At 42.5% G+C, this 121896-nt stretch overlaps 12 protein-coding genes and 1 non-coding gene across 14 annotated transcripts; 12 read left to right on the forward strand and 1 right to left on the reverse strand.

The window, feature by feature from the left end:
• Positions 1-4164: 4164 nt before the first annotated feature.
• LOC137902947 (tetraspanin-2-like) lies at positions 4165-14114 on the forward strand. Its single transcript, XM_068747058.1, has 8 exons — positions 4165-4274; positions 9458-9560; positions 11165-11262; positions 11494-11568; positions 11669-11752; positions 11865-11921; positions 12054-12137; positions 12244-14114. Exons 1-8 carry the CDS (start codon positions 4206-4208, stop codon positions 12307-12309), a joined length of 636 nt encoding a protein of 211 aa, XP_068603159.1. The 5' UTR covers positions 4165-4205; the 3' UTR covers positions 12310-14114.
• Positions 14115-14550: 436 nt separating this feature from the next.
• LOC137900701 (mitochondrial glutamate carrier 1-like) lies at positions 14551-18426 on the reverse strand. Its single transcript, XM_068744834.1, has 9 exons — positions 18330-18426; positions 17718-17843; positions 17385-17440; positions 17025-17115; positions 16810-16928; positions 16524-16713; positions 16278-16435; positions 16086-16161; positions 14551-15980 (listed from the first exon to the last, which is right to left on the reverse strand). The coding sequence occupies exons 1-9, from the start codon at positions 18350-18352 to the stop codon at positions 15824-15826; spliced, it is 996 nt and encodes a 331-aa protein (XP_068600935.1). The 5' UTR covers positions 18353-18426; the 3' UTR covers positions 14551-15823.
• Positions 18427-20375: 1949 nt separating this feature from the next.
• On the forward strand, positions 20376-22814 carry znf414 (zinc finger protein 414). The gene is made up of 5 exons (XM_068751769.1): positions 20376-20435; positions 20643-20753; positions 20974-21079; positions 21180-21712; positions 22275-22814. Exons 1-5 carry the CDS (start codon positions 20384-20386, stop codon positions 22442-22444), a joined length of 972 nt encoding a protein of 323 aa, XP_068607870.1. The 5' UTR covers positions 20376-20383; the 3' UTR covers positions 22445-22814.
• Positions 22815-52389: 29575 nt separating this feature from the next.
• On the forward strand, positions 52390-60600 carry camkvl (CaM kinase-like vesicle-associated, like). The gene is made up of 11 exons (XM_068749142.1): positions 52390-52484; positions 53408-53539; positions 53860-53934; positions 54754-54892; positions 55799-55919; positions 56379-56454; positions 56623-56759; positions 57006-57084; positions 57179-57266; positions 57633-57641; positions 59116-60600. The coding sequence occupies exons 1-11, from the start codon at positions 52390-52392 to the stop codon at positions 60598-60600; spliced, it is 2436 nt and encodes an 811-aa protein (XP_068605243.1).
• Positions 60601-62302: 1702 nt separating this feature from the next.
• On the forward strand, positions 62303-74522 carry uba1 (ubiquitin-like modifier activating enzyme 1). Of its 2 annotated transcripts, none has more exons than XM_068744062.1 (26): positions 62303-62491; positions 65301-65417; positions 65495-65553; positions 65659-65827; positions 67055-67189; positions 67273-67379; positions 67460-67550; positions 67674-67806; positions 67883-67980; positions 68171-68317; positions 68579-68755; positions 68999-69106; positions 69201-69281; positions 69636-69788; positions 70103-70268; positions 70383-70579; positions 70816-70880; positions 71100-71295; positions 71587-71661; positions 71741-71930; positions 72035-72120; positions 72243-72335; positions 72483-72674; positions 73016-73117; positions 73206-73306; positions 73387-74522. In XM_068744062.1, the coding sequence occupies exons 2-26, from the start codon at positions 65301-65303 to the stop codon at positions 73520-73522; spliced, it is 3174 nt and encodes a 1057-aa protein (XP_068600163.1). In that variant the 5' UTR covers positions 62303-62491; the 3' UTR covers positions 73523-74522. The 2 variants fall into 2 exon arrangements, with proteins under 2 accessions (XP_068600163.1, XP_068600155.1); XM_068744054.1 differs by lacking the exon at positions 62303-62491 and adding an exon at positions 63941-64139.
• LOC137909899 (small nucleolar RNA U6-53/MBII-28) lies at positions 72754-72871 on the forward strand. The gene has a single exon (XR_011106027.1). It is a non-coding gene; the product is annotated as a small nucleolar RNA U6-53/MBII-28 (small nucleolar RNA).
• Positions 74523-75023: 501 nt separating the features above from the next.
• Positions 75024-80674, forward strand: arhgef3l (Rho guanine nucleotide exchange factor (GEF) 3, like). The gene is made up of 13 exons (XM_068745491.1): positions 75024-75061; positions 75287-75335; positions 75425-75475; positions 76688-76741; positions 76883-76990; positions 77087-77245; positions 77535-77597; positions 77734-77830; positions 78344-78420; positions 78597-78854; positions 79283-79453; positions 79682-79874; positions 80235-80674. The coding sequence occupies exons 1-13, from the start codon at positions 75024-75026 to the stop codon at positions 80480-80482; spliced, it is 1566 nt and encodes a 521-aa protein (XP_068601592.1). The 3' UTR covers positions 80483-80674.
• An 872-nt stretch (positions 80675-81546) lies between these two features.
• usp21 (ubiquitin specific peptidase 21) lies at positions 81547-84582 on the forward strand. Its single transcript, XM_068752974.1, has 11 exons — positions 81547-81702; positions 82130-82183; positions 82308-82425; positions 82522-82636; positions 82942-83061; positions 83175-83239; positions 83330-83517; positions 83620-83698; positions 83796-83903; positions 84049-84163; positions 84315-84582. The coding sequence occupies exons 1-11, from the start codon at positions 81547-81549 to the stop codon at positions 84412-84414; spliced, it is 1218 nt and encodes a 405-aa protein (XP_068609075.1). The 3' UTR covers positions 84415-84582.
• A 146-nt stretch (positions 84583-84728) lies between these two features.
• LOC137904064 (rho-related GTP-binding protein RhoA-C-like) lies at positions 84729-88193 on the forward strand. The gene is made up of 5 exons (XM_068748232.1): positions 84729-84757; positions 85220-85375; positions 86074-86194; positions 86297-86427; positions 86574-88193. Exons 2-5 carry the CDS (start codon positions 85220-85222, stop codon positions 86745-86747), a joined length of 582 nt encoding a protein of 193 aa, XP_068604333.1. The 5' UTR covers positions 84729-84757; the 3' UTR covers positions 86748-88193.
• A 337-nt stretch (positions 88194-88530) lies between these two features.
• On the forward strand, positions 88531-102652 carry rbm10 (RNA binding motif protein 10). The gene is made up of 23 exons (XM_068744392.1): positions 88531-88617; positions 88974-89071; positions 89145-89652; positions 89733-89903; positions 90058-90127; positions 92093-92166; positions 93041-93127; positions 93257-93317; positions 93420-93569; positions 93740-93900; positions 94051-94148; positions 94367-94454; positions 95447-95651; positions 95749-95801; positions 95966-96047; positions 96376-96467; positions 96560-96748; positions 97941-98132; positions 98254-98310; positions 98409-98603; positions 100102-100149; positions 100236-100291; positions 101085-102652. Exons 2-23 carry the CDS (start codon positions 89058-89060, stop codon positions 101170-101172), a joined length of 2739 nt encoding a protein of 912 aa, XP_068600493.1. The 5' UTR covers positions 88531-88617; positions 88974-89057; the 3' UTR covers positions 101173-102652.
• A 478-nt stretch (positions 102653-103130) lies between these two features.
• Positions 103131-105068, forward strand: lrrc23 (leucine rich repeat containing 23). The gene is made up of 8 exons (XM_068752985.1): positions 103131-103211; positions 103445-103554; positions 103664-103784; positions 103867-104005; positions 104171-104298; positions 104390-104526; positions 104626-104830; positions 104941-105068. The coding sequence occupies exons 1-8, from the start codon at positions 103131-103133 to the stop codon at positions 104971-104973; spliced, it is 954 nt and encodes a 317-aa protein (XP_068609086.1). The 3' UTR covers positions 104974-105068.
• Positions 105069-105617: 549 nt separating this feature from the next.
• Positions 105618-111334, forward strand: tktb (transketolase b). Its single transcript, XM_068745676.1, has 14 exons — positions 105618-105724; positions 106677-106794; positions 106899-107012; positions 107115-107212; positions 107635-107826; positions 108195-108322; positions 108415-108611; positions 109011-109175; positions 109370-109526; positions 109602-109732; positions 109824-109907; positions 109993-110089; positions 110215-110334; positions 110646-111334. Exons 1-14 carry the CDS (start codon positions 105618-105620, stop codon positions 110828-110830), a joined length of 1893 nt encoding a protein of 630 aa, XP_068601777.1. The 3' UTR covers positions 110831-111334.
• A 1367-nt stretch (positions 111335-112701) lies between these two features.
• On the forward strand, positions 112702-120797 carry si:dkey-32e6.6 (extracellular matrix protein 2). The gene is made up of 9 exons (XM_068753019.1): positions 112702-112833; positions 112979-113260; positions 113374-113530; positions 113751-113866; positions 115023-115155; positions 115236-115393; positions 115584-115723; positions 119540-119866; positions 120623-120797. The coding sequence occupies exons 1-9, from the start codon at positions 112702-112704 to the stop codon at positions 120795-120797; spliced, it is 1620 nt and encodes a 539-aa protein (XP_068609120.1).
• Positions 120798-121896: the final 1099 nt, after the last annotated feature.

Here is a 121896-nt window from a genome sequence, read left to right on the forward strand (position 1 = left end):
TCCCTGACCCTACCTCAGTCTGAGAAGTCCTGGTTGTTTTAAGTTATGAGGACTGCATGTCATATTTATGGTTTATACAGTCAAATATGAAAATATATACAGTATGTGTATGTATATAAAATGAATCCAAGCTTTTAATGTTGTTGTTGTGTTGTTGTTGTTGATGCTGTTATTTATTAAACACCTCAGTACTTGCCTGGTTTCTCGTGTCAGTTTAGGATAATGTTGCTGTGCACATGCTTTGCCAAAATGCTTGCTCTCATCAATAATTTGTATCAGTAACCATTGAAATGACTACATGAAAGATGAAAGGGGTCAGCTCATGTGACAAACAAGCTGCCCCCCCTCCCTTTTGATGTTCTGGTTCTGGTCTTGCTGCTCCATAGCCCCAGTATGTTTGACTTTCACACCACTAACCAGTCAATAGTCCAACATAACAGCGAACTAATGAACATAAGGAACCTTTTGCAGGTAAAGAACATGATATTTTCCACTAACCCTGCAAACCCAGATCTGTCAGTATCAAATTATCCAGTCACCCACTTTACTTGTGACCTGCATACATGTTTATTTATCACATGTTTGGAACCACAGAGCAGCAGAGTCACAAATAAATTACTGTCATCAAGTGACAAAATGTGATTTTATTAGACATCCTTGAGTGGCCAAAGCTATCAACAAATACTAGTTTTGAAAGGATGATTTGGTGATGCACCTGCAGATGTTCTTTAGGGTGTTTTTCTCTGTTCTTTTATTTTTACAGGGGCATCTACTGGTGTCTGGACTGTACCTGCCCACACTGTGTGCCTTCAGGTAGAAGCTTAGAAAGAGATCCAAAATTCCTTGCTCTGCAGAAGTCCCGAAAGACCTTGTAAAGAAACACACTACCATCTAGTGGTGACGTTAAAAACTACACATTCATATAGGAGTGGAAAACGCCACATCAGAGTTGGCTCTCTCTCTGCTTTTCTTTTCATTTCATTTTTTTTTTTTTTTCATTTGAAGTTAAATTCTGCTCTTCTCTCATTATCACCTTCACTGGGTGCCAGTCTGTACTCTCAACTTCACGAATGAGGCAGCTTCAGACGCACACGGTGCTCTGTTCTATTCAGCCTCAGATTACCTTTTCCATTGGCGTGAGCTACAAGCAGGCACTGGGGTTTCTCAAACCACCTCTGTGGATTGTTCCACCAGAGATGTGAACTTCTACGAGGTAGAAATCTGTCTAAAAGAGAAATGAGTATCTGAGAAAGGCATCTGGGAGCACATACCTCTGTCAAGCAACTTATGAATCCTGTGGTGATACCACGACCCGTTGAACTCTGCCCCTGACCATGATCCATATAAGTCTCAAAGTACAAATGCTTGGTCTCCTCCTCAAGAACCACCTTTATGCAAAATGAATCAAAAAAAACAATTATCGGTGTAATTGCTTTTCTGACCCAAGTTGAGGTCTCCATGGTCGACTCAAATCAACCTAAACGCATAATTTCCTGGTGCCACTAGATGGCGCTATGTCTACAGTTGAATTCTGAAATGTAGTCGTATTTTGCTCATCTTCTCTTTGACCAACTCGGAAACTTTGTATTTATAGGTGCATAGTTCATATCCCAGTACACAAATAACCATCCCAGCTATGTAACATTTTATTACATATTCACTTGCATCCAACAAAGTAGTCAACTAAACTGTGATATAAATACAAAATTTCAGAGGTGTGCTCTGATAGGAGAGTGTCAGCGAGGATGAAGGGAAATGTCTACAAGACGGTGGTGAGGCCAGCCATGATGGACGGCTTCTTAGAGACAGGGGCTCTGATGAAGAGACAGGAGGCGGAGCTAGAAGTGGCGGAGATGAAGATGCTGAGGATCTCCTTGGGAGTTGGATAGGATTAGAAATGAGACAATAAGAGGGACAGTGAGGGACTGAGGGTTAGACGTTTTGGAGATAAGGTCAGAGAGACCAGACTTTGATGGTTTGGACATGTCCAGAGGAGAGACAGGGACTATATCAGTAGAAGGATGCTGAGGATGGAACTGCCAGGGAACAGGGCTAGAGGTCGACCCAGGAGAAGATACATGGATGTGGTGAGGGAGGACATGAGAGTGGCTGGTGTTGGGGAGGACGATGCAAAGGACAGGGTGAAGTGGAGAAAGTTGATTTGCTGTGGCGACCCCCCACAGGACAAGCCCACAGTACAGTAGTAGTAGTTCAGAGATGGTCAAAGATTAGCTCTTTTTTGCTTTAACAAGATGTTTGGATGCTTGACCAGTAGATGGCGCTATGCTGTCACAGATAGAAATCCATCACCGTTCAACTCTGTTTGTTGTTGTAATAAAGAATCAAACATAAACTAATCCTTGTTAGGTTCACAGCTTAGTTATATCAGTTTGAAAACTTCTATTTCACTTGAATTACAGCACAAATGACCTTGTTGACAGTGTTGAATCATGACTGGCCCTCAAACCCAACAGACTGTCAGTCAGTGATGACCTCAGAGTGGAGGAAGAGGTCCAGGCCCTGACCCAAACATGGGTGTAACAGATTCGAACAACACAAGTTACTATTGAAAAGTTGCTCTTCATAACAGCATATAAAACAGTTTACTTTTGAACCATTCAGACCTGTTCAGCATCTCTCTGAGTTGTAAAATAATTTAGTCAGCTGTTTATTATCGGTTTTGTGAAGGTTATTATGGTATGAAAACACTTTTCTTGTTTGCATGTTTGGAACTACTCAGAGACAGTCATAAAGAGGTCCAAAAGAACCAATCAGCAGGGTTTCTTTTTCTTTTTCTTTTTTTGCACGGTCTTATCAGCCTTTCCTCTTTTAGCTCCGCTTTGGATGGAATAATAACTTTAATAATAACTGTGTTTATTTTCACTAAGTCTTCACAATTCCCACAATAAGTCTGGAGGGACTTTGCCTATTTAAGGGTTCTTAGATAGAAATGTGTGACTGGCTGAAAATATCTGCATTTTGGTCATTATTCTCCAAAACGTTTAATCTAATGATTTGATCTTTTGTCCTCACCCTTCGTTATGGCATTCCTGGTCCATGTTGTTCCTCTATTCTGAAATTTTCTAAGCAGTGCTAGTGATAAAAATGATTTGAACATCCCCCTTGTTCTATAGTTGTGGGGGAAATATTTATGCTGAACATGGCATTGCTGCTATTTGTCATGCTCTCAGTCATTGACGACACTGAAGGAAGAAATCTAGCAGCAGAGGGACCACGCCTTCCGTTTCATTAACAGCAGGTTTGGTTTGGATCCTATTCAAGCTTAGCTGATGCTTTTCACAACATTTTATTGTTGTAGTAAAGAGAATTTTATATTTTGCAATATTGGTGCCTCAAAATGACCTAAAGGGAATATAAAAACTAACCTGTTTTCAAATTAAGCAAGAAAAAGTTCAATTTTGTGATTTTTATTGGGGGTTGTTTTCATTATTTATTTATTTATTGCAATGTGATAAAAATCCATGAGATTGAATGAGGACAACAGCAGTTGAACTGGTTTGAGCTAAAGCGCTGACTAAATTTGGTGCCAAAAAGAAAACTTTTTATTTCCCAGTAACAATTACTTTATCAGTTAACTGTTAAAATACTCATTTCTGCTTTACCCAATTGCCTTAATAGTAAGACAACTTCTTACTTCTAAAGACTTCTTTATGAGGAGATTGTAAGAATAGGTCAGCAGCCAATTGAAAAATAAAAAATAATAAATAAAAACTTCTTTGAAATATTGGGTTACTGTGTAGTCATTTGGACGCATCCATTGCCCAGTCCGCTGAAGTAAGCAAATGCCCACCAATGTGTATGTGAGAAATGTGTTTTGTTTTGGCATGCTCATAATGGTGATTTTAATAAACAGATTTACACAGGGTTCCTCAAGATGGTGCTGGGGCCCAAATAAAAATAAAAACTTAAATTTAAAATGATATTCTCTATTTTTAGCTGTTTATGTTTTCTCCTCTGTATTATGGAAATGGGCGGGCTGGAAAGAGTTTAAGAGGATCGTGCGTCTGTGCGCGGGCGTGTGTGTGTGTGTGTGTGAGAGAGAGAGAGAGAGAGAGAGAGAGAGAGAGACGGTGCTTTTTGATGCACAAGTGTTGTGACCGGGGTGGGCCGTTGTCACAGTGAGCGGGTTCAACACAACGGACTTTTGCGCGGCTGAAAGCAGAACCAAGACGCGTCCAGCCGAAATGGGGAAGGTCGAAGGAGGAATGAAATGCGTCAAGTATCTTCTGTTCGTGTTCAACTTTCTATTCTGGGTGAGTCTGTGTTTGGTTCTGTGTCGCGAAGGGATGAGATGTGTGACCAGAGCAAGTGCAGCAACGCAGACTGACCGATCAAAGCAGGGAGGGGGACTCGAACTCTGCAGCGTGTCTGTCCGGAAAATTAGATTTCCAGTTGGCAAAAGGTCCGCGTTAAAACATCCTGCATAAAGTACCGCTGCAGCAATCATATAACGGGGCGAAACAGCTGCCAGCAATCATTTACGTGGTGCCGCTTAAGCGCTTTAAACCAAACGCGCACCTCCTCATCGGCATAGTAATAAGGATGCCTTCGGGACGGGAGTCAACACCAATGAATGAGGGACAATAACAGCAACTTACGACGCGTCATTTTCCTGCCGCTCCATTTGAACCTTTTAGTGATTGCGTGCTGCGCATGCGCAAAGGCCTCTATCGTCAACGCAACTGATTGAGAGTGACAGAAGTCGCTCCAGACCAGCTATTTGCTGTAGAGACATAAAGAGGCTTTTATTAGGACGGCTTTTAATTCGCAGCGAACTCATTTCACATGATTGTGCTTTAATAGCGGCGTGTTGTTTCAGCGTCTGTGCAGAGATGCGGTTAATTCATATATTTAGTACAGCGTGGGTCACCCTGCGCGTGTGTGTGTGTGTGTGTGCGGCGCCGAAAGGGTGACTGCCAGAAGGGTTTTTTTTTTTAGTTTTGGCTCACCGGGCTCAAATCAGAATTTCCACAGAGGGACAACTCCGCCCCTTTTCCTGGGGAATCGTCCGTTTGAAAGGAAGGCTGAATGAAAGGACAGAAAGGAAAGAGACCGAGAGTCCGCGTGGAAAACAAACTGGCAGAGCTGGTCCTTCTTCCGCACCGGCTTCAGTCAGAAGGTGCAGCGCTGATTGATAAACGTGCGCAGTGCGCGCACTCTGAGGCCCAACCAACGTTCCCTTTACCGTGCGTAATTACGCACAGCTGGTACGGTCTTCGCGCAGCGAAAATCTACGTTGCGCACAAAAGAAATCCAACCTAAATTGAAAATAACATAAACACGTAAACATTCATTCTGTGCTATTTCCCACTGAGTGTCCGGTGACTGGCTGCTCCGGCTAATGATGAGATTCACATGTTTTTACGCATCTAATAGACGCCATTGTAATCGGAGTTCCAGGACTCTCTCAGGACCACAGTACACACATCCTTTGCTTGTTCCTTTTATCTGTTTTATTTGTTGATTTTTATCTTGTTTTTATGCTATTTGTTTTTATACTATTGTGCACTTTGAGATTTGCTTTCAAATGTAAAGTGCGTTTAAAATAAAATGTATTATTATGATGTTGCTCAAAGTTGTCCGAGGGACTGCTCGGGGAGTTTGTGAGTTTGCTCAGACGCATGAACAATTAGAGGGAACGTTGGGCCCAACATTCTCCAACTGCGCCCCTTTATCCGTGGACGCTGAAGGAAATATGTAGTCACTTCACTGTTGCTCAAATGTCAGGTGGCGGTGATGGGGGTGTGTGTGTGAGAGAGAGAGGGAGCGAGCGAGCGAGAGATTTTCCAACAAGCATCTGTGGAGTGGATCAGGCGGCGTGAATGGATCCATTGTGACAGCGGGACAATAGCGTAACTTTGGTCTGTTGCTTTGCCTCCCTGAGCAGCAAAACCCCACCGGAGCCCCAGACCTGACAGATCCCACCAGCCCCGCCATTGAGCTTTCCTCTCTCCTCCTCCTCCTCCTCCTCCTCCCCACATCCATCCAGATTGGGTGTGGCTGTTGGCTGAAGTCTCATTTCTCCATAAATCTGAACTGTGGACTCAATGAAGAGGCAGACATGGAGATGAGTGAGATTACGAGGGGATGAATTACCTGACAGAGGAAAGCCGTCTCCAACCTCTCCTTTTTCCTGTAAAGGAAAGTGCGATAGGGCTGGAAATCATTTGAAGATTGGGAGGGATATTGAAGCACGTGCTCACGTGGCAGAATGCGAGACAGTTGTCAAACATGCATGTGACCCAGATAAAGACAAAAAACAAATAGATCAGCATGATGAGAGGGGTGGATTCGGGGGATGTGTCCTGTTTGAGAATGTGTTTCCCTGCTTGTCATAAAGAACCCCAGAAACACCACAGAGATGCTCCGTGACCTTCTGCTCCGCGCCTCCACTGATTTACTCGTTGCCTATTCTGGCTAAAGAACAGCAATCTGCAACTGTCTCTGTCGACGTGTGAGGAGAGTGGTTCCATCCCTTCCGATCCCACCAAGACGCGTCCAGAGTGGCTCTGTGTTTATAACCTCGTCTGACCCGTTGTCTCAGTAACGGGATGTAGCGAGGTTCCTGCAGGGCTTCATTACTGCAGCTTCGTTTATAAAGCACAGGCCAATCCGACAGCTGCAAATTCAAGCGCTTGTAAGGGAACATCAGCACAGCACTGGCTCGTCTGGCCTGTGTTTGTGTTTCATAGTTCACTGACGGCCCTATTTAGTCAAAGATTAAGCCAGCGAGGCAAACAGTGCTTCACACTGACGTGTGAGGAAAGGTGCAAGCACAAAGTGTCTTTCTCAGTGTTCTTCCTCCTCAAGATAACATCTGATCCACCAGGTCTCCTGTTGGAGAGACTTCACCATATAGATTTGTCTTCATTTAGATTCTACAGCAGTATTTTTCTTTGCTAGACAGCTTACTCATGCAGAGGGGGTTTTTGTTGTTGTTGTTGCCTCAAACATTTTACAGAGCTGGAACTACATTTAAAATTAAAATACACACTTACAATCTATACTTTCATATTCTAAATGCCAGTAACACTTTTATTTTATTTTATTTTTTTAAATACAGTATAAATTAAATGTTTATTCAAATCTCACTTTGTTATTGTAATTAATGCAAATGTGGGGCCACATAGCTATGAACGTTCCTCACCAAACGGGCTCAGTTAATGCCAGTGAAATGTATTTTTCATTAAATGAATAATAAGTAACGGAAGTAATATTTTTAAAGAAATAATGGCCTTTCTAAATATTGGCACAATGAAGCGATTCATGGTTTTAGACTTCATATCTCACACCTCACGGGAATTGTTTAGAGCGGCCAACGGATTTAAAATATTCCCGACCACATGCACGGACATTAAAAATCATTTTTTTGGATTATATATGCCCCCCAGCCACACAGATCAAACTTGAATGTGCTACGGAGGTTGTTCAGTCCCACTAGGTTTCCCCGCCCTCACCCTGTGGTGAAGAACAATGGGATTTATTCCACCCATAATTAACTTGCTCCTATTTACATTTTTGTTCAGGCCCACCATTTTTCCAAACCTACTCCAGACAGAGGTCTATTTTTGATGAGCTTATATCACTCACTAATTGCAGATGGTTTCATAAAAGCAGTTTATTGTTACTTGGCTTTAAAAACCTTTGTTGCAATTTACACTCATAATTTTTCCTTAAAAAATTCTCTCAGAGAAATTGGATAATACTACAGACTGTTTCTGACCAAGACCACAGCCCCATGTCAGCTCAGGCCCCGTTTTCATGGAAATTCCACTCACAAGAAAACCCATTTACTGTATCATTAAAAACAGGCCTTACACTCTAAAAGAGCCCCAATAAATCTTGACTGAGAGATTTCCATCTCTATCTCAACATACCCAGACTAATTGTCCTCAGACGTGTTTGGACAGTAAAAGTTCTCAAAAGAACATTCTTTTTCTTACATTTATCTGGATTTTAGAGACTTTCATGCAATCTATAAAAGACCCAGGTTGAAGACTCAACAATATGCTTCTGTAGTCTGAAGGAAAAAGATGTTGAAGCATCCAATGATATTTTTTTTCCCTCTTCGTTCCCTCTTATTGTTGTGTTTCCCTCCTATTGTGCACCAAAGCAAATAGCCACAGGGAGACAGTGGGTCTTTGTCCTTTGGGTGAGGTTGGGAGGGATTTGGTGGGATGGGGGGGGGGGGGGGGGGTGGACATGGAGATAAGTTAGGGAGCTGGGGGGAAGGGGCAGATCTGGGAGGGAGAGAGGCACGGAGAAGGGAGGGGTGTGTCTGGTGACAGACAAAGTGAAGGGGGTAAAATGGGAGGGGGGGTATTCTGCGGTGCTGCCAATGGGTCCCTCAGGATAATCAGACTCATGAGTGCCAGAATTAAACATGTAGTAAGTATATCAGCTCCTGTCCTCAATGCCGGAGTTCCACTGTTTGTTTCAGCTCGTTTATGTAGACATAAAAGTAATAGAATGAGCTGTTTTCAGACGTGAAAACAACCACCGGCTCTTCTACGCACAATCCAGCTGCAACAGTAACTGATAACAACTGTTTTTATGGGTTGAAGCCCTTCTCGCCACTAATCCAGCCAGTGTGTGTCTGCAGCTTGTTTTATCTCAGTGGACTGCTGACCCCAAGTCCCATCAGATCAGCTGTTCTAAAGAGCACCAATCACTGCATCCGAAGTTTAGGAGGGGGGGGGGGGCTGGCGTCCAAGGAACTGTCTTGTTCAGATGCTTTACAATTCTGACCAGCGTTGGACCTCTCAGTCATCGAGTGTCCTCCACACTTTCCGCTCCAGACATCATCTCAGATCCCAGAAAAATAAGGCTTTATTTCAAGGTCACCTGGCCACTTTGAGACTTGAGGTTTTTGCTCTCGTCAGTTTGTATACTGATAATGGTTTTAGGTGAAGGAAAATATGAGCAACGTGTAACCGCATTTCCAAACAACCAAGAGTGTCTGTTAAAGCTCAAGGTGACGAACTTGCTGCCCACAAACCAGGCTGGTCATTTTCTCCTTATTGCTAAGGGGTACTTTAAGGTTAGAAAGTAAATTGAAAGTCATTGTTTTTACACAAAATATCACATGTTGTCAGGGACTCACTTGAAGTTTTACATCTCTTGCATGAGTGAAAAGGGTGGAGAGCCAGAGTGGAAACTCCACAGCACCGTTTACTTTACTTATGTGGAAAATCACTTTTAAGGAGAACAAGGCCTCTGGTGGCCTGAAGAGCACTTCCACTGTGGCGTTTTAACGAATAAGGCTTTCTGCATTCATCTGCTTCATTATGCTTCATTATGCAATACATAAAACAGCATTGAGTTTCTACCTACTAACCACTGGCTTTTTGCTTGTCACTTTTCATGCATTTCTATAACGAGTAGTCATGTTCAGCCAAACCTTATCAGAACTCTTTTGGGTTCCGTCTATCTGCAGCTGATGGGATCCTTCGTCCTGGCGGTGGGACTGTGGCTGCGTTTCGACCCTGAAACTGTGTCTCTGCTCAATGGCGACAAGGCTCCAGAGACGTTCTTCATCGGTAAGTGTCATGACATCACAGGACAAGCCGGAAGTACGGTAGTAGTAGTAGTACCACTGATTTAGTATATATGTTGAATGATTAATAACATGTTTTATTTCGGGGGAAAATAAGTGTTATCTTATTGCTGAGAAATCTTTTTAAGTCTTCTTTTAGGAGTACATATAGCTGCCATGTTTCTCTCATCTCCACCATTCTCAGGCCCGAGGTGGACGTTAGAATAGGCTATTTCAGCGCAGCTCCTTTTACTCTTGAATAAAGGTCTGTCTATCCGTCTGATGGGATGTTCCTACCGCAGGCTTCCCTTCATGTGCATACTCAGACAAATACAGAGTCCACAAGTGCATGAAGAGCCCACACGCACACACAGAAAGTGCGTGTAAGGGAAAAATAGTCGGCGCTTCTTTGCACGTCAGTGCAAAAGTGTGTGTGTGTGTGTGTGTCTTATTTGGGTTGATGTGCCAATACCACACGGATTAATGTCTGCATATGATTCGATCTTTTCAAACACTGGGGATGCCCGTGCTTCGGTCACACCGGAGATGACTATGAATAACAGGAAATGACTTGCTACCCATGGAGCATAAATGCATGAGGGGAAACTACAACCACTCACCTCACACAGATGGAAAGAAAGGTGGAGCAAGTGGGTGTTGGGCTATTTAAAAAGCCCTTTAAAGGACAATATGGAAAAACAAGATGCAAAATCAAGCGAAATGGGTAAGGTGAGAGAGAGAGGCGTTTGATTGCCTGGTTTAAAGCGCCCACTTCCTACTCTCTGCCCAGTTAATTATGTTGATGTCAGCTTTAAGTGTGTGTTTGGGTGTAAACTAAGACTCGGATGTGGTTTCACTGGCAGCTTCTCTGTTACACATGGCTTTGACAGCTTCACACAGGCACAGCTGAGCAAGGCCAGCATTTGTTGTGTGTCGTTCCGGTGACGTCAAGCCCATACAAAATACCTCTCTGAAAAGTCAGTTTATATGAAAACCATATTTTTCTACACCTAAAGCACCAGTTGGCACCTTAATCTGGCTGTGAAGCACACAGTTATATAATTGTCACGTCAAACCTCTTCATTGAGGTGGAATCCTTGAAACGTTTCATTCTCTTCCTCCCACCTGGGCCCACATCACCTGGGGGAGTTCATTGTCCTCTCGTACACAGCATCCACAGGGCTGTTGCTTAGCAACAGACTCCACCTGTATGAGCGCGCTAGAGGAACCAACCCTGTTGTTGAATTCCTCCCTCAGGCCTGCCCGTCATGCACCTTTCCTAACGAGCAGATTAAAGAGTGATCATGTGAGGAGGCCATTGCTGCCGTTTGTTCTGTTGTCCACAGATGTGATGCAATCTGAAACGTTAAAGATCTGCTTGACAACCTCCTGACTGCATAGTCCTAGTGCTATACCGCCTCCTACTGGTGATGCTGAAAGTTAAAGCTCGGGATAAAGCCTGGCATTAGCAGATAATCAAACAACAGAAGTGTGTGTGCACCTTCTTAGGTTGATTATTTTGACATATCTTAAAAGTATTGTCGAATAGAATGTATTCTGGGGGCTGCTGGTTTAGCGGCCTTCGATGGCTTTCTCTATCCTCCCCAGGTGTGTACATCCTGATAGGAGCCGGCAGTCTGGTGATGCTGGTCGGATTCTTTGGCTGCTGCGGAGCTGTACGGGAATCTCAGTGCCTGCTGGGATCAGTGAGTGAAAAATGCATGTAAATGTCAAATGTGGCTTAAGGGGTAAGAGCACCGTCCACTTATCAGAAGATTGACACCCCCCCCCTGGTCTACATGCTGATGAATCCTTGAGTAAGACAAGATAATTTGCCCTCCCGGGGATCAACAGAGTTTTTTCTTTTCTTTTTATATTTAAAAAACATATACTCATAATTATTATTATGATTTATTGTCATCTGTGGGTCTTTTCAGTTCTTTGCCTGTCTGCTGATTATCTTCGCTGCTGAGGTGGCAGCAGGTGTGTTTGGATTCTTAAACAAAGACAAGGTAAATGTATTATTATCAGTATTATTTTAACTGCTTGAGTAGTTTATAATGAGTATTCTCATGATGGCACCACACGAGTCACATCTTTTCTCTCACATAGATCATTGAAGATGTTCAGAACTTCTACACAACAACCTACAATGAAAACAATAACGGCACGCTAATCATGTCATACCAGAAAGTAGTAAGTAAGCAATAAAGTATTTATGGTGGCGCTGCTCTCATTGCAAACCACACAGACTGTGCATTAAAAGCGATGTTCTTGTACATAATATTTTGTTTATTTCCACTTTCAGCTCAACTGTTGTGGCACCGTGGCGAACCCCTGTCTTGACCCCGCACCTGATACTAAGGTAAGGTCTATTACCAGTTCAGTGCAGAAATTTAAGTTTGCCATTTGTTGTGTAATAAATGACCAATGGTGCGATACCAGTCGCTCCAGTCCAGGTCAACACTGCTTGACTCGTCTTGTCTGTGTTCTGCAGGACTGTGAAACAGGCATCAAGGACTTTTTCAACAGCAAGCTCTATATCATTGGGTATGTGGGCATAGGCATCGCTGGAGTCATGGTAAGAAAGGATATCAAAAAAACACTTGGAAACACATTTTGTTTGTCAGCAAAAATATGCATATATTTATTTATTTTTTTCCCAATATTTGTTTCCCTCTCAACAGATCATCGGTATGATCTTCAGTATGGTGCTGTGTTGTGCCATTCGCAACAGCAGGGAGGTCATCTAACCTGGATTCTTCATCTTAAAAGCCCCGACAGACAACATAGCCTTCAGATCAAACATCAAATAACCCTCGATATCAAAAAGTCCCTTTCCACTATGGCGTTTCCAATCTTCCTCCGTAATTCCTCCCAACATTTCTTAACTTATTTGTCACGGCACGTTGCAAAGTTACCTCTTCACAACACCCTGATTGTACTTCCTACTTGCACGCTTGTTCCTTTCATACAAGCCAGTGGAAACGGCGTATTTTCTGATGACTATCAGTTTTCTTTCCCCTGGCGGCCTTTTGGCTAGAGCTGTAAATCTTAACCCACAAACTGTTGCAGTAGTGCAAGAGGCTTTTCACACAGCCTTGCCGCTGACCCCACAGCTGTGGGACACTCCGTCCAGAGAGAGAGCAATCTGAGGTGAAAGCAGCTTCTACATGAACACGCAGTACTACTGGGTTTATAATATGACCATCTGAAAAAGTGAATCAGCATCTTGTATGGTTGTTCAGATTGATTTCCCAAGAGAGGTAATGCTTATTTATGGTATTATGTTGCTAGAATGCATATATTAAGTAGCACTCTTCCTCGCACTAGAGTATGAACTGCACAATCAACACAGATTGCTCTCTACAAGATTTTGTTTTATTTCAACTGGATATTGGGAAAACAATTCTTTCTTTTAGAATTTGTAATATATCCCCTTTCTTCCATAACACCAGCCATGAGTCACTGGATTTCAAGAGGAACGTGATCAGCTCAGAATAAGCACTTGCCCCGTATGACCTGTGCATCCTCATAGGCCTCAGCAGATAATAAGGTTCAAAAGTCACGACCAACCTGGGACCACTGTCATTTATCCAGGTTAAATCAGGCCACTCATTTTGCAGAATAATTCCAAGTGTTGGGACTCGGGTATGTAAATATGTGTGAGTTGTCTTCATTATTTGTGGTACTATTTAATATGCTGTGTGTAGATAAATCTTTGCATTAGTCGTGCAGTGTTATAGTCACGGCAGTGTTTGCAATAGTCAAATCAGATCCATACAACTAGTAGCTGCTTCTTTAATGTGCCTTTCTTCCATAGCGAACTGTTTTTGATCATGTTGTCTGAATGTAGCAAAATAACATAGCAGACGTGCTACATATGTTTGTAGAGTCGGACGCAGTTAATTGTCACGCAGATCCGATGGGTAGTGCACACGGCTCGATTGACCTTTCTTTTGTTTTGGCTTGTTTGGCCAGTGAAACACTCGACTGTGTTGAACTGAAGCTGCAAAAGCGAAAGCAAAATTCTCTACCAACTATTCCAAAAGCCTCTTCTATACAAAACAACGCTTCTGTGGACATAAAACAATCCTGGTTTGCGTCAAAATGCCCAAGCGCTACAGAATGCAAGGTATTTTTACTTTTTCGACATGACGGCGTGAAGAGATACAAGTGAGGAGACAACAGAGGCTCGCCACGTGTGGCTCTGAGGAGCGAGGCGACACAACTGGGGTCAGAGGGGTCACTTCAGAAACCCTAGTGAGTTGGAATAGGATGAACTCCTTAGTGTAGCTCAGTCCAAGTTGTTGCTGTGTACCTCAGCTGTGTGTGTTTCAGTAAATCTGGAGATGCAAAAGTACCGTGCACCTGAAATAACATTAACCGGGTTAAATGTGTCCATGTAAACGCACCTAGTGTGTACATAGTTGAGCGTTTAGTAGTTGATTGCGTGTTAATTTATTTTAACCCCATTCCAAGCCTCTCAGGAATATAGGTATTTGAATTTCAATAAAGTTTTCTAAGTTTGCAATTTCCTGTGATGTGATATTTTCAATTTTTTATTATTATTTCCTGTTATGTTGAAATAATTCCTAACAATAATAATAATTTATTAACATCTGGATGACTTTTATGATAACAAGACAAACAGGTCTTTTATAAAAATCTGAAGTATTTTTAACAGTTTCGTGTTTCTGCAGTTGAGCGTGAAGGACAGCTGCATGTTCAGTTGAGGGGATAGTTATGTGTGCAATGCAGCAGAAGCTTCCTGACCAGCCAGGCTACGGTTACTGTGACGCCGCAGCATGAGCGTTTCTTCTGCTGATGTATGTGTAGAGGGATGGGCTAATATCAGAAAAGCTTGCATCAGAAAAGCATCTATCTGCTGCCGCTTCCAACAGCCCCTCCTGAACACGCATTTATTTTCCCACTCCGTACTTTGATCAATATTAGAGTTTCTATTCAAAGAACACAAGTAAACTCTGCATTAAAAAATATTTATTCAGCATTCAGAAATCTATATTTACATCTGTAATTCGAATATGAACTTAAAGCGATTCTTTAGTTTGTCTGTGAAAGCACTTTGTGAATTTTATTTCTTGAAAGGTGCTATATAAATAAAGCATATTATTATATTATTAAAAAGTCATCTTCTCAGCTGGATGAGATGGTCTATTTTTAAATTACTAAAGCCTTAAAAATGTTTGCCTTTACCTTTTAGCAGCTTGAGAAAAGTGAAAAAAATATCTAATATTCACACTGCTCAAACTGTAAAATAGTGCTTCAACCCATGAATTATCTTCAGAAGAAAGAGTACAAGCCAACACTGCATTCTATTCTGCAATAAAATGGTACATGTGTGTCTCCTTCATCCCCAAACATAAAACCTGTCCAGCCAAACGACCAAATTTAGATGAGAGAAAAACTATGTAGGTTGTGTACATTTTGGAAAATGTTTGGTCCCTCAAGCAACATTCCCATCGATAATGTCTTGCAATTCATCACAATTAATCCCTCAAGTCACTCCCAATCAAATCAGAGAGAGATTCGTCCAGCTTCATTCTTGTGACCGAAATTAAGCAGCGCAGCTTAAGCCAACAATTAGCACGTGTGGGACGTCACTACTAGCAACAATAACTTAAAGCAACACCGTATCCCTAAATCGCTTCTCATTCAAAACCAAATGTCCTTGACAAAAGCAGGTTATCAAGGACAATGATTTTAAAAGAGAATTTTACATTACTTTTTTAAACATGAGCACTTGACACATGGATTCAAGCATTCAAATGTAACCCTTCAAAACAGGATTCAATGCATTCAAGTAAAGTTTAACTGTTGGTGCTGTTTGAAACCATACGCAAACAACCCACTGGTTGCAAAGAGGGGGAAATGCAGGTCAGGGTAACTGATATGGGACACGTATAGTGGTAGAGGTCGTATTTTTAGCAACAGGGTCAAAGCTTTGGTGCCACGGGAGTTAAGTAGGTTTTGATCTGTGTACCCGTTGCTGTACCCCAGACTCTCCAGTAGGCAAAGTGATCATTTTCTTCCAAATCTCAACTTAAAAAGGAGGATGCTTCAATAAGAGATCACGCTAAAGGCACAATGTTAACCATCTGATATTAAACATCATCTCTTCGGTGCCCTTTAGTGTTTTTAATGTTAAAGCCACTGAAAACAAAGAAGGTACACATTGATAGAGCGCTGGGTCTGGGTATGGCCAGGGCACGGCTCTGCCTGCAATTTGATGAAGCTGCAGAAGGACTAGTAACTAGTGTTGTATGGAAGGTACCCCAGCAGGAACTCTCCAACTCCAACCAAGTACATAACCTGGGCAATGCCAAAGAGTGGGGCAACAACCAGGGCACGACAACTGGCTCCCTTAAGGAATGCTCTGGGGCCCTCCTTTCTCAGGATCTTTCTGCATTGAAAAACAGATTGCAAAGTACCCGTGTAACTTCTTTATATCATAAGAATCCTGATGAGAGAACAGCAAGTTCGATGGCAGCATGCTTGAGTCATTTACCTGACGCAGTCTACCACTCCATTGTAGTTTTCCTCATTCACGCCTTTTCGGAGTGATTGTAGCCTTGTCTTTACCACTGCACACAACATAAGTTATTTGATTAGGGAACGGCTTTATATAACTATGTATACATTTTACAAAATAAAACTGATGTTCAGTTCCCAGCGCCCGACACATCGGCCAGTCACTCACCATCACAAGGGCTGACGGCCGCAGCGGCGACGCATCCAGCCAAGCAGCCAGACATGAAGGACCAGTAGAAGGGCACAGACGGCTCAACAGACGAACGCTGGCCGAGCTGGTGGAGGTGTGCGAAAAGAGGAAAATACACAACAGAGAATGGGATGTCCCTGAAAAGGCAAACAGCATGTTCACGGCGTTAGGATCTCGTTCATTTAGAGATAGAAATCAAGAGCAAAGTTCTCGAGCCCGTCTTGCCTCATTAATGTGGCTCCGAGTCCTCTGTACAGTGCTGTGACTCCTTGGGCCCTCACCAGCTCTCTGGTGATGTCTGTGGCAGAAGCTCGCACCACTTGACATGCAGGGGTGGCGTTGTAGGAACGGCTCAGGACTGTGCTGGCGCCCCCCATCTTCAAAACGACGCAGGGCATCACCCTCTGCTGGGCCGCTGGCAGACACGGGACAGCGGTTTCACAGTGCTGTGAGCGGTAACAATTATTTACCAGTATGTGGTAATCAATTCCACTGGTTTCCTTCTAAATACCGAGCCTGCCAGCATCCTGCATCTGAATCTTCAGCATTTCCATGGGTGTGGTAATAATGACCTGGCACATTCCTGCACAACAGCCTGCCAGCATCTCCTTGAACACCGTCAGCCCGCCACTGATCACACACACAAAAAAGCACGAATGCAGGAATGTTTTTTAAGCAGCATTGCATTATACTGTATCTGTCTTCTTAAATGTTAAAAAAACCCACCTATTTTTGCTCAACTGGTGGCGAAAGAAATCATTAGCAGCTAGTTTGATGGCCTTCTCTGGTGTCACCAGGGTGAGATTTACTGCAGCACCTGCAATAGCAAGCATCGCTCATGGGAAACGCTTTTTCTAATCAAACACACAGTCAGCTGCTCGATTGCAGACTGTGGAAAATGGTGACAAAATAACTTAGCGACTAAAAGGCCATGGATTTTAAAAAGAAAAGGCGCACTATGTTATTGTGGTGTCTCAAACATGCATGTTGAACAATCAAAGGAGATCACAGGCCAATATATCTGCAGGTTGATCCTAGTATTCTATTAGCGTGCGACTCAACAGGCACAGCAGGGAGGGAATTTACCTCTGTACATGCCGAAGTAGCCTTCCGATTTAACGGTCTTTATTAGGCAATCCATCCTGAGAGAAGAAAGGAGACCGTTTTTCTATTAAATTAGTTTGCATACATTTACATCACCATTATCCAGTTCACTTTCGGTGAAAGACATTTCTACTTGCACCATTGTTGAGTCAAATTCTTTGAAAAGAGAAATCGCTACCGTCACTGACACCTCATGTATGTATCAATGAAAAGTGATGACAAAGACTGACATTTAACTAGCATGTGAGGCTAAATCACTTCCCTAAAAGCTATTTGAGGCCTCTTTTTTTGGGGAGGGGTGGATGTGGTTCTTACATGCTTTTGTACAGATGCTGCCCGCTGCGCTGGTTCTGCAGGCGAGTCTTCGCCAGATCGATTGGGAACACGCAGGTAACTCCCACAATGCCGGCAACCCCTCCATTGATCAGTTTGGCTGGCAGGCTGTTGAACGGGCATGTCAAAACAGACACAAGCATGACAGTCATTCCATTTCTCAAACTTAAGAGGACAAAAATGTAAATGTAAGTGCATGTTATCTGTGCAGAACATTCATCACAGCATTCACAACATTGATGCAAAATTCAGTTGAGACTTTTTAAAATGTATCCCGTATGTGACACAGTAGAATTGCAATTGAACTGGCTACAGAGTGACACCCACTGAGAATTTGGTCATCCAAAAAATAACTTGTTGACAGAGTAAATCAAACAACACAAATGTGAGACAATTACACATACTAAGGCTTCTTTGATTTGATACGTCAAGCCTAGAGAATGACAGACGCCAAGCAGGAACCTGTTTCCTGCATAAAATGAAGAGGATTAGAAGTCAGACATGTTTTAACCTATTCCTATATGGTTTTCAGATCAAATTACATAATCATGCCGGAAGGCTTCGGTGTAATGCTCTGACAGAGCAGATTGTTACCTGATGTGTTGTTGCTGGGCCATGGTTTTTGGTGGATGTGAGTGCAAAGATCGGTCAGCACAGAGGAGGAGGCTGCAGCGGGGGAGAAGGCCGACACCCTGAGAGACACTGAGCAAGGCAAGAGTAGAAGCAAGCTTGGGGTTATATATAAAGGCAGGCAAGTCCCACCCTGTAGATCCAGGGATACATTTGACATCACTCTCCACCCACTGCACCGCTGCCAACAAATGGAACCAGAGTCAGTCTCCCCTTCTTATATGAAACCACAATCCAAATAGCCTGCAATGATAAACTGGCGTACGTGACAGAATCAAGTCCAGTGGCAGGCTGACAGGCCCTCTCTCCAAACGCTCACAAGATAGAGCTGGGAAAATCAAATACAAACACCATGAACAAAAATCTTTCTAGACTGCATGAATTGAATGCACGTTTTATTTACAAGATATTATTTTTTGAAAAAGCCTCCATTATGTATATGGCAAAAAATCAGATTTTTTTTAATCCAGACAGGTATCCAGATAGCTTTAATAAATATAATGGGATCTAAGTTAGACCAAGAACCATCTTCAGATTTTTCTTCATCAAGATCCATCCAGAGGTTTTTCCATAATCCTGCTAACAGACAAACAAACAGACAAACACCATAAAAAAGACAGCCTCCGTAGTGGAGGTAACAAATCCATTGACATGTGCCAATGCAGAATTGACTCAGCTGTCAGACGACGCTCGATTGAAATCTATATCTCGAATATTAAATGCACAGAATGCCGAAACGCAAGCGTACCCCGATTATTAGAAAAATCTCTATAATGTCTGGAATCCGGATCTGAAATTCGGTGTATATTATAGGTGGAGGTCCCCCACCCTACACGATTGAGTCAAATTCCACAAACATTGGTCAATAATGAATTGAGATATTGAGTAACAACTATTGAAGCTCATTTACTGTAATATTATTACCAATTTCAAAGTGATCCAGAATAATAAAATGTGGGAGGAGAGTAGTCTGAATTGGGTTCTGGAGGTTGTCTCCACCTCATACATTGCACTCATTCGCCAGCCGCGAGCGATTCCAAGTCGGCATGCGTCACATCCGCCGGCGCTGCTGTCAGTTTGCAACCACCAGGCTTCTCCTGCAACAACTGCATGCTGAACCATGTTCTCTGTTCACTCGCTCACCCGTATCAGGTGATACCCTGCAAGGGTAACTATTGGCTCTTGTCTCAGACCTTCCCCGAGATTCGTTGGTGGAGTGACGAGGCACTCAGCTTGTGATCTCTGCAATGAGCTTCCACCCACGTGGACAGAGAGAGCGGACAGGAACGTTTATAATCCACTTTCCTTATGGGTGTAATCTTTATAATGGTGCGAAACATAGTTGCTAATCCTTCATGGATTGTGGAACTGCGTGTGCTACAAATGCTAATCATAACACTGCATCTTCTTCTTTAATAGGGAACGCATTAAAGTGAACATTAAAATAAGCACCCGCGTGGCATGCTGGGAACCGCATCCATTTTCATTGGTCTCTTTCTGATCTTGAATTTCTAAAAAAAAATAAACATATATTCTTTACATTTGATTTGCTCAATATACTTCCACATATTAAAGAGCCATAAAGCGACATCTCACTTAACTTCACGTTTTATTTTGAGCACAGTTACCCTTTCTCGTTACTTACTATAATAAATTATAGAAAACAACATCTATTTTGTGTGTTGACGTTTTTATATTTCCTGAAGATTTATATGTTCAAAACTCAGATTTAGTCTTTAAGGTTTTAATGCTACTAGTAATTATAATAAAAACTCATGCACATTATATATATATAATTAGTATTATAAATATTAATAATATGTCTATAAACCAAGATGCCTTTCGTTATTTGTATTTTATATATTATTTGTTTGTGTTCTGTTTTATTAATTCATAGTTTGTGTATTTTTTGTACGTTCAATAAATATCTTTATAAAGTTAATTCAGGTGCGTCACATCCGGTGCTGAGACCCGCAGCTCGTCGTCGTGTTGTCTTTTGTTGTTATCTTACTACTACTATGATGTTCACGGACAACGAAGTCTCTCAGACAGCTGAAGATGCAAACAGAGGTTCTCAATTTATTTCTTACATTGCAGCTGCATGCAATATAAAAAAAACAAAATGTAGTCCCATTTTGCGCCACGATAGCCTACGTGACTGAGCTAGCCAGTTAGCTTGCTGGAATGCTACTCATCGCAGTTTCTGTCTTTCTATTATTTACCAGCACGCAGCTGATGGTTCGATGCATTTCATTCATTTCTGTGTTTCGCTATCAGGAAAGAATCGGACTCCGTGTCCGCTGTACGGCTGTAAGCGAGTGTACAACGACATGGCCGCTCTGGAAAGCCACATCAAGGACCACGAAATATCGGCGCAGTCTCTCCCTGGTGAGCTCAAAGTCCTGGAAGCACACGTTTGATCAGAAGCCACTTAACCCGGCATGGAATAATGAATAATCACAAGACCTGTCATTATATTTCCCAAACTTTAAGAATGTAATTTAGAGAGAATAGGGCAAATGTTTCAGCTCCAAGGCTTTCCCCTGCTGAAGGCATCATCATCATCATCATCATCTCTGCCTGTTTTTCTGCTTTTCCTGTTCTTCAGGGAAGGTCTTGCATTGCTCTACTGTCGGCTGCAATAATTCTTTCCCCAGCATGCGGGAGCTGATGGAACATATGAGACATCATCACAAACCCAACATATTTTTCATGTGAGTTTTTTTTTTTTACAGTGCACCCACATTTCTGAGATGAGACGGTGTGTTCATGACTGAAATGTCTTGAGCGATGTAACTCCTTTGTTTTCTTAAGGTGTGAGAATTGCCGCAACAAGTTGCGTTCCTACCGTGGCCTTCTGACTCACCTTCACACGTGTTCCAAAATGCCACGCGGAAAAGCCAAGCCGGCTGAACCGACGCCCCCTCCTCCGGCTGATGACGCCAACACCAACATGACGACCCCCATGGCCATAGACGAGAAACCGGCACCTCAGGACTCGGTTGCTCCAAACCAGGAAGCGTCCTTTCAAATAGCAAACCCAGGCGGTTTCTTCCATGCTGCCGTTTCTCAGGCGGATTCAGCCGTCCAGTCTCTCCACGGCTCCCGTTTCTTGGCAAAGCAGGAGACTTCCCCTCCCCAGCTTGTTCCTCAAAAGCTTGCAGAAGCAGTTCCCCAGACTAAACTCACGCATGAAGCCTCTGATCTGCCTCTATTGCGTAGCCTTATTGGCCATACAGTACCTCTGGATCCCCTTGATGCCCAGGGTCAGCACCAGACACAGGCCAGGTCTTCTGGATCAGCTCCTCACTGTCCTCCTGCATCAGGTGTTTGGAAGAAGAATCAAGGTGAGCATCTTCTCACCACACAGCCACAGAGATGTTACTTGCTAGGTTTGGCCACACATTCACTTTCACTCCACATGGAGTCACTAAAACTACTGAAATGATCATGTAAATCGCATAAAACTGGAGGCTCCGGCATCTCTCTTCTGATGTATGTGTGTGTGATATTTATACTGCACTAATCAATGCATTTTTAACAAGAAATAATTTCCTAATCCAGCACACATGAACATGTTACTGAATTATCCTTTCCCAGGAAGGTCCCATTGAAATACATGATCATCTTCCAGGATGTTAAATTTTTTTCTGTTTGGCTATATTTTAAGACAATTTCTTACTAAACTGCTATATTGAAAACAGATTAGGAGAAGATGGGAAGCTAGAACTAACATGTGCCCAACCAAGCCTGGCTGGCAAGATAATAAACACAAAAAATGTTAATTACACCACTGAAAGTGAGGCTTCATGCTCTGCTCAGGAAGCCATTACTGCATGCGCAGAATGAACATTCTCCATTTGAATGCGTTGCATGCAGTGTCGTTGATGACGTCCTTTCACACATTAGGCATCGCCTGCAGCAGACGCATCCTCTGGCAGCACACAAAAGGACGCTACATGTGTGTGCAGTGTGGCCACATCGTAACCAACCGCAAGGAAATGACTCAACACATCAACCTGAAGCACGGCGGAAACAGACCTGCTGAAGGCTCGGGGAGCTTTGCCGCTAACTCGTAGGTGTGGAAGCACGAGAAAGTCCCTTTACTGTGCCAGATAATGTTCGGAAGCAAACATTGCTCAGTGCTGTAAGAAGAAATGATGACCCTCGACCTTGATGACTGAGACGCTTCGATCTATGTTTGAAGGTGCTGCATAATACTTCAATTATGTTTCAACATTTAAAGTTGCCCTTTCAAATTTAGCTCACATATTTTCTGTGATATAAGCTAATGCCATTTTCTTCAAATAAAACAAAGTTTTAATCTTGTAGATATCAAACTGGGACATATTTGACGTTTCCTTCTTTTTATGTCAAGTAGAATGTAAGCCATCTGTTCTAAAAATCTAAAAATGTCTTTTTTTTTGTGCACCATTAATAAATTGTTGTTGAAGGAATCCAGAAAGCCGTTAATGTCTCGTCTTTGTTTATCCCACCTGCTTCCTGCTGTTGCTCCATTTCACCAGTAGATGTCACAAGAACACAATCTTAGGTTTTGTTTTTGCTCATCACGGGCTCCCTGTGCAGATGCATCTTCTGATACCCTCATCTGATTTTCCACATGCAGCTGCAAAATGGACCGGCAGGACAATATCTCACCTTTGTAAAATATTTACCTTCAGACCTCGGGAGGTGGGGGGGGGGGGGGGGGCATTAACTGAAAACTGAAGGCACAATATGTGACGTAAAACGATCCGATATACCCGACAAAGGAGTACATTTTGTACTGAATCCAGAGACATGTCTTTGTTCTTTTCATGGAATGATTTCTGTTAAAATTGTCATTTAACTGCATCACTTTGAGATGTCTGTGTTTAAAATATGTTGTTATGCATACATGTCCTGTCCGAGTCATAGTACCAAAAGTGAACATGCATAACTCTGCATGACTTCAAATATATATAACATATTGGAGAGTCATTATTTGTTATTCCTTTATTGATGATGTCATTTAAATCTTCAGGAGAGGATGTTAAAAGTATGAAGTACAGTAGTGAGATTGAGAACAATTCCAGGTACTTGGCTACAATTGTACTTTGGTACAGTAAGCCTGCTTGAGTAGATGCACTTCCCACCACTGCGTAGGTGGCAGTGAACATGCTGCTTCCTTGGACATATAAGTGGCAAGGCGAGACCTCTTCAGCAAGAGAGAGTGCAGCAAAGAAAGAGTAGATTTGACGGAGGACAAAAGGGAGGACAAAAGTGCAGACTTGTGACAGATTGTCAAGCTTCCCAATGAATGAAGCGAAAACAACGGCGTGGTTCCAATGACAGACAGTGGGTGTAGTTTATTTAGCACACCAGTTGCTAATGCATTTGTTTTAGCTGCCAAAAGGACAATGTAATGTGACATTTTGCAAAAAAAAACAAAACAAAAAAACAGATTTGTCCACTTTCTTCTCCATGATCTCAAACAGTTCACCATGTTCTTTACTCTCAAAGCAGCAGCAACATATTTCTAACTGAAAGACAGAGATATCTCGCAGTCCATTTTTTTAAAGACCTTGTTACACCTCAGGAGGAAGAGGGAATAGTTTGACCTAAATCATCAGCAGTGTCCTTGGAAACATTCTTATTAATAACCTCAGGAAACTGGAGACCACCTGCACCCACCCCCTCCATTTTGATCTCTCCCGTCCTAACTTTTATTCCATCTCCTTTTTTTAGGTTTCTGTGGACCTTCAATTTAACTCACAGAAGCCCCCCACAGGGCCTGAAATTCATTCTCTCTGAGCCTAAAATAATCAGCCTACTTGTAACGGGGGCTCACCACCGAGATGTACAGTAGCTCTCTTCTCACACTGTTCTAGTCACCGTTCTAAGTGTGAAAACTGCCGTGCAAGTTTACTTTTACAAACTCGACACTAGTTATTTCACTTCCTATATCTACTTTCTGTACCTGTGCGTGCACAATGCACAATATCCTGTTAGTCAAGAGGGTCAAACTAAGTTACAACAACTAAGTTTTAACACCCATGGTATAATATGTCAGTGTGTCCATCCATCCGTCAGTTCATCTGTCAATGTTTTTTTGCCAGGGCAGACATATCTCCATCCATCCATTTTCTAACCGCTTATACGTAACCGGGCCACGGGTCGTGCTGCAACCTATTCCAGCAGTCTACACCCTGGACAAGTCGCCAGTTCATCGCAGGGCCACACATCGAGAGGCAATCATTCATTCACGCATGCCATCATCTGGGGGGGCTCTTGTTCAAGTACATACTGAGTTCGCCGCTACGAGGTGAAAAACAGTCCCAGCAACCCGTGCAGGATGTAAAACATACAAAATAAACAAACACACACGCTAAAACATCTGGATTTAACATTTGCATGTACTTTAACTGCACACAACAATTTGCCAGAGAGAAAAAGGATGCAGCAGAAAAGTTTTACCGCATGGCTCATTATTTAATAATCATTATAAAGCACTTAAATATGACGTAAAAAAAAACATCAATTGAAAAAGGTGGAAACAAAGGTTATTGGTGCTCCATAATTGGTGGACCATGAACGTCTGAAGAAATATCAGGAGATGCTGCTAATCATGCGGGATAAGAATAGCATTTACAAGTTGGCCTACGGTCAACATTGACAACACAGGTTTGTGTAATTAATGAGAATGTTAACTGTGATGCATTGAGCCGAAACTTCAACCAATCTCCAGCCTTGTCTGTAACAACCTTTAAATAATGAGTTCTTCTGCCATTTTGGAAGTCACCTGTCGAAAAGAAATGGGGAAACTGCAGTGTGACCCAGGTCTGATGAGGAAAACACGTTCAATGAAACACAGTCGACTGAAGTCACGGATCTGTCCTTGTGAAGTTCTTTTTTTTTTTTTTGTTCAGACGGCTATTGATTTTTAAATATATGCAAAAATTCTCCCAGTGCTGAAGTCAAGGAGGCAATGCCCGCCCTACATTGCAACTCAAATATAGCTGCACCAATTAAGGCCAACTCTACTATGCTACATTAAGCATTTTACTTATCGCTGTTAGACTGTGCAGACACACCTATGAAGGAAGGAAATCAACTGGATCTATAGTGACATACATAGCACATCATTTGTATTCATGCGAGCAGGATTGTCGCAAAAACAAAATGGGACAGAAGATTTAGTTTCGCCTTGATTTAAGAATAAATAGTCACGGAATTTTATTTTATTTCTCTCTTTTTTTTCCTTCCTCATCTTCCGTCGTTCTGCCCGTCACAGGAGGAGTGGAGTAATTACAACCTGCATGCCTCTCACCCACACTGGCCTGCAGCCCAATGAGGGGGGGGGGGGGGGGGGGGGGGCAGTGGAGGGCCACAAAAGAAAGGACGATGCATTGAAAAGACACGTTTATAAATGGATGAGAAAATGGGTTGAGACACACAAAAAATACAAATAATACAGTAGAAGCACGGAAGTAAAAAAAAAATAGGCAATTGATTAAATGTAGCGTTCTAATGAGTGATAGAATGAGGCGGAGGAAGGCAGGAGAGATGAGTGGATAGAGGACGAGCAGGATGGCAGAGGGAGAAAGGGAGGGGTTAGCTTCCGACAAAAGGAAGTGGGAGACAATCCAGTAAAACACATGGTGAGCGAACGCACTTATGTGTGCAAATACATTCCCGCACAGGCTTTGAGCAACAGCATGTTAACGGGGTGCAAAGCGCGGTTACAGCCGTAATAAAATTAAATCACTTATTGCCAAAATTAAAATATATCCTAGAAGGCTAATTAGGGATTAAACTCTAAATTAAGCCTCTAAGGGGAAAGGTTGCATCCAAATCCACGTACTGAGCCATTATTCAATGTATGCACTACAATTAGAGGCATTTAAATGACAGCGATTAAACAATGAGTGGGGGCCACACCAGGTCATGAACACAATCAGAATGCTTGAGTCTGGATGATGGGTATTATAGGAAAAAATAAGATCATGTTCAACCTCTATTCACAGAGGTTTGTGACAGCTACTGTGTGTCTAAACGAACAAACGGGCGCTCGTGTGTGAGCGCATAGCCATCCGCTAGGCGAAGGCCGAGAGCGGCAAGAAAAGGGAGAGCAGAGAAGACAAAAGAATGGAGATTAAAAAAAAGCTTGTGACTCCAGAGCGAAAGCAAGCGGAAGCAGGATGTGATGAAGTGGGTGAAGGAGAGCCAGCGCTCTCAGCCCGGTGGCTGCTGGCCTTCAGGCTCGCGGCCTCCGAATGGCACATTTGGCACGGAGATCCTCAAAAACTGCCAAACCACAGCACATTTGCATAATGTCCAAACAGTTGTGCTTTTAATGGCACGGTTTATATTTGACCTCTTCTCCCTGTTTCACTGCAATACAGACTTTTAGAAGAGGAGGATTTGTTTTTAATCGTATGATTTTTAGATTCGCTCTCATTTACAGATAGACTGACTCATGCTGATGATTCACAACAAAACACAATGGCACCTTGTCAGTTAAGAGATGCTACCACGGCCTCCTGGACACAATCACCTGATACCGACATGCCACCAGATTGTCAAGAGAAACACTCAGTGATCATGAGAAGCCAGTGTTAGAAAGTAATCAGGTTATTTAAGGACATTTCTGTGGAGCTTGTCTTCAGAATTTCACTTGTCCTGTTGGACAGTTGGTCGTGTATTTATTTATCTACAGGGATCCTGCCTTCTGGCCATGTTTGGGGTTTTTTTTCTCCAAGGGCCTTAGTTTGCATATGAATGCTAAAGGGCATATTACTATTTCGGGGTGGACGGAAATGTCCCCCCATACATTTGAGCATTACTGATTTGACACTTAGCTATTCTGTCAGCGCCATGAGCAGCGCTGGGAGAGACACCTGCAAGCCCCAAAACCCAGCGATTTGTGACAGATAAGTAATCTGTAAATGCAAAAATATTTAGCATTCCACTAGTGCTACGTTCAAACATGAGTTTTCTGATTAATAAGGGCGTTTTTTTATTTTTTTATTTTTTTATTTTTTGAAGCAGGAGCCTCAGGGCTTGTGTCTATGTAATGTTGTATTCTCAAAGCATTGCCTCTATCAGTGTTGAGGCCAAATCTATGCCCTTGATTTCTTTGAAGGGTTCCATAAAAAAATAACGCACACACACACACAGACATGACAAATTCATGTAGGACAGTGCATTACCCCTGGGTGACTTAAACAAATACAATGTTTGATGGTAAAGATATTGATTCCAAAATATCTTCATGAGGAAATTAAAAAAAATACAAATCAAGATGTTAGATTTTCAATTAATTCCTTTTTTATGGTCTCTCTCTCTCTCTCTCTCCCTCTCTCTCTGTCTCTCTCACACACACACACATACACACACACAGACTCTTTTCTATGGAGGCATTTTCAGCAAATGGAAGGTGCAGCAGATTCAAGGTTTCTTTTGAATAGAACTGTAAGCATTTGGAGGAAAAAGATAAACCACAATTCTTCACAGTGAGTGAGTGAGTTATGACTTCTCATCTTGCTCTCTCTCTCTCTCTCACACACACACACACACACACACATACAGAAAGTAAAAGAGAGAGAGACATACAGTCTAGCAACAACCATGTGCAAAAGCATGCAACCTCACAGACAGAAATCCAGTTCCTGCGTCATTACAGCAACCATCTGTCAGTGTGAGGGCAAACACACCGACTTGGCTGCATGTATGCATTCACACAAACACACACACACACACAAACACACACAGATTCACCCTGATCATATTGTATCTCTGGTGACCCCTTCTTGCCCTGATCACTATATTTTTCTGGTGGAGGCTGCACAGAGCATTAGATCTATGAGAAGTGAAGCGTCCTCTTCCGTCTCGTCTTCCTCTTCATCCCTACACAGACAAATCTGTTGGACTATGTCTAAAAGAATGATGTCATTGCCCATCAGTGTCCATCAGTGTGGCTCCACTGTGTGAGATGAGATGACATGATGCATCGATGCTGAGGCATAATCCCACGGTTTAATCCCGGCAACTCCCAATCCTCTGTCCTACACACACACACACACACACACACACACGGGACAGCCGGAGCCCGACAGACAGACAGACGGACGGACAGACAGACAGACAGACAGACAGACAGACAGACAGACAGACAGACAGACAGACAGACAGACAGACAGACAGACGGACGGTTTGGTTTTTACCACTAAAAAGAATGAAGTGTTGGGATGGAGCAGGTGAAGGACGCACATTCGAGCTTCCAGCACCCTTTAGTGATGATTTCACATTATTCAAACATGCCCACCTGCTATAGGCACAGAAATCAATAGATGGAGAGCGAGAGGGGGGGGGGGAGAAAGATTACATATTTCTCATGGGTGGGAGACAATGAATGAGTGAGAATGAGTGAGAATGAGTGGGAGGGAGGGCGGCAGTCAGAAAGAAGCAAACTAATTCTCGCCGTGGAACAGACGGCGGAGAGGCAGGAGAACTGCGCGCTGCTCACTTCCCTGTGAAAGAAACGCGATTTGAATTCTTTTTATTCTAGAGTCCAGGTACCAAGTAGGAACACAGTTTTCATTTTGGAAGAAGAAGGGGGGGCGGCTGTTAACGCACGCGCCCATACTTCTCCAAACAGCGACAAGTCAAGGTAAGGCGCGGGGGGGCGCAGTGTGTGTGTGTGTGTGGGGGGGGGGGGGGGGGGGGGAGTCAAAGCGGGGCGAATTATTTTCACGTCAACTCAGTCGTGGTGACGGAGAGCCGTCGATCAGAGATTAAAGAAGATAGAGATGTTTTCTGCCGAGCCAGTGATGCTGGCGCTACTGCTGACGATGATGATGATGATGATGATGGTGGTGATGATGATGCTGCTGCTGCGCGCTCTGCAGCCGCCGCGCGTAAAACAGCTGCAGTGAAAATCTCCGAGTCGTAAAAGGAAGGCAGTAAAAAGCTTCTGGTTCCTCATCGTGCGTGAACAAAGTTAAACCGGACGCAGTTGTTTGTGTGTCTTTATGTGGACTTATTATATGTTTCATTGTTTCAAAACTCTCACTGAGACGAACTTCCATACGCCTATCGAATGAAAGAATAGTATCTGCATCATCATATATACTATATCTTATTTAAAAAAAAGATGATCAGTTTCGGATATTTGAAGCTTCATATTTGGGCTTTCAAAGCTCAGAAAAAGGTTATTTGATGAGTCCTCCCATAGAAGTGCTGGTGTGTGTGTTTTTTTGTGTGTGTAATATTGTGGAAGCTAAATTATGCATTATGCTGTATTGCATGCTGATGTGATACTGCATCATGCTGTAGCTTTTCCAGTCAGTTCATTGGTTAATTATGTATTAAGTGTTAAGAAGCAGGGGCCACTTTGCTTTCTCCACAGAGGGCTGCATATTGACTGCAGGCATATGTTCGATCAAGGCTTTTTGTTTCATGGTAAACAGTGAGCTGCATTCCCATTAATATATGAGCAGCACTGTAGGTTTTAGAGCATTGTTTTAAGTAGAGCAGCTGGGAAGTGGGAGATAGACGTGCATTTAAAGTTTTAATAACTTTTTTATAAACACTTTAAAATGTTGTTGCTGTTTTTATTATTTCACATTTCAGCCCAGTCCTTTACTGGCCTTGTTAAATTACTTTGAATGAGCGCAATCTGATAAATGAAGAGAGCAGAACACATCACTAGGAATCTCATGTATAGGCTACTACATCACGGCACGCCAGAGAGCGAGAGAGCCTAAATGAGGCTGCTGAATGACACAAACAAACAACGTGTCTGAGGGAAAGAGGCTGAGGATGAAAAGGGGGAGACAGGCGAGAAAAACAAGTGAAAAGATGTGGTTGCTCTCATCCACATCGCATCTAACTTGTGAGAGCTGCTCTGTATTTCCCACCACAGTTGCTTTTTATCCCATTTTCAAGGTGAATAAATGTTTGCGCACATTTTATGTGCAGAAAATGTTACAGAAAAAAACAAAATTCAGGTGCGATATTTCTCACAGTTCACACCTGACTGCTAATCTGTGAGCTTCACAACATGCAGCCACATGATGGTTTCACCCGGATGCGGCCACATCTCTGTGTCACCTGTGCAATCGTCTTCCTCTAGCTCTCTCTCTCTCTCTCTCTCTTCTTACTCTTCGTTGTTACCGTCCTTTAAACCAGCATGTAAGCTGCAGCTTTTTATGTTTGAACTCATCTCTTAAGACCTCATTTAGACTTTGTGGAAAAGCTGCAGCCCAAAGGACAAAAAGGCTTCCAAATCATTTGTGCGCTGTTTTTCATTGTGTACTGTAAAAAAAAAAGAGAAAAAGAAAACTGCTGCTCTCAGATTTCACTGGACAAGTCAGATAACTGAAGAGCTGACAGCTCACATGCTTAATCAAATAGTGTGGTGATGTAGCGTGTTTATGTACTCAGGTGTGTGTGTGTGTGTGTGTGTGTGTGTGTTTTGCAGCTACCAAATCACTGTTGTGATAAGGGAGGAAACAGGTTATGATCAGCATCTTAACACTCAAGCCTGCTGTCATTGAAGTCAAATATTAGTTTTGGATAACACATGGATAAATTAAGGCAGCATGGTGGCGCAGTGGTAAGCGCTGTTGCCTCGCAGCAAGAAGGTCACATGTTCAGATCTGACTCGTGGCCTTTCTATTGCATGTTCTCCCCGTGTCCGCGTGGGTTCCCCGGCTTCCTCCCGCCACCAAAAACATACATCTTAGGCGGATTGGTGTCACCATATTGCCCGTGTGTGGCTGATTGTCTGTCTCTGTGTTGCCCTGCGATGAACTGGCGGCTTGTCCGGGGTGTACCCCGCCTCTCGCCTGTAGACTGCTGAGATAGGCTTCAGCACGGTTGTTTTGATGGAGTATTCGTCCTTGATTATTAGCACTCATCTACCCAACAGTTGAGTTCAATTAAATGGGAGAGTAAGTATTGACTGTTTGCACCAGCCGTTCATTTTCACAAGTGAATGTAGAATGGCTCATCAAGAGTGAAGAATGTTAATACGAAACCGATCCGATACAAACACGTCTAAAGTGATGGATTTAAAACTGAGTCCGAAACAAAAAGGGTATGCATAAGAGGAACTAGTGATTCTCATGTTTGCAGTCGGGCGTTATTGATCAGCCCGTATATTGCTTCATTAATTTCAGTCTGAATCCTGAGGTTGAAGGATATGTTCAAAATAAAATCAATGGTCCAGAAAAAGGTTTAAATAAAAAAATAAAAAAATAAAAAATCAGTGATGGTGTTTTAGTTTGATATTTGAAGTTTTTTTTTAAATGTCATACAGACAGCACCAGTCCCAGTCAATAGATAAAAGCCTTCTTTTTTTTTACAGATTCATAATTTCATCAACAGGAAATCAAATACAGGTTTGTGTAGATGCTGTTGCAATACCAGAATCAATACCACATTAAATTATTATGGTATATCATTATAGATTACATCAAAGGGTGCAGCAAATGCATTCTGAGATGCCTCTGCTGAGGCTCCAGGAACAAGTTTCAGTCTTTCCTGCAGTATGAGACTTGCGTTTTCGTCACGGGAGCCAGGCTGGGTTTACAGATGGCGGTTGTAGGAGATAAGGATGTATCAATCCATCAATATGACTTTTCGAACTCTGTGTGACATGGCTCCCCCCCCTTCCTGCCATCCGTATTTGGTGCCTGGTAATGATCCGTATGTGCGCCTAGGGGCTTGGAGAGGATTGCAAGGACTTTGCAACATTGGCCGAACTGGAAAAAGTGGTGATTAGACGGTGTGGATGGCAGTGCCAAGAATAATAAATAAAAAAAACACTCCTTGCTTATTTCCACACACATGCTGCTACCTATGTTACATAAGGATGACCCCCAATGACAAACTGCATGCAGCTTATGTTCCCCTGAGCTGAGTTTGGTGCCAGAGGTTTTTAATGTCCTACCCTCTTTGCTCATCTTCTGCCTTCCTGCTTTCACTCCCTCGTCTCATCTGCTCCCTGCTTCTAGCAGCTGATGCCCCCCCTTGTCCCCTATTGAACCCTAACATGCTTTCTGCATCCATTCATCTGTCTGCTACTGGAGTTAACAGGCCTCTCAGTCATCCAGGTCACTGTAGATCTCTGTGGTGAATAAAGTCAACTGGACTTGTTGCTTCTCATTAAAGAGGCCTCTTCAGTTATGAACGCTGGCGCCAGATATTTAGCCGAGTGGGTTTAATTTAAAAAAAAGACTTCCACTATAGGTTAAATATCTGGATATCATTAAATAATTATTAAATAGAGTTTTCATTGTTTGTTCCTTGGTTAAGACTTTTCAAAGCGGAGCCTATAACTTAGCAGCCAACTAAACAGGAAGTAGGAAGTAGTGTTGCAGGATCTCATGAGACAAACAATAACCAGGTTCATGGAGATTAGCCTCAAAACAGCACGACAGGCAACCTTCCCCATGCACTACAGTTTTGAAGGCAACAAAAAGGTATGTTTAAATATGACATTTCTTAAATCTATTGTGAAATGTTTCTATCAAGATGCTGCATCTCATGATTTCCCTGTAACAGTTCATATTTATGAACGGTTTCAAACGCGTATATTTGGATTATAAAGATGGATTATTATTTACTTTTTACCTTCGGTTTGATTTCAGGGGGGAGACTGCGTGAGCAAAAAAACAAGCGCAATAGAGCAACCGACTGTCCTGTCAATTCAATAGTTTGTCTCAAATGGATTTGTTTTAAAGAAATGGATGATAGCAGAGTGTTGCTCTCTCTCATCTTCCCTCTGTTGCAATCTCAGTACCTTTTTTATTATCTCAATGGAAATGCATTATCAGCCAAGTGAAGCCGATGTGATTTTAACCGCTAATAGACATCCTACACAGCAGGAAATAGATGATGATTCTGCCGACTCTAACGGTTCGCTGGAGCATCCAGAGCGATGTAACGAGTGGACAGCAACATAAAAGACAGAGCTCAGAATGATCCATTGGCATTGCTTTGACAGGTTGACAGGAACACAATGTTATTTCGCCACTAGTTGTATAGAAAAAGGTTTTTTTTTTGTACAAACGAAAGGCTTTGTAAATGCGCTTTTTAAAAACCAAACTCTTTGTAGTTGCCAGACTCTCCGAGTATGATGTAAAAGCAAAAGCTGGACAAAATTTCAAACATTTAAAAAGGCAGGAAATCCACATCGAGGTCACTTTAGAATGCTTCGCAACTGATTAATGCACCAGAGATCTATTCAGGAAATGCATGCAAAATTCAGGTGTTGCCTAAAACATTAGCAATATATGAAAATGGAGATCAATTATGGAGAATACATGCATAAACGTCTTTCAGCATGTTCCGCTATGCCAGTGCACAGACCTCACACTCCTTTCAACGCACACACACACACACACACACACACTTTTTTTTTAATTTCACCATTACAGTGAGACGATAAATGTTACAGCCAGACTGAAAGAAATACACGCCACAAAAGTAAAAACTTGGATTAAAGCAATGAATCAAGTTCTGCCAAAGAGTAAGACGCAACATGTACAAACACAACACAACTAGGGAGGACTCCAGCTCATGAAAGCTTCATGGAAGCTGCATTATCACAGCTCAGTATCAGGCCTTGGGATTGGTCCTTGCAAAGCGTTGCACACGTAGGCACGCACTCACATAATTGCAGCTGCAGTTTACTGTGTAATAAAGTCGGCCGGGTTGAGTCAGTTATTCACAGCTCTATCCACTATTAAAGGTCCAATGTGTCAGATTTAGGGGAGCGATAAGGGGCAGGCATGGAATATCATTTTCACAGAACTGGAATCTAATAAGTAGTTTTTTTTTATTTGTGCATACTCAATTGAAACTTGCTGTGTTTGTTATTGCCTTTGTTTTTTCTATCTACAGAGGAACCAGGTTGTTTGCTCCAGCGTCTGATACGTCGATGGCCATGTTTCTAAAGCTGCACATAACTTACATACCCTACACCTACAGAGAGGACTTTACCTACTTTTTTTGTAGTAACTGGGGTTTTTAGATACTACCACACTTCAACCACTCCATCAATGAGGTGGTGCACTAGACCTCCTTAGGGCAAAGTCAGAGGAAACTGGTGGAGCAGGGCCTGGATAACCCTAACCCTAGACTAAACAACAACAATAATAAAGAATAATGTCATTTACAAAAGGATTTCAAGGTTCTGAATATAGTATCAATATTTCCTTTATTAAAGTTTTTCATATTTTATTTAGATTTATTAGATATATTCCCACAAAGTGAACCATTAGTGGTCTTGCAGCAACAACAACAATACTACTACTACTACTAATAATAATAATATTGCCAATTTTTCTGGAGACTGGTGCATTATTTCGACAAAATTATGTTGTTGACTAAACTAACTAAAAGATAACAAATAAACCGAAGAGGACATCTAAGTTAGAAATGAGCTGACAAATCAACACTATATGCCACAGAACTCGGTACCACTGAACCCTGGATACTGAGGAAAATACAGCCGGTTTCATTTCTAGCATGCATAAATACTTTGTTTAAAAAAGGGTGAAGAGAGAAAGTAAAGGTCATTGAAATCACCACAATATTGCTTTCTTTCCACTTGAAAGACTGGAACACATGAAATAAATAACACTGTGGACTTTCCATTCTTTTTCTGGTTCTGTGTACAGCTATATAGCTTCATTTCAGATTCATGGAGTATATTTATTTCACCCCAGGTGATCGTAACAAATCTAATTTACATTACAATTTATATCAGCATTTCAAAAGTTCATGTGGAATGACTTTGACAGCAGGTTAAGAAAACATGGCTATTGATTGCTGAACTTTACGACATAGGGTCTGACTTCTGTTCAAAAACCTGCCGAGTGGAAGAGATGAGAAGACAGATGACGCGTTCCCCCCATAGCGTGGACTTTAGAGGAGCCTCGATCATTGATCAAGAAGATGGTTTTATAAACCAATTGTTGATGGATACTGAAAATAACTACCAAGGCTTCGTATATTCAAGCAATAGGGCCCAAAACATTTCACGTATGTATTTCAATGACTAAATTCTAAATCTTCTAACAAAAAGGTCAAATTGAATCTGACGTTTTTCCAGCATGTGGAGTTAGCTTAAATAAATTAAATTACATGAGACGGAAAAACTTATTTCAGGTGCATTACTTTCATCTAAAACGCAGGACTTGAATTACAAACACTTCCAAAAAAAAAGTACATTTTGTTTCTTTGAAGGATTCCCTTGAATTTTTGTTTTTATTCAATTTGATAGAAATATTCTAACTCTATATTTTTAATTGATTAAAAACTTACAGTCAACATATCAGGAAAAATAGAATTGCGGAAGTACAGACTGCATGTGAGAAAAGCAATGAACTACCAAAGTATCCCATCTCCTCAGTTGTCTAGTGTGGGAGGCAGGGAGAGAGATAGATTAGGGGTGACCGACGGGCGAGATTAGAGCTTCAAAGAGTAATGGTGATCAAGAGAGAAGTTGCATCCATCGCCACAAACTATAATGATGTCCGCCACTCTCTTTGGAAGCCAGCATCTACTCTTTCTATCTCATCTTTTTTCATCTTTCCACCTCTCACAATGCTTCTCTATCTTTCTCTTCCCCGTCTCTCTCATCTCTCACTTCCCTGTGCCCATGACTTGTCCTCTTTTCTCCAAGTCATTAGACTGTTGTTAGAAGGACTGCAGCGGGGACGGGGGGTTATGAGAGCAGACACTCAAAACATTGTGACAGTTTTTCGGCAGCATCCTCCGACAGACTTCAACCTGCCTAAGTTCACGTTCTGGGCCTACTCACTTGTTTTTTCCCTCGTGTTGGTCCAGACAGAACGGAGTTAAACTTGGACCGCTTGGCTGTGCTCGCTCACAATTCATTTAGTTCAACAGTATCAAAACTGGGCTACAATCTGGGCCAGCGTACTGTCGCTAGGACACAGAGCAGAAAAAGGCTCAAAAGATGCAAATATAACCCAGAATATTCTAGTCTAATCCTGTTTACTGGGATGTCAACGAAAAATTATGAAGGCAACAAGTAATCATACCTGGAATACCAAGGCTATCGTTGGAAGCAGCAGTCAATTAATGCTTGCTGGTTATATTTCTCATTGAGATTTATGACTTGTTCTTCCTTCGCCAGACCAGCTCCATCATCTCTTATGTAACACCCCAAGCTGTTGTAAAGACTGATCCAACAAGCCACTGCTTTTTCAGGCCGTCAACCGTGGCTCCCCACCCGATCATAATGGATGCTGCCAAAACTAGTCTCATCTTCTGGCAGCTATTCCCCTGAATGGCGATATAGCTTAGACAAGATATGGGCAGTTGCAGCATGGCACTTTTTTTTTATTGAAAACATTTATGGTCAAGACTTTTCACCAAAGGGAAGGATTTAAGAGGAGGGAGATACAAGTAATTACATTTCCTGTGGACATAAGAATGTATTTGGAATGCAGGATGCCATTTTGGTTCAACGTACAGTTGGGGTCATCAGCGCGTTGCATTACGCCAGCCAGCGTCTTTGAGTGTCCAGAAAGACGACATTCTCCGCCGACAGACGTCTACTTTTCTCGCTCTCGGTCTACCCCTCCTCCTTATAGATTTCTCTCCCTCTCTTTCTCTCTCTCTCTCTCATTCTCATTCTCGGGATGGATGAGTTTAATACTAAAGGTGCTTTGGAACGAAGGGATATTTCCTCACTGAAATACATTCTTAACTATCTGATTTGACTGGATGGCTTATTTAGCTGTTTTTTGTGTTGATAATGACCAAAACCCACCAAAATAGTCGTGTAGAAACATGGGAAAAGTGAGTTTTTCATCATATGTCCCCTTTAAATGAATCTAACTTCTGTAAGAGGCAAGTATTGAAATGTACTGATACTAATAGATTCACTCATCCTTAGCGTCTTAGGCCTATTCTATAGCTACCATTTAATTTGGACCCTTTTGCAGACACAGCCACAGCGATTGTTAATTAAGAGTTCAATTTATTAATTTAAGCATGGAGGCAATGTTTTTGCCAATTTAGTCTGTCTTTTTCCTCTGACTATTATCAGGGTTACACAAAACCTACAAGACAGATTTTCATTGGAAACTTGGTGGGAAGGAAGGCCATGAAAGCAGCCAGATAAGGGAACAACGTCAGAATCTCTTCTTTTTACTTATGTCTCGAACAGTTGGAGAATAAGCTTTTTTCAGTCTGCTTGATGGATTACCATGAAGCCAGATGGAGGAGTGAGGCATGTGCCATGGATGACAAGTGAGAAGGACTCTGAAGACAGTAAAGTCTGACCAGAAATGGCTGTTGTTGGAAGATGGCTGGAGTTTGCAATGGGTTTGCAGGAGACACAAGAAAAAAAAACACAATAAAACGCCGAATAACTTATTGAAGACTGATTGACCAAAAGTGCAGCCACTGCTGAGCCGGTTGAACAATTTGGAGCTGAGTGGAAGTGAGTCGAGGTTATTGTATTGCGGCTTGATGAGTTGATTGCAGGCAGGTGTAGCCAGGAGTCGGGGCGGGGGGGGGGGTTGTAGTTGTGGAAGCAATGATATGCAGCGAGAGATTCTGCTGAAAGATATTCAAAATATACCAGTGTGATCTAATCATGGTGAATTGTAGCATGAGGTAGGCCGTGCCACCGTAACTTATTCGGTCATCAAATACAGCCTATGATCGGATGTGTCCCCTGAATTGACACGACTAAAGACAGACAAATGAGGAAGAGACACGGGAAAACAGGACAACTCTGAAAATAAACAACAACCACATACGACCGGCGACAACCGACTCTCATTCTCCCATTTTAAACCAGATGCAGCAGCCCTTCCTCGGCAGACAAAGAAGGATCTAAAAACAGAGGGAAAGCGGAGTCTTCTGAAAATCCTGTCATAAACAACATGACCAAAATAGAACTACCGTGCATAACAAAATCCTAAATCAACAGTTTGACTTCAGAAATGCTTGTAAATGATATATGTATATATCCCCACACAATACTAGTATTTCTTGAGTGAATATATCAGCGTTATTGGTGGATAATCCAGCCAAAAGAAATCCTTAGAATTAACGATGGGTGTCTCTCCTGCTGGCTTGACATTGAGAGACTTAAAAAGGTATTGTCAGGGTGGGAGCAGAATTGTATGGGGTTGGAGGGAATTCCAGTCTACCTCCTAAAATGAAGGTAGAAGAGCAGTTTGTTTGGAAAAAGCAGTACCACAGGAGAGAAGCTGGAGCACACGCTGCCTCTCCTCTGACCTGGTTCTAGTTAATCCGCCTACTTTACACGATGAACATTACCTCCACACTGTATTTATAGAGCCTTTTGGTGTGTGTGTTTTTGTGTGAAAGCCAAGTGTGTCTATGAAGGTTTTTAAAGGTGTAACCATTTTTGTAGAGTCAATTCATGTCGTATAGGGGCCGAGGGATCTCACAGCTCAGTTCGATGACGGAAGGGGTTCTTTATTGAAGCCCGTGCTTTACGGAATAAGCGGTGACCCTTTAGGAAGAATTTACTGGATAGACCATAGAAAATAGCTCTTCAAATACGTGACAGTAAATTCTTTTTATGTATTACAAACCATTTTATCCAAGTTCCCGAATCAATTGAGGCTCTACGAACAGGAAAAATCAAACCCAGACTTTGCCGTTCTATAGACTCGCAGAGAAATGCTGAGGAAAGACAGTTTCCATTTCACGACACAAAAAAAACACTGTATTATTTGATAGCGAGAGACCGCTGCCTCCTCTGATGAAATGTTAAACCAGCAGACAAGACGAGAGCAGTTCACCTCTAGCGAGCTCCGCAGGTAAACTATAGTTGATGTAAGGTGTGAGTGTTATACCCACACACTGTTTAAAAATAGAGCGGGGCCCTGACAGGCCTACACAAATCCTCACAGTCGAGACCTCGCTGTTGATATGGTTTATAGCCTATTGACTATGAACCAGAGCTTCAATCACTACCCCTTTCTCCTCCTCCCCTCTCTTCCTTTCTTCGCTCTCTCTCTCCAGGGAGGGGATTTTGCTTCTATAAGTCTTCTATCACACAGAATATTTCACAAAAAGAACTTTTTTCCTCCTCCTAGCGCACACACACACACACACACACGCTGCCGACTTTCTCACCGAAGTCGTTCTCACTTTCTCTCCCTCACGGTTTTCGCATCTGTCACCCTCCATCTTTCATTCTTCTTTTTTCATGATATATTATCGCAGTCTTATTGCCTGCTCTGAATGCTGCTGCTTCTCTGGCACCAGTTCTCACCCTTTATTCCTCTTCACTTTGCTCCATCCCTCTAACTTGTTCTCACCCTAAACCCAAAAGCTTTTTCGTCTGTTCCTCTCTCCGATAGATGTGGACCTTTATAAAATCAATACAGTCTCCGCTTGTCCTTTTAGCTCTCCTTCTTTGTTTATCTATAATGCATATACTGAGATTACTGATTGTAATTAGTTGTCAGGTCAGGTCAGCAGCTTTGTTGGAACTTCATTTGCTTGTGGATTGATCTCCAGGCCCCAGAACTGCTATTAAACCCCATTGGCATAGCTTAGACTCACTGCACAGAAATGCAAAGTGACCAAGCTGTAGAACATCTGGCAATTCTTTCCGTTAACATTTTAAATGAGTGCAATCCCAACGCCAGTTAATGTTTACTCACTCATGAATTATTTATTGGGTGTGCAGCAGCAGGATTATCTACTTTTTTCGTTTTATTGTGCAGGTGTCATGTTGATTCCTAACTGTAGATCTTTTAATAATGTGCTTTAACATTCTTTATTTTCTCATCATTGTTGTAGTCAAATCCAGCTCACTGCCCATGTTGTGCTTTGTTCCTGAAGCTCTAATCCAGCCACACAGCGCAATTGCTCCTCAAATCTCTTCCAAAGCATGTATTGAGGGCCTCTCATACATATAACAGATGGCTGGATTACCGTTTCTCTTCTCCATTCCAGTCATCATCTTTCTCTGATTGTGATGGCGAGGCAGTTAACGGGAGACATTTGAAAATAAGTCCCATAAAGGAGTTGGTGACGTTTTCTTTCTTCTTTTTTTTTACATAGCTAGATGCCACTCAGCAGAGTAAAATCGTTGGTCAGAGTATGTGTTCCTGCCTGAGCCTCAGCCAATGTTGATTTCTTTCATCAGGTTGGACCTAATCAGGGAGTCTCCGTGTCCTCTCATGTCTGTGTGGGCTCCTTTGTGCTCAGAAACATGCAGTGCAGGGCAATCAGCCAATGATGGATGGATGGATGGCATAATCAGAGATGCAGATAAACAATAAGGATCAATACTTTTGTTTTTGAAATCATAATCTTAAGTGAACTAAAAAGCCGTATGAATGTACTGCCTGATGTAATTTTGCCAGATTGTTCAAAGCTGTCTTGTCATGCTTAACATTACTAAAATGTCTTGTGTCAAATGTCTTCTAAATGGCAAATGGACACGTCGAAACTGTAAACTCTAAACTGTCACTCGTGATGCATTACTTTTGATAATTTGATCGATCGCATATTTCTAGATGGAGTTTTTAGAAAATGGAAATACTTGATAGGCAGCAGCGGTGATTGGAAAGTACTTCTATGACTAATGTGTGTTTGTGTATGTGTGTAGGGAGGCACCATCTGTGTGTGCATGTGTGTGTGTGATCATGCCCAACAGTAATTATTTCATCATCCTTCTCCATGCTGCCCTTACTTTTCTTTCTTTTTCCTTTTCTGTCTCGTCTCTGACCCTTCTCACTGTCTGTCTCTCCTTTTCAAACATTCCCACGAGGCTAAATACACAATTTTATTTTTTATTTTATGATTTGTGCTTAGACTAGGCTTGTTTTAATTATACAAATATACACACATTATTAATATTTCTCTAAATGCCTCTAATCTAAATTGCACAGACACACATCTGCACATGTGAACACCCTTTTGGATCTCCATACTTTTTTTAAAATATATACCTGTATCTAACATAAGTGTGTACCGTAATTGCTGAACTATTATGCGCACCTGTGAAAAAGCCGCACCCACTGAATTAAAAAATATATATATTTTGTACTAAAATAAGCCGCACATATTCGTAAGCCACAAGTGCAATCAGATCCGTAACTTCGGGATAAGGATTGGCTCTAAGGGCTGGGTCGGTCGGGCTGGGGTGCGAAGCGGGGCTGGGCTCGAGCCGCGGCTGGGGGAGCAGTCGCCCCGTCGCCCTCCCCTCTCCGCCCGTCGGAGGCTGCGCGGTGCGCGCGCCCGCCTGGCGGGGTGTCCCCGTCCCCCTTGCCCCCGTGCCCCTCATCCTCCGTCCGCGGGAGCGTGGTGCGGCAGGGGTGGGGACGCACGGGAGGTCGAGGGGGTGGGTTCCTTCCCCGCTACGCGGCGCGTCCGACGCCGCGTAGCGGATGGCGGACAGGCGGCGGGGACCGGGTACGGCGGTCCGGCGGCGGCGACTCTGGACGCGCGCCGGGCGCTTCTCGCGGATCTCCCCAGCTACGCGCAAGCGGGGCTTTCCCTCCGGGCGGGCGGGCGTTAATTTTGTAACGAAAATAAATAGGCTTTAACGAAACACGGCTCGTAACGAAAGTGGGAAAATATACGTAAATTTGCCGCGTCGTTGCATAAACCGCAAGGTTCAAAATATTGGAAAAAAGTAGCGGCTTGTACACCGGGAATTACGGTAGGTAAATTATATATATGCATATGTTCAAGGTCCACTCTGCTGCATATAATACAGCATAAAAACAGTACATAATCTAAGACCTATCTAACTAGAGAGTTTTAATTTAAACCACATAAACCCTAAAGCAAATAGTCGGTTTACAATGAGCAACCAAAATATGCTTTAACAACTTGTGTTAGAGAGAGAGAGATCCCTTGAACATGTTTTTTATTACATAGTGAAAAATCTACAATATGAAAAACTGTTTTTTTTTGTTCTGACAAGAGTGTTAATGGAATGAAGCAAGTTCACATTTGCAGACAAACACTCTGCAACAGGTTGTGTGAAAAAGACAGCATCTCAGAAAACAAGCAAGCTTGCCATTTTAGACAAGGAAGAGGGGATCGCTCAGTTTGTAATTTTGTATTACTTTCTGTCTGGTTCTGGTAGCGATAGAGCGTCTTCTAAATTCCCTGCTGAGGATTTTCATTGACGGAGGATTGCCTTAGCGCAGACCATAAGAATCAATTTATTGTGAGATACTTTATTAATCCCACTGGGAGGGGGGGGGGGCATTCTTTCCGTGCATTTGCATCCCTTAGGAGCAGTTGGCAGCCAATAGCGGTGTCCGGCGAGCCAATCGGTTACCGGTAGTTTTCAGTATCTTGCTCAGATACTTCAACTTGCGGCCTCCCGAGGACTGAAGATCAAAACATGGACTTCCCATTCAGTCGACTTCTCCCGAACCGTAGCCGCCCGATGAGACAGCAGCTGTATGGAAGGGCAAAATTAGAAGATTAGACCCAAATGAAGTTGGACTCCTGCACCTCTTTTAGCGTTTAGATATATTCAAACACATTCACATAGCAGCGAGTGGAGGTGCAGCATAGAGATTCATCAGGCAGCAACGGTGGCATTTTCTTTGCTGCTGATCTAGTGAATATCATCCTGGGGGGGAATATAATAGAAAGTCATATGAGTGAGGATGTCAGGAGCTGTCAAAGCCACTGTGTTGTGCACACATGTGTGAGTGTGTATACAAACAGGGGTGTGAGTTGAACCTCTCAATTGAAGCCTGGTTTTTTTTGGGGGGGGAGGTGCTGCACAGTGTGTCTAACAGTCATGTCACAAAAGGAATAAATCAATGCTGTTGGGATCATTGGAGTGACACTAGTTCACATGTGCATCCATACACACAGACAGGCTCGGAAAGAAGGGTTTTATAGTTTAATTTATTCCTTGGAGAGAGGAAACCTAACAATGAGTCCAATGGCACATGTACGTGTGCATTTGAATGTGTGTGTGTGTGTGTGTGTGTGTGTGTGTGTGTGCGTGTGTGTGTGCATGTGTGTGTTTGTTCAACCCCATGCAGCCGTTTCCTTGTGAAAAGAAACTCTTGACATTGAATGTTGTCCCCTGCTGCTCCCTAATTCACAGATACACAACAAACCCTCATCCATACAGAAACGCACAAACATTAACTTTTAACAATGTATCCGCATTAGCGTGAATATTTCGTATTCATCCCAAATTTCTGACATGCTAGCAATATTTCCTCTTCCTCTTCATCCAATCATCAAATATTTCATGGTTGCCAAAGGTGTATATTTCATTTCATCCGTGCGCAAGTGAGGGAGCTGGCAGGAGCCTTTTTTTTTTTGCTGAATGAACTCTTTACTTTATGTCTACCTTTCCCAACCTGCGTGCAGGAGTGAAGTCTGAAATACCTGTTTTATTTTGCTATTAAATCTTTGATATAGAATTTGTAGAAACATTTTGCTCTCAAAAAGACTTATGAGAAATATTGCCATTATTTTTCTCACATTTCAAGGCGTTATAGCGCTCCAACAGGAAGGAGAGGAGAAAGTCTTACTTGGAAAATTTATATCATGGTTTGGTAATATTCTCTTGTTGCAGATTTAGGATTTCTTTATGTCTGCACAACTGCGAGACATTGTTTTGAGATTGTGGTCAAAATTACTTCCTGTTGTTGTGGAAAATGGTCGTTTATATTTTGCTACTCTGACATTGTGTATCGACAACTGTTGAATTCATTCGCACAGTTGTCGTACAACGAATAGAAACTGAACAAATAGCTTGGATAACTGGAAGTAGCAGCCAGTGGATCCTTTAATACAGTTTTTATGGTAGACCGATCTAATCATCGCAAGTCTGGCCTTTTCAAATCAACAAAGTCTTAATGGGATGATATATTAAGAAATATGGATTTCCAGGGATAGAAAATGCCAGCTTTGTATGGTTAGAAGGTCGAAACTGGAAGATAGCATAGTGTTGTCAGACTAATCCACATTACTGGGAACGCAGTCAAAAAGGAAAACACAGGGAGTAGCCCAGGGGCAGCGCTGCTTCAGTGATTGGTCGACATCCAGGGTTTGATCAGCGACACATTAAACAGTAAGCCATGCTATTGCACTCTTGGGGTGGTTACGCCAGCCAGCAAACAATTGAGAATATTGATGGTTAATTTAATTAAATTCACTGTTGAACACCGGCAGCATCTCCTTGTTCCACGGAGATGCACAAAATATGTTGTGCATAATAAGTCTCGTGTTCTCACAGTTGAAGAATATCGTGTGTTGTTCAAATACAGTCTGTGACGCATTAGTTGAATATAGTCAAGCAAAAAAAAGAAACTCCTATAAATTACCAGAATTAATTTAAAAGAATACCTGAACATCTGAAAGTTTCACAAACGTGAGTTTGATTTAAAATACATGACGTGTAAATATTTAAGGCATAATTAGCTATTTATCCTCATTTCTATTAAGATTTCAAATATTTTTGAGGCCATTGTTTCAACCGCTGCATGAACACACATTGCATTGAGGAACAGAAGTTAGAAGCAGATTATTTTTGCTGCAGTGTAAACTATGCAAATTAAAATGGAACACCTCACCTCACTACAGATTAAGGGATGTGCTTGAATGGCTTCACATAAAGCTGCTACATGGAGTCATAGATACAGTCTGTTTATGATGGGTGAACCACAGGTGAGTTGTCGGAGAACCTATCAGTGACTGAATAGCAATTCTTCATGCAAATTTCAGGTGTTTCAGGTGTTTTTACATCCAACCTAGGGATGAGGAGCTTGCTCCTGTCCCTGTCAGTCAGTTTTGGACCTATGAGCATACATCCACCTTATCCACATATTCTAAGAAGCACACACACACACACACGCATATAAATAATGCACTATTAATTGCAAAGTCAGTGTATTGTGTTCTGCAAAGACATGTCTACATGCAGCTCTTGATTCAGGCTATTCTCTTATCACAAGAGAAAGCCAAATATCGTGTCACACACACACACACAAACACACATACGCACGTATATTGAATGTCCAAACAGAAAAATGAACATGCTGAGCTTTCTCCTGGGGGACACACTTACTATTGAGGATGTGCACAGATCCACTATCCTAATGAGGAAGCAGGAAACGGGGGGTTGAAAGGTAAGGAGGGAATAATTTCTGACTGTGTGGCATGAGGTGCAGAAGCAGGTGAAGCCTACAGTATAAATCAGAACAAGCCAATACTGTATATTAATGTGCTGTATTTTCATGGGTGGGTACGTGTGTGTGTTTCTGAGTGGCTGCATGCATTTATAGTCAATTTTCAATTTTGTTGACGATTTGAAACAAATTGCTCTCTTTCTTTTTCTCCCTTGGCATATCTGATGAATTTTCATTACAGTTTCCTAATTAAGCTTGTCTCTGGCCTTGTGTATGCCTTGGAATCCAACACACACACGCCATGCATGCGCAGGCCTCAGATGAGAGACACTCTGAGCAATAAAGGAATAAGTGTTTATAGCAAGCTTGGAACTCAGTGGAGGAAGCGAATGTAACGATGCAACAAAAATACACTCAAATGCTGTATGTTAGCCAACACAGCATCCACATACGAGAGGCGTTTGAAATGTACTTTTATGTCTTATCAATGCCTTTAGAATATAATTCATTGACTATTGTGTATGATGTAGTACACCTGACTACAACAGGCAGAATTATGCTGATCATTATTTGTTTCTCCTCTTCATCGCTCTCGGCTCTTCTCGCCTGCATCTCACATCTTTCATGTCATCATCATAGGGATAAGGCCAACATCAGATTACTTTCAATTAAAATATTACAATACACACTCAGTTCAGATGATGAACTTGTTCTGATTTTTTTATGCCATTATATTCTCAAATGTCTTTCAGCTGTGTCGATCCAAAATATGAACTTGCTTTATTGTTTACTAATTATGCCCTGTGAAGTCCTTACATAAGGCTGTGAATCTAAAAATATATATATATTAAAAAAAAAGACAGACACTGTATGAAAAGTCAATTTGGCCATGTTTTTCTCCAAGTTAAAGGAATAATAGATAATAATAATAATAATAATCCAGAAGCTGATTCTTCTTGTTTTGTGCAGATGAAGGGACATGCACAGAGACCCATGCACATTGCGTCGTAATTATCAAGGTGAGAGCAAAAATATGTGTGGAAGGATTATTGCTAAACTCATTAAAGGGGAAAACTTATGACAATTGTGTCCTTAATTATACCTAAGAGGGTTTTGGGACATAATACTATTATACATAAGGTGTGTGTATACGTGTAGGTGCCTCTTAAATTTATTTAATTGACTTGTTCACACAATCACATACACACTAAGCTGCAAGGCTGGTGGCTATAACGTGGAAGAATTGCAACCATTTCTGTGTTAAACCTATTAGTGTTGGAACAGTTTGAGCATTAGGGGCAACCCCTGATGTTTTCCTCTCCCAGCTCTGGTGAGGAATTGTCATGATTAAACCTTTCAAGCTAGGTTGCTGCAGGAACAGGAATGAGCAAGGGTAAAGGGATGAGACCAGAAGCAGCACCGGAAGGGGATGAGTAAAGAAAGGCACACCAGAGAAGCACAAAGAGGCTTTTAAGTGACACTATCCTGCTGTCTGTTAAAGCACAACGGGCAATCGCATACCTGTGTCCGCACTGCTTGGAGCCAGAATCTGTGGCATGTCAAGCACTAATAAGGGACGTGTGTGTGTGTGTGTGTGTGTGTGTGTGTGTGTTTGTGTGCGTGGTGACTCAGGTGGGGAGTGCACACGCTGTCTGAAATGCAAGGCTTTGTCATCTCTGCTTCACACAGGCAGAAGTAACCTGAAGTCAGCCGCAGACCCTTTTCCGTTCCAACTCCTCTCCCGGGGCAAACATTGACATACTTGTGAAAATATTTTTCGCTCACACTCGCAGGCACGTTGAAGCAGTTTATCTTATCGTGCCATGGATCTAGTGTCACCTCTAGACGCAACCGATGCAGCATCATTTAATCACACTGTGCATATATGAGGATTTGTGTTTCGGCGATGCCGTGGCGATAATGTCGTTGATTTATCTCCACGATTTATCTGACACGACCGTCAGAAGGACGCAGCAGCACGCTTAGCCATTTGACTGACAAACAGGGACGGCTCCCACAGCAGCAGATGAAGTGTTTGTCTACACTTATACACTTATTCTCTGCTTTTTATCGTGAAGCCACTTTTAATGGAAAATTGATTCCAGCAGCTTGTCTAAAAGAACATATATGCTATAATCTGTGAGAGCGGCGGTTATTCCAGCATATTGCCGGCGGTGAAGAGCTGAAAATGTGCCATTTTTCTTTAGTTAGTTGCTTTCACTTGTGTCCATGGGTTTGTTGGCAGGATTGAAGAAGATGGCAGTTTCATTTTTGATAGAGGTTGTAGCGTCAACCAAAGAGAACCCACGGAATTCTGGAGTAGAATTATTTATTGTTATTTTCTATTATCATTTGTCACTTTTAGTGTGCAAAACTGGGTTACAGGTAAACTCTCTCGTTCTAATCTCGAGAGAGTGCAACATTTGGTGAGCGAGCTAGAGAGTGAATAAAGATAGAGAGTGGCGTTCTGTGACAAGAGTACAGCCAATCAGATGCAGATTATCTCACGGCATGTGTTCTAAACTCTAAAGAACATATAAACCAACTTATAACTTTCCACAATCCAAACTCACGGCAGGTACAGTCACCCTTCTAGCAGGCGACAAGTGGAGATTGAGGAGTGATGCCATATTTGTTTTGTTATTACAGATATATCCATACATCTTGCAGGTTTCCATACATCAGAGCAGAAGGGAGTTCTGGCCTTGGCAAAGGTGTGCAATCTCCCAGTGCGCGTCTAATTCTTTCAAGTTTGTGTCTTTGAATAAGCAAGGTTTAACAGGATAGGGCAAGGTAGAGAGAAGAGCACCAGTAAATAGCAGAATTTCTTAGAATAACCTTGACACAGAACCGCTGAAATGCTCTTAACTGATAAAAATATATATTATATTTCTTTTGATTCATTTCTGAGCCTTGCTTGCAGCCTAAATTTTAACACTCGTGAACAAGCACACAGGCACACTTAGAGACATGAACAAGTAATTTGATTTAAGGTGCTGAAGATGGAGTGCGACGTCTCGGGTAGCTCGATGTGCCTTCACGCCTGAGTGCCTGTGTGTTTGTGTGTTAATGCATTTCAAATGTATTGGGGGGAAATACGCTGCAGATCAAGGAATTGACCATAATTCTTCATTTAACAAAGCATTTAATGTCTTTGTTCATTGGGATGAGCTAAGCAGATTTATCAGGGTTCAATGAATATTTTATCAGTTTAATTTAGTGCAATCATTGTTCATGATGTCAAAACATCCCTTACTCCGCTTCAAAATATTTAAGCATGAATTGCTTTGTTCCTGCACATCCTGAATGAATCCCTGATTTGAGAGGATGACATAAATATTAGCATTTTATTGTTATCATCTATTAACGTTTATCATAACTACATTTTTCAAATGCACATATTGAATATGTTTATTAGTAAATGAGAAATGGTGAAAGCCTCTTAGGCTTCCTTTAAGTAGGAAAGCACTCAGAGAGCACAGACCTCCACCAAGCAGCTCATTCCCCTCCTAATTGGATTTACACCGTCCACAACGGTGATCTGGATCATCATCAAAGGGTTCTAAAAAAAAAAAAAAAAAGTGAATTGGAGTTGATGTGTATGAATCCGTAAATGGGGGTTTCAATGTTAAAGTATTAACTTCTGCATGGATCATTTTTCATGACTGCGATTTGTGGAGTGTAAATTGAATGCATATTTTACAAGATTTTTTCTTTGTTTGTTTAAAGCCTCCGTTATAAGTAAATAGGAAAATCTGGATTGCAACAGTATCCGCAATCCGGATCCGATCCGGATGAAATTCGGTGGTGAGATAGAGGTCCCCACCCGACTGTGTCAAATTCCATTTAACATCAGTCAATAATCAACCGAGATATTGAGGAACAAAATTGTGAAGCTCCATTGACTGCAATGTTAATGAAAAATTCAAAAGTGATCCAGAATAATGAATGGAATAACTTAACAAATATCACACTGATGCCGAATATTTTAAATTCTGTTTGAGCGCTTTAGTCCCTGCCATTGAAATGGTAAAGCGCAGAAAACACAATGTCAAGTTCTGCTGATTCAAAGCAGCTGCGATCAGCAGAGAGAGAGAGAGAGAGATCAGTGATGGGGCTAGTTTTTTTTTTTCCTATGATATTGTGCCACATGTGTGCAACAAATTTAGTTTTGCGCTGTCAATACGCCTTCAAGTGCTTCCTGACTTTGGGGACACATGAGTCAAGCGTAGCCTGTCGACACATACCTGCACGCACCCACACAGACATCTGTGCAAACATCCACATGAACATAGCCGTTAAACTGCGAGGTTACGAGGCATTCTCATTCTGCCTCTGCAGTTCTGTGCCTGTCTATCTGTTCTCACCTCTTTTTTTCCATTCCTCCCCATCTCATCTCCTTTTCTTCTCATACCCTCCGCTATCACCTCCTACTCTCTGTCAACTTCAAAGTTCGTACTGACTCGGTGTTCTGCAGGTACAGTGTTTTTCGAGACATCTGAGGTTTTAGGGTGAGAAGCGTTCCCCCCGGTGAGACAAGACACGAGGACATGCATCTGGTGGAGAGAGGACAGATAGAGTGAGCGTCTGAAACGCACCGAAGACAGCTGCTTTCAAAGCCTCTAAGGAATTCATATTAAAGAGAAACCCAAAGTTAATCCCACAGAGCGACGGGGGGGGGGAAGAAACGGGAGGAAAAGTTTCCCAAAATCTGATACCTTTGTAATGACTTGAAAATGCATTCATCGATTTTGTTATAGTGCGAGTAAATCCCCAACACTGTTCCCAGGTCTTTGCTAATGGTTTGAAAACAAACTGCGGCCTGCGGTGTGCTATGAAACACCAGTAGAGATTTTTTTGTTGTTGTTGGGGGGGGGGGGCTTTCACAAAGCCCTGGATTGCGAGTTAGAGAAAGTACACTGGCCAGCAGGGACAGAGTTTCCAAGCAGCGAAATAAAACTAGAAACTGTGTAGAACTGCAAATATCTGCTTGCTTCTGTATTTCATTGGAGACGTCGTTGTTCCCGTGGGGTTGGTGAGCTCCATGCACATCAAGCCGGACCTTCATCTTCACTGTCCTGCCCTTTGTTATGGGAATATTATTGTAATTGCACAATCTTCTGGCAAATTTTTAATCTGCACTAAATTCCCTTTGGTTTCACTGGGGGTTGCTAAAACCTCAAACAGCGATTCACATATGAGCACACACACGTGCGCACAAAACGCACATTATCCCGCTCGCGCTGATATTGGCATGTATCACATATCTGCATCAGCCTTTTGCACTTGCTCAGCAGCAAATACACTCGTGCATGCCCACACATACACACAAAGAGTATAGCGGTGGATTAGAGGTACAGATTAGAGATTAGGGTCAGTATTGAGATTACTCTGTACTCTCAAACCCAGCTTCTACCGCAAATCATACATTTCTTTGGTCCTACTAGTCTACCAGAATGATGCTACACACAGACACACACACAAAGAAAGAAAGGGAGACAGAGAAGTTATTACATCGCTGATACTCATTCCTTAATCCTAAATTAGCGCCCGCAAAATTCCATTACCTCTGAGGATTTTAGCTCTGCTCTACATAGCCATCACATCGCATTGTCCTCGGCTGCTTTATTTCGCTGTCTTCTTTCCCACTTACATCCAATCCCGATGTCTCCTTCACAGCATTACCAGCTGCCTCTGGCATCCTTCACAATAATCAGAGCTCTCACTCAAATGTCCTCGTCCCTCCAATCAGGTATCTCCTGACTTAGTCAATTTCATGGATATGTCTCGTATGTGTTGTCCAAGCCCCGGAGAGACAGACACAAGATAAACTGTGTAGGTATAGAGATCTTACAATAAGGGGGAAGTCAAAACAGCAGATGGGATTGTGGCTTGTCAGGTAAAGGGGAGAAGGGGAAAAATGTCTTGAGGATAAATGACTGAGGATCCCCGGGAATCTGTCTCCCACAGTCCATGGAATATTAAAGGATGTGGGTGAGGACTGCCTGAGGACTGCGGTGAGATGGTATATTGATTGCTGATTCACTATCCAGATCCTTTATTTTCTACCAAGGCGTGTGCGAGTCATCAGCTATTTTAGGGTGGATGTGATAAAAATAAAAATAAAAAAAAGGATGGATGCATACAATAAGAAGAATACACACATATATATATATATATATATATATATATATATATATATATATATATATACTGCATGTAATTATTCAAATGTTGCTTCCATGGAATTTATTTAAAGATTTTATTTTGTGAATTGTATTGTGAAAACAGAAATGAAAAGTGCTACTGAGCATGTTTAAAATGTCATGAACTAATGATCTAGATCCAAACACACACGCACACCCACAAACACACATGTGCACACTACAAACAGCCATTTAAACCCGCTGTTGCAGCTCTCTGCTTTAGTGTCATGGGGACACTGCCTTTTTCAATCAGGTTTGTGTTAAACTTGACAGATGTTGCACAGAATCTACATACTCAAGCTGCGTAGATGGAAGCTTAGTGGGTAGCTTAGTATCTGTTGACAAGGCGGGCACACAACCAGTCTGCCAGAAGCATTCGATCCATTCAGAAGATGACTTGGCTCTTTCCCTGGTTCTCCTGCGCTCTGTGTATTTTTAAAGCTAGCAGCAGCAGCAGCGCTCGCTCGCTCTGTGTCTTTGACTTCAACCGCTGAACGTTTTCGGGATGTTTCATCAGTGCCTCTTTTCTCCCCCCCTCAACGTGCTTCCCTTTGCTGCTCAGCAATCCCTTGATCTGTCTGTTACCTCTCGTGTCATCAAAATGATTTATGCATCATTTTCTTCTTTTTAGTGTAATGATATAAACGTCTTTCCCTTTCTTCTTAGGTGAATGCTGCCATGCCGTTTGGGTGCCTTGCCCTGCGTGATGGGCGGACCTATGATAGCATGTCTGATGTCACAGACAAATATGAGATTGGGCAGGTCCTCAGAGCGTAAGTATCATGAAGGCATACATTTACGCATTCCAGCTGCCTTGTTTGTCTTCATTCCCATGTAGGCTTCATTGGCGTGTTTGCAGTATTCCCACGTGGCCTCTATTCACTTCATTAATTATTTAAAATTGAATTGCATTTGTTTTCCCCACTGATTTACTTGGGCATTTCAAATGGTTTCATTGACAAGCATTTTTCTGTGCATTTTTAAAAAATCTGTTTATGAAACTGTCTCCCTTTTATTCAGCTGAAATATTCTGTGTCGGGCTTAAAAACAAATCTTATGGGCATATTTTCAATGAGCTGTGAAAGTCACTGGCCTCTTTCTTCTCCTGTACACCTCTTATTCACACACACACACACACACGCACACACACAAGCACGCACACACGCAGACACACACACTAATCAGTGTTACAGGCCATATGGTAACATCAGCATCTGGTCTCAGAGATTTCTGCTCATCTTTTATATAACACACACACACACACACACACACATATCCTAATTGAGAATTAAGGGCAGAAATTTTATATGCTATTCTTCATTTTGGTCAAAATAAAGGAGGATATAGCTGAAAATAAATATATTTACGAAAGAAAGAAATGAAGAGCACCACTGACCTTTCTGATATTTATTAGGCCTGAAACATTTATGTGAAATGTAGTTTAATTTTGCTTCACGCAGCTTCTGAAAATCCATTTTTTGACGAATTACTCAATACCCCAGAGGCTCAAAAACCAGATGATGCCCAGCTGATGGCAGCAATGCACCTATTTTTGTTTTTTTATTTTTCATTCTACCCCAATAACTCTACCCCAATTAAATGATTTCACTGTATTGCACCAAAATAATGGTGTACTTTTTCTCCCCAATTCTCATATTCATCTTTCTGTCTTTTCCTTTACTTCCTACTTGTGTAGGAAGGAGTTCTGTGAGCTGTGCCTGGCTAAGGATAGACAGACGGACAAGGTGTTTGTCTGCAAGAAATTCCTTAAGAAGGACGGCAGGAAAGTCCGCAAGGCTGCCAAGAACGAAATCATGATCCTGAAACTGTACGCAGTCAGTCTGAGTATAGCCAAGGGTGGGGAGAGGCAAAAGAGAGAATATTTTCTATTGGAGATTTATGTTAATGATTCCAGTCACGTGATGCTTGTAATAACCCCGGTTAATAATTTAAACTCGAGTGTTTGTGACTGTTGTGACTGGGTTTTTTTGCACTGTTTGGTCATATCTACAGAGATTTACACCCACACAATCTTCTTTGTAAATTAAAAAGCCAGAGAGTGGTTAACACCTTTCCATTTCATGTGAGACCCTTTGCTGTTGGAAAGCTGCAGCCTGTGAAGCCTTTCTTTTTCTTTTTTTCTTCCAGAGTCAACCACCCAAACATCCTTCAGCTCATAGATACATTTGAGACCCGCAAAGAATACTTCATCATCCAGGAACTGTTAGTATTCGTTTAATTTTCCCACTTATCATTATTTTGCAATCACTCCTGACAATCTATAACTGATTAAACAATGTGTGTGCATGCATCTTAATTGTGCACGTATCCTTGTGTACCTTAGGTCGAGTCAACACTGTATTACTGAGTTACTGTGTGCTCTGTTGCTCCCCATGGCAGCAAACGATGGGGTTGTATTTTATGAGATATTTGCTCTTTGTAATACTCAACATTACTCAGGGCCTCTGAAGCACTGCTTCGCCATAATAAGGTCCCTACAGAGACTTCCGGATCAATACACCGGAGCGGGTCCAATCCGTGTCACTTGTGACTAATACAGTTTCACCGTTTGCAACTTCATTTGAAAGCAAATATATATATATATATATATATATATATAATTGAACCTGGGTGGACAAAGTGTTTTCCTTATTGATACTGAAATGCAGAGAGGCAGACAACATGACTGTGATCATCTGTGTGCGATTGTCAGTCTGTTTGTGAGTTTGTGTTTGTTGAGCAATCGTCCTCATGCTGAGGGCGATACTAAGTTAACCAAGTCTTTTTTAGAGTAATGACCAATACTCTAATTTTTAATTGCTGAGCAGTAGCTGTAGGCCGATGGATGCAGATTGCCTTGCTAATGGACAAAAAACAAGAGCACGGGGCTTTTGATAACTATGTTACCGCACGCTTTAAGTGGATTATGATGCTGCAACATGTGGTTAACGGTCATACAAACTTGCTATGTTTTATTTTTCTATTTTTTTTTTTTGATGACGTGTGTGCTAATGAGGTTTTTGCTTGTTTGACTGCATGCAGTGCCACAGGAGGAGACGTGTTCGACTGGATTCTGGACCAAGGGAATTACACAGAGAGAGATGCCTCCAATGTCATCAGACAGGTCCTGGAGGCTGTGGCATACTTACACTCCCTCAACATCGTCCATAGGAACCTGAAGGTGGATGCTTTATTAATGCCAGTGCATGCCATTTGTATGGGTGTCGTCTTATTACAAGTATTCAAAAAGACTGTAATCATACAGTAGGTGACCCTGATTGCCGTCTTATCCCAGAAAGCAATTTCCAGTTTTAATGTTCAGTAAGAATCTCCAAGGAGACATAATAACCCTGCACTTATTGCCATCTCAGTTAATGGCTGAAGATTTGATAAGATTTTTAGCAGGGGAGCAAACACTATCTTTATAGCTTAATGCAACCTCTAGTGCAACATACAGGGGCCACACGCAGACAGATTGATATATTTAGCCCTCATTATCAACCCACCAGAATGGAGTTACATCTCATGAGCATCAGACTCCACCTACTGGTAGAAATGAGAAGTGTGTTTCAGTGTAAATAATCTGGATTTATATAAGGGGGATATTTTTCAGATCAGAAATAGAAATTGATTCATAAAGACTGGTCGAGGCGTTTCCTTCAAGGGGTGTGTTCCTAGCTGCTCTCTTGCTTTACTCCTACGTACCATTCACTGTCAAGAAATTAGTATTTTTTTAGGACATAAGAACGTTACAATGAACTGTACATCAACTTTGATAATGCAATAAGAATAAATCTTGCAAGAAATGCTGATTGCTGACTCTGATATGGAATTGGAGAAGGGTTTTCCGCACACACCAGATTGGTTGAGCTTGCAAGGTCTGTGCCATTGTTGCTGAATACTTTACAGGTCCTCTTATCTTTGGCTGTCTACTGTTTTTCAAATCCCATAGATTTTCATAAAACTGAGCCAGTTTAATGATCCACCCATTGAAACACTCTTTACAATGTTTACACTACTCTGTTCAGTAATGTAGGTTTGTGTGTATTTGTATGTAAACACGTTTTCTCTCCCTTATTTTGTTTAGCTGGAAAACCTGATGTACTACACAGAAAACAACCACAACAAAGTAGTTTTGCGAGATTTTTATCTGTCCAGATTTGAGATTGGGCCCATCACAGAGCCTTGCGGAACACCAGAGTACCTGGGTAAGGTACTCAATTTACCACTATTTTAAACCTGTTTTTACGCACACACACACAGACAAACAAACTCCTTCCTTTTATCATCCACCTCTGTCCTTTCATTAGCTTCACCTCATCCGACTCTCTTCCATAACCTCTCATCTTCTATCTCTTTCCTCATATTCTTTCTCTCTGAGGTTCACGCGAGGCCAATTATGAATGCCGAGCTGTGCTTTTGCCTTCTCCAATGAAAGGTCAAAACAGTTATCTATAACGCTGAGCTGAGTAATTTGACAAATTAATCAGGGACGACAACAGAGTCCCTGATGGGAAAGGAATCAGATAAAAAGAAAATGAACTGGAGCTCTTGCCTTTGCAGGGTAGAAATAAGAATGTGGTGCATATAAATGGAAGCTGAGGCCATCTGAATATCTCTTCTCACTCTTTCTTTCTGTATCTGCTCTTCTCTTTGCCGTCGCTCAGCCCCCGAGGTCGTGGCTCGTCACCGATATGGACGTCCTGTGGACTGTTGGGCTGTGGGCGTCATTATGTTCATCCTGTGAGTCTCCATCGGCAAAACTCAAATCCAATAAACTCGGCAACACGAAATTGAACTGTAGCTTTTCAAGTGTTTTATTTAAAGACTTACAATAAGGCATTTGCTGGAGTTATTTCTGTAAAATAAATTCCCTTACTTTGCATCTTTATCATATCATACATTCTACAGATTATCAGGTAACCCTCCTTTTTATGATGAGACAGAGGAGGAGAACACAGATCTTCATAATCGCATTATCTTCTGTCGCATTGTTGCTGGTGACTTTGAGTTTGATTCACCGTACTGGGATGACATTTCACCTGCAGGTACATAACCCATGCAGCATGCCATGTGATGACATTCAGAAGATGGTATATGCTTACCTATATTTAAAGGAGCACTTACGGTAGATATATAGTGCAGTTCAAGATTATTTGATGTCATTCTACCATGCTTTGATCTTTGATCATTATACATAGTTTATAACCACCATTTCTTAATATTTCCTTAAAATCTAATCACAGAGGAACCCAATGAAAATTCACTGCTTATCTTTTTTCTTTCTGAATCAGCTAAGGAGCTCGTCTGTCGACTCATGGAGGTGGACCAGATGCTTAGAATCACTGCGCAGGATGCACTTTGGCATGAATGGTAATTTTTATGTTTACGTAACAACAACAAGACCTTTTTGCACACATCAATTAGGGATGACCCTCACTTTTATGCTGTTTGTCACCTGTGCCAGGATTGCAGGAAATGGTGCATCAGAGAAGAACTTAAAGGATGGTGTGTGTGCCCAGTTTGAAAAGAACTTTGCAAAGGCCAAATGGCGGGTAAGGGATCACTTACCACTTCCTGAAGCATTTGCTTATATTGGTTATAAAATATCCAAGTAAACAGCAATTGAAAAGGAGAAAATAGAGGCTGAATGATAGGGTCATTATTAAAAATGACTGAGATGAAGATTACACTAGTGATTATGTCTATTTATTTGTAATGACGATCACGCAAAGGGTGCTTTTAGCTTAGCTCATCAACTCTGTTGAAGTATGGTTTAAATGTGCAAATGTAATGGTGATGCTCATATAGATGTCCTGGAGATGTGCACGCCGAAGACCAAGGAGGAAGTCAGGATGGCAGTGCTAACCTAACAGCTAAATAAAGTAACAGTTATCTCTCTTTCCCCATGTGGTTCCCAGGATTTGAAGGTATTGTATTTCAATATTAGGGAGCAATTGGATGGCCAGAGCTTGGGTAGATGCTCACATTCAGTCTGACATGATTCAATAGCAAAATATCTTTCTAATGGCTGAACATCCTCACCATTTGAAAGATGTTTAACTCTCAAATGAAAAATATATAACAAAATAATTTCGAAACATTTTCAGTGTTGGCATTGAGATTTATTGATCATGTTTTGACTGGTGAAACTAGTAAGCTCTGTTCCTGCCAACTGTCAGTGTCTTTCCTAGAAGTGACTCATCCACTCTGCCCTACTTTACTTCATTATTATTATTATAATTACTAATAATTAGTATTATTGGTATTGTTCATTGTCTAGATATGTTCAAAGTGGCCGGCTCCTTTCTTACTCCTCATCTGCACTAGTCTTTGAAAGCAGATTCATTAAAGTTTCATTTTTTAAAGTTTGTGTAGATAAGGAGATTAGAAATAGAAAGGATTTAAAGAATATAGGCCACTGTGGACTGAACTGTTTGAGATTTTAAAAAAAAGCCCTCTGTCATTCCTCTTACATGAATCCCTCATCGACCCATACTCTTCCTCAGTGTTGCATTAAAGTCATTTTGAAGGTACATTAAAGCTGCTTAGCAACACCATATTGTATTCAGTAAGATTTCTGGGTCCAAATGGCTTGTCATTTCCAGAAAATCAAGCCCTTGGTTTAGAAACAACTTCTAAGATCGTGCATTCCCCTATAACTCCTTACTCAGTTGGGCTCAGGTGGTTGTTGTAATAACACTACTCCAGTCATTTACTTTTCCCAGCTGTGGTTCAGTGGTAGAGTGGTCGTCTTCTTATTCGTTGAGCGATGGTTAGATCCCCAGGCTGACATCCCACATATTGAAGTATCCTTGGGCAAGTCACAGAACCCACAAATAAATTGCTCCAAGTGGCTGTTCCACTGGTGTGTAAGTGGTGGTGTGAATGGTTACTGCCCCTAAAGAGCAGGTGGTGCCTCTTGCCACCACTGACTGTTAGTGTGAAAGGATGAATGCTGGCTAATGTTATAGAGCTTTGAATAGTCAGTGAGATTAGAAAGGCGCTTTATATGTGCGCTCCATTTACCATTTTCCATTCAGTAAGTAGAAAAGAAGTGGCCTGGGGAAAGTGAGCTTAAGCTTGATTTAAACCAGGGTACAATGTTTCACAGTCTCTTGGAACTTGTGTTGAATCTTACTGCGCTATTCACCTCACACACAAATTGCATCTGTTTATGATGATTATAAATCATAGTGGCTCAACTGGCTTTTTGTCAGACGCCTGTCTTTGAAGCTTTTCTTTCTGTGCTTTGCCATAAACTAGAATTGTTAAGTACCGGTATATTGGCTTTTCCTTTTAGGGAAACAGGACTGTACGCGTGTTCATAAAATCAAAACAAAATATTGTGCATATAATTATCATAATCCTTTCCATTTATTTTTCTTTGCATCTGTTTTGCAGAAAGCAATCCGTGTCACGACCTTCATGCAGCGTTTGAAGAATTCAGAGGCACTACATGACAGTGCCACTGAGGTTCGGGGTAGTGAAGGGGCAGGGGATGGTGAAGGGGGTGTTTCTCAAGGGACACGCGATGAGGGAGATAAAGAAACAAGTGATGGAGGGGTGACATCAAGTTGTGTGTCCTTAGAGGTCACTGTTGAAAATACACCACCAGGTATGGACCAGGATGAAGGGAGCAGTCAGGGTGGAGAAAATCATGATGAGATAAAGATGAGCGTAGGCCCATCTGTAGGAACTCCACCAGATATTCGGGAGCCTGTCTGTCGGCAGAGTCAATCAGAGGTCGCCACTAAGCCAACACAGGGACAGCCTGATAGGGTGGGTGCAAAGAAAGCAGCAGGTGATGCAACCAGGAAAATGGCTGCAACCTTTGGTCAAAATAAAGTTGTTCCAGAAAGTAGACTGTTCCCTATGGTAATGTCAGACCCTTCCAAGCTGTCAGATAATTCTTCAGGTGCTAGCTTTGACCTAAAGCATGCATCTTCCACCCCTGATCCTAGCAGCAAACGTAACATGGAAGGAATACTCCATGGTCCTCCATCCACTGACTCAGCTGCTGCAACAGCCTCACCAAAGGAGAGGCCACGCATGCAGAGAGGACAGAGGGACGAGACTGACGAAAACTGGTGTCAGACACAAGTTCCCGAGGCAGTGGCAGAGAGGTCAGTGGCAGCAATAGGGCACGGGCCAGGGATTGATGCAGGATTGGGAGTTAGGTTAAGGAATGATGCTAGCCCCATAGGCAGAAGGGAAAGGGAAGCCAGGAAAGCTGACAGACACAGTGCTGAGTTAAGTATAGCAAGGTCAGATCCTGTATCAGAACAGGGTTGTTACACGGTAGGCAGCTCTGCTAGTTTGGGCCGTCATGCCACTCCATACAACCCAGACATTGGCGCTGTGGGGATCGGGGTAGCAGGGAGTTATGGAGCTCCATATAACCCCCTTTACATGAGTGGAGGAGGGGTGGGGATGTATGGGACTGGGCTACAACATGGAGGAGGTGGATGCAGCACCACAAGCGACTGGCAAATGGACAGTGTGATCGAGCAGATCGAAAAACAAATGGCCGCCGTGCTAGAAAAAATTGAGGGAGACATGCCCTCATTGCTTGAGCAAATCAGTGACTGCCCGGCTGAACCACAGCGTGCCCGGAGTGCACATGCATCTCCTGCCACCTGTCGTGCACGTTCCTCGCAGCACCCTTCAGCCGCAACCTCATCCACTCCTCCACTTCTTCCAACCTCTCCTAGGCCAGCATTACCATCTCTCCCTCGCCTTACTATCCCTCCTCCCTCCTATCCCCCACCCTCCCCACCTACACAGTCCCCATCCCAAAATGCAGAAGTGCAGGAGGACATGGACGGACAGAGGGACGCTGCGCATTCAAGACAGTCCCCCAGAATGGGGATGGACAGGAGGCTATGAAGAAGGCATGCATAGTGCAATACGCAGCACTTGGAACACTGGTTGTGTAATTCATATTTGAGAGTTGGAAGACTCTGTAACACTGAAAATATCATCCATGTCCCAGATGAAAACCATGCAGTGTTGTTTGGTTTGGATGTGAATGCACATTGAGAATACTAGTACAGAGAAATATCACTATGATATTCAGATAATATCATGTATGGAGTGTATGGGGAGTATTATATTGCATCTCTTTGTATAAAGGCTTCAACGAAGGAAGATTTCAAACATTGCATTTTAAATCCAGAGTGTATGCATGAATGTTTGTCACACAATCTCATACTGGAATCCAACGAGTGAACACAGTTGGGAAATGATGAATCTGCACAAGTCGGATATTGTGGCACAATATTCAGATTATTGGTGAGTGTTTACAGCTGAGGAAGTGTTTGCATTATTCCTTACAAACTGTAAATATATCCAAATACCTGTGGGTAACTAATTATTGATCTAATCATATATTTTATACTTTCACATATTCAATTATTTACTTTTTATCAGATTATTTTACATTATTATTATTATTAATTTTGCAAGCCAGTTTATCCATAGCAATATAAAATTCTGTATTTAAATATGCATACATCACCGCAAAATGCAAGGATTGATCAAATCCTCAAATAAGTAAATTAATTCATTTCAATAATTTCATTGCATTACTTTTCACTCCCTTGTATTTATGTAGCTATTATGCAGCATCATGAGCTTGCCACACACTGGTAAAGAAGTATATGTGCAACTGAACTGATCTGAACTGACCTTTCCACGGGATGTTGGAGATTATGATTTGTTTTATTATGTTGTGTATTTAAAGTCATAGTTTTGTACCGTATTTGTTGGTGAAAAAAATCTTAAAATGTAAGCTATTGTCTCCATTTGCTGCAGTAACACACACAGACATGCAACACACGCACGCATACACACAAACTCGCCATATTTATTTCAACGTTCTCCTAAAGTTCGCTTGTTTTCATTGTCATTTGTCATTTCAATTGTCACATTACTTTGGTAATGTTATTTGGATATAGCTGTAATGTTTTTTTTAGAATGTAAAGAGTCTTTCTCATTTTCATTCTGCTTTTGCAACTACGTAATACCAAGCTCTGTACTTTCCCTTGAACAAGTCTAGACATCCACTATTTTGTCCCAATATAATCTGTGCCGTTTGCAAATCTTTCAATAAAAGTAGCTCCAAACATCTTGTTTGATTCGTGATGTATTTTGGTTCTAACTTGACCCCTTAAAGAAAACTTTCTTTAAATTGTAATGCAATGACAATAATTTTCTGTTTGACTATTGAAAATTAAATATAACAATCTACTTGTTCTCGTTGCGATTGTATGTATATCGAGCCATGACTACAAGTACCATCTGGCGCCGCGTGAACTCTGGATCAGTCTATACTCGGGATGGCGCGGGGGTGCACGATATGTGTTGCTTACAGAAGATAACACCCGATAAAGCCTTGCCAGATATTAGAAATTTATATAATCAACGGATCGGACACTTTGGTGTAACATTACAGAATAACATTCAAATATACGGATGATTAATCAATCACATTCATTTTACGGTGAACCCTTTTGTAAATTAATAATGGTAGCGCTTGTATCGTGCACATGTTGCTGCTCTGCTTTGAACTGAAATAGAGTGAGGGGAAGCGGGTTAAGAACAGCCGGGCAGGCGATCATCCAGCGGAAAAACTCTCACAGAACCCGCCACACTTTCTATTTTGCAGTCGGCAATAGTGTTAAATTGTCACGTAATTTTATTTTTTTCTTACTACGTTTCTTGCTTATACACAAACCGATTTTAATACTACAGACCAGGCCGAGTAATATCGGATGTGGTAAGTTCTGCACACTTGTATAAGCTCCCGTCTTGGCCATGTTAGCCTCAGCTAGTTGGCTAACGTTAGCTAGTTAGCTATCATGGCAGCACTAGTAGGAAAAGTCGTTGCACCCAAGCTAGATAGCTTGAAAGCTAGCGGCGCACAAGCTAACAACTACGCAGTCTTTTGAACTGCGTTACTGGTAGCCACAACGTTAGTTGCGTTAGGTATGGTAACCATTCCAGCAGCTCACTGGAAAGGAGATAGCGGCTAACAAATCCACCATCACGTAACCATTGGTGTTAAACTTTAATCTGCGCATGGGAATGCGCTAATTCATGTTCTGTGATAAATAAGTAACGGTAGCACGAAGGCTAATGGCTGAAAACATATGTGCGCAATGTGCAAAAGCCGGCCATAGCTACCTTTTTGCTTGGAGAAATGTTTGAATCTGTTGACAATATTCTATCTTGATATAATTTCATTTTCCTAACATTCCAGTAATACGACCATGTAACCACAGCAGCGTAATATTGGCCGGTCTCTCCTTGGCTTGACAAGTGATGAGGCAGCCTCTTGGCGTGATGCGTATCACCACGTTTCACCTCTGTTAGTCCCGGTTTGTCGGAAAAGAGGTTTTTAATCGATTCCCAGCACAACTAATGTGAATGGAGATTTTGCAGACATGTGTACCCGAGAATATGCGGCCCACTCTCTTTCAAGGGCCTTTGTCATTTGTCAGGCACCCCCTCCCCCAATACTCCTTCTGCAAGGAATGCTCACCCCTAACCCCGATGACTGGGAGCCCAGACGCGCAGCATCAAATAAACAAGCGGTGTTTGATGTGGGACCTGTCTCGGGTTGTCATCGCAGCGCCACGCGTACTTGTTAGGTGTTTTGGTGAACTCCGTGAAAGTGTCAAGTGAGGAACCGTTTTACAAATATCGCCGTTGCAATAAAGACTTTTATTGGCTGCACATTAAGTGTGTCATCTCGTTTCATCAGCGTGAACGTGTTGTGTGCGCAGGTAGGGTTCGCCTCCACAATGAGACGACTTTTGTCAACGCATCACCGAAACAAAAGGTGTCCGTCGTTCACGTGTTTCATTCAGCAGCGTGTGGCTCGGTTTACCTTGAAGGCGTCACGGAATGGAATGTGCTTTTGTAATGCTCTATCTTTTTTTCGCGCTGGTTTAACAGAAAGCGGCTTGTTTCTCACGTGAATTGAAAGATGCCCGGTTGTTTCATTGTACAGTAATGTACATGGCATGCATGTACTGGTAGCGGGGGGCGGGACGATGCGGCTTGTCGACCAATGGTTTGACCGCTTGGCAGTGCAGCACGCGCGCGGACCGCCCTCCTCTCCCTTTAGGATATTGTAACCCACGCATCGCGGTTGCTCCGCCCCTTTCTCTCCATCTGCCATTTTGGTTTTGTTCCCGTCTGCAGTCGCAAAGCCAGCAACGCAACCACACAGACTCTCGGCAACGACGTAGTGACTCGACAATATATCGCAGACCACCATAATCCCGCATTGCGTCTGTTTAATTTTTTTTTTTTTTTTTTTTAAACAAATCTTCGAATTCTAAACGCGCATCTACCTGACGTAAAGAGACTTGCGGGACAGGAGCGGGTTCGCACTGGGAAGTGAACGAGAAGGATTATTGGTAAGAGGAGAGATCAATGGAGCACGAGTGTTATAGCCAGTCTTTCATTCGCAAAAAAAAAAAAGGCAACGTTAAGATGTGATTTATTTTGTCCGCAATATCAAACGCTATCAGTCGAGCAGCGTCGATCGCTAGCTGTCAAAATAAACCCAATGTTATGTCGTGCGAGCTGGTAGCAAAATAGTATAGCTTAGCTTCGGTTGCTAGCATGTTAAAGTTGTTCCGCACTGGGAGTAACGCAGGCCTCGATCAAGCGGCGAAGGATAGGCTGGCAGACGCATTTCCGTGTCCATGTGTTGCTCGGTTTGCCACTAAGGAGATGCAATTTATCTACAATGGAGGTAACAGCCCGGTCTCCGGTATTATTCCGGCTTTGCTGCTTCATGCCTCGCTGGTTTGTTGATGATCAGGGACAGTCGAGGTACATTAAATTAAAGGTAAATTGAGTTGTAGATCACAGCCCATATTGATTTGTTTTTTTGTATAAAGCTTTATTAATGCTGGTTCATACCTTTACGAGGGTAGCGACCTTTCCATCCCAGTACAATAAACAAGTCAGGACTTCCTCTGAGCATGAAAAGAGCCGATGATGCAGCCATTTATGCGTTTTCCTTGGCAGTTCGTATTCTAGTAGGTTTGTTTTTGGCCTGCAGCCAGACCAGGAGTCCACCAATCACGAGATTCAGTATTCAGTTTGAGTACTCCCGATGGCAACGGAACCATTGCGTTAAATTGTTGAGGAAATAATAATCCTGAAACGATTACTTCGGGCATGTAAGCTATGCTACTCACTAATTGCAAATGGCTTCAAGTCTAAAAAATATCCTTTTGTTGAAAACATCTATTGGAGTAAACCATCTTGCTTTCTTTTCATCTTGAGCGCTGAAATCAGGAAATCCTGTTTAAGCACCTGTGGCGAGGAAAGTTGCTTACGTTCAAATTGTCATGGAAACTGGAGTTTCCATGAGATGTCAAAAAGTAATGTGTGCATTCGGTTATAAATGACAATAAAACGAAGTCTATAAGTATTAATTTTAAGTAAGACATTTATTTTTGGTAAATAGATGAACAAATGGAAAGAGAAATTGTTCAGTGTTTCTGCAGGATAACTTGTGTGTTCGGTCCCCGGCATGAAAAGTATCTACAAATGTTATTGCACAGATGTCCAGCTCGCCGCTGTCCAAGAAGCGTCGCTTGTCAGGAACAGAGACGAAGACGGGATCCCACTGCTCCTCCTCTAACTCTGTCAGAACTGATCTTTCCCATACACCTGCCAACGTAAGCACAAAGACAAAACGTATAGACCTTTTGGTTAAGATGTTGCACCAACTAATGAAAGTGTTTTGTCTTCCAAGGGCATGGCTAAAAATGGCAATGATGCTGAGATCGATGAAGGCCTGTACTCCAGACAACTGTACGCCAAATTCTTTTGTGTTTTATTTTTTACAATGTTTTCAATCTAAAAAAAAAAAAATGTTTTGGTGTTGTTGTGCTGATACTATTTTGTCTCTTTGTGTAGTTATGTGTTGGGCCATGATGCTATGAAACGCATGCAGAACTCCAATGTCCTCGTCTCGGGAATGAGAGGTCTTGGAGTGGAGATTGCAAAGAATGTCATTCTTGGAGGTGTGAGAAGTGTCACTGTACATGACCAAGGAGTTGCAGAATGGAGAGACCTCTCCTCACAGGTAACGTGCAGGTATTCTATTGGACGAAAGTGCACGGGTGTCATTACAGTCTTATTGATGGCTGCCTCGTCATTTTTTGACAGTTTATCTGATGATCTGTTTATTTTGACAGGTTCCTAGGGGAAGTATATTTCAGTATCATGGCTTAGTCATTCTGTATTGTTTCGGTCCAAAAGGAGCACTGCAGCCCCCACCCTTGCTAAATATAGTACGTGTTGACCCAGATTTATCGGTATGTGGTCTCAGCTGGGATAATGGCAGATCAAAAGCCTTTTTTAGGGTATCCTTCTGGTGTGGAGACTGTAAATGTAATTGTATCTATTTGAGTAATATGCCAATGAGAATAGAATGCTTGGGCATTCGTTCAGGAGTCTGAACAGACATTTACAAAGATCTCACAATGTAGTGTTAACTAGTATTTACCAAATAATACATATTCAAGTTGATTGCATAATTAATTGAAGTGGAGAAGGTTGGCTTGCTGTGGAGACCCCTGACAGGGCAAGCCAAAAGTAGAGTAGTAGACTTACCAAATACAAATAGAATGTGTGATTGATAAGTCGAAATTAAAATGTTGTCTTTTTTTGAATGCGCAAAGAGTTGCTGTTTTGATGTAGTTCACATTTAGATTTTTAGATCCCAGTAGGTACTAAAAATCATGTATGCATTTGCACTAAAACACCAATTTTAGCCACTAACTTTTGACCAATTTTAATCTTTCTATTAGGTATATTTGTAACGCATACTGATTTGTATTTTGAGTATTATTAATTCTGTTATTTTAAGTATATACAGGGTTAAATTTGAACATGAATCTTATTCCTTGATTTGACTTGTTTTTCCCCCCGAGACTGTTTGTTACATCTGTGACTAAACGTAACAAGACGGACTGTGTTTATGCTGCGTAAGTCCGTCGTCCATCTGTCTTCAGTTGGGCATCTAAAGGCCAGATGAGGCAAATGCTGACTTGTGTACTAACGTTAGTTTAATAAAAATGTCTCTTACAATTGAAATGTTGGTTATTCTGAGTTTGAGACTTCTAAGACCATGTGAAGCTTCGGCCCACGGAAGGATGGAAGGAAATGAATGAACTCCAATGTTCTGTTTCTATATTGGCATATTTAGTACTTAACCACTGATCTTACACTTGTTGCTTTTAGCTATATGAATGTTGTCATGTCTCTCGGATAAGACAGAAAATTAATGATTGCGTTTTGTGTGTTTTAGTTTTACCTTCGCGAGGATGATTTGGGGAAAAACAGAGCAGAAGTGAGTCAGCCCCGTCTGGGCGAGCTCAACAACTATGTCCCTGTGACGGCCTACACTGGATCCCTCACTGAAGACTACCTGACCAAGTTCCAGGTATGACTGGGGTGCAATTTACTCTTTCGCTCACTCAGAGGAGGACATGTTGGGGGTTTAAATGTGTCTATTTTGTGGTTTAGGTGGTCGTGCTGACAAATTCCACTCTCGATGAGCAGCAGCAACTGGGGGAGTTATGCCACAGAAAAGGGGTCAAATTGATTGTTGCAGACACCCGTGGTCTTTTTGGGTAAGTTTATTAAGTACGGTCACCGTACCTCACCTGTTTGTTATCGTCTAATATTTGAGTTCATGTGTTTTGTTTCGTAGCCAGCTTTTTTGCGACTTTGGTGACGAGATGATTGTGTACGATACCAATGGAGAGCAGCCGCTGAGTGCCATGATTTCCATGATTACCAAGGTTCGTCCTTTCTCTTAACCACATGTGTGTTTATATTATTGTTCCCTTCCTCCAAAGCACTCGCTTTTTCCTTGTCTTTGTTGTGATTTTCTCACCTAAATGTGTTCACCTTGGCTTGTCCAGGACAATCCGGGTGTTGTGACATGCCTGGATGAAGCTCGCCATGGCTTTGAGACTGGAGACCATGTCACCTTCACAGAGGTTCAGGGTATGACGGAGCTCAATGGCTGTAAGCCAGTGGAAATTAAAGTTCTCGGTAAGAACCGTTTCCATTTATTAACAGTAACTTGTGGTTAATTTGGTTAGAAACTGATATGACCGTCTTTCTCTAGGTCCGTACACCTTCAGCATCTGTGATACAGCTGGATTTATGGATTATGTGAGAGGAGGAATTGTCTCCCAGGTTAAGATGCCCAAGAAGATTTCTTTTGTAAGTGTCTGACATTTTTCATATTGGGTGACATTGTGTCCTTTAATCTAACAAAAATACTCTCCCCTCAATATTAGCTTTTTGTTTGTGAACGGGTTTAACAACTTGACTCGTGCTTCAGTATTGTCTGCTGCTGTTCCCACCATTGGAATAGGCAAGCATCAATATAATGGATGTCTTTCCTGTTCAGAAATCCATTTCTTCCTCCGTGGCTGATCCAGAGTTCATCATGACAGACTTTGCTAAATTTGATCGCCCAGGACATCTACATGTGGGCTTCCAGGCTATCCATGCCTTCCAGAAGAAACACAACCGCCTTCCGACATCTTGGGGCCAGGTAATAACTCCAAGTTTTAAACACCACAGTGGTTGTAAGTCTGTTAATGTAATGGATGGCAAAATCCAAACTTATTTTTTGTGTTGTTTTCTATGTGATGCTGTTTGTGTTCCAATAAAAATATTAAGTCTGTCATTGCGTTAAAACATTTTAAATCACTGTTGGATTGCAAATGGATTATCGTGCATCACTATCTTAACTTGTATTCTTCATTTTGCAACTTGATGAAATACTGTATGCGGTACTGCACTTGTATTCCAGGCTGATGGTGATGAGCTCCTGACATTGGCCAAAGAGTTGAACTCTGCCCAGACGGGGTCGGCCAAAGTGGAGCAGCTGGACGAGGCTCTGGTGAAAATGTTGGCGTACGTTGCTGCTGGCGACTTGGCTCCTGTGAATGCCTTCATCGGCGGTCTAGCTGCACAGGAAGTGATGAAGGTCAGTGGGGTTATTTTTACCAGTACGACTGTAAACTTGCTAAATTCTGTTGTAAATTGGGATTTGCTTTTGGACGTTGGCTTAGTGCTCTTCAGGTTGTCTCTAATTATTAGGTTTTGTTGTGAATGCCTAAACCGTTCCGTGTGATTATACATGTTGGCACATGCGGTGCGCTGACTGGTTATTACCAAGTCTTATGTTCTTTGTTTGCTCTAACTGTCTTTTCCCCTCTTTGTGTGTTAGGCGTGTACAGGGAAATTCACACCCATAATCCAGTGGCTGTACTTTGATGCCCTGGAGTGCCTGGCTGAAGAGGAAGGAGCCATTCTCTCAGAGGAAGAGTGTGCCCCTGTAAGTGTTGAATGCGAATGGTGCAAAGGAGTACTGTTAAACTACGGTGATGGTGGTAATATTGTGAATCCTGTTTCGCTGTCTCTTTCTCTAGAGGAACTGTCGATACGATGGCCAGATTGCAGTCTTTGGCACAAAGCTGCAGGATATGCTCGCCAAACAGCGTTACTTCCTGGTGAGTCTGAATTTCAAGCACCTCCCTGTCGTCCTGCTGCTAAAGCATATTTGTAGGATAAATCTAATTATTCCTCTTTTCAACAAACCTCAGAAAATGTCAACGCCCACTAGCATGGTCTTTCTGAAATGCGATGTTTGTGTTGCTGAATAAAATGTTTTTAAAGTGTGTTCATCCTTCATGGTTACGTTTCTCTGACAAATCTTTCTAAACACGTCTTTACCTGCAGCAAGCCTTCTGGTAGTATTTTGTTGACTGTTGTAAATGCATGGTCCATGTTAAGCTATGTATAACGTGGACCTTGCAGCACAACTGAAAGGAATAGATTGACTCACTGAGGCTCTGTTGTTCCAGGTTGGAGCAGGTGCTATTGGCTGTGAGCTGTTGAAAAACTTTGCCATGATTGGCCTGGCAGCTGGGGAGGGCGAGGTCATCGTGACGGACATGGACACTATAGAGAAGTCCAACCTCAACAGACAGTTCCTCTTCAGACCCTCCGACGTCACGGTTGGTGTCATCTGATAGTCCATGCATGCGCGTAGTAATGTTGTACATTCTACTGTAAATGCTCCTAAAGTGAGCATATAATCGTAAACGCGGTGTAGGTTGTGGTAATCCGTTTCTTAATGTCTCCTATCTTAAGCACCACAATGTACCAATAAATAAAAAAAATTATTTGAATGCAATACCCTGAAAAATCTGAACTATGCTCACTGTACCAGTTTCTGCTTCTTTGAATGTGAAATTATTTTCGGTTGGCTTCAGTGCTGAGGTTCAAAAAGCATTTATAAAGTAAAACCAACATTTTTCTATGGCAACAGAAAATGAAGAGCGACACCGCTGCTGCTGCAGTGAAGCAGATGAACCCTTCCGTCAGAATCACTGGTCACCAGAACCGGGTGGGTCCCGACACGGAGAGGATCTATGATGATGACTTTTTTGAGAGCCTCGATGGAGTGACCAATGCACTTGACAATGTTGATGCACGTAAGACACCGATAAATATATAACTTCTTCCTACCTTTTTTGCAATAGTCTTCACTTTTATATAACATCGAATATCACTGAAATCCTGTCTTGCCCTTGTTGGCCGTTGTGCAGGTATGTACATGGATCGGCGGTGTGTGTACTACCGTAAACCCTTGCTGGAGTCCGGCACGCTGGGTACAAAAGGCAACGTCCAGGTTGTGATCCCCTTCCTCACAGAGTCCTACAGCTCCAGCCAAGACCCACCTGAGAAGTCTATCCCCATCTGCACCCTAAAGAACTTCCCAAATGCTATTGAGCACACGCTGCAGGTCAGTAGGTGGACAGCTGCACTTAGGGTTAATATTGTGTGATTTACATGTTATTAATGTATTGAATATAACGAGAACTATAATTTCTACAGAATTATCATGATGAATGGCTAACTGAGTCATATTTTCCAGCTTTACGTTATAACGGTGACTCTGAAACGGTTTTTGTTGGCATACAAAGTTTACATTTAGAGTTCCGACTGCACAAGTGATCCGGTGTCTTGACTTTTATTCAGTGGGCCCGTGATGAGTTTGAGGGCCTGTTCAAACAGCCGCCAGAGAATGCCATGCAGTACCTCACGTAAGTTGACTTCTGTTAAAGTAGCATCGCTGTACTTCTAAAGGACTTCTCCTGGTGCCTCTATTTTGGGGATTAATTTATAGGAGGTTGTTGCTTTTGTGTGACTTTTGGTATTTTAAATATTTAATAAATTTATGCTGGGTGGAAGGATGAAGAACATGCGGCGGCTCTTCTTGAATTTTTAACCAGCTTGAAAGATAATGGTCGTTTTCATCGTAGCGATCAGAAGTTCATGGAGCGTACTCTGAAACTTCCTGGAGCTCAGCCTGTGGAGATTCTGGAGGCTGTTCACAAGAGTCTGGTCATAGACTGCCCCCACAGCTGGGCTGACTGCGTCGCCTGGGCACGCAACCACTGGCAGTGCCAGTACAGCAACAACATCCGCCAATTACTGCACAACTTCCCCCCAGATCAGGTACTCTCTACTTGGAATATGTGCTTTCTTGCCTTTTTCTTTTTTTTATAAGTCATTTTCTCAGTGTTTGGATTTTAAAATTATCGCTGGAAATAATCAACCGCACCTCTAAATCTGCCCTGATTTAAATGTCTTCCTAATGTTGGTCAGCACTCATTGGCATGGCATCCTATCCACTCGATATTTGTTATGAGTAATTAGATAAAATTCTCTGAGTACGGAAGTAATAAATTGTGAACGGTCATGTACAATTTTATGGTTGTTCATTTTGTCTTCCACTTTTGGTCTCAGCTCACGAGCTCTGGTGCCCCCTTCTGGTCTGGCCCAAAGAGATGTCCTCACGGCCTTGAATTCAGCACAAGCAATGTAAGTGTGATGAAGTGACTGCTCTGAACTTCAATATCCAGCATCAAGATCATTTATTTGTATATATTTTTTAATGCAGGAGCTGCATATGGATTATATAATGGCAGGAGCCAACCTGTTTGCCCAGACATACGGTGTGCAAGGCAGCACTGATCGTTCAGCGGTGATCAAAATCTTGCAGGACATAAAGGTGCCCTTTTTTACCCCTCGTTCGGGGGTTAAAATCCATGTGTCTGACCAGGACCTGCAAAATAGCAATTCTTCCGTTGGTAAGATGAATCTGTATTTTCAACAAAGTTTTAAGTCATAATCATTCATTGTTTTATCATGTGCATCGTTGAGGATGAGATGCATGTACAACTGTTTGTTATAGATGACTCCAGACTGGAAGAAATGAAGACCCAGCTGCCTTCCCCTGATTCTTCCCTGTTCAAACTCTGCCCTATTGACTTTGAAAAGGTACGTAATATTTCCCCCTCTTCCAAATCGCTGTGTGAACATCCTCATCCCCGTTATTGGTCCTCGATCCAGCCCCACTCTGCACCTGTGGTAGTTCTGACTGAATTATCCTGTTAACACAGGACGATGACACTAACTTCCACATGGACTTCATCGTAGCAGCATCCAACCTTAGAGCGGAGAACTACGACATTCCCCCCACTGACCGACACAAGGTGAGGGTGCACGTCTCGAGGCTGCCTTTGGCTTTGGATGAAGTCATCAATCGCAGACTTCCGAGCCTTCATGGTGCAGTGCTCTCTATCTCGTATGTATAGAAAGCCTTGAAGTAATTACCGACCTTTTTCTCTTTGTTCATTCAGAGCAAACTGATAGCTGGCAAGATCATTCCTGCCATCGCCACTACCACAGCTGCCGTGGTCGGCCTCGTGTGTCTGGAGCTCATCAAGATTGTCCAAGGACACAAGAAGCTGGAAACGTTCAAGAATGGCTTCATGAATTTGGCTCTGCCTTTCTTTGCCTTCTCTGAGCCCATTGCTGCTCCCCGACACAAGGTGAGCGTGAGCCTTGATCGTGAGCTGCTTGTTTGTTGCCGACATTTGTCCCCCACTGTAGGGTAGTAATTGTCTTAATCTCCGATGACGACACAGCCATGCTAATACTGATGCACCGGGTAGATGCAAATCTGCTTGGGTGCAAGTGAGTTCACCTGACCTTCTCACACTGACGTCATCAGTGTGTGCTGAGGAGAAATGTCAAATGTTTTTGGTCAACAGTGACCTCTACCCCCCCCCCCCCCCCTCAAATCATTTTAGCCCCAGCGGTGGCCTGCTTGTGCCGACTGGTCTCTGACGTTATGATCTGTATTAATCCTTGCTCTTCATTGTGGCTTCAGTACTATGAAATTGACTGGTCGCTGTGGGATCGGTTCGAGGTCACAGGCTTGCAGCCCAACGGAGAGGAGATGACACTCAGACAGTTCCTTGACTACTTCAAAGTATGTTCCATCTCTTTTTTTAGCTGTTCCATTTCTGGCCAGCGGTCAACCAAGCCTCACTTTTATCTCTCTCTGGTTCATTTATCAGAATGAGCATAAGTTGGAGATCACCATGCTTTCTCAGGGAGTGTCCATGCTCTACTCCTTCTTCATGCCTGCTGCCAAGCTCAAAGAGCGACTGGACCTACCGTGAGAATATAAATCTACCTGCCTATTGCTCTCTCCGTGAACACAGGAGTTTGTCTTGATTATATTCCTGTCTTCAATAGGATGACGGAGATCGTGACGAAGGTGTCTAAGAAGAAGCTGGGAAAGCATGTGAAAGCCCTGGTGTTTGAGTTGTGCTGTAATGACTTGACCGATGAGGATGTGGAAGTGCCCTATGTCAGATACACCATCCGCTGAACTCCACACTGAATCCACCCACAGCAGGGCGGAAGGTTATAAGGGGGGGGGGGCAGGGAGACAAGGGTGGGCATTCTAATTGAGGACTTGAAGTCGGGGTTGGGGCCGGTGGTTGGATTGACAAGTCAGTTTATTGGATTTTTGTAGGCCGGTGTTTTGTGTAAACCTGTGCCTGAGTGTACATAGTCCCATTGAACTGGTTTTAAGGATACCTGTATGTGTGTTAGGATCCAGTTACTGCCCATTTGATTGAACAGAGGTGTCCTGAGGGAACGTTGGTGTGTAATGAAACCTTTGTTACCCAGTAGCAGAAGCTCTCTGCTGACTTTAGTCTGGTACTCCATAGCCCTGCTAGTGTTCTTCTGAAAGATCCTCACACTCTTGATTAGTCTTCAACGTAATAAAATAAAAAGGATCTTTTAATTCAGCCAACCGTCTCCCCTTGATTGTACTTGATTGATCCTTTCTCTCCTCAAACCCATGTTTCTTAGACCTGGTCTCACGTTGCTCTGTTAGTAAAGATGTATCTTGTTGACTAAACTTGAGCCAAGAATCTCAACTAATAAATATATTAAGAATCAATTTCACTGTTTTAAATTCTGAGACGCCCCCCCCCCCCCCCCCCAATTAAATAAACCTATAGATCAATTCAGCCCGAGTCAATAGTTTCTCTTGACTGGAATTGTAATCGGAGTATCTCACACATACACAATTGGAAATCTTGTCACTTTAAAGTTCCCCTAAAACCCACCTCATTGAGCACTTTCTGGATGGGGCTATCAGTTCACTCTTCTGACTATTTCATGTTTAATCTATTTCTTTTGGCAGGGTGGGTGGAGCAGAATTTATTTTGTGGCGGGGGGGCGAGCATACGCCTTGTAGGTCATAAACTCTGCTTTAATGCCACTTGACTTTACAGTACAGTATACAAACAAGACAATGAGATGTACCTTGAAATGGGAGCACTTGGCGTGATAGTGAATAAACGTGTAAAAACATACCCGGCTCCCTGTGGTTTTTACTGAAGAGGTCATTTTGTATCGAAGTCCTGCTACTGGTTTAACAATTGAAGCAAACCGTCATCAGTCTTCCATTTAAATTTTCCTTGTCTGGCCTAAATGGTTGTTCCACAAGACAACGTTCATCAAGCATAACCAGGAAGCACTGCTTAAAGCAGCTGAAAACTACCCTGTATAGGCAAAAAATAAAAACACCCGAGTAATTATTCTTGGAAGTCCTAAATTATGAACTAAAGATTTGCACCGTGCGGGCTTAGTCATGCGTTTGGACAAGTTGAAGTTTCAACCTGCGAACAGCGGATGCACAAGTGTGTGTGTAACGCTAAAGGATGTGGTTGATTGTGAGATGAGGAAGAAAGTGAGGAGGGAGTGTGCTGAGCTTTGACGGGCTTTGCTGAAGCAGGACAGGGTTTTGGATTATTTCAGTTCATTCTGAGACTTTCCGATGTTTTTGTGAAGATGCACTGAAGGGAGCGGGAAGCATGGAAGTGGAGGAGGCTAGTGAAACGAGGACTTCCAGGTATACATTTTAACTTTCACCGTCAACTGTTTGTAGCTTTGTTTGAAAAGTAGGGATTATAAATGTGAAACGAATGGTATAAGAAGGTGTTTCACATCTGGCAACATGGTAAATAAATCTGATCTTCCCAAAAGCAAAAACCTGTAGGATCCCATTAGACTACATTTTAGATTTGATGGCTAATACAATAATATAACCTGTAGGGATTTTGTCTTTGTCCTTAAGTTCTGCATTACCAGGAGAGATGCACTTCGTTCACTCGGACCACGCTGGGGTAGGTCACTCCACCCATCATATTTCTGTTAAAAAACGTATGAAAAAAATAAAAATGAACCTCACTTCTATGTGATTTGTTGCTTTTAGAAGAAGAGAAAACAAGATCCCCAACCCGAAGCTGTAATCCGAGTCCTAGAGGTGAGTGATAAATGAGATTATTATGAATATCTGCTCCGCAGATGGTCTCTTCTGTCTCACAGCTCACGGAAGTCAGTCATCCTTACCTTTGTGACCACAATACCGATTACAGACTTGACAAGTGCGCCTTTCTGTTTTGCTGTGCAGCCTCAGAAGCGTTGACTTCTCTTGTCATGCTTTTATTCTCACCATGTGACATCTCAAGGACAGACTGCCCGCTACAAGAATGCATCTCACTCTATCGGTGCACTGAGCATAATGCTGTTGTGGCGGGTGCAACAAGTATTGGTACCGTAATTCCCGGTGTACAAGCCGCTACTTTTTTCCAATATTTTGAACCTTGCGGTTTATGCAACGACGCGGCAAATTTACGTATATTTTCCCACTTTCGTTACGAGCCGTGTTTCGTTAAAGCCTATTTATTTTCGTTACAAAATTCGCTGCCGCCGGACCGCCGTACCCGGTCCCCGCTGCCTGTCCGCCATCCGCTACGCGGCGTCGGACGCGCCGCGTAGCGGGGAAGGAACCCACCCCCTCGACCTCCCGGGCGTCCCCACCCCTGCCGCACCGCGCTCCCGCGGACGGAGGATGAGGGGCACGGGGGCAAGGGGGACGGGGACACCCCGCCAGGCGGGCGCGCGCGCGCCGCGCAGCCTCCGACGGGCGGAGAGGGGAGGGCGACGGGGCGACTGCTCCCCCAGCCGCGGCTCGAGCCCAGCCCCGCTTCGCACCCCAGCCCGACCGACCCAGCCCTTAGAGCCAATCCTTATCCCGAAGTTACGGAGCTGATTTGCCGACTTGCCTTACAGCTACCTTATTCTAACATGCCAGACGCTGTTCACCTTGAAGACCTGCTGCGGATATCGTTACGAGCCGTGTTCCGTTAAATATCATTTGTCTCAATGCACTTGCGGCTTACGAATATGTGCGGCTTATTTTAGTACAAAATATATATATTTTTTAATTCAGTGGGTGCGGCTTTTTCACAGGTGCGCATAATAGTTCAGCAATTACGGTAGACATTTTGCATTTGACTGCAGAGGCACAGTTTCAACCTCCTTCCTCTATGAAAGTGTCACACAGGAAATGAGAGCGCTGCACCATTAACCATCTCACTCCTCTCCACATCACTCTTTCCATTCTGCTCAGCCCTCTGTGTCTCTTCACTCCTCCTGGCGTATTCTGTAATGTAACGGCCGCTTTTTCCATCAGAATGAAGAGGAAGATGAAAGTGAAATGATGTTTGATCACATGAAAGACTCAGAGGTGAGGCGCTACTCTTCTCAGTGTTCAGACATTTATTTATTTTTAACAGTGGAGCACAAAGAAATCAAACGCTTGATGAGTGGCACTGGTACACAAGCATTATTTAAGACTCAAATCGACATTTTATGTACTTTGTCCTAGGAGCCCAGCAATAAAAGGGTCAAACCTGTGGCAAAATCCAACAGCCTAACGGGTGTTCTAACCCCAGCCAAGACCCCTGCTCTCAAACGCATCGGACAGTCTATTTCGGTAACGGCGTGTGGGCACATCACGCACCTTCTTTTCATGTAATTAGCTTTTTGCTTTACGGAGCACTTCAATGCCACCATTCCGCTCTTTTCTCAGCGGTCCATCAGTTTTCGCACGGAGGCTCGACCTTTGCCCCCGGCTCACCTGCGCGCATCCCCAAAGGCCTCGGTGTTTCCGCGCCGACGCAACAGCCAGTGTTGGAGCGACACTGTAGAGAGCCACGACCTCACCGCTAAGGAGATCAAGCGTCAAGAGGTAAAGCAGGATGATGTGGCAGCTTGATGCAGGTGCATGAAGATGAATGCTTCTGCATGTAGCAGAATTTTCTTTGGGGGGGGGGGGGGGGGGTGACAAGAGCTGCTGTGGACACGACCTTCCTGGCAGTTATGAAAGAGGATGTTAGCTGGTATTGGCTCAACTTCCTTTATTGAACAACCAGCTGTGAAAGTATTTGTCATCGGTGTATTTCACGCTGCACATGGTGCGTTCGTCGTATCCACACACTGACATTGATGTGTCCGGTCGTGTTTCCCCTCTTCTGCAGGTTATCTATGAGTTGACGCAGGGAGAGAGACAACTTATTGATGACCTCAGTCTGGTCAAGAAGGTAAATTCAAGAAGGTCAACTTAATGCCAAAGCTGCTGCAAGTTCAATATATTGTGAATCCGTCATTCCACTTCCTGATTTGCTCCCACTCTGCACTGCATTTATTTATTTGTGCTCCGTCTTTGCCGTGTGGCAGGTGTACTACGAGCCGATGCTGAAGCTGGACATCATGACGGAGAGTGAACTTGGACAGATCTTCGGTACCTTGGACGCCCTCATTCCTTTACATCAAGGTAAAACATCCCTCTGCTTTATTCATGCAATTGAGTGTGAACATGAGTTTTTAATCTTCTAATCCTACTGAACAAAAGATTCCAAACCCCCCCCCCCCCCCCCCCAAAAAAAAAAAAACCCAACAGGTTATTGTGTGGTTGAAGCACACAATAATTAATTATTCTAATGATTCTAATGACATTGAAGGCAAGAATGGAGTTATACTGAGATATCCTAATTGCTGACGTCCGATAGCGTATATTTGCTCACACAGTTATTTCCAATTGAATTCTAATGCTATTTAACAAACATAACACTTATTTGAACTGTGTCGAACCCTGGCACTGTTTTAACCACAAAGTCCTTCATTAATTTTCCATGTCAGGACAGACATATTGCTGATATTATTTCCTCTTTTTTTATTTTAGAATCCAAAGGAAGCTGAACTTTCACCTCTTTGAGTAGTAAAGTCTGTATTCAGTCATCAAAGATGAACCAGAAAGCAAACACTTGTGTTTTTGACTTCATGGCAGAGCTTCTGGGGCGTCTTGAGAGACTGAGGGGCTCGGAGAAGACGGTCGGAGAGGTGGGGCCCACTCTGATGAACTGGGTGAGTGTCTGCACGGGAGCCGAGACGCCATCGGAAAAGACGAAGCGAAAAGGGCGCCGCTCTCCGCTTCCTGTATTCCTTCAATGACGTTTCTCTCCTCAGCCGAAGAGTTCAGTCCAGCGTGTGTCTCTGGCTTTTGTCTGACTCCTTCGTGCCTCTTTCTCTCCTCGCCACAGTTCCCATGTCTGGAGGCCTACGTAACGTACTGCTGCAACCAGGTGGGGGCTAAAGCTTTGCTGGACCAGAAAAAGCACGAGAAAAGAGTGGAGCACTTCCTGCGTCTGTGTCAGGAGTCGTCATTCAGCAGGAAACTGGACCTGTGGAACTTCCTCGATCTGCCTCGGAGCCGTTTGGTCAAATACCCCCTGTTGTTGAAGGAGATACAGAAGTGCACACCTCCAGATCACCCAGACGAGGACACGTTGCCTCATGCAGTGAGTTTAACGTAAACACACATGCACGTTACACAAGTCAACGCTATTGCTGTGGACGTTCAGATGTTGGTCCTCCATAATGGCACTTGTCTAATATGCTCGAGTTTTGTGTGGCAAACCCACAAAAGTGTTGATGTGAGAGGGGATTTAGAATCTGCTTGTTGAGATGACTATAAGAAACACAACTAACTGGGTTCGGGTTATAACTCCAGCTTTGTTTCTTTGTCCCTGTGTTAACTAAATCAATCAAGGGCGAACTTTGGCTTCAACCAATATTTTTTATTTTTAAATATTTTGTAAACGCGATCCTCAAAATTGCAGTAATAACAGATTCATAAAGCAAAGTCCAGTAGCCTTTGATCCTGTGACATAAATGGAACGTGGAAATAATATAACATTGATTAACTTTGCATGTTGTTGTGTTTAAGCTGGACCTCATCCAGAGCGTCGTATCAGAGGTCAACAAAAAGACAGGAGAGGCGGAGTGTCAGTTTTACAGGCGGTTTCTCAACTACTCAGATGAGAGTCAAAGAATATCGGAGATCCAGCTGTCCCGCTTCCTCTACTGCCACGGAGAGCTCAAGAACAACAAGAGCCAGGTACTATTTGATGTACCATCGGGTCCTCTTGCGCTTCTCTGCCTTAGTGTAGGTTTGTAAGACTTTTAATACCCAGCAGTTTAGACTATAAGCTGCCTTCTCCTTGTATTCTTATTTTTCTGTGCCATATCTAAAAATCCAAATGTGTTTTTCCTGGCTAGCAGATGATTGTTCGTGGCAAATCCACCAAATCACTCCCATTTTGCTCCCCCCTGTTTCGTCCGCCAGCGGCTGCACGTCTTCCTATTTGAGCTGGCTTTTGTGCTGAGCCGGCCAGGCGAAGACAGAGAGGGAGGTCAGACGTTCCAGGTGTACAGACAGCCTCTCTCCAATGCCTTAATAAATCTGGAGGAAATTCCAGATGGAGAGGCTGGTGGAGGAGGCAGCTTTAGGGGAGCCTTCACTGGAGGAAATGATAAAGGTATAACATCTTCGTGCAACCTGTAAATGTAGCTTTATCTGCTAAAGCGTATGAATGCAAAAGAGTTATTGGAGATTAGTTCCCACAATTATCAGATTATATGACATAAATATTTGGAAAAACACTCATGCATTTGTATTAATAAGGTATTAATATTGTCTGCATTATAACATCAGTCCAGGCCATAAATATTCGAAGGCCAAGAAACATGTTTCTGTATTTATTTAACTGCAGAGATGATTTTTGATATTTTTATGCAATTTCTTTTTCTCAAATATGCAATAGACAAAAATAAATACAAAATCAATTAACAGGGACAACATAAAATACTTCCTTTAATTAAATGCACTCATCTCCCAGTGAGGAACTGCTTCCGCGTGAGCAGCAGAGGACGCTCCAAAGCTCAGTCCTACAGCCTGCAGGCCAACGACTCCTTCTCCAAACAGCAGTGGATCACCTGTATGCGCCAAGCCATGGTTCACGCACGAGATAAGAGGGAGCAGAGCAGCCAATCACAACTGCCCGTTCATGCCGATCCCGACCTTTATCACATAGCTGAGCTCAGGCTCAGCTCGGATGCGGAGATGGCCGAGCACACCAGCCGCTGACTGTTCCACTGACCGCGGAGAGGCCTGAGGACTGAAGGTGGTGAAAGATGAACTGTCTCTGAATGATCGTACTTCATATAAATCCATGTATTGAAAATGTCTTTTTCTATTATTAGTATTTTTTTGAAGAGAGGATGTGTTTTACACATATTGGTGATGGTATTACTGTGAATATATGGTGTAAAAAAATAAATTTGTTAAATAAACTGACACTTGAAACTTGGTTGTGGTACTCAAGACAAAGTACACAAAGACACGTCTAAGTATAGCCAGCAAGTTCTACAAAGAAGAGATTAGGGATAATTATCCTCTCTCTCTCTCCCCGCCTCTTGTCGCCCTGTGATGCCGGGCAGGGGAGAGGAGGTAGGCTTTCAGTGCCAGCCTACAGACACACAGTGAAACTCTAGACATCCCTTATGCATTTTTAACAGTATCAGCAGGTGATGGGAACAGTTTGGTTGGGGACAGTTTGTCCACAGATAGCAACCAAGTGATCAGGTGAGTCCAAGCCGCTGTTCATTTGTTACCGCTACAAATTCTGGGAGACATTATTTGCGAACGTAGTTTGCAAGATTTTAAACTTTCTATGCACAAAGACGGCAACGAGCATGTCGATCTAGCTGTGCAAAAAAAGCTCAGAAAATTATACACGTTTGAATTCTCTTGCCGTATTCTACAAGCTTCACTCTCATCAGTTCCAGTTTTGTGAATATGCATGCTCAGGCTAATTTGCTCATGTCTGCATTTATTGCAGTCTCTGTCAGACCTCGACTTTTCTGAGATGTTGCGCATGCTGGATTGACCTCAAAGGGATTCTCCGTCATGAATAAACCCAGCTTCTTTTTGCTTCAGCTGTGAATGACATTCCATATCAACCTATACCTAAAACAAGAGGATAACATTCCATCAACTGTTTCATTTTTTTTTCAAGGATACAACATTTTCAGGGTGAACTATGATCACGCCTCACCTTTGACTCAAATCAAAGGCTGTGCAACCTTCCTGCTTTCATTTCTGTGGGAAGCCCTTCTATCTTTTGTTAGATATTTCTGTGGGAGACAGGAATGCCCGGCGCCAGCGATGCCAACACGGAGGGCTCTTGTGAGGCCCTGTGTCGGACCATGGTTTCTCAGAACGGCCTCCAGAGAGAGACGGCCGACATCTCCCAGTCGGTCCTCTACACTTCTCTGATGGGACTGCTTCTGATCACTGACAATGAGGTTTGCAGAACACAAAATCCCATAAACACTCACGTATATATTTTATTGTATATTTTCACATTCAAATCTGGATTACTTCAGTATTTAGTTTTTTCTCTGAAAATGGAATGGATTGAATGTTCATTGGACAAACAGAGAAATCAATTCGTGGTGACGCACATCTACACACACACACACACACAGTGTGTGTTTAAGCACCTGTCAGCACTCACTGGCCTCTAATAGGATGAATGCTTCAGGTTGGCTTTCTTTAGCCTCCCGTTACGCTTGCAGATAAGAAGGCTAAATCTGCCTCACCAGCGCTCTATATACACACTGACATTGTGGGGCCGACAGACAGTAACATGCTTTACAGACACTCTGGGGTCAAATAGTAAAGCGTGGCTCCATTGACCTGCGTCATTAGCTTCTGTTTGTTCTCCAGAAGGAGCAGCTCACCTTAGGAAGCGGAAGGGTTGGCCTGAGAAACATAGGAAACACAGTAAGTGTTGAATAATGTTGAACATGCAGTACTCCAGTACTCAAAGGAGTTTAAATAAATACTTCCAGAATACTCTTCTTTTATAAGCTTGTTTACTTTCCCCAATATTTTGTCTCCTCTTCAGTGTTTCCTGAATTCAATAGTACAATGTTTGTCTCACACACATGGCCTACGAGACTACAGCCTCTGCAAGCTCTACAAGCAGGAAAAGTTCTCTAAAGAGGATGCTAAGCTCATGGAAGGTGCCCCCCCCCCCCTCCCCCCTCACACACCTACACACACACAAGCCCCTCTCTAGCATTCATCTTTTCTCATGGCTCCTTGTCTTCCTGTTCCAGCTTTCTCTCAGGTGCTGTCTGGCCTCTGGGATGGGAATGAAGGGGACACAGTGACGAACCCACGACAGCTTTACATTCTTTTTAAAGGAGCAGTGCCAGGCTTCAGTGATTACAGGTGAGGATGTATTCAGGATGGGCAAATCTCCTGCAGCTTTGAGAACCGCTTGACAAAAAAAAACATGACAATTTACACTGTAGCTTTGTGCAACTTTAGCAAATATACTTGCCACGTGTGAAATTGAGCCGGCAGCAGTTCCTGAGAGACTTAATTAAACGTACAGTTATCTCCCAGTTAAGTTGGACACTAACGAACACTTACACTATAGATGCTAAGGCGAGAGAATAACCACTTCTGTATCAGTGGCTGCCTGTACCAGAAGAAAAGAAGAACACCCCCTTATATCTTTGTGTTTAACCCAGTCAGCAGGACGCTCAGGAGTTCCTCAGGTTCCTTTTGGATAAGCTGCACACAGAAATCAACCGCAGACCATATAGTCGACGAGCAGGAAAGGAGCCTGAACAAATAAACAGCGGATTTAGGTGTGCATGTTGGTGGGGGGGGGGGTGATATTTAATTTATTAATAATGGTAATGACCATCAACTGACCACCTCTTTTGTTCTCCCACTTTCCTCCGATCTCTCTCACGATCAGGATCTCAGAAGAGGGGGCTGCTATGTGGAAGAAGCACTTGGAGAGAGACGATAGCAGGATAGTCGGTGAGGAAAACAGATTTACTCGGAGCGATTGTCGGTTTGATCTGGGTGAAAACATCTATGGGTAACTCTCGCTACCTTTTTCCCACCCAGACCTGTTCTCAGGTCAGCTGCGGAGCTCACTGCATTGCTCATTGTGCTCCCACCACTCCAACACGTTCGATGTGTTCTGCGATCTGTCTTTGCCCATCCCCAAGAGGAGATCTGCCGGGGAGGTCAGGCTGAAGGACTGTCTGGACCTCTTCTCTCAGGAGGAGAAACTAGACAAGGAGAATTCACCGGTAAATTAACATCAGCCTGATCCTGTGTAAGTTGACCAGCAATTATACACCAGGCCCTAAAATGTTGAAGTGTGTGTGTGTGTTTTTATTTGTGTATTACAGATGTGTGAGAGGTGTAACAGACATACAGAGTGCACCAAGCAGCTGTCTATCCAGAGGTTTCCCCAGGTTATTGTCATCCGTATCCATTGAAAAAGCACTTGCATTTATATTAGTCTTGTTAGAGAGTGATGTTTTTTTACTGAAAGTTATGATGTGGCTTAACAATCTCCGTTCAGATCTGAATCGTTTTACCATGTCACGGTGGTCTATTAGTAAAAGCACAGTATATGTATCCTTCCCACTCACTAACCTGGACCTTGGGCCTTACGGATCTGTCAACTGCGGTAACAAAAACATTCTAATTATATATATATATATTTCTTTCATTTTGTCTTTGTATATGAGAGCGATTAGAATAACCTTAAGATAGCCAGCCTAATTTGAAGCACAGCTGTTTTGATTTCATGACAAGTCATTATTTCCTCATAGGCCCAGTTCTGTATGATTTGTATGCAATATGTAACCACACCGGGACTGTGAACATGGGCCACTACACAGCCTGCTGTCTGGATGAAAATGGTTGGTGCCTCTACAATGACTCCAGGTGAGACTCAACCTACTTAGAATTTTTGTAATGGTATTTCAAGATTTATAGATTTAAATTAAAATCCCTATAGGGTTGATTTCTGCTTAGACAACTTCTACATGAACCTGAAATTCTTGTTCTTGATTACTCTTCATCTTCCCACTCACAGCGTGACTCCAGTGTCTGAAAGCCAGCTGCAGACCAATCAGGCGTATGTACTTTTCTACAGGCGCAGCAACAGCACCTCCACCAGCACTGTCAAGAAATAAGACTCAGATTGGTTGAGTCAAGCAGCCAATCAGAGCATCTATCTATCTATCTATCTATCTATCTATCTATCTATCTAGACTTTCTTTTTTTTACATTTGTGTTTTCTATTGTACATATTTTAAAGTATTGTATTATTGATATTTGAAACAGTCAATTAAAAAAGATGTGACCGAAGAGTAATTGTATATTATTATTATTATGATTATTATTATATGTACATGACCTAAGTAGCGGTTGCGCCAGCTGCTGGTAGGTGACGTCAGTGTACGCATGCGCATGAGAAGTGGGCGGAGATCTCTTGTCGGCCCGGAAGAGGAGAAAGGCGGACAGAGACATCAAGCGGTAATAACATTCAGTAGTTTAACTTTTAAATGCTGAACCGTGGTTTTGTTTCTGTCGCGGAAGTATCCTGGTAATGCGATGATTGCTGCGGTTGTAATTTCGGAGAGAATACTTTGTACGACAGCGGTCCAGTCCATGGGCAGCTTCGTTAGCGCTCTTGCTAGCTAATGTTAGCTGGTTTGACAGGCCCTGACTCCACCGAACAGCCTTTCAGCGGAACACAACACACCACGGAAATGTGTCGCTCCGAGGCAGCTTCCCTGTTTGTTCGACGTATCGTTTTGATTGATCGTGCAACATATATATATATATATATATATATATTAGCGAAACCTTGGGATATAAGAAAGCCATGCTACAGTTAACGAGTGACGCTCCCTATTTGGGAGCATTATTTGTTGAGAAAATTGATTTGTGTTGAATTTGTGTAAGTGCTGTGTTGATTTGGTCTCTTCTATATAGATGGCTGCAATCAGGAAGAAGTTGGTGATAGTTGGGGATGGCGCTTGTGGAAAGACCTGTCTGCTCATCGTCTTCAGCAAAGACCAGTTCCCTGAGGTGTACGTCCCCACTGTGTTTGAGAACTATGTGGCTGACATTGAAGTGGATTGTAAACAGGTAAGACCTCAAACACAGACTGTGATATAGATCCAAAGGGCACAAAGGGGGCTTAAAGCCATGCTTTTATCATAATGTGTAATAATGGTATTAACATAATTGTATTTATTTATTGCCTTGTCAAGGTTTTTTGACTGAAAAATGTAAAGATACATACCATAGTTTTCTCAGATCCCAAGGTGCCATCTTCAAATTGTGGCTCCAACTATAATCTTCATTATCAATTCATTTGCAAATTATTCCACTCAATCATTTGATCAGCAGAACACGAGAAACTGTGAAATCATTTCTAATTTCCGAAAAGCCAAGATGATGCCTTCAAAGTTCTTTTCCTTTTGTGTGTGTACAAACGAATACTGTATACCGTAATCATAATATTTGTACATAAAAATTAATAGTTAATTTTCATTAAAGTAGTTGCCAATTACTATTATGTTATGGATCTCTGTTGAATCTTATAAATTCTGCTTTGTCCTCCAAAATAATTTCTGAAAATGACAGTTCCATTTGTTAAAATGCATGATGCATTAAACATAAGATAGGTATTATTTGTTAACAAATGGATGGAGTGATCATTATTTATATAGATATTTATATTGCTCAACTTTAAGAATAACTAATATAATGCAATAATAGCCAAATTATTTATATTAAATGTTCAAATGTCCCTCTTTATGTATTGCACTCTTGTTTCTCAGGTAGAGCTAGCGCTTTGGGATACAGCAGGTCAGGAGGACTACGACAGACTGAGGCCTCTTTCCTACCCCGACACGGACGTTATTCTCATGTGCTTCTCTGTAGACAGCCCTGATAGTTTAGGTATTGTCCTTTTTAGTCACATCTCTGTATACTGGACACCTTATCATTGTTACATTTATATATGTCACTGACTACTGGACACTTTCCCTATATTCACTGTAGAGAATATTCCTGAAAAATGGACCCCTGAAGTGAAACACTTCTGTCCAAATATTCCCATCATCCTGGTGGGTAATAAAAAAGATCTGCGCAATGATGACCACACCAGAAGAGAGCTTGCCAAAATGAAACAGGTTTGTTATGCGTTTTTAAATACCCACCCCCTGCTTGTATGAACTTGCCGTAGCTAGGAGGTGATATGACGTCCTCTGGTGGCTCTTGTTTAATGTAAAACATGCTGTTGTTATAAATGTTAACTTTTTCTCCAACATGCTTCCAGGAACCAGTTAAATATGATGAAGGCAAAGAAATGGCCAACCGCATCAATGCCTACGGCTACCAAGAGTGCTCTGCCAAAACCAAAGATGGTGTGAGGGAAGTCTTTGAGATGGCAACAAGGGCAGCATTGCAGACTAAGAGGCGCTCCAAGAAGGGCATCTGCCTTGTGTTATAGGCTCTCGGAGAAGAGGAAGCAACTTCAAGCACAGCTGGAGGGTGCAACTTCCATTGATATTTGATATAGGGCAGAAAATTTGGGTTGGTTGCTGAACCATTTTCCATATGTTTCATTTATGATGACTCCATTATCGTAAGAAAGTTAAACCAGGTCGAAATTTAAATCTACTTTTGTGCCATTTCACTTGCTCCTATCAACTTTTCTGATTTGGATCTAAATCTGTTGGGCTGGTGGTGGTGGTGGGTGATTTGAAATTGATTAGATGTGAATGTGTGAATACAGTACATGCCATTATTGGAATTAAGAAAGAAAACATTATTACCCGGCCAAAGATAATGGGTACTCGAGAGTAAAAGACAGAAGAAAGACCTAAATATATAGTACTTTTGAACTGAAACCATGTGGAAATGACACATCACCTATGTACATGTAGTGCCTTGAGAGCAGTGGTCAAGTCAACTAAGTTGTGGGGTAGGGATTCATAACTTAGATGCTATGTTGTTGTCATTTGTAATGTCCACACAATATATTTGTGAATGCTCTTTCCTTGTCTTTGGCTTTGCTCCTTCAGGCCCATATTTTATACTCAGATTGTATGAAATGTTTAACAATACCGAATGTACTTGTACTTCAGAGTATGTATTTGTGTGTGGAAGCGTGCAGATGTGTAGCGATTTCTTTTCTCGAATGCAGGTCTGCATTGACAGTGAATGTGTGTATTTGAGTGGGTAATTATTAACAAGTGTTTGCAAAAAAGTATGCATTCAAAGGCCTTCTCCGTCACTGACCTAAGCCCTTGTATCCATGCCAAAGTTACCCCTGATGGCCACAATTTTGGCTCAGATCAGTAACGAAATTAGAAGCTACTCAGTGACATGGAAATCTTAACTTTACTGGAAGACATTGTCCTATACCTAGAGGCACAATCAGGTTAAACATCGGTTTTTTGGATCTTTTTCCGTGTATTGAGATTCATTTGACTGTTTTTAAAAAGTGGATCAAATTTTGAGTGGTGTAGCTAAGTCTAAGTCTTTCATATAGATTATAGGCTTACCTTATTACCATATTATGTACTGTATATTTTACAAAGCTTTTTAAGGACATTATTGATGTGTACTGCGGCTTTGTATTTTACTGAACTGTCTCCAGCCTTCTTTTGTTATCATTATTGTTCTATAACGTTTTAATGTTGAGGATTCAAATTTTTGTAGTCCATTTTAATAATTTTACTCTATCCTGTTGTTTCCTCACCTTGTCAGTTATGTAATTAATTGTAAACTGTTGTATTATTTGTTTTCAATAATTGAATGTCATGCTTGGTATGCAAATGTGAGAAGTTGGTGGTGGGTGGCTTCATCTTTCATTCCATTTGTTTTTTTGTACTGCAGCATTAAAGGTTCTGGATTTTTCTTTTTTCAAAATAAATCTAATATTAGGGCCGTATGTTGTGATGAGTGTAAATTGTCTTTGATCATTCACTATATGTTATCGTTACATTTTTTTTCCAACAAAACACCCACTGACCGTAGATATTTTTTATTACATAGTTATTTTTATTTGATGAGGGAATGTTTCTCACAGCCCTAAAGCCCTGCCAAACAGTCATGGGGAAATCGGGTTGGCTTGTTTGTCTTGTCCAATCAGCGTCTACTTGTAATAAGGTCTGTAGCCAACTACCAATCAGATATCTGAGTCAGGTCAGTTGTCCCTCCCCCTTCGAAATGTCTTCCTGTGGCCATTTTGCATTTGTTTTGGAAGATAAATATTTACACTTGGTTTACGGAAAAGTAGCGGAGACATTTTTTTTAAAAGACCCGAGCTTCATCGTGATATTTAAAGAGCTACTTGTGTTTATATGGGGGCACTGGTAAGTCTGTGAAAATGAACGATGAACAATGAACAATTTTAGTTGTTTTGGGAGCAGCATTGGAGACGGTGTCTTTTGCTAGGACTAGCTAGCCAACATCAGGCTAAAGTAGTTAGCTTGGCAGCTAGCCGAGATGACCGCTATACGTCATTGTTGAATACTTCTTTTTTGGCTCGTAATGATGAACAAGTCACGTGGATAAGTGGTGGAGTGGAAGCCCTACGTTTGTTAATAGGTGATTTTTGGCGAGTAGTTCGAAAAGCAGTGACAGTAAGTGGTTTTATTTTAAGTTTGAGAGGACATGATCCAAATAAACAGCTAACGCGATGACAGAGCTTCGTTTGCTTTTCATTCAGAAAGCTAAAATGCTGAAGCACTGCTCTATCTAATGCTATAAACAAACAGAGGACAGAGGCCAGGAGCAGATTTCTTGCATCGGCATGGACTATGACAGGTGAGTTAAGCATTCAGTACAATCATTGGCCTCCAAATGAGTGCATCTGTCAAGACTTGTCTTTCATTGCTAGGAGGAGTGGGCGAGGTGACCGCTCAGGTCGCTATGGTAACACCCATAATGATCACAATTTTCGGGACATGGACTACAGGGGTTATGGCCAAGAGGCTGGAGAAGGGGACACAGATGGACCGCACGGCCACGCGGAGAAGTCGCAGAGCGTCCAAGACATCCAGAACCAGCCGGGGTTTAACCAGAGAGGAGGTGGTCAAGGGAACTTTGGGCCTGAAGGCAAAGGACACCTGTGCCCCCCTTGCACTCAACCGCAGCCTAATTTAGGCCTTCGTTTCCTCCACGGGGAGGAGGAGGGATCCAGACAGGAGTTTGATCAGTCACAGCCTGGCCTGCGGGAAGGAGTCCGGGGGAATGGCGGTAGAGGCTTTTCTGAAAACATTGCCCCACATTGTGGAAGTGGAGATGGCAACTGGAGTTTTGCTGGTATCCATTCTGAACAGATTGAACACAGTATGGAAAGGCAGCGGGAGGAAGACAAGCTCTCTCATGGTCCATTGAAGAGGAGTGTAAGCCGTATTCTCTTTTTAAGGCATTTCTATTTCTTTGACTTCAGCAACCGATTGCTAAGAGTTCTTGTTCTGTGCAGGCTCTTCTAGTGGGGACAGAGGAGCATAGTTTTGGAGTCTCTGGTCCAGATTTATCAATTGAGGAGTTGGATCAGAGAGACCAGGACTACCGTTCAGATCTAGACCACAACCAAAGGCCAAGCAACATCATAATGCTTCGCATGCTGCCACCCAACGCCACAGCCAGCGAGGTAAGTGTGTACTCCAGGAAAAAACAGTGAGGCAAACATTGTATTTATTATTATTACTACATTTGTATTGTATGTCGTGAAGCCATGTTTGAGTTTATCTGATGTTTTTTTGGGCTTTAATGTTTCTTCATAAAATGTTCTCTGTCTTTAACAGATCCGAGCACAACTTGAGGATCAAGGGATCCAGCCAAAAGAAGTTCGCCTCATGAGGAACAAGTCTTCAGGTGAGAACTGAACCTTTGTCTTGAATTTGTACCCTGAGTTACTTTTCTTTTATATGTTTCAATCATTCATCAGTAGCTCTTTCATTGCTCTGGTAGGTGATCTCCTTCTAGCTCCTCTTTCTCTCATGAATAATGCCCTCTCTGTTCCTTCTTTCTTTCTTCCTGACATTGCCTTTCTTAATATTCTTGTAGTGTGGTGGATCGCTAATGCAAAATAACTAATTTATATGTTCGTATTTGCAAACAAGGATTTGGTTACGTGCTGTACGACATGACTCTATCCAGATGCAGCAGTTTGACATTAAAATAATGGCGTGCTGTGTTGTTTCTTCCTTTCCTGTATCTGTTTATTGGCACAAACTATCTGCAAAGTTTCATTCCCCCATCTTCTGTTTCCGAGGGTATAGATTCTACTCTTGCCAATCTAAGCTGGTTAAAGCAATTTGGCTTCCTGTACAGGTGGTCCACACTTAACAATGGAGTTAAGTTCCAACGACCCTGTCGCTAAACGATTTCCTTGTTAAACGAAACCCGTTAACCTTTTTTATATTTGTATATGCATAGGCCATTTATATTGTTCAGACATTTCAGAAAGCCCATCGTAACTTTGATTGGTCGTTAAACGGGTACGTGTCATTTCCGATCAAGAAAAAAGTCATTTTTAAATTGAAATCTTCCAGGGGTATCAATAATTTCAGGCCTAACTTGTACGCCTGAATTAGGTTTGGTTGCAGCGTTGGGTGCTACAGAGATGAAAGTTTACAACAATATTAGTACAAATATAAAAAAATCGATGTATTCTTCTGTGAAAGTTTAATATCAGTGTAAAGCACCGAATCGGATAGTTTTACGAATGCATCACTGCTTGTGTGTCTTGATGAGCTTTCACTGCAGTGCCCATTTGTAGAAGGGGTGTGTGTGTGTGTGTGTGTGTGTGTGTGTGTGTGTGTGTGTGTGTGTGTGTGTGTGTGTGTGTGTGTGTGTGTGTGTGTGTGTGTGTGTGTGTGTGTGTGTGTGTGTGAGTGTGTTTAGAGGTGTTTCGTGCAGATGCTGCCAGTTTCAATGTTTACAGATTGTCACATTAACATGATCACATTCCCTGACTCCTGCACTGTGACTCTGTTTCTGGTATTGATAACATACTTCATGTTGTTGTCGTCGTTTATTTGATGCGACTCTAGCTGCTCAGAAACTAACTTACTGAACTTTATTGCTGCTTCAGAAACAAAAAAGGGAAAATGACAATGTGGTGTCATTTGGTGTACACCTGAACACACTGACGACAGACGGCCTCGTTGTAGCTACGTGAGCTTCATCCATTCTACCAAAAAAGAAACCTGTGCCCTTTTCTCTTTCTTTCTTGTGTCGATGGCCTCTGTTAACTCACTGGTCTCTTAGTAGTGCCTATCTCACTAAAACACCCTGCCTGTCTCACCTATCCATCACTTAAAGAGCACTCACTTTAAAAATGTTAAATGATGGTCTGAAATTGTAATGCCATGAACATTGTTTTTCAATTGAAACATTTGTGTAAAATGTTGCAACCAGTCATTAATGCATTGAGAGTCAAGCCAGGACACCTGTTACATTGTGCAAGCTGCTCGCTGACTCTCGGATATGCATGCATGCGCGTACGTGTGTCTTCTGTGTTTGTGTTCTGCTTGAGTACTCCTTCATTTTGAAAGAGCTCGGATTTCTCTCCCCATTTACTTGACCCTGTTGAGATACTTGACATTTCCTTCCTCCCAACCTTGCAGAGACTTTAGCGGCAGCTCTCCCAACTGGTTGCCCAAGTGTGGTATTTCCAAGGAGGGAAAGGAAGCAATCATTTATTAGTGGTGATACAGGGTCTCTCTTTCTCTCTCTCTCTCTCTCTCTCACCCTGTGGACATGAAGCACTAACCCCTCACTGCGTTGTTATGTTGTTGTTGTTGTTCGGTTACCATGGCGCTGGGCGGTGTCCAGGTCAGAGCCGAGGATTCGCCTTCGTCGAGTTTAATGTCATACAGGAGGCCACCCGCTGGATGGAGACCAACCAGGTCACTCTCCCCTACACAGACACTTGTACACACACACACACACACACACACACACACACACACATGCACTGGAACATATGGCATAATATCAGGACTACTGTAGATTCACATCATGCCTTCTCGTGCATTTCAGTATGATATACAGGCATACAGACTGAATCATTATTTTTAGGTAGGTAAGTGAGTCGTAATCATTTCTTTCTGCTCAAACAGAATCCCAAAGTAGGCAAATTCACCTTCTTGTCTGTTTGGGGCCAAGTGACATCGTTTTCATGACATGACCCTCCCAGTCACATTTGCTTGTCATTTGTCCAAAACAAGCTCCTCTTTTAGCAGAGAACTCCTCGTTGCTCTCATCTCTCTCGCTCTCTTCCAAGTTTACAGCACCACCTCCAGGAGCGCATGAGAGCGTGCATTAAATTCCTCACATGGGTCTATTGTATAGTACAGTAGTGTTTAATTTGCTTGAATCTTTGCTATCTGGGTAGTTATTGGTGGGGGGTGGGGGTTGTGAACGGAGAAGGAGGCAGCGGGATGGGATGTGTGGGGAAAAAATGTGAAAAGGTTTCCCCTTAAGGGGGGAGGGATAACATAAATGAACAAACACATTGTGCTTTAACTATGAGCACTCACACACACACACACACACCATCTCAGTCCGTCCCAATTTCCTAAAGCTGAAGGCTGTTTTCTTTGGTGTCCACTTTCTTTCAGCCTTTCTCTCTCTGTCCCACTCTCCTTCTCCTCTTTTTCCTTCTCTTTCCTCTCTTGTGAGTTGAGGCCGCTCTCTGGCATGGGTGGTGAAATGATTGCTGATTATCATTCTTTGTTCCTCCTCTCTCTCTCTCCCTCTCTTTCTTTATTTTTCTTTCAGGCAGTGCTCTTGATTCTGGGGCAACGAGTGTCAATGCACTTCAGCGACCCAAAACCACGTGCCAACGAGGACTGGCTCTGTAACAAGGTTGTGTGTTTGCTTTGTTAGGCATGCATAGATGAATATCAGAATTTGTACGCACGCACATCAGCCATAGTTGTCCCTTGTTCTTTTCAAATGTTCAAGCGTTTTTAACGGTAGACACCTTTCCTACAGTGTGGTGTGCAAAATTTTAAAAGGAGAGAGAAGTGCTTCAAATGTAGTGTGCCTAAGTCAGGTAAGGTTTAGTCTAGTGTAATGAAGAAATTGCAGCTATTTTGCACAATCACCTCTGACCATGTAATTATAATTACCGTAATGTCCCTTTGTCTTTTCTCAGAGGCTGAACTAAAGATGCCTCAATTGCAGAGAGATTTGCCTGGTGGTCTTCAAAAGGAAGGGTTATTGCTCCTGCCTGCCCCCTACCATACTTCTGTTCCTACTGTCAACCCTGGCCAGGCCACACAGCCGGCGGATACCGCCAATGACAGTGAGTCTATTCGTTGTCATTTATTCCTTTATGATCATTTCTTACTCAGAAAGGACTATTTTTTTGAACATCATAATTTTTTTTTAGCACTATGCGTTTACCTGGTACCTAAATTGTTCATTCTTGTCAAAGAATATGACATACTATTCTCCATTCCCATTCTCTACTAGCTCTGATTCTCAGAAATCTTGGTCCTCATACTTTAGTGGAAGCAATCATATCAGCCTTGGCTCCGTTTGCCACTCTCTCCACTTCCAACGTTCGCCTAATCAAGGACAAGCACACGCATCTCAACAGGGGCTTCGCCTTTCTCCAGCTCTCTACCATTGTGGTGAGAAACATTATGAAAGAGATGCACGTGCTGTACACAAGCGCTACGGTGAAGTGTGTCAGAATTGTCTTTCACTTTCACTTTGCATTTAACTTTAACTTCTTTTATATTAATGTGACCAATACTAACGACCAGGCCTTTTGTCACCAGGAGGCATCTCAGCTGCTCCAAATCTTGCAGGCCCTACAGCCAGCGCTCTCTATTGACGGGAAGACTGTTGTGGTGGAGTTCGCAAAAGGCTCGAAACGGTAGGAGGTCACATGCTGTAACATTGCTGGGAAAACCAAACAAAAACAAGAGAGCATTGTGTAAATAATAATGCTTGAATCAATCGGTGATCATTGTTCCACTTTGAAACTCAATTGTCAGTCATCTAAAACAAGTTCTTAGCCCAAAGGTAATTTGGAAATGTTTATTGCCAGAAGACAATTGTAACCGCCTCTCTGTATCTTCCCCCCCACACCAGCGATGTGTTCCTGACGGATGGTAACCGAGTGAGTGCTGCCACAGTGGCCAGTACAGCTATAGCTGCTGCACAGTGGGCTGTCACACAGGTAACGTGTCCAAATAACAGGTTTCTACTTACCTTTGATTATCATTGTATTTGTGTTTTTTTAATCCTCTGCTCAGCTGTAGCTGACGCATTTTGTATTTAGATGATTTCTCTATCCAACTTTCATGAACACAGTAGCCCAAATTCCTGCAGGGAACGTCATGACAACTGGCACGTGCGTCCATTTGGACTGATTGTTGAGATGATTATAATTTTGGGGCTCAAAGGTCAACTTCACTGTGACCTTAGAAAAGGCTTTAAACCATAAGCCAAGAACTGATGCTAATAATGAACTAGAAAAGACCTCTGCCAAGCAGCTCATAATTAGATTTACACCGTACACATGGTGATCCGGATCATCACCAAAAGGTTCTAGATTGTTCTTGGTATCTTTATACACCAACCATGAAAAGTAAAATCGAATCAGACTTGATTGATATTTTTAACCAATGTTTTACCTAAAGTCATTCTGGATCCGATTTTGATTAAATTTGATGATAAAATAGAGGCTCCCACCCTACATGAATGTGTTAAATTCCATAAACATTCGTCAATAATCTACTGAGATATTGAGGAACAAATTTTGAGGCTCCATTGACTGCAATGTTGCCTAAAATGTAAAACTGATCCAGAATCCAGGATTATTTTATGGATTATCACCAAAATGAAGTAATCTGTTCCTGGTAACATTCCCAACATTTCCTGAAAATTTCACCAAGATCTGTCTATAACTTTTTGAGGTAATGGATGGACGGACAGACAAACGCCGGCGATTACATAACCTCCATCTCAGCAGAGGTCTAATAGGATAAAATGAAAACTTAACAGCGTTTTATTTTCAATAGTCAACTTCTGTTGGACGTCATTCTGTTTGATAGCTAAACAGTTGTCTTATTGTTAGGCAGTGATAGAACTCGGGATCAGAGGGCGGAGATTGTGTCCACCTTGAAACTATTATTAATTATCATTATTGAATCTATCTTTCATTTTCAGGCGGCTCAGAATGGATCAGGTGGAGGGCAGAGTCTGGAGACGGCAGTGTATCAGCAGGGGGCGGCAGTGACCTACAGTCGAGAAAGAAATGAATACTCTGGAATAGATGGTACGACTCTGAAAGCCCAGGCAGATGTCGCTCTTGCTGCTTTGCCCAATGCTGGACTTCTCCTAATGGGGGCATATATGGGAGGGACTCCCCCAGGTTGGTGTCAGATTCCTTCAGTGCACATCTGTATCATTTTAGAGATTTCAACTGAAGGGCAATCAAAAATCATTTGTCTTTATTTGCCCATGTGCAGTTTCTGTTTCATCTGAGGCAGTGACATCTGGATCAGCCGCTCCAACCGCTCAGGTATGTGCAATTGTTGTTACCGTCTGTTCTTGCGTTATGTTTTATCATCCATCCTTCAACATACAAACTACAAACTCTGCACAGATTGGATTTGAGCCCGGTGCCTTCTGGATGTGAGGCGACCGCTCCACTGCGTTTAATGCTATTTGACTTTATTTTTCCAGGTTGAGATTGTGCGTAATCCACAGGCGGTGGCTCCCATCCAACCGGCGACCCCGGGCACTGAGCATGAGCTCCAGCAGTACCGTAAGGCTTTTTTTTAAAAATCCTTTGGTCTTTGCAGGTTGAGAATATATTTAATGTTCAGTCATAAAGTGGTTACACAGACTGCTTAAGGTATTTTGTGTTTAGTAAAGAAAATCTTCACTGCCATCAGAAAATGGATATCCCTTTTGTGACAAACATTTCAGTTAGCTCACATTTTCTAATGAATTTCCAAATGATAATTTTTTTTAATGAAATAATCATTCATAGTAGATTATGTTTGAGCGTGACTTAATTCCATGTTGTTAAGAATGTATAACGAATCATGGTGCGACAGATGATCAAATGTTCCTGTGTTCCTTGCCTGCAGCTGTGCCAGATGTGTCCACATACCATTACGATGAAGGCTCTGGCTACTATTATGACCCTCTCACAGGACTCTACTACGATCCAAACTCGCAGGTAAAGAGTGGTAAAAGAACTGCTGTTGAATCAGTACATTACTCAGGTTTTCTCCTGACTCGGCATCCGGCTTTGTATGCCTCCCGTTGCAGTATTACTACAACCCTCACACGCAGTTGTACATGTACTGGGATGGAGCGAAGCAAACCTACATCGCAGCTCCTGCTGACGAGTCAAATACAGAAGGTGCTCCCATTAGCACAGCCCCATCAGACTCGCTGTTTCCTTCTCCTGGCAGCAAGGAGAAGAAAGACAAGCCTAAGAGTAAAACTGCTCAACAGGTACTTTCCATATTGGATACAGGATCTTAATTATTAACACCTGCACGGAGCATCTTTTATGATATGGTCATTGCTTTTTTTTTTTTTTTATCAGACATTTGTGCCATTTTGTGAAAATGTGAACAGAATTATAAATACAACTGTTGAATTTCATTTAATTACTGCACAGCAGAATAACACCTAATGTTAGATTTCTATACATCCTAACCAAAATTTTAAATATGTACCATTTGAGAATGAGTTATTTATTGCAAGATGACCGATTTAGATTGAAGATGCTGTCCAGGTGCGGTTATTAATGACCCAGATTAAATCTGACATAGAATGGGGGGAAATGTATACCAAAGAACTCCAGCCAGCGATTGTAAATAAGGAGCTCGTTTCCGGGAGAGGGTTCACCTCTGTCACGCAGATTTAAGTACTGGTACCGCTCAAACCGGCAGAACGGGCTCAAACCGGTCCTGCTGCAAAAGGCTCTGGCTACTATTATGACCCTATTATGCTTGCTTTGCAACAAGCTTAAAATTTTGCGTGAGCTTAATAAAATAAAAACAATCATGAGTAAATTCCCTTATTCTATTTCCCATTATTTCTTTATTTTTATAATGTGTTTATATACCGTAAATTCCGGACTATTGAGAGAACCTGATTACAAGACGCACCCACTGAATTTAAAAAGAAAAAAGATGCTGTACAGGTATAGGCCTCACCTGTTTGTAAGCCACAGGTGTCCATGTTGTAAACTGAGATATTTGAGCAGAAAGATTCTTGTTAACATTTAATTAAATAAATGCTCCCCCCCCCCTCCCCCCCCGATCAGTGCCCGTAGCATGACACATACCTACCAGAAAAGTCATTGATCGCTATCTTCATCTTCCTCCTGCTTATGGTGGCATTTTTAGCCTGTAAAAATTTGCCGCATCGTTATATAAGACAGTATCTTTCAAAGCGTGTGAAAACAGTAGCGGCTTATAGTCCGGAAATTACGGTCATTTAAACTATAATAACAGATTCTTCATTGAATATTTAAAGAATGCGCTATGATATATGTATATAAATCTGTAACTGAAATTACCTATATCAGGCTGTGTATCAGAATATTCTAGATTTACAGAATACAACATTTCAAAATGGTAAATTTTTTTCGGTTCATTAAATTAACCTTTTTATCTTCTGGGGTTTAATGTAATAGATTGCCAAAGACATGGAGCGCTGGGCAAAGAGTCTCAATCGACAGAAGGAGAACATGCGATCCGTTTCCTCCCCTTCCGTCGGCGCTGCATCCTTACCACCTGGGTACCATAGAGCACCGGCACACAGTCGACCTGATGACCACCGGGAATCGGCTAGTGCTGATGCAGGCTACGCTGTTTTGGAGAAAAAGGTGCAGCGCATCATAGAGCTCGGGGGGGGGGGGGGGTATATAATACCTGTCAGCTGAAGGATCAATTGTAAGACGATGTTTGGACGATCCCGTTGATTGTGATTTATTTTTATTCCTGCAGGGAGCCCTGTCTGAGCGACCGCAGATGTTTCTGGACCAAATTAGACAAAGTGCTGAGGTAAGAACCTGTTAATGGTGATCCACTTCATACATTAATGTGTGTGTCTGGTTTTTTTTCTTTCTTCTAACTTTCAGACTTTCACCTTATTCCTGTAGCATTCTCCACCTCAGCAGCAGGGTCTGGTCGCGGCCTACAGTGGAGAAACTGACAGCGAAGAAGAGGGAGGCGAGCGAGACGACCGGGAAGGGAGAATGACTGACTGGGTTAAACTTGCCTGTCTTCTGTGTCGGAGGCAGTTCCCCAGCAAAGAGGCCCTCGTTCGGCACCAGCAGCTCTCTGAGCTACATAAGGTGGTTTATCAACGCAGTATGAATGTGATTCGCAGCAGGGTCCAAGATTTACTTTTTGACTCACCAGCCAAGTGGACCGGTAGATGGAAAGACATCCACCGGGCAAAATAAAAATACAGATTCTGTTTCATATACATTAATAGAGACATTTAATTGAGATAAAGTATTATGTTGATTTAAAACTCAAAAGGAGAGTCCAGAGCAAAGTTGGCACAGATATTATTTTGAATATATTGATGCATGGCTGAGTACCGGTAACTAACGGCTGAGTACATTTCAGGAATCCAACTGAATTATGCAACACCAGAAGTCGTGACAATGGCTGCACTCATGGCCACGGACGTTTTCCAGTTTTTTCTCGAATGATAAACGAGTTATGTCGATGTTTTTCCTCGCCATGCTGTGGCGACACACTAAACAGCTCATCGCTAATGACCTTTGCATCATACTGCGACTATTGTCTTGGGAGGCAATCACTATGTACCACCTTGACTCACGAAACTTCCTCCTTGAAGGTGTGTCTCCTCCTTTGTCTTTATTGTCAATTCGTTTTAGGTTTTCAGGTTTCTCCACTCCGTTCTGGTAGTGCCACATACACCCTAAAGATGTTATCTACACTCTCATCTTCTCAAGACTTCATTACTGCAACTCATTCCTGTCTGGCATACACAATACATCACTGTCCCGCCTCCAACTATGGTGCAGAACGCAGCAGTTCGGCTTCTTACTGGTTTTAAGAGACGACGTCAACTCACCCCAGTCTTGGCTTCGCTGCGCTGGATGCCAGTTAAATTTAGTATTTATTTTAAGATTTTATTGATTGCTTTTAAAGCTGTTACGGGTCTGGCTCAAAGTTATATTTATGATTTATTGGTGCTATACGAGCCTCCCTCACTACGTCCATGTATCTTCTACTGGTCGACCTCTAGCCCTGTTCCATCTTCAGGATCCTTCTACCGATATAGTCCCTGTCTCTCCTCTGGACAAGTCCAAACCATCAAAGTCTGTCCTTTCTGATCTTATCTCCAAAATGTCTAACCTTCACTGTCCCTCTTATTGCCTCATTTCTAATCATATCCAGCCTGGTCACTCCCAAGGAGAACCTCAGCATCTTCGTCTCCGCCACTTCACGCTCCGCCTCCTGTCTTTTCCTCAGAGCCACTGTCTCTAAGCCGTCCATCACGGCTGGCCTCACCACCGTCTTGTAGACCTTTCCCTTCATCCTCGCTGACACTATTACGTTTGTGGTACTCTTCCTTCGCATAAAGCCATACTGCTGCTCACAAATACTTACTTTTGTCCTGAGTCCACTCCTTTTTCATTTACTTGTAGACCTGTGTTTTAACTCGCTGTTGTGTATTTGAACTAGTCGTTAAAAAGAGACCAAACCCAATTTTGTTTTCAATGACAAAGTTTCTTAAGTCTTGTGTTGCCAAAATAAAATAACTCCACCTCTTTTGTAATTGCCTATAAAGTGTCATTTCTTGTCTGCCCTTAGCAAAACTTGGAGCAGCGAAGAGTCCTACAGGAAAATGGAGGCAAAGAGGTTGGTAAAGTCTCAGGGTCTGAATGTAGTGGTTGATCAAGAAAGGCAGCATAGAAATGATTGCATTGTCTTCTGTTTGTTTGCAGCAGTTAGCAGATCGAACTGAACTGCCTGAGCCTAAGAGGAAGAAGATGAGCCACATGTAAGCATCGGCCACATAACAAACATAACTGCAGATGTTGATGCTTGACATGTTCTCTGTCGTCTTTGCGTTGGTTCTATTTTAGTAACATAATAATAATAAGCTATGTAATCGCTGGCATCTGTCTGTCTGTCCGTCTGTTAGCAAGATAACTCAAAAAGATCTGGACGCATCTGGATGAAATATTGACGAATTGTCGGAAATCGTACCGGCAACCAATGATTACATTTTGGTGACCATCCAAAAAAGTTCCTGTATTCTGGCTCACTTTGACATGTTCAGTAACATTGCAGTCAATGGAGCTGCTTCAAAATTTGTTCCTCAATATCTCGGTTGATTATTGACTGATGTTTATGGAATCTGGCACAGTCATGGAGGGTGGGGACCTCTATCTTATCAACAAATTTAATCCGAATCGGATCCAGAATGACTTTAGGAAAAAATATTACCTTTTATCATTGACAACCCTATTTACGGATTCAAAACTCAGTTAAAGACACACATCAAGTCTGATTCGATTTTACGTTTTGTGGGTGGTGTATAAGGATAGCAAGAACAATTTAGAACCTTTTGATGATGATCCAGATCACCATGTGGATGGTGTAAATCCAATTAGGAGGGGAATGAGCTGCTCGGCGGAGGTCTTTGCTCTGAGTGCTTTTCTAGTTACATATGCTGTGATGTAATCTGTCTGCTATGTAGGTTATCGAAGCACCTGTTCCTAACGCTGTGCACCAGAGCGGTATATCGCTATTACAAGGTGTGCAGCAATCAAAGTTCTTTTTCTTTTTAGTGATGGGCTAACCGGCACCAGTCTTGGCGCCAGGATGCTGCAGGGTGGAGTGAAAAAGGTTCTATTACGCAACATGCAAGCGGAGTGATCATTCACCCAGAAGGCACTCCTTTTGATTATGGACAGCACAATGACGAGGCAAAGAAGAATCATCTTGAAATCATGTACATGCTAGCAGATGAACCACTTGCCTCCACAGTGGTAATGCGCTCGGTGAACTCGCAGTGGATGCCACGATATTGCACAGAATGCACTTTTTTTGCTTTCTTCTTAAATGATGCAATTTTGAGTTCTCACTTGCTTCAGAGCTTGTTTGGGTAACATTGGAGAAAGTAAAGATTGGTAGACAGTTGGAAGCAAAATTATTCCACCTCCATTGCATATTGGTGTATGCTAGGTATCAGAGGGGGGATGCTTCTTTCATTGTCTCAATACCCTCTGAGTAATATGCCTCATGAGAGGCAAATCAAATATTGCTAAATTGGTGTCAGCCTTCATAGACTTACTTGAGAAGTAGTTGTTTTTATTGCAAACGATCCAAGATATACACCAATGGTGACCCGCAAGGACAACAGACATAGTCTAGTAAGCTCAAAACTATCAAGATCTTCTGGATGCAATTGTGTCTCGAAAATCACTTTTTTCTGGAGGAGGAAAAGTCTCAGATAAAACCCACCATACCTACAGTGGAGAATGACTGGATTCCCCGTGATGCTCCAGTGCTTGGTTTAATCAGACGCCACCAAGACGGATTCGACATCAGGAGAAATGTAGAAGACCTCTGTCTGTTTGAAAACTGACACTTTTGCTGTCATTGGTCCTTCCAACATGAGACACAAACAGACAATACTGCTTCTGACATGGTTTAAGAATATTTGCAGTATTTAGTCCCCTTACTTCATTCCAGTAGAAATGTTACTGTAGAATTGGGGGGAAATGTGGTTGCAACATGTACATCCAGTTATATTGTAGAACTGGGGGGCACTTTGCCAATGAGGAATGGGCTAAGATTACGCAAGGACGCTTCTCGAAGCTGGTTTCTGGTGCAACTGTTCATAGTGGCAAAAGGTCGCCTCGTATTTGATCATTTAACTAAGGGATGAAATTACTTTGGAATGAAGTAGTCAGTGAAAATGGCTTCTTGTCTGTTTGGGTTCACACATTTTCTGCGCTCCACTACATATTTAGTCTGTTCTTTTTTGAATTGGATATTACAGCAACTGATATATGAGGTTACATTATTACACTAACTCTAGTATTTTAAACGATGGTAGTTGAATAACTTTTCTTCCAATTTTGGATCCTTATGGCAGCACATTGGATTTTCTAATATTATTGTCTATGCACAATGTCTTTTTTTTCTGAACTGAATGTTCTGCCTCGTCATTTACTGAATGTCTGATCTGATCCGTGTGTTGAGTTTACAAAACTGGCTTTGTGAACTGCACAGGGTTAGTTAGGGTTCAGTCTGGGAGTGTGTCAGACAGAGTTTGTCCTGCAGTCGTTTGTTTAATAATGTGACTCATCAAGCTTGTGTAAAATAATTCAAAATAAAGTTTTTATCATTATTTCTGACTGACTGTCTTTCATTGGCAGTAATAATCTGTAGTAATCTGCAGCTGAAGTTTCAACACGCTGCTTTCAGATTTCCAAAGCTGTGTCTTTGCAAATCGGTGGTAAGAAAAGAGGAATATGGTGCAAACTGTTGCTCTGAAGTCCAATGCAACAGCTGTCGCAAGAGGGGGGGGGGGGGGGCAGCTGTGTTGCCATGGCAGCTATAACAAACATGGCTCTTGGGTTGCGTTGCGATGCTCAAACAAAACCACGGGATACGCGTTCGTGGATTAACTACGGATTTATAAATGTAGGTTAATCCGATTATCTTGTACTATTTTTTTTAACTAACATGGTAAATTAACGTGATTTGATGGGTTTCAGAGCTTCACGCACAAAGTCTGAACAGTAAACGAGTGCGGTTTTGGAACGCTTGCCAAAACGATCGCTTCATTTTGTGGCACAAAGCAATTGTCAAGTGAGATTGACAAGATGCCAGAGCATGAGGAGCTGTTTCCAGCAGCAGAGGAGGAGGACGAGGAGGAAGAACCTCATCACGGAGATGGCGAGCCGGTAAGGCAACCAGATTAAAAGAGAAGGCGTGTTTTTTTAACGAGACCTCTTTAGAAGGGGCGTGTCTGGTAAACACTGTACAGTCAAACAATAGTATGTATTACAGTACAAGTACAGTCAAACATCCTGTCAGTGTTTGGACTGGGGCCCCTGGATATATATGGATCTGGGTCTTTGGTACACAGTAAAACTTTATAACAGTACAATAGGTTGATAACATTCTTTTCATATAGGTACGGTTTTGCCGGTTGACCCGAGAAAGCATAAGTCAGGGGCTCTCATTACTGTGCCACACAGGAAATGGACTTGGACATGTATTCGTAAAGCTGGACCTTATTGATAAGTATATAGACATATTGACTGCATTTGTCTGTGAAGTTCACGCTTCCTTTCATTTACATGTGATTGATTCCATCATCATTTTTTGTCTTTGTCACTGCTGTGCTTCAAAGACGTCTGAATGACATAACTGCAATCAGCAGTTACGTTCACCTACGTTTTCTGGACGTATCCAATAATCACCTGACTGATCTGTCTCCTCTGGCATCTCTAACCCAGCTGCTCTGGTTGAAGGCAAGGAGCGCTCTATGGACCGACATATACCTAGTATAAGGCTGCCAAATCACTTCCAGCTAACCTGTCTTCCTAATTTTAGGTCGACAACAATGCAGTGGAACGCCCAGGCAACGTTTTTGCATTGTTGAATTACCTCCAGTGGTTAAACCTGGCGGCGAACCAAATCACAGATCTCACAGATGTGGCTGGACCTGCATTAGAGACTCTCAATCTTACAAGTTAGTTGCTGTTTGTTTTTGTTTTTTTACTCTGTAAAATATATCATTAAATATTTTATGCTGCTTATGCTGCTTATATTAGTGTTGCATGTGTCCTAAATACAACTCACTCTTCATTAGCATTATTTTTGTGAAATGTGGAAAACCTTGGAATCTCTCTGGCAGGGAACAGGATTCAGAGAGCGAGTCTCCGGGGGCCCTGTTTTGCAAACCTGGTCACTCTGGAGCTGAGGGAAAACCACTTGGATACAACTAACGGCATCGATATCCCAAACCTGCGCCATTTATATCTGGTAAATACCGCTAGAATGAATTGTTTATTGTCCCCAAAAGAGTTGAGGACAGTTGGACTATTGCATCTCGATATTCCTGCTCTTCAACCAGGCCAAAAACGTCATCAGACGTCTTGAGGGGTTGGAGAAGTTGGAGCGCGTCACTACCCTTCACCTTCGAGACAACCAGCTGGAGACTCTGGATGGCCTCAGCCCTCAAATGAAGTGTCTCAAATACCTCAATGTCAGGTACAAGGTCAAATAATGACAGGACAATTTAGTGCCATAGTAGCGGCTGTTTATAAAGCATTGAGTAACGCCTCTCGCTCTCTCTCTCTCATATTGAAGAGGTAATTCCATTAAAGATGAGAGCGCCCTGCAAAGCCTTAGGGTCGTGTCAAACTCTCTGCAAGCCTTGGTCGTTTCTGACAACCCTTTGGCGGAAACGTCAGACTACCGGCTGAATGTTCTGACGCTCCTGCCGCAGTTGGAACGACTTGACAAAGATGCCGTGTCCCCTGAGGAGAGGAGCGACGTCCAGGAGCGAATCCAAGTAAGGTTTAATTAAGGAACACGCAGGCCGTTTCTGTTTGTGGCATGGAAAGAAACACAAACCGCTTGTTTTACTGATTTTTCTGATGATGTATATATATTTCATTTCAGGAACACGAAGAGGAGGAAATACCAAACCCTTAAAATATTTATTGTTGGAACAAAGAATGAGGAAGAATTTCACTTCCTTGAAGGCATAGAGGGATTTTGTGTGTAAGTGGGTGGTTGTGTTGTCCGAAATGTAACGTATACTCTGAAAGCATGTCTTTATTCATACACTTTATCATAAATAAATTGTACATGTTCTTACAATCTATTTTAAGGTGTGTGTTTGTTTTTATGCATCAATTGCTGTGTGCAGACGCAGATAATCCGCTCGCCGTTTAACAGTGGAATGTGCTTGACATGAATGGAAAACCAACAAGGCGCACCTAATGAGCCGTGTGTCTGACTAATTGGAGTGAATTGAGGTTCTTAATAATATCGTACTTCCGAATCACATTAAAGAGGCCTTATAATGGCTGCCTGTAATGATATGCGGCCAATGCGAGGTTTTACTCGTTTTAAAAAAAGGAACCTCAGCTCTGCATCTTTCACGGACTGAAAAGTTTTTTTTTTTTTGTAAGCTTGTGCAGCTTTTGTGCCACGACTACTGTTCCTCCAATGACAGGACTGGATGGGAGTGGTTGACAGGAGGCAATAAATACCCTCCTGTCCCAGGCTCCTTCCCACTCAGGTTGTACTTTTCAAGCAGCATCCTTGTTCAGTGTTGAAGTGAAGCAGAAGCCATGGCCAGCTGCCACAAGCCCGATGAAGTAACCCTGCAGGCTCTGAGGGACATTGCAAATAAACTCAGGGTTAACTCCATCAAGGCAACGAAAGCCAGTAATTCCGGGTAAGTAAATCGAATGAAATATTGAATGGAATTCTGTTCCATCAGCTGCAGGTGCAGGTGCGGCGCAGCGTCGAAGCTGGTTGTGAAAAATGTTTGTCACCATTCTGGATTTTGGAGATCCAGACAGGAATATTTTTTTTTACATGGTTTCTTGTTGACCGCAACGGAATTGTTACGTTTTGATTCAGGAGTGATTAGGAATGCATTTTTTGCCTTCTTGCATCTGTGTGTACACAGCAAGCATGAGAGCAGCTTGCTTGAAAGGTTGTATGTTCTGATAATTCTCAATTTGAACTGATTAAATTGTTTCAAAAGATTTTCCCTTTAAGAAAATAAAAACAAAATTGTTTTCAAAGACTATTTTCCTTTATTGTTATATGTGTATTTGTACCACATGCCCAAGTAGCTCACTTAGTTGTGCTTTCATTGCACCCTCCATGGAGCTGCCGAAAATGTTTTACTATTTTAACCTTTTAGAACCCTTGTTCAGAAGGATGTCTTGTGTTTTTTGACACCCTTCTTTCTTTTTTTAAAGTTGCTGTAACCATGATGCAAGTTTGAATAATGTAATCCAGTGGGTTTCTGGCATGTCTTAAATTACACAATTTGTAAATCCCCCCCCCCATATCAGGAAGTGTGGACGGTGTTAAGTTACACTGGGGTTTATAAACATGTTTATTTCATGTATTTATTTTGACAACAGTCAGATACTATTTATTAGCTAACATACACGTTTGCATATTGTGTGTTTCATTTTTTTGCCGGTATGTTGCAGATTAACAAATGAGAACATTTACATTCCCAGAGTAACTGCGTCACATCTACCACAGAGTTATCCGTCATGTGTGGTGTCTTACTTCTTATCTGACATTTTTTCATTATATTTACTGCTTATATTTTATTTCTTTCCTGTGAACTGTTACCAATAATCAGGAATCCAATCTTTTCACAGTCACCCCACATCATGCTGCAGCGCAGCAGAGCTCATGTCTGTGCTCTTCTTCCACACCATGCGCTACAAAACTGATAAACCTCGCGACCCGTGTAACGACCGCTTTGTGCTCTCAAAGGTTGGCATACATTTATTTCTACATCAGACCAGTTGATACTCTTTCATTCCTCAGTGCTTCTTAACACCATTGTTTTAAATTCCTCTGTCACATCCTCGTTCTAGGGTCACGCTGCACCTATCCTGTATGCAGCCTGGGCAGAGGCAGGTTTTATCGATGAGACTGAGCTGCTTAACCTGCGTAAGGTTGATAGTGACCTTGAGGGCCACCCCACACCAGTAAGTCAAATGTGTTGATTCCTTGGAGAACAGAATATATTATAAATGTCACTGCACTGCAGCAAATAACCCCCAAACCTATCTTTTTTTTTTTTAAACTAGAGACTGGAATTTGTCGATGTGGCCACAGGATCTCTGGGACAGGGTCTTGGGGCTGCTTGTGGGATGGCCTACATTGGCAAGAATATTGACAAAGCCAGGTCAGTTAGTGTAGATTAAAATAACAGTTTCTGAAAAGGCCTGGAAGGCTTAGGGAGTGACTTGACTGCCAGGTTCTGCGACATGATTCTTCCTAAATGTTCCGCCCTTGCCCAAACTACCCCCCCCCCCCCCACACACACACACACACACACTCCCCGCCCCCTCATTGTAACAAATGCTGACAATCAAGTTTGAAAAAGTACTACCACATTTAATCTCTCATATGTATTTTTCTGGGACCAAAATTTGTTGATAACTGATTTTTATGAGAATCAATACTCTGTACTGGAGAGATGTACCCATAAAAGTGAATAGTAAGACAAACGAACACAATTCACCATGAATCTGCCCGGACTTTCTGTAACAACCTTTCTTTTATTACATGGACAACATGAATATTCCCCTCTTCTACATTTTGCAGTTTCCGTGTATACTGCATTCTTGGTGATGGAGAGTGTTCAGAGGGGTCAGTGTGGGAGGCAATGGCTTTTGCTTCCCACTACAAACTGGACAACCTTGTGGCTATCATCGATGTCAACAGGCTCGGCCAGAGTGAAGAAGCGCCCCTGCAGCATAACTTGGAAACCCACCGCATGCGCTGCGAAGCCTTTGGGTCAGTACCAAATGTCTTCCACTTGCATGTGTTTACTATGGAGCCCTGTGATGTTGCCGTCTTTTTTTTAAGATGCCTCCTAAGATGTTCTCAAAATTTTGCGTGACTGTATAGTTTTATTTTGGTTTTTCTGTATTAAAATGAAGGCCCGATCCTTCCGTTCATGAGCCGTTACTATTGATGTTAATTGTTTGTCTTCATACTAGGATGAAGCTATGGTTGGAAACATTTTTATAGCCCTCCCCCTTCAAAAAAACAAATCAAAACTCAGTCCATAAATGTAATGCTTGAAGCGTTCAGAATTTATAGCCCTGTGTTTTTAGGTTAACTCTTGCTGCAACATGGGTTATGCTGTGATGTTTTTGTAGATGGAACACTTACGTCACGGATGGCCATGATGTTGAGGCACTGTGCGAAGTTTTCTCGCAAGCTCAGCAGGTCAAGGGGAAACCCACCTGTATTGTCGCAAAGACATACAAGGGCAAAGGCATCGCAGGTAAGTGGTTGTCATATGGTCAGTATGACAACAACGTCATGTCATTCTGAATTTGGTTGAGCCCATTTTTTTGTGTGCGTCCTTGTCTAAAGATATTGAGGATGCGCTTGACTGGCATGGAAAACCCCTCCCCAAAGAGAAGGTTGATGGACTGTTGAATGCTATTGAAGCTCGGATCCAGAACAAAGGAAAGGTTCTGCACCCTCAGCTTCCCCAAGAGGACATGGCAACTCTCTGCTTCAGCAAGACCACTCTAAGTTCTCCCCCTTCATACAAAATAGGAGACAAGGTAGGCTGAGACAGACTTGTAATAGTAGCAATGCCTCTACACCATCTATTTCTTGGAGTATTTTCCTTGCGTCATGCTGTCTGGCACTGCTGGTTGATCCAGTGCTTCTGTACCACACAATTCACATGCGTACTTCTACTGTAAAGTTGGGTATTTTTACATGGGTTCTTTTGGGATTTGCACTTTTGCAGTCAGGCTCAAGTTGCCATTTTAGTAACTAAAATTTTTTGCTCTTTTGGTTTTTATATTTCATTGCCACAGACTGCCGCTTGGATTTCATCGGGTTTTAATATGCATGTAAAATATATTTTCTATTTTTCTGTCACTTTTTCTGTGTGGTTGTATTAATTACCTTGTTATACTGTTTCTACTTCACTCATTCCCTTCCTGCCCTGTCAGATTGCAACAAGAAGAGTATACGGTAAGGCGCTGGTTAAATTGGGCGAGAGCAACTGCAGAGTGGTGGTCCTTGATGGAGACACCAAGAACTCCACCTGTTCATTGCCCTTCAAAACGGCCTTTCCGGGACGCTTCATCGAGTGTTTCATCGCTGAACAAAACATGGTAGGCGATATTTAAGCTTTTCTAGAAACTCTGTTGCCATAATCGCTGTCGCCTTTTCTCTAATCTGTTACTATTTATGCTCTAGCATAATAATCCCAGCCTCAATGCTGCTTGTCACTTGTGACCAGTTTTACATTTGTCTTGACACGCGTGTCCACGAACCTATATTATGATGCCGTGTCTGGTTTCTGCAGGTAGGAGTTGCCATTGGCTGCGCGACTCGTGACCGTACAGTTGCTTTTGCCAGCACATTTGCAGCCTTCTTTTCCAGAGCCTACGACCAGATCCGTATGGGAGCAATCTCCCAGACTAATGTCAACCTGGTGGGGTCCCATTGCGGAGTCTCAATCGGTAAGTCGAGTGCTCGGGCATCTCGCATAGAATAAGACCGTACTCTCTCTATGATCGGTGTTAATCTGTGTTCAGGTGTGGACGGTCCTTCCCAGATGGCGCTAGAAGACTTGGCCATGTTCCGTGCAATTCCAACATGCACTGTGTTTTACCCCAGCGATGCAGTGTCTATGGAGCGGGCGGTTGAGCTAGCAGCCAACACAAAGGTTGGTGGGCTACCATCATGAGCCCAGTTAAACCGTCTTCATGATGTAATGGTAATCTTGTATTTTTATAACTCTGACTGTATATTCTCAGGGTGTGTGTTTCATCCGTAGCAGTAGACCAGAAACGGCAGTCCTCTACGAATCTTTGGAGACGTTTGAAGTGGGCGTCGCCAAGGTAAATTAATACCATAATTAGATTCTAATCCTTACTAGTCATTGGTAAAAGAAATGTGAACATGTATGTCTTGACTCCCAATCAGGTAGTTCGCCAGTCCGACAATGATATTGTGACTGTGGTTGGAGCTGGTATCACTCTGCATGAGGCCCTGGCTGCTGCTGACACGCTGGCAACTAAAGGTAAACATGTTGCACTCATGGGTGTAGCTACTGAGGCATATATTTCACAAGTTGCCCCAAAGGATGAAGACGTAAGCCGTTTAAGGAGCATCTCAGAGTAATGTTTTAATAATGAATTCCAATAGGGATGAACATCCGTGTGATTGACCCGTTCACCATCAAGCCTCTGGATGCAGACACCATTATTGAGAGTGCCAGAGCCACCGGGGGGCAGATCATCACTGTGGAGGACCACTACATGGAGGGTGGGTTTACTTCTTGTGTTCAGTGCGTCGCTACTCTGTAGCTTGATACATCGTTATGCTGAAGACATGAATTGAGTTTAGACACCGACACAGAAATCATAAAGTTATTATTAGTTTTTTTATTTTATTTTGCCAGATCAAATTTATGACCTTAAAAAAAAAAAGAAATAGCAACAGGAACAGGAATAAATATATTCAGTTGCTGTGCTTTTTATTCTTTTTTTTATTTGGATTTCAGACTTCCAGCAGAAACGTATTCTACATCCTGTTGTATTTTGTTGATATGAACTGGCATGTTCCTGTCTGTCCAGGAGGTCTTGGCGAAGCAGTGCTTTCAGCAGTGGCGAAGGAACCTGGCATCACTGTGACCCGGCTGGCGGTGACTGGTGTTCCCCGCAGCGGCCAGCCCCGAGACCTACTTGATCTTTATGGCATCGATGCGAAGCACATTTGCAAGACTGTGCATCAGCTCTTTGGAAATAAGGACTGCACATGATCTTTAACTCGCTGCTCTGCTACATCACAACCATCTTCTTGCCAAACCTGCAGCTCTCTGGCAAAAACCTGGAGATCTGTTTTGTTACTATCAGAGGAAGATGGGTGTGAATAGCAGTGTGTAGTGTTGGTGCTTTTTCTATGTGTCGCCTGTAATGTGATTTTCTTGTGATGGGATTTACTGATCTTCAACATTCCTTTTGTTTTCAAAATGGTGTGCAAGTGGCACCAACAAGACACTGGGGAACTCTAAATGCAGCAGGTTGATTGGGCATATTAGCAACCTGTCCAGTCGAGGTCCACTGTGTTGAGTCACAACTGCTAATTTCTTCACATTCCATAGGACCATCTATGGATGGCTTTCGCTGCACTTTTATTTTCATGAGCACCGTTTCTCTCGATCACTCTGTGTTCAGTCACGTCATTAAAAAGATGTGTAAGTTGCTTTAGTTTAGATGAGTTGACTCTATTTAATGATGAGCTGTTAAAACATTCCTTTCCTATCGCAAGCATCATGCAATGTTGCTGTTGTGACTTTGTGAATTAAAATTTTTAAAATAGTAAATCTAATGCCATCGTCTTCCTTGCTTTATCACCATTGGCAAGTTTTCACCAACTGGCTTGTGGATGCAACAAAAAATGGAGGCCTCACACGGATCAATGAAAGTATTTTCTGTAACTCAAATGTATCTCATGTTTCATCACAAGAGAAAATTGTTAATTTGCTAATATAAGAACTCCAGTGCACACCGTGAACATTAAACTAAATGAACCGCAGGCACTGAGCTCAGTGCTCTAATTTACCAAAGCACAGTGTATCCAGACATACATGTGGGCACAGAATCTAAAGACAGGCAGATCATTGTTCATTGCTAAAGGTTTGTTTTCATACTTAGATGCTACTGAAGCTTGACCAAATATGTTTTTCTTCAATCTGAGCTGTGAACCGCCCCGTCCCTCGCTGGAAGAAGTCCAGACTCAGTCAGGGGATTAACATGAACCTGGCAGAAGATCACATCATGTGTCGACAAACATGATCGTGTCAAACAAGAATCTGTCAGACTTATGAAACTTCATGTGATTCAGATTCTCACTGTCTGCCTGTCGTGTCCTCCTCACAGCAGGTTTTAGCAGACGGTTATAACAGGGTGAGGAGACAAGGAGGAGCAGGGTGCGTCCGTGGATATCGTGGTGCAGGGAACAAGGGGCATTATTAACAATGTTTTTTTATATGCCTCTCTGTCTCCAAGATATTAATTCCTACGCTTTTGCTCTTTCTTCACTTCAGATTTTACTCTGAAGTGGGAACTTGCGCAATACGGATTAACACTACTTTGCAGAACAGAGAACCTGCACGACAGCTTTTGCCCAATCTCATCCGGCATCCGCTCCAGGTGAATCATCCACAAGCCAGCAAACATCCAGCCATGCAGGTGACAGGGATCTTTATCGTGGTCATCTGCCTGTCGGGCTTTGTTTTATCAAGACAAAGCCAAAAGTCTGACACATTCAGATTAGAAACAGCAGACATTCATCCACAAGTCAAGGATACGGGAGTGACCTTGCTGGGTTCATATGTTCTGAGTGCTGGTAAGATGATTATTTTGTTAATTTCTTTTAAAGCTGTCTGCTTTGTCTGCTTGATCTTTGCTAATAACTACTTTAATAAATTAAATAGTGAAAGCAGGGTTGGGGGAAAAAAATCTATTTATCTTAAAGAAAAGAAAAAAAGACAACAGATTGAAAAACACTTATTTTAAGTACAACGTGTATGAATGACTGTGTTTCTGCATGACTTGATAATTGTTATAGAACAGAGTGAGGGTGAGCTGCTTCAAATGGAGGTGGACCAGGAGAGGACGCATCAAAGAGATGCTTTTAGGAAACCAGAGACCAGTAGAAGAAGGAGAAGGAGAAGAAGAAGAGGTGCCTCGGGAGAGAGGAAACATGCAGCTCCAGTGGAAGCTGCAGCGTACAGAATGGTATGAGCACGTTATTCATGGTGTGAGTACAGAAAATGCACATTTCTGAATGGAAAAAACAAAAGCTCTGTATTTTGCCTTCTATTCTGGGACAACATTGTAACATCGTTTCACCAAAGCCACGCCCTGGTCTATGAACTCGTGCGTTGATTTACTCTTCATTGTAGGCAGGATTGGGGCAATCAGGCTGGAGGAAGTGTGGAAAAGGTGGGGTGGGGGGGCCTGTTCTCATTGCTGTACTCAAGGGGCTTCAGGCTGAGAAGCAACTGCTGATGGATGAAAGGAAAATACAAGAGGAGGTGGAGGATGATGATGATGAGGATGATGATGATGATGATGATGAATATGAAGATGATGATGACGTTGACGATGACGATGAGGATGATGAAGACGATGACGACGATGACAATGATGATGATGATGATGAAGATGAAGAAGAGGAAGGGAAGGTACAAATATAATATAAAATTATAAATAAGAGTATTTTTCAATATTCATGAAAAATAATATAATTATTATTCATTAAACAATTTGAATGTAAACATTTTTTTTTCTATATCAGGAAGAAGAAGAAGAAACAAATGAGCCTCCCAGTAACCAAACACACATACACCTCAGTGAATGCCAGACTTCTGAGAGAGAAATTAGCTGCAGGAATGTCGGCATGACCCACCTACCCATCATCCACAATCTGGAGGCCACAAACCTGGACATGGCAGGTGTGTGTGTGTGTGTGTGTGCATGCGTGTTATGGCGGTAGGTTCAACATACAAAATGAGCGTGCTTGTGCATGCATGGCATAATATTGGTTGCCGCACGTGAGCTGGGTTATTATTAATTCATTTTGTTTATTGGAAATAACTTTGCCAGAGTAAAAAGCACTCTGGTGCCACCAGCTACTATTTATCGTTTACCGGTACCTTGGTTTATTTTTTAAAGAGAACAACCTCAGAGTCATCTCTCCACAAGCTCTGTCTGGCCTGCTGAACCTGGACACACTGGACCTCAGCAAAAACAAACTGGACGACGAGACCTTCGGCCAGAACCCGCTGTCTGTGAGCTTGTGTGTGTGTGTGTGTGTGTGTGCAGAGCATCAGCCGCAGAGTCACACAGCTGTCTCTCCTTTTGCTCCCAATGTTCCAGCCCAAGTCTCATCTTTACGTCACACCCGTAAACTTGTGTGATTGTCCGTGTGTGTGTGTTTGTGTGGCCCTGCGATGCCCTGGCGGCTTGTCCAGGGTGTACCCCGCCTCTCGCCTTTTGACTGCTGGAGTCGGCTCCAGCATGACCAGCGACTCGGTACCGGACAAAGCGGTTCGGAAAATGAATGAATATTTAGCTAAAAAAAAAAGACCGAAACAGGGCTAAGGAAGGAAAAAAGTTTGAAACACCGTTTATTTCAAATGCTAAGTAATATTTTTTTTGCCACCACATATTTTGAAGAGTGTAATTTAATCTTTAACTCCGGTTAAAATCAATCAGCATGCAGGTAGATCATTTCCTGCCAGGTAAATGGAAGAACCCTCAAAGTAGAAGGTTCTAAACTGAGTTGATGAATTTCTATTTATTTTTTTCAGCTGCTGGTTAGAATGACACAACAAACAACGCAGAAAACAAACAAACAAGCAAATTGGTAACAGCTTCAGTGAGCGTGATAAATGTATTATATTTTCAGGTATTTTTTTATTTGACAAAGAATCAACACCTGCAGATCTGAACTGAAGCTATTACAGCTTTTGTATTCCATCAGTGTTTGTAGGTCAACATTTGTGGACTGATTGAGCGTCCCTGTCGATTTTATGTCGGGACGTTTTAGGAGAATTTGCTTTTAATTGCAATAAACAACAGGCTGCTTCCTCTATCAGGACAATAATAAAAGAGCACTGAAATGGCATTAACTAATCTTTTCCACGAATAACCTTTGCCCTAATTTCTAAATGGCCACAGGCCGTACACAGATCTGACCAAACTGCAATTCGTCCAATTCTTAGCCGCCGCCAAAAACCGACTCACACGGCATTAGAAAATCACTGCAGCCAAACATGTGGAGAATAAAAGAGAAATATTTTTAGAGGAAGCTTTTCTTCACTTTCTCCTCTCTTCCGTTTAATAACAGAGGACTGGAGGAGTGGAGGCACACTGCAAAAGATTCAGTCCGCTGCTTTCACTGTCTCTTTAACCCCCTCGCTTTTTGTTCTGCATGCCGTGCAGAACTTGACCTTCCTGAAGAAGTTGAGCCTCGACGGCAATCAGCTGACCAGGATCCCAGCACTACCATCGTCTCTGGAGGTCCTCAAGATCAATCACAACGTGCTCAGGGCCCTCACCCCTCTATGTTTCAAAGGTGAGATTCATGTTTGTGTTTGTGAAGGAAATGCTATCTTGGAGACATAAATGATGATATTACTCATTATTCTCTTCTAGGTTTCACAAAGCTGTTGACTCTGGAGCTGGATGGGAACCTTCTCCATGAGGCCAGTGTGGCACCGTCAGCCTTCAGGCCCCTAGAGAGACTTATAGACCTCCGGTTGGGCAACAACCGGTTCCATTCGATTCCGCGGGGTCTTCCTCGCGTTCTTCAGGTGCACTGGTATCACTTTAGTGAATTCTGTAGCAAGATCCTCTTTTGTTCTTTTGTTTGAAATGAAGGAAGTTGGAATTCAGGATTATACTCAAATTTACTGGCCGAAAAGCAAACACTGATTTGAGGACAGGCACTAAACTAAGCTGTTGCCTGTGTGTGTGTGTGTGTGTGCCTTTTTTTCCATTTAGAAACTAGAGATGTGTGAAAATTCAATCAAGGAGGTGACAGAGGAGGCGCTGAGGAGATGTGTCCATTTGAAAGTGTTAGACCTGAGTCGCAACCGCCTGCATGAGAAAGGCATCGCTGCCCACGCCTGGACTCGTCTCAAGTAAATCCATCCATCCATCCCTACATTTCTCATTTAGCCACTAGAGGGCAGACTGGTGCTGTGTGGGACAGAGAGCATCTTTAAAAAAATGATTTTTATGCCCATATCCTTCGATGGTTAATGGCACTTAAATTATTTAACAATAGAAGATGCTGATGCTCTGAGTCGCATACAGAGATGTGAAACAAACACAATCAGACCAATCTCAGATCACTGAGCCTACCTCCTTATACGAGGCCGATTTAGACACATTCTTCTTACATTACACCTCTTCTTTCCCTCCCACACACACATACACACACACAGACACACACACACACACACACAAACCCCAACACCTTGAAATTGGCCTGCTGTATACTTGGATGTGAATGTGAGAGCGACTGTGTGCCTGTATGGGTGTGTTTGTGCATGCATGTCTCGATGTTTCTGTGTGTGTGTGTGTGTGTGTGTGTGTGTGTGTGTGTTGTTTAAATATAGTGAATTCCAGCGGGTTTTTTCGATGCTCCCTGGGATCCTTGTGAACCACAGTGGGAGTTTCAGGGAAAACTCAGGGAAAGGAAATTCTAAAGAAAGAATTAAACACTGGAAAGTGCAATTGTAGCCTCTGGATTGCACTGCATGACTGAATGACTTCTTTTTAGATGGAATAAGGAAATCAAATTTGAGAAAATCTATTTAAGGTAGAATAGAATGGAGACATTTTGATTGTCATGTAAGGACAAGTCGAAATCAATAAAGATTAATAAAAAAAAAAACTACCTGTACTCATTTTGGGACAGTGATATGAAGCTGAAAAGACAAATTTGACTATGCTGCTCTCTAAACCCACATTTGGCCTCACTGGGGAGAGCAGCGGTCTGCCCATTGGCACTGAAGTCTCATAATCTGGACCTCTACTTTAAAAGCTTTCTTCCTGCAAAGTGTGTACAAATTTATCTGGACCTGAATTCTGCTAACACAGCAGTCGACAATACCTTAAAGAGCCATGGTCATTGGTGCAGATTTGAGTGTACACTGTGTATTTGTCAGTTTTTGTTTGTCCATGTTTTCTTTCACTGTGGTGTGCACAGCCCTCTACGGCGGAAAGCAGGAAAAAAAACTAATAAAATATGAATAGGCTAGTCCGCCAAGAGGGCAGGTAATGGTCACAATCACAATAAAAATAAAATTGCATAGAACTCTAACAGTGACTGACGTTATGTACGTTGTCACTGTTGAGCACAAATGCAGACAATGTAATGTAACGTAATGCAACGTAGTTTCCTATCACTACATCCATCATCACATTTTCTCTTGGCTTATATTGCCTGCTGGCTGACACTTGGCCTGCCTACATTACGTATGCCAGAGTAAATCGCTCCTTTCGTGTAACGCTGGCATGATGTGTGCGTCGAGTTCAGTTGCTGCTGCGTGTTTGGAAGAGAGAGGCAAAACTCACTGTGTGCTGGTTCCCATTAGGACAAACTGGCCTGAGGATAAGCAGGCCATTAATGTGATTACCCCAAACATGCTCTGTACAAAGACACATTTGCACACACAAATATTTTTGGTTTTATTAAAGTACTTTTCGCCTCTCTATTGTTGCTTTAGAGATGACATATTAGACTAGAAAAAAATACCCTTGAGGGAACCTGAACAAATGGAAAAAGATGTTACGTCAGAGCCCTTTTCTGTAATTTCCAACAGCCTCTGCATTTAAAAATGGGCGCACTTGTGAGTGGCGGGCAATAAATGTGCTCATGTTGTGTCACCTTAAAGAAATACATGCACGTTATGGTGATGTCACCAGAATGAAAGTAATGATTTTATGATTCATAGCTTATGAACTATCAGTATAAAAGTTAATTGCCCAAATGGCAGACCCAGATCTATTTTTCATCTAAATACTCATCTAACCATCTAATGCTTCACAGATTCATAAACTCAATTGAAATTTTGCAATGTTAAAGGAAGCTCTGTACCCTAGAGCCGACATTACACAAACCTTTGCAGTTGTTCAAGATATCTTACAGGGAAATAAACACAACCAAACGTGGGTGATCACATGACCTCCTTCAGCAGCCACTGGGAGAGGTCGTTCGTGTTGGATGTATCACGCGTGTGCCTGTTGTTTCTGTTATATTTGTTGTGTGTTTGTGTCGGTCTGTGCCTGCACTTGAAGGAGCCCAGTGGGTGTAGAGGCTGGATAACTCTGACAAGCAGAAGGGCCAATGGGCTCCCTCTGCTCATTAATACCATGTGGAGCTCTTAGCATTGGATGGACTGCCGCTGAGCTTCCCAGCAAAGGTTTAGCATACAAATCAGCAGCTGGAATATTTATTTGAGGGTTCAAAGTTCAAGGAGAGACTATGTTTTCCCAACAACTTCCACAGTGTCTATCGGTTGAACACGGGGCCTGCAGTGCCATCTGCATCGTGGGTGTTGAGTTAAGCCCGTCTCCCCTGCACTTTGTTTATATTTCCGTGAAACAGTGGTGTTTGTAATTATGTGATGTTTTATTATGCCTTTGTTAAGCAGACAGGCATGTAACCAGCCTCAGCTTAGTTGGAGCCTGCAGTGAACCCTGCTTAGATGAAGGGCTGTTTCTAAACATGGCTTTTCCCTCGTGGTAGCGACAAGCGATCGGGAAACGATGCATCATCGTTTTGATTGATTCGTTCCTATGAACCCCCTTTTTATTCCATAGTCTCAAAGGAACCTTAAATCCCTACTAGTGCCTGACTGAGTAACACGAGTAGCAGAATCACTGAGGCACTGAACACGTGCATGCACTCACCTTCACCTCTCCGGCATCCATTTCACCTCGCTATGCAGCCGTTGGTTGATGATCTCGGGGTGTTATGGGCCTGCTGGCTGTTCATTGTGCTCTCTGAATGGGAAAGAACAGGAAATGAGGTTGCCCCCCCGCTGGGAGCCGTGCTGTAAACTCACAACGGCTGTCTGGGATCTTCCAACAAAAACACTGAGCAACTGTACTACATTGTCACCTTTGACCCCTGAAATCCCCCCCCCCCCCCATGTCTGGTCATTCTCTTTTCTGCATGCCAAACATTTCCATACCCATTGTACACCGATCAGCCACAAATCCCCCCCCCAAACTGGAATGTTTTATTCTATTGCTCCCCACGCCTCCCCACGCCTCCCCATGCCTACCCCCGCCTCCCCCCGCCTCCCCCCGCCTCCCCCCCTCGAAACCCTGCAGCCTCGCCTCCCACTCTGCTCTCGGGACTCCCAGGTTCACAATGCAGGAGTCCAGCGACTATAAAACATGAAGCCCACAGTTGATAGCCCAGCAATCAAAGAGGAAGTGGGCATCCACTTCTTCTTCTTATTGTTAGGTGTTACTATAGTAACACAGTATTCATTTTGCATGTTGTCATGGTAACATTTACTTTCAGTTAATGTAATCTACTTGGCGCCATTGGCCCTCTTGACCACCACCGACATTCACTCGCTCATCACATTCACCCAGGCTATGTGGGTGAAGCGTCTCGCCCAAGGACACAACAACAGTGAACACACGTGCTGGAGCCGGGAATCGAACCACAGACCTCTCGATCAGAGGACAACCCTGCACCACCGTCGCAGGTGGTGATTGTGGCATCATTGGGATTGAACCTGTTGGCCCAGTTTTGATAGCCTTTTTGGGTTTTTTTCTTTTTTTTGTTGAAGTAATGTCCCATTTTCTTCACAGACATGGGGAAATGTAAATGATTCTGCACAACTCACTAATTTAAATAATGTATTAAAAAAAAACCTATCAATTCCTATAGATAGAGCATAGTGATTCCTACTTTGTGTGTGTCTTCTTAGGTCCCTGGAAACATTGACTTTGTCCCACAACCAGCTCACTTCTGTACCCACGAATCTGCCTCGCCGTCTCCGTGAACTGAGCCTTCAGCACAACGACATCAGTCGCATCCCAGCCTTCACCTTCCTTCACCTGCGTTCCAGCCTGCAGTTCCTTCAGCTCTCCCACAATTCCTTGAACAATGAGGGTGTTGGAAACGCGTCCTTTGCTGGCACGTACCGCTCAATGAAAGAGCTCCTGTTGAACAACAATCATCTGGGGGACGTCCCTCACTGCGTCAGACAGTTCAAAAGCCTGAAGGTGCTGAGGCTGGATAACAACCACATCAGGTAGACCCACTACGCTCCATTAATTCCCTTTTCAATTGTGAATTGTTTTTAGAATGCAAAAAAACAAGCTATGCTAAAATGCTATTCTGCTGGTTGTGTACAAATAATATTAAATGTTGTCAGTGTTGTCAAAACTGATGGCTGTACCGCAAACAAAAAAATATTGAGCAAAAGTTTGTTTCCAATCACCAAGCACATTGCTAAGCTGAAATGAATGTGGGAAGTCTTCGAGCTCTGCAGCCACACTGGAGCCTCTGTGAGGCTTTATTTAGGCCCAGTCATTCTCGTAGCTAAATCCCAATTGCAGCATCGTAACTCATAATTACAATGCTAGCACGCTTACGGTTAGCAGGAACCATAATGAGGGAGGCATGTCAGCACACTAGTATTCAGTAATTAACACAAAATGCAAACTGCAGCTGAGACCAGTGCGAAGTCGTCATTAGGTTTGCTTCCAGAGGGGATTTTTGTCTTAGCTGACAGTTACTGCATTACAGATTAAAAATACCAATGTGACGAGAAAGTGGGAATTAAATTCACAAAATGTCCCCTCTTATTAAAGCAAGGCTATTGCCTTTATGCAGCACACGTCTGACCCACCAGGCTACCATGGTACCCCCCCCAGCACAGTGAGAGTAAAAATAGACGTATGGATTCAGTCCATCCAAAAGGTTTTGGATTTAATAATGAATGCAAATCTCATGATGGGACCAAAACCACATAAAACATATATATTTCTCTCTGCTGTGGTTGCAGGACGGTGAAGCGATGGGGTGTGTGCCACTCTCATAATGCTGGTACCACCTTGGCCTTAGTCCACTTGGAAAACAACCTTCTAGAGGTGGAGAAAATTCATCCAAACGCCTTCTCCTGTCTGACGGATGCTCGTGGGTTGATCCTCCATCCACAGAAGAGGCACCCAAATGTCTAGTAGATCACAGCGTAGGACAGCCATAGGCAGATATGACATATACTAAAATATATGCATGTGCATGCAAACATAGTGTCATCACACAGCTTGTTTATTATGTTAGTCACGTGATTTGTGTCTTCTCAAACCCACCCTTTTCTTGGATCCAGTTGAATCCGGATCTGCTCAGAACACAGATTTCAATCTCTTTTAATTTAACTATAAATCATTATAAATCGTGCTTCAGAGGAAATGATGATGATTGCGATGGATTCACCCATGTCTTTAATCTAAAGTCTTGTGCCTGCAGGCGACGTCTTCAGTCAGAGTAAGCAGAAATAAAGTGGGGGTGTTTGGATGTGACAGGGATTCTGGGTGGGGGGGGGGGGGGGGGCAGGAAATAGTTGCAGCTTTGAATTTCAGCCTGGGTGTTACAAGAGAAACTATATTTTGACACCGTGTGAACCCAAGGGGCCCATTAGAAGAGGAAACAAACAAAAACATCATGCGAGTTTCCCATCGCCAGATGAGTTCCAGTATAAACAGCTACTAATCGCGTCTCCCCCCAAAATACATCGAAACACCCTGACGGTGCAGGGCCTCCAGAAACGTAAAGATGACGCCGACCGCTCTACGATCATGCATTGTAATGGGGGGGCAAGTTTGCATGGCAGGAGCGGTGCAGCTCAATAACTTGTGTTAACAGAAGGGAAGAAGACAAGGAACACGTTAACTCAGAGAGGAGCTCAGGGACAAACAGCAGGCTGGCTCTGGAACAATGCTGGGACTGTTCTGAGAGGGATCAGTGAAAAATGAGAAGAGCAGCGGTTCATGTCTAGTTGAGGCAAATGAGACCTGGCGAGAGGAGACGAAGAGGGAAGCAAATGAAAACCAGAGACGGTAGGGGAACAGACTCCCAGTTAGGAACCACAGCCATCGCCGCTGCACTGTCCGGCCAACTTTATTGACAAAGTGACCTCCCAAATCTCGCTCCCAGTCTCGTTTGTGCCTCTTTATACATATATAAACCTCTTCTCGCACCACGTCCCGCAGGCTTCAGCACAAAATAAGACGCACCACTCTCGCCTTTCATCGTTGATTTGCATTTGGTAAAGCTTGT

Source organism: Brachionichthys hirsutus, chromosome 2, assembly GCF_040956055.1.
Source record: "Brachionichthys hirsutus isolate HB-005 chromosome 2, CSIRO-AGI_Bhir_v1, whole genome shotgun sequence".
NCBI lineage: Eukaryota > Metazoa > Chordata > Actinopteri > Lophiiformes > Brachionichthyidae > Brachionichthys > Brachionichthys hirsutus.

Coding starts and splice junctions, on each gene's coding strand:
- tktb (XM_068745676.1), top strand. CDS start 105,618: ATGGCCAGCTGCCACAAGCCCGATGAAGTAACCCTGCAGGCTCTGAGG. Junction 109,908..109,992: donor TTGAAGTGGGCGTCGCCAAG/GTAAATTAATAC, acceptor ACTCCCAATCAG/GTAGTTCGCCAGTCCGACAA. Junction 110,335..110,645: donor GGAGGACCACTACATGGAGG/GTGGGTTTACTT, acceptor CTGTCTGTCCAG/GAGGTCTTGGCGAAGCAGTG.
- lrrc23 (XM_068752985.1), top strand. CDS start 103,131: ATGCCAGAGCATGAGGAGCTGTTTCCAGCAGCAGAGGAGGAGGACGAG. Junction 103,785..103,866: donor CCCAGCTGCTCTGGTTGAAG/GCAAGGAGCGCT, acceptor TCCTAATTTTAG/GTCGACAACAATGCAGTGGA. Junction 104,299..104,389: donor ACCTGCGCCATTTATATCTG/GTAAATACCGCT, acceptor CTCTTCAACCAG/GCCAAAAACGTCATCAGACG.
- znf414 (XM_068751769.1), top strand. CDS start 20,384: ATGATGTTCACGGACAACGAAGTCTCTCAGACAGCTGAAGATGCAAAC. Junction 20,436..20,642: donor AGCTGAAGATGCAAACAGAG/GTTCTCAATTTA, acceptor TTTCGCTATCAG/GAAAGAATCGGACTCCGTGT. Junction 20,754..20,973: donor ATCGGCGCAGTCTCTCCCTG/GTGAGCTCAAAG, acceptor CCTGTTCTTCAG/GGAAGGTCTTGCATTGCTCT.
- uba1 (XM_068744062.1), top strand. CDS start 65,301: ATGTCCAGCTCGCCGCTGTCCAAGAAGCGTCGCTTGTCAGGAACAGAG. Junction 67,380..67,459: donor GACACCCGTGGTCTTTTTGG/GTAAGTTTATTA, acceptor TTTGTTTCGTAG/CCAGCTTTTTTGCGACTTTG. Junction 69,282..69,635: donor CCAAACAGCGTTACTTCCTG/GTGAGTCTGAAT, acceptor CTGTTGTTCCAG/GTTGGAGCAGGTGCTATTGG.
- camkvl (XM_068749142.1), top strand. CDS start 52,390: ATGCCGTTTGGGTGCCTTGCCCTGCGTGATGGGCGGACCTATGATAGC. Junction 54,893..55,798: donor TCGTCCATAGGAACCTGAAG/GTGGATGCTTTA, acceptor TATTTTGTTTAG/CTGGAAAACCTGATGTACTA. Junction 56,455..56,622: donor GGCGTCATTATGTTCATCCT/GTGAGTCTCCAT, acceptor TACATTCTACAG/ATTATCAGGTAACCCTCCTT.
- LOC137902947 (XM_068747058.1), top strand. CDS start 4,206: ATGGGGAAGGTCGAAGGAGGAATGAAATGCGTCAAGTATCTTCTGTTC. Junction 4,275..9,457: donor TGTTCAACTTTCTATTCTGG/GTGAGTCTGTGT, acceptor GTCTATCTGCAG/CTGATGGGATCCTTCGTCCT. Junction 11,922..12,053: donor ACCCCGCACCTGATACTAAG/GTAAGGTCTATT, acceptor TGTGTTCTGCAG/GACTGTGAAACAGGCATCAA.
- rbm10 (XM_068744392.1), top strand. Junction 90,128..92,092: donor CATGAGGAACAAGTCTTCAG/GTGAGAACTGAA, acceptor GGCGGTGTCCAG/GTCAGAGCCGAGGATTCGCC. Junction 100,292..101,084: donor AGGAAGAAGATGAGCCACAT/GTAAGCATCGGC, acceptor TTTTCTTTTTAG/TGATGGGCTAACCGGCACCA.
- arhgef3l (XM_068745491.1), top strand. CDS start 75,024: ATGGAAGTGGAGGAGGCTAGTGAAACGAGGACTTCCAG. Junction 77,598..77,733: donor ACCTCAGTCTGGTCAAGAAG/GTAAATTCAAGA, acceptor GCCGTGTGGCAG/GTGTACTACGAGCCGATGCT. Junction 78,421..78,596: donor GGCCCACTCTGATGAACTGG/GTGAGTGTCTGC, acceptor TCCTCGCCACAG/TTCCCATGTCTGGAGGCCTA.
- LOC137904064 (XM_068748232.1), top strand. CDS start 85,220: ATGGCTGCAATCAGGAAGAAGTTGGTGATAGTTGGGGATGGCGCTTGT. Junction 85,376..86,073: donor TTGAAGTGGATTGTAAACAG/GTAAGACCTCAA, acceptor CTTGTTTCTCAG/GTAGAGCTAGCGCTTTGGGA. Junction 86,428..86,573: donor AGCTTGCCAAAATGAAACAG/GTTTGTTATGCG, acceptor ACATGCTTCCAG/GAACCAGTTAAATATGATGA.
- usp21 (XM_068752974.1), top strand. CDS start 81,547: ATGCCCGGCGCCAGCGATGCCAACACGGAGGGCTCTTGTGAGGCCCTG. Junction 82,426..82,521: donor GGATGCTAAGCTCATGGAAG/GTGCCCCCCCCC, acceptor TTCCTGTTCCAG/CTTTCTCTCAGGTGCTGTCT. Junction 83,240..83,329: donor AGACGATAGCAGGATAGTCG/GTGAGGAAAACA, acceptor TTTCCCACCCAG/ACCTGTTCTCAGGTCAGCTG.
- si:dkey-32e6.6 (XM_068753019.1), top strand. CDS start 112,702: ATGCTTTTAGGAAACCAGAGACCAGTAGAAGAAGGAGAAGGAGAAGAA. Junction 115,724..119,539: donor CACGCCTGGACTCGTCTCAA/GTAAATCCATCC, acceptor GTGTCTTCTTAG/GTCCCTGGAAACATTGACTT. Junction 119,867..120,622: donor CTGGATAACAACCACATCAG/GTAGACCCACTA, acceptor CTGTGGTTGCAG/GACGGTGAAGCGATGGGGTG.
- LOC137900701 (XM_068744834.1), bottom strand. CDS start 18,352: ATGGCCCAGCAACAACACATCAG. Junction 16,929..17,024: donor CACCAGTTGAGCAAAAATAG/GTGGGTTTTTTT, acceptor GTGTGTGATCAG/TGGCGGGCTGACGGTGTTCA. Junction 15,981..16,085: donor GGAGTGGTAGACTGCGTCAG/GTAAATGACTCA, acceptor TTTTCAATGCAG/AAAGATCCTGAGAAAGGAGG.